Source organism: Sarcophilus harrisii, chromosome 2 (genome assembly GCF_902635505.1).
Source record: "Sarcophilus harrisii chromosome 2, mSarHar1.11, whole genome shotgun sequence".
Classification (NCBI taxonomy): domain Eukaryota; kingdom Metazoa; phylum Chordata; class Mammalia; order Dasyuromorphia; family Dasyuridae; genus Sarcophilus; species Sarcophilus harrisii.
Window position 1 is genome coordinate 488,661,367 of NC_045427.1, and position 144,179 is coordinate 488,805,545.

At 38.9% G+C, this 144,179-nt stretch overlaps 4 protein-coding genes, 1 long non-coding RNA gene and 2 other non-coding genes across 14 annotated transcripts; 5 read left to right on the plus strand and 2 right to left on the minus strand.

Moving 5' to 3' along the window:
* The first annotated feature begins 9,269 nt into the window (after nt 1-9,269).
* Nucleotides 9,270-20,992, plus strand: PPP1R26 (protein phosphatase 1 regulatory subunit 26). The gene is made up of 2 exons (XM_031954929.1): nt 9,270-9,601; nt 14,665-20,992. The coding sequence occupies exon 2, from the start codon at nt 14,731-14,733 to the stop codon at nt 18,523-18,525; it is 3,795 nt and encodes a 1,264-aa protein (XP_031810789.1). The 5' UTR covers nt 9,270-9,601; nt 14,665-14,730; the 3' UTR covers nt 18,526-20,992.
* A 5,717-nt stretch (nt 20,993-26,709) lies between these two features.
* On the minus strand, nt 26,710-29,591 carry C2H9orf116 (chromosome 2 C9orf116 homolog). The gene is made up of 3 exons (XM_003757462.3): nt 29,339-29,591; nt 28,382-28,460; nt 26,710-27,074 (listed from the first exon to the last, which is right to left on the minus strand). Exons 1-3 carry the CDS (start codon nt 29,482-29,484, stop codon nt 26,886-26,888), a joined length of 414 nt encoding a protein of 137 aa, XP_003757510.1. The 5' UTR covers nt 29,485-29,591; the 3' UTR covers nt 26,710-26,885.
* Nucleotides 29,592-37,106: 7,515 nt separating this feature from the next.
* MRPS2 (mitochondrial ribosomal protein S2) lies at nt 37,107-41,569 on the plus strand. The gene is made up of 4 exons (XM_012553996.2): nt 37,107-37,211; nt 37,661-37,786; nt 39,610-39,739; nt 40,877-41,569. The coding sequence occupies exons 1-4, from the start codon at nt 37,172-37,174 to the stop codon at nt 41,469-41,471; spliced, it is 891 nt and encodes a 296-aa protein (XP_012409450.1). The 5' UTR covers nt 37,107-37,171; the 3' UTR covers nt 41,472-41,569.
* Nucleotides 41,570-50,669: 9,100 nt separating this feature from the next.
* Nucleotides 50,670-56,966, plus strand: LOC100923038. Of its 4 annotated transcripts, none has more exons than XR_001121442.3 (6): nt 50,670-50,742; nt 51,837-51,889; nt 52,692-52,785; nt 53,850-53,939; nt 55,582-55,663; nt 56,719-56,966. It is a non-coding gene; the product is annotated as an uncharacterized LOC100923038 (long non-coding RNA). The 4 variants fall into 4 exon arrangements; XR_147323.3 differs by having other exon boundaries at nt 51,840-51,889; XR_004232333.1 differs by lacking the exon at nt 50,670-50,742 and adding an exon at nt 50,763-51,003.
* LOC111718558 lies at nt 52,471-52,603 on the plus strand. Its single transcript, XR_002769084.1, has one exon. It is a non-coding gene; the product is annotated as a small nucleolar RNA SNORA17 (small nucleolar RNA).
* LOC111718563 lies at nt 52,963-53,116 on the plus strand. The gene has a single exon (XR_002769089.1). It is a non-coding gene; the product is annotated as a small nucleolar RNA SNORA43 (small nucleolar RNA).
* A 5,950-nt stretch (nt 56,967-62,916) lies between the features above and the next one.
* On the minus strand, nt 62,917-106,582 carry DIPK1B (divergent protein kinase domain 1B). 5 transcript variants are annotated; one of them, XM_012554011.2, is made up of 5 exons: nt 106,556-106,582; nt 95,884-96,018; nt 69,168-69,275; nt 67,673-67,849; nt 62,917-64,625 (listed from the first exon to the last, which is right to left on the minus strand). In XM_012554011.2, the coding sequence occupies exons 1-5, from the start codon at nt 106,565-106,567 to the stop codon at nt 63,813-63,815; spliced, it is 1,245 nt and encodes a 414-aa protein (XP_012409465.1). In that variant the 5' UTR covers nt 106,568-106,582; the 3' UTR covers nt 62,917-63,812. The 5 variants fall into 5 exon arrangements, with proteins under 5 accessions (XP_012409465.1, XP_023350107.1, XP_031810791.1 ...); XM_023494339.2 differs by lacking the exon at nt 106,556-106,582 and adding an exon at nt 105,632-105,703; XM_031954931.1 differs by lacking the exon at nt 106,556-106,582 and adding an exon at nt 104,529-105,185.
* Nucleotides 106,583-144,179: the final 37,597 nt, after the last annotated feature.

Genomic DNA, 144,179 nt, shown 5'->3' on the forward strand with positions numbered 1-144,179 from the left:
TTTTCCAAATTCTTCAAATGTTCTTCATCTTTACTTATATGTTCACTCTAATTCTAATTGATGCCCCCCCCCCCACCGGCTATGTCATTTTTTTTTCTTTTTATTGGTAGGATTTTTCTCCCTATCAGTGAAATACTAAATTTTAACAATAACATGTTTAAGGAAATAAAATCTTGAGTTTTTTCCCAAGTTGTATTCTTTCTATTTGTACATTATTGATTGTTTTCTATAATTCTAGAACATGTTCTGAAATGATTCTTTGGAAGACAGCTCTCAGATTCACTGAAAAACACCTTAGAACTAGAGAAGACCATCTAGTCCAATACCTAAAACAATGCAATCCTTCTTGTCTGTGTTGTCTGTATGTTTTCCAATTCTTTCCAAACCTGAGTTATTTTCTAAGTTTGTCTTCCCCCTTTGTCTATTTTGTCTGAGATTTTGGTTTCTACTGTACTAAATCTATTGTTAGCTGTACCTATTGATTTTGTCTGCTTTACTGTTACAGTCTTGATATTAGTCTTTTTTTTCCCCCATTACATTGTCCTTTAGTATCTTTTTACATTTTTGCTTTACTTTCACTGTGGTTTTTTTTAAATGTCAATACACTCTTTTATTTGTTTTTGTAATTTCCTTAACAGCACTGATTTCTTGTTTAACATTTTTAAAATGTATCAATTATTCATTGGAAGATATGTCTCAGGATAGATTACATTGTCTCTTTCTCATCTGTATTGTTTCTGGTACTTAACTTTCAATTGCACCATATATTTCTTTAAAAAAAATATGCATGTTGTAATATACTAGTCTTTAATTACATTATCCTGTGAAGAAAATGTGAGATATCAGTCTTTAATGCCTGTAGAACATTTTTGTGTTTTAACATATCCCACTTTAATGGAACTTACCTTTCTCTCTCTTATTTTCTACAGTTTCTGCTATGAACTTAAAAAAATTGTAATTATCAATATTTTTCTATTATCTTAAAACTATTTCATAATAAAGTATTTAAAATGCAAAAAAAAAGTATTCATGTTTTTTGTGTGGCTCTTTTTTGTGGTAGATTTCTATTATCTTATTGGGGTTTTATTCTCTTTGATATTTCTATTATTCTCTTTTGAGGAGTATGTGAAGAGTCTCATTCTCTTAGAAACTTTTCTCTATCATCTAATTGGAAAGTCCCTTTTTAGATCATTTGAATTTAACAAGGAAAAAATCCACAACTTTTTATTTACTTTATTTAAAGGTCTATTAACCCCTGCTCTTCCCCTCTCCACAGACCCCACCCCCACCCAGATTCCCAGTTTTCTTGATGCCCTTTCTTTTCTTATAAAAAATCTGACATTTGAATCAAATCATTGACACAGTGACATAGATAATAATTATAATTTAATTTGTTGTGATATTTGCATTTTAATAGTAAAGCAAAGCTTAAAGTAAAAGAATAAATCTTTATAGGTAGAATTTCAGGTGTGGGACTTGATGGAGATATTTTTTAGGTGAAATTCTTATTAAACTCTTTAAATCATATGTGATAGGGATAGGAAGTAAAACCAGTCCTGGAGACAAGTCTTTTAGCATTCTCCTTTCCCAACTCTCTGTAGTTGGGTTATATATTATCTGTCTCCCAGTGTTGTTGGTTCCAACTACCATTGTCCTTTCTCATTATAATATAGGATCATAGATTTAGATTTGGAAAGGACCTTAGAAGTCAAATGATCAAATACCTCATTTTATAGATGAGAAAAGTGAGGCTGGGTGATTTGTTCATTGTCACATCAGTCTTAAATATACTACTCAAGATTCCAGTTCAGGGCCTCTAACTCTAAATTCAACATTGCCCTTTAGGCTAAAGGACTTGAACTAAATACCAACAACCTGGAATCAGGAGAATGGCAGTAATCAAATGGCAATTTGGTCAAAGATAGGACATTCTATAATATCTTCTACAAGGAATGTGTCTTTCACTCCAAAATAGATTCATGAAATTCAAGAGCAAGTAACTAAAAAGTTATGACTTCCAGTAGTTAAAAATTTTAAATCTTATATACTTTAGAAATTTCTAGTGTTTCCTAATATATTTAAATTATGTTCTAACATTTCAATGAATCTCTGATCTCATCTATTTGAATATTCCTGATAATGATACTAATGGTAGGCCATTTATTCCTACTTAATCAGTGAAATTCTTCTCCATATTTTCCTATAAAGTAGACACAGAGAGTCTTCCCAACATATTAGGAGTCTTCCTTATACCCTCTCAAGATGTCAAGAATGCCAATAGAATATGTAACAACTCATTTTTACCATGTTTTACTGTAAGTTCTTTTTGGGAAAGACCTGATTGTATAACCAATTATAGTTAAAATTCTCTTCTTTTTTTGGCGCTTTTCTTCCTCTCTTAAAAGAGTCAAATGTTTCTCTTTTGTTTCATGAGCTGCCAGTCGATGAAGTCATTATTAAATGGCAAGCTTACTGATACTAAGCTTCTCCATGGTTTTCTAGGCTGTTATTCAGAGAGCCTCTGTGGTCTGTTGCTAGAACCATATTCAAAGTTTTTCTGAAATGATAGAAATTTCAATCAAAAAGCATTTATTAGGAATCTACTGTGTGACACACTATGCCAAATAGTAGGAATACAAATACAAAAAGTCTCCACCCTCAAGGTGCTGAGAAGGAAGTGTATCTTTCTCATATTCTTTTGACATCTCCAGTATACCAGTGGATTATGCTGCTATTCATTTTTACCATAATTACCAGTATGCTACTAAAGACTACAGAAATATAATACATATTATTAAGAAGCAGAGACAGAGAGGAGAGCTTTGGTCCAACAGTCACAGTACTATTTCCATGGAATACAAATACCCCATGGGAAGATTGATCATACCTGTTCACATTAGCTCTGTAACTATAATCCTATTTATTGAGAAATTATACTTGCCCAGGAGTATGACATTAGTACACCTCTCTTGTATATGGCTATTCCAAAGGGATCAGAGATTACTTGTGCCTCAGCCTATGATGAAGCAAGCATGTGTCATCCATCTCTCTAAAGAATAACCCTCTATGGGCAGTTAGGTAATATAGTGGATAGAGCACCAGCCCTGAAGTCAGGAGGACCTGAGTTCAAATGTGACCTCAGACACTTAATATTTCCTGGCTGTGTGACCCTGGGCAAGTCACTTAATCCCAATTGCCTCACCAAAAAAAAAAAAAAATTACCCTCTAAAGGAATAAAAGCTCCCCTCAAATCCCTATCTGAGCCAACATTAATCCATTCCAGACAAGGATTCCTATCTGAATCAATATTATTCATGCCAGACAAGGATTTAGTAACTTCTAGATTATCTTTATTTATGATAGCACATGCATAACAATGTGGAGGTTGATACCCAGTGAGAAAGTAAAAAAACATAAATGAGTATATACCATTTGGAGTCAGAATTTTGTTTCTTCCTCCTCTGATTGAGCAAGCATAGGGTGGGGCTGTTTGAAAACGTCTTAACATCCTCCTGTTACTTCCCACCAGAATCTCAGAGCAAAGAGGCAGAATAAATCATCTAGAAATCAGAAGAGGTTCAACCCTGCTAGTGTACATTTTCCCATACAGCTGAAGATAAACAATTTAATTCTTCTCTTCCACTTTCCCTGTCCCAGGCTCTTCCAAAGTCAAATTCAAAGAGATTAATTCTAAGAGTGTGCTTGAGTCCTTAGAAAGCCTCCATTATGATCAAAACACCCAGGTTCAAATCCCAATTCTGCCATTTAATGTCTGGTTCTCCTCAATGAAGAGGGTTGGATTTGGTGACCAAAGATCTTTTCCAGCTTTGAATTATTTTATCCTATGAATAGAAATATTCATCACTGTTGCTCATGGCAATTTTTCTTGATACATTTTGCCAGCAGGGGGGAGTAGAGTAACAATAATTGTGAAGACTCAGAGCTCCTATTTGAAACAATGGCTTATCCATCAAGAGTAAATTGAATAATGGAGTAATACAATAATAATAATATAATTACATATATACATAAATGCCTATAACTAGAATTTTCAAAGACAACATACTGTTATATGTTATCTCATTTGAACTTCATGAAAACTTCAATTTTTAAAAAAAGAATTATAACTTTTATCCAATTTTATACATGAGGAATCAAGGCAAATATCACTTAACAGCTAATAAATGTCAGAGGCAACATTTAACTTGGGTCTCTATTGACTTCCAGTTATGTGCTCTTACCACTACATTACAATCAGAAATGAAGATAATATAGAGCAAACAGAACTTTGCCCTAGGGCACCAACATCCCAAGGGTGGGGACCTACTTCTTCTCTGTGGCGGTTAGCATTCCCACCTTATTTCCAGGTCCTCTGCTAGCCCAAGTAGGTGGAACTACCATTGTGCTACCACACCCAGAGTTCCATCACCATGGTACTCTTCTAAGGTCCCACCTTTCCTCTCATCCTATACTGGGGCAAGAGTCAGACCAGTTCCTCTCCTGGCACCATTGTTGGTATGATCATATCTCCTACTCTACTACCAACTTTACCTTTATCCAAGGCTAAAAAATTCTTAGGTGTGACTGAGTACACAGGCTCCCTTTCCAAAAATGAAAAAAAAATAGTCTATTACCTCAAGGAGATTGCAATCTAATGGAAATTTTAAAAGTATAGTCTTCATAAACACATCATTTTCTTTGTATCAAAATTATTTGAAGATATCCCTGCTCTGTACATGTTGAATCCCACAATAGAATGTAAACGCCTTGAGGACAAAAATGTTTCTATCTTTTTTATCCCTAGTACCTTATGCAAATTGCCTTGAATATAGGAGGCCCTCTACACATATTTATTGAGTTAAATTGGATTCGCTCCCTGTTTTATTTGGGATAACATGCAAACTTCTCAGCCTAGCTTTCAACAATAAAAATCTGACTGTTCAACTTTGCTTTACATTGCCTCCCATCACGAATTCTTCATTCTTCCCAAATTGGGCTACCACCTATTTCTCAAACTCAATATTCCATGTCCTTCCTTTGTGCCTTCATATTAACTGATCTCCACATCTGGAACTCAGGAAAATTTTGTTAACTATTCATACAAGTATTTTACAATGTGGATACCTTGGAAGACTGATCAGAACAAGCATAATTTGGAGATCAATCCTATGGCAGATCAACTCAGAGTTTTGTTGCTGAGATCTCTGGACTTGAACAGCTGCCTGATTTGACCAGAAAGGTACTAACAGCTAACTAGCCTCTCCTAAGGTCAGTCATTAAGGTTTCACCAAGATTCTGCTAGGGACTACCTACCATTTCAAGTCCTTTTCAAAGAAGATATTGAACTAAGAATATAAAACTAGAAGCAATGCATAGGAATTGCAGAGAAATAGATTTAAGTTAGAATGTCACAGAAATTTTCCTTAGAATGAGAGTTGTCCAAAAATGGCATACCCTGCTTTAGGAGGAGGCTTCCAAGCAAAAGCTGAATGACCACTTGTTGGGGATTCTTGATTACATGGAAGTTCAGAAATAATGGCCTCTGAACCATTCCCCAATTGATAAATGATTAAAAAATATGAAATATACCCAAAGGACTATAAAATCATGCATATCCTTTGACAGAACAATACCACTACTAAACATAAATCCCCACAAAGTTTTTTTTAAAGGAAAAAGACCTATATGTACAAAAATACTTATATCAGCTCTTTTCTAAGCCAAAATTTGAAAATTGAGGAGGTGCCCATCAATTAGGGAATAGATGAATAAACTGTGGCATGTGATTATGGTAAAATGTTATTATTCTTTGGGAAATGATGAGCAGGATGCTCTCAGAAAAACCTGGAAAGTCCACCATGAACTCAAGCAAGATGAAATGTATAAATATATAAAATAATGTCAAGTTGTAGGATGATCAGCTATGAATGACTTTGCTATTCTCAGCAATACAACTGATCCATGACTTCAAAATAAAAAGAAGAAAAAGAAGAAGAAACAGAAGAAGAGGAAGAAGGAAGAGGAGAAGAAACAGTAGAAGAACAACAGAAGAAACAAAGAAACAAAGGCCTTTCAAGTAACTTCCATAAAGATTATGCAGGAAAGTCGTTCTATCCACACATGATTACAAATAGCCCACAACACTAAAGAAGGTCAAGGTAAGTGCAACATTCTCCAATTCCCTAGTTTAGAATAACTGAAGGAACAATGAAGGGGACTGATCCAGATTCCCTTGATTGTCTTCCTTAATCTTTCCAGGTGACCAATTTCCTATGGATGTTTTTGAGTTCAGCACTGTTTCTGTGGATGCTATGGCTAATTCTCTCCAACCAGTGCTCTCAAATTCAACAAATGTATTAAATAGCTACTATGTACAGTTCATGTGATCTATTGGTATTTGTTATTTTTCCTTTGTTTGGGAACAGGACCAATGACATCATAATGTTATGGTGTGAGTGATATCTTGACTTGCTCATGAACTGGATTCAAGTGAGGTAGAGTTTAGCAAAATCATCACCCTCATTCTCTCTTCCAGAATCACTAAAGGCTAGTGGCAAAACAAAAATTAAAATGATTGGCAATGACCTGGAAAGCACTAGATGACCTTGGCATCTTTGATGTCTGTCCAGACTCTAAGTGCTCTACAGTGACTGCTTCCACCACCTTCATAGTCTTTGGAATAAACTGTTTTCATCTACCTATTCTGCTGGAGGAAATCTTCATATGCTTGGAATAGATATTCCCATAACTCATCCACACATTTAAAAACTGTTAGCTAATCTCAACCTAGTTTAGCCCATCTACTGAGATAGTTCTACGGAGCAGGCTACAACTTCTTGGAGCTACAGGTGAGAGTTGGGTGATGGTGGACATCAACGTTGGATGAGCAGCTCAGTAATCTTTCACACCAGAAGTGTCCTCCTCTCTGAATACCCCACATCTCCTCCCCTTCATTGGTCTTTAGATGTCAAAAGAGATCCAAGGTCTATCCAGCATAACGGGTAAATCACTTTATCAAATTTATTGAAGGATACACACAAAACTTGCACTGGAAAGGCAAGCACAGATGGATTGCTGGAGAGATTATGCACACTGATGACTTCACACATACATTGCTGTATACTGAGTTCATAAGATTCTATTAGACATCAAAAGAAAGAGCTTTGGTGCTTCAGTTCAATTAGATACCTCACATCTGTGAGATATCTATAATGTACAAGACTCTGTGCAGCACATTGAGAATAAAAAGATACATATGATATAGTCCCTACTTACACCTTAAGGGGATAAGAACACACAATGGGAGACAGTGGCAACATGAAAAGAACACTAATTGAAGTCAGAGCATCTGGATTGGTTACCTATTTCCTCTGTGACTTAACCTCTCTGGATTTATTTTTCTTATCAATAAAGTAAGGGACCTCTAAGATCTCTCCCAATTCCTAATGTATGATTCTGTGAACCATAAGAAAAGTGACTTGCTCAGATCACACAAGTAATAAGTAAAACCATTTCCATGCCAAAGCACGCTACCATTTTCCTTCCTCATTTCTATTCTGAAATCCATAGTTTCCTTCAAGATTCAACTCAAGCCATTTCCAATGATCTTGTGATGAAGAGAGCCATCTACACCCAGAGAGAGGACTGTGAGAACTGAGTGTGGAACACAACATAGTATTTTCACTCTTTTTGTTGTTGTTTGCTTGTATTTTGTTTTCTTTCTCATTTTTTCCTTTTTGATCTAATTTTTCTTGTGCAGCAAGATAACTACATAATATGTATACATGTATTGAATTTAACATGTATTTTAACATGTTTAACATTAAAAAAAGATTCCACTCAAGCATCACCTGCTGCCTCAAGCCTTTCCTGGTTTCCTTTGTTGGTCTTATTCCTTTGACCTTCTAGGCCATCACAGGATGAAGGGGATCCCATGAAAGGAGAGGATTCACTTGGATCTGAGTCCTAGACAGGTAGATCGAGTTCCTTTCTGGAACTTAAGAAGATCCAGAATTTCAACCTGCAATACCCCTGAGGCAGTACGAAAAAGTTCAAATCAAGAAGGAAAATCTGGGAGACCAGGGTGGGTCAAGGTCAGTGCTTTGTTACAAGACCAAAATCCAGGACCAGGACTTTACTGGAGGGCATGCATGCCCTCCCCTTGATGCCAAGCTACTAGGGCAGTTTCCAGAGGTTCTGACCACTGCAGATGTTTCCCTGGCCTCCCTAAAAAGGGAGTAATAGAGACTAGCAATGGAGCCCCGCGGAGCAGAGGGAGGTGAGAAATAGTTGGGAGGACTGGAAACAATCCATTAATTTCTTGCAAGTTTCACCGTTTTTTGAGGTCAGGTTTGCAGAATAGAGGCTGGACAGGCGCACTACACACACTCCCCCGCCCCAGTCACCCCAACCTCCAGCTGGCCCTAGCGCCCGGCTCCCGCATCTCCGGACGCATTCACATCCCGAAAGCTACATCGCCGCCCCTTCTCCTTCGCAAGCAACAAACTGGTGCTCCCCCCGCCCTCACCAGCGCATGCACGGATGGCATCTTTCCTGTCCTGCGCCCACGCCGGCGACTGAGCACACCAACCCATCCAACCCTCGGAAACACGGTAGGGTATAGAGGAACTAATAGTCTGAGCTCAGGAAGGGAGAGGAGGGGAGAGGAAAGTGGAGCCACGAAGTAAGCGAGCTCCGGGTCTTGTGAGAGAGGGAGGGAGCATTTAGAGCAGCACCAAAAGCCATAGCGTTGTATGCCAGGAAGCCTGGTTGCAAATATACCTAGTAGAAAAAATGTAAAAAACAAACAAAAAACCCCACCTCCAAACCACAGCGCGTGCACAAAGGATCTATTGGCAGCATATAGCGCGCACCCTAGCCTCGAAAGGAAGCCCGTTGCGCGTGCACAAGCCTCGATGTACACAGGGCGTGCACCACTCTGGATGGAAGGAGCGCTGCGGGGGACAGGGGGAGGCGGTCAGGGAGGTGTGGAGAAACGGGGAAAGGGAACGTAGGATACCTGGACCCTGAATTATAAACTCATAAAATGTCAGGACTGGGAGAACCCTTAGGTCATCGTCATTCCTGGACCAGGAGACTGGTTTCCACCAATTCCCTGTCCTCTAGCTGCTGCTAGAGCCTAAGTCCAGCTGAGTCGGGTGCAGGGGGCCGGGCCCTTCTTGCTTAACTCCTTCAGCGCGCGCCCGGATGGAACCGGGACCGGCGGGGCGGTGGGAGGGGTAGAGCGCGAGGAAGGGGCGCGCGCGCGCGCGGGGAGGTGGCTTGGGGTTCGGCCGGGGTGGGAGACTTTGGGAGGGGAGCACTCTGGCCCCGTGGCCCTCCCGCCTCCTCCCCCGAGGAAGGGGTGGGGGCTTCGGGGGCTGACCGGACCGCCCGCGGTGGCGGCAGAGGCTGCGGTAACGGCAGCGACTGGCGGAGGGAGAGGAGGCGGCGCCCTGCGCCCTCCCGAGCGAGCCACGGCTCAGCTGGGAGGCCAAACGGGCGGAGCCGCGGCCCTGGAGGCCCCGGGCCCCTGGAGGCTTAGTCCCTTGGGCCGGCTCCGCGCTGCCTCACACCCCGGCGGGACCGGGCCTCGGCTAAGGTGAGCCTCAGGCAACGCGTCAGGGACCGGGTAGACACCGGGGGATGGAGGTCAGAAAGTGGGCCCAGAAGCCGGCGTCCATCGCGGCCTGGGAAGGTAGCAGGGCCGGGCCTGCCAAAGGATGTGCTGTCCTCCCGTTCCAGGGTATGGAGAGAGGGCCTTTCTCCTGGGAAAAGTCCAGTTATTCCTAGCAGGCGGGAGTCTTGGGGAAGCTGTTTTGCCCCTTGGAGAGGTCTCCCAGAGGTGGAAGGGAAGGAACCTAATCCGTTTGAAAGCTGGGCTCTTGCCCCTGGTTGAGGGGATGAGAAGTCAGGGGCTAATTTCTGGGGCAACAGTTCTTATTGTCCCTCTGTAGGGATTAACCAAAGAGAATGTGGAGGTGAAAGGAGTGTAATTTTCGGAATCTAAAGGGGGGGGGGGGGGAGAGAGGGAGGGAGAACGTATAGAATCTCTCTACTCCTTAGTTTCTTTCTCTGTAAAAAGTCTTAGATATCCCAGGCTTTGGAGAATTAAAAGCCACTCAAAGTGTAATTATCTGTTTGCACACTTTCTGTGAACAGAGTAAATTCTCAAAAGTGGCATTTATGTTTCATTGGGGCCATTGCTAGAGTTGGAAGAATAATTGCATTTGACCAATGTTGAACACCATATCTTTGCATATAGTAGGTCCCTGGTGAACGCCTGACAAAGATCAAGAATCAAGAAAATCCCGCCCCCCAATCTAGATTTGAAGTTCAAGGAATCCAAAATAGAGAAATATCCTGCTCCTTTGTGATCCTATCTAACTACAACAGTTACTGTAACTCTTACTACAGCTGTTAGGAATAAGAAAACTTGTGATGTTGTTAATAGTGTTAGGATTACCCGTTCATAAATACACAGTACACACCTCACTCGTACAGCATTCACAACCTTTCTAACTGCAAGGAGAAAGGATCTCTCTGACTTGCCATGGTCCTGAATTAGAAAGGAGATTCTTAAAATAATACTAACACTTCCACTTGTCTTTTGATACTAGTTCAAAATTTCATTTTTTAAGATAGGAAAAAAAACCCAAAATTAATAAAGTGCAGAACTAGACCAGGGCCCCTTTAGTGAGGTGTAAAGTCTAATGCCTCTCTAAGGACAAAGTCAGGTTCAGCAATTCAATAAATGTTTATTAAAGCAATGCTTATTATGTACAAAACATTGTACTAGGTTTTAGATTGATAGTAACCCTTGATAAAAATTGATTTTTAAAAACGCGATAAAAATTTAAAGCATTTTTTCATCTTTGTTTTTTCCTTTCTAAATTTTGTTGTTACTCCCTTAATCCATGATTTTTTTTTTTTGTATTATTCTTACCTCTTGGGCAGAAATGAGATTCAGGTGCTTTAATTCCCCCCCCCCCCACACACACACACACATACACACTTTTTAAAGAATTTCTTTGTTTAAGCCTGTATTTTGCTTTTAAATGCAGGTGTGCAATATTCACAATGACAGCACTCTGCTCCCAATTCAGTTGCATTCACAGTGGGTACTACATTTTGGCAAAGTCCACTTTTAGTTTTGCCTCAAAAAAACCTCATGAATTCCCAGTACAATTTTGAAGAATGATTCATCTAACATTTAAGGTCTGTTTAAACTACAGTTGACAATATCAAAACAGTAAAATGTTGCCAAGAGAAATGTGTTTGGAGATTTCATCTTAGATGTTTTGGGTTGTCATTTTTTAAGCTGATTCTTGAACTAGATTGTTAAACAGTTTAGAAAACTCATATGTGTAATCCAAACATTTAAAAATACATTTCAAACCTACATTGATTTCTTTATCAGAATAGCGATGGCACAGTTTACATAAGTAGAAATCAGTGGCCATATAGAACTCATATTTTTTTCCTCTCCCTTTTAAAAATTTTTCTTTTTTATTACAGACTTGAAAAACAACAAACAAGAACCTTTCCATCCACACAGGGAAACAGAGGTGTCATTTGAAACCACAAACCTCTGTTATATACAGAAGCTTATATCTTTCCCCCCCAAAAAATGTATCTCCTTATATCAATTTTTATTAAAAGATTAATATAACTGTGAGCAAAGATATTTTATTCCAGTATATATTCTTTTTTAAAAATTTTAATTTACAGTTCCAAATTCTGTCCTCACCTCCTCCTGTCTCTTTCCCACTGATTGAGAAGGCAAAAAAGAAGATATTCATTATACATATGAAGTCATGCAAAACACAATTCCTCAAAATAAAATTAAAGAAAACTTGCTTAAATCTGTACTCAGTTCTAAAATTCTTTCTCTAGAGGAGAGTCTTTTGGAATTGTCATAAATCATTGCACTGCTCAGAGAAGCTAAATTTTTCACAGTTGATAAACATTTCAATATTGCTGTTACTGTGTACAATGTATAGTTCTGTTCTCTTCACTGTGCAATCGGTTCATATGAGTCTTCCCAGATTTTTCTAAAACCATCTCCTTTTTCACTTCTTACAATACAATAGTATTCATCACAATCATATAATCCAATTTATTCAGCCATTTTCCAATTGATGAGCATCTTCTCAGTTTTCAATTCTTCTGTTAAAAAGAGTTACTATAAACATATTTGTAAATATGAATCCCTTTCTTTTTCTGTGATCTGTTTGAGATACTGACCAAGTAACTATTGTTGGGTCAAAGAATATGCACTTTTAGAGCCCTTTGGATATAATTGCAAATTGTTTTCTGTAAGGTTAGACCAGTTCAATGTGTGTTCTTACAAAATTTTCATTTTTGAATCATCTTCATCAAGCATGTTTCTTCCTACCAAATTTCAGTGACCAATTTATTTTTGTTTTTATCATTAACTAAATTTTTTATTACTATGGTTCTAAAACTTTAATATTCTAAACTACAATAACTCATCCAGTGCTTACAGTTTATAGACTCTTTTCAGGATTCCAATTAGGACCATAGTTTCTTTTAGTGAAAGGGGAAGAAAAAAGGTAAAATTTCAGTCAAATCATATAATCTTAGATCTAGAGCTCAAGAACTATTTGAGAACCTTGTGATGTAGTGGGTAGAGGAACAACCTTGGAGCTCATGACATAGACTAGCTATATATAGGCTTTAGAAAAATCACTTCTCAGTATCTTCATACAACTTTCATACTTTACATTACAGAGGGTTTCCATAGTAAGCATTCCCTCCCCTCTCTAAAGAAATAAAATCACAAATTTAGATCCAGAAATGTTTTACTTAAAAATAAAATATTAAACTCTTATTTAATGTTCTCTTTTCACCCTATAATAAAGTTCACAAAGACATTTTCTTTGTTCTTATATCAGAGGAAAGATAGATTTTTGTGATCTGTTTGTTACAGGAGAGGTAGCCAGTAGGGGAATTGTATTACAGGTTGTTAAACTCTGGTGATTTCTGTGTCATTTTAGCATACAACCATTTTATGTTCTCTAATTTGAGGGAAAATATAATGCTGAACAGGTGCAGCTGTGATAAATTCTTAAAGATAATGGTAAGAAGTTAAAGGGACATGTAGATAAAAACAATTAAGAATCAGGTGTGAGACATTTTAAAAATTAAATCAACTTTTCAGTGTCATAGAATTCACTCCTGAGGAGAGCCTCTTCAAGTAATTGCATTTAAATTATGACATTACGGTTTCACACTTGGAATACAAATCATTTCATTTGTTTCATAATTTTCTTTTTGCAGCTGCTAATTATTCATAGGATGATAGAATTATAGCTTTAGAAATGGAACGAACTTTAGAGGTCACCTAGTTTAATCCCTTCAATTTACAGAGAAGATCCTCACTCAGAAAGGTTAAATAACTTAACAAAAACCATATAGGGTAGTAAGGAGTAGGATTTGAATCCAGATCCTCCAACTGAACTCACTGCTCCAGAAATGTTTTTGGTTTTGTTTTTTAAGAACATATTGCTCCTTTTTATGACTTTCTAGTCATTGTTTATCTGTGGATGTTTGATATTTCAGTTCCTCTTTGGAAAGAGTCTATGAGGTAGACTTGTAAATACCAGATCACTAGCTTAAATACAAGCTTAAAAGGAAATATGGCATTTTAATGGAGAAAATTTTAACCTAAATTTTCAAAAACTTAGTAATAGTTGCAAGCTATTTTGCTTTCTATTCCAACTCAGTTTCCCCATTCATTTTGTGGATCACAGTGTTACATCGTTCCCATTGGAGGTGGCAGCATGACTTATTAAGGGAACATTTCCTGACAGAAGAGTCAGGCACCTAGTCCCTATCACTAACTTATTCTTCCCTCTCTAGGACTTTATTTCTTCATTCCACAATGAAAGAACAAATTAGCTGAATTCTAATGTTCTTTTTCAATTCTCATATTTTATGATTCTAACCCTCGTCACAATGTAAAATGTCCATTTTCTCTAGTAAGATTATCAAATTATCCCACATCTGTATAAACTATAACAGCACCTTGCCACATATACATATATTACCCCAGTGATTGAAGAAATAAATGTATTAACATGATTTCATACATTTAATTTTTATATGAACTATGCTATTTTTGTAAAATAATCTGATACTTCTAGATTCCATAGGCTTGCTAAATAGAATGATCTTTTAAACCTCTTTTATATTATAACTACTTTTAACTAAAATAAATACAAATTGAATCAATGGAAGGTTTTTCCAACTTGTTAAGATTACATCAAGAGCCCAGAACCTGAGTTGTAACAAAATAGCTATTTCGTTTGATATTTTACAATATTCCATGCTACCACAGGATTAAAAGTTGTATGACTTTCTCCTGGGTTGAATTGGTGACATTAAATTTGATATATTAAATATGACAACAGGAGATAATGATAGTATTAGGCAAATATTAGTTTAAATATTTCTGGGTTTTTTCTTGAAGTACTTTGAGGGAATTATTTATAAGATAATTACAATGTACTTCTAGGAAATTTTGATATTCATGGCAAAATTGAAATATCATGAGCTATTACCAGTTCTGTTGTGCTGTTTGTTAACTCATAGATTTCTTGTATTTAGAATATAAATATCCCTTTCTTTGTTTCTTCCCAGGATGTGAAACGGATATAAATATTTTTAAAAATTGTCCCTTTGCACACTCCATCACTGTCTGCTAGAATGTTTCTAATGAATGCCCCTCCTGTGATTGCTCTACAGTCAAAATGGGAGTCATTTGGACAGTCAGGGAGTTTTAGATTTCCTGTGTGTTTCTCAGAGTCTGAAGAGGATATTGCTAGAGCATCTGTAAGTGCAAAAGTTCAAATGATCATAAACAACCTGCAAAGTGAAGAAGCTTCCTTGGGCATGAACAATGAGTACATTATGCAGAAAAATCAAAGGGGAGGTAAATACAAAGGAGCCAGAATTGCAGCTGCTAATACGATTGTGCTTAAAAAGCACTCTACATATGCCAAAAGTGAATTGTCTACTGAATTTGACCACATGGAAGATGACTCCTCTGATTTTGGACCTCTTGTATTGGAATCAGATAGTGATGATTCTGTGGACCGGGAGATAGAGCAAGCAATACAGGAATATCTAAAGGAAAAAAGCAACACTATTCAGTCATTACCCAGCAGCAGTGCAACTTGTTTTGGTACAACAAATGGGAATAACAAAATCAAACAAGATCTTCCTCAGAATAATGTGACTACTCACCTACCTCCAGTAAAATTTAAATCTGATGTGGTTTCAGAAGCTATCATTTGTAATCCCAAGGGAAGCCATGATAAAGCGAGAGCTAGTTCTCCTCTTAGTGTAAGTAGTGATGACTCTTTTGAGCAAAGTATACAAGCTGAAATAGAACAGTTCCTAAGTGAGAAGAAGCAACAAGAAATTCATAAGTATGGTATCTCTTTAGATAAAAGAACAGAGCAAAAAGAAGTCTTGGTGAAAGCAGTCCCTAAATCCAATAAAGAATCCATTGTCAAATCAAATCGCCAAGATTTAAAGCAAGGATGTAAGGAACTAATCTTCAAACAGTATCCAGAATTAGGGAAGACTAATGTACAGCCCAAGTGCTTCAAGTCAAAAATCAGAACAGAATCTGAAAACTTTGGTAATATAAGACTGGCACCTCCTAAACTAGCAGGTGTGTGCCATCCTTTAGAAACAGCACAAAATAAAGGTGTAGAAAAAAAGCATTCCTGGGCAAATAGAAGGGAACAAAGAATCAAAAGTGCAGCTCTTGTATATGAGATATCTGATTCAAGTAGTGATGATGGTATTGAAGAAGCCATTCAGATGTATCAATTGGAGAAAACAAGAAAGGAAGCCAGTTCTACAATGGATAGTAACCTATTGCAAAAAACACAGCCCAGAGATAACAAAGTATCAGACTTTGCCACAAGTATTGCAGTTGGTCCTTCAAAAAGTGCCTTGCTTGAAAGCCACAAAAAAACGTTGAATAGCAAGAAGAAACAGACTGCTACAAAGGCTACAGAACTGAGTGATAGTAGCTGTGACTCCAACAAACTCTTTAAACCACTGAAAGAAACCAAAGTTTCTACACCTCCCATGAATACAATTGCCAAATGTGAGTTTACAGTACAACCCTCATTCCAGGCTGAAACATCTGCTGAATTAATGTGTGCAGAAGCTATACTTGACATTTATAAAACAATCATGCCTTCCCATGTGGAAAGCAATGACAGATCACTTTCTACAAACCCTCTCTTCTCTTCCCAAAATGTGCCTTCCCACCCTGACAGTGATAGCAGCTTGGTAGACAGTGATGATAGCATTGAACAAGAAATCAGAACCTTTTTGGCTCTGAAGGCACAATCAGAACATTTACTGGCCAAACCTGAAAATCTTTCCAAGTCTGTACAGGGACCACTATTGCCTGAACATAGTAATCAGGGCAGTAGCCCCAAAGTCCCTCTTTCTAAGACATTGAAGTTATCACTGTGTTGCAAAAGGAAACTTAAAGGGGAAAGGAAAGTGGTGAAACAACTAACACCGAAGAAAACTAAAGGGTTAGAAAGAGAATGTCCCCGGGAGACTGAATATGGTCAGGCGAAAATTCATATGTTACAAGAAGAAAAAGATTTGAGTAGTCAAGATAAAATCTGTAAATCTGAAAGCAGAAAGGATGAGGTGACTTGTCAGATCCTTTCTTCCAATTTAGTTGGGCTTATTGATGAACGCATTGCCTTAGACCTGAGAAATAGTTTATCACAAGCCCATGGTAAAGTAGCACAGGAGAGGAATGTGGAACAAGAGAGGCCTGGGTCTGGTGATAAAAGTAGTTCTTTGGACAGTGATGAAGACCTTGATACTGCTATTAAGGACCTATTAAGATCAAAGCGTAAATTAAAGAAAAGATGCAGGGACCCCAAACCTCACTGTAAAAAAAAGGTTAAGCTTAGTAGCACAGGAACTCAATTTTTAGATAAATTTAATAAGCTCCAAAAACACTGGAAAGATAAGAGTCCTCATTTACTGAAAAGTTGTCTCCCGGGATCTAAAAGAGACAATAGGGAAAACACAGTAAAGAAGCCTTTGAACAGTTGTAACAACAGAACAGAAAGAGGGAAACAGGGGAAAAAGCATGAAAGTCTGCAACTGGCATTTCAATTGGAGAAAAAAATTTTCTCAAAACCTATTTTAGTTTCCAGTGATATAGAAATCAATGAAAATCGGAACTCTGCGATCAGTACAATCTCACTCTCTGATGACAGTAGTTCAGTGGATAGTGATGATAGCATTGAACAAGAAATTAGAAAGTTTTTGGCAGAAAAAGCCAAATACTCTATGAGCAGTTCAGAAATTCAGGAGGGTAGTGTAACAGCACCTCTTCCGATAGAGGGTGTTTCTAAACCTGCGGTTGTTAGTGGAAAAGAGAAGCATCAGTCTGTGGGGCATCAACCTGGCTTATCCAGCCAAAGTCAGAAGAATAAGATAGTTTCTCAGAAAGCTGAGGACCTAAAAATCTCTGATAAAACTGTAGTACAAAGTGCAATAAATATTTTAAATGATGGTAGGAAAATTACATCCTGTCCTGGGAATATCTACCTCCATTCTACTTTGGCTGTGAAAACAAAACATGAGACAGTGACACCTAAAAATTGTGGCAGTTTATCTATAAAGGAAGCATCAATAGATAAGAAAGCTGTTTGTATCAAAGACCAAAGTCAAAAAAGTCTCGAACCTACGGACACAGAAAATGTTGTCAGTAGGTTGCAGAACTACTGTATTACTGATATTACCACTCAAGAAAAAAGTAACTCTTTTCAGGGAAAATGTTGCTGCAGAAGCATGTATGATCAAAAATTGGTACCTGAAAGTGAGAGAAATTTGCTTTTAAATAGCAAACGGTATCCTCTGCAGAATGATTTTGTCCATGAAGGAGTGTTCCAGAATATTTGTGTGCTTAATCCAGAAAGCAGAGAAACAGTACAGAAAGGGAATCATAGGAAGGAAAGAGAAAAAAGATTAAAGGATCAAACAAAGAGTTCTACAAATTGTACAATAGATCATCAGCAAAGTTTGCATCTGGCTGGATTTCATTCTTTGATTCCAACTGGAGTATTTAATTTTGGTAAAAGTACATCTAGCAAACAAACAAGTCTTTTAAGTTCAAACCAGGCAGTCCCTCTACAGGTGCCTCTCTTCACCTCATTTAAAGAGAACAAATTGAGCAAAGATTCAGGAATATTTGGAAGCTCATACTTACTTTTGAAAAAGGAAGGATCTAACTGGCAAAATAGAAAGACACAGGCAGAATTAAACATACATGAAGTAAAGAAATTCAGTTCAGAAGGAAAAATACTAGATTTAAAAAATAGAAGGATTATTGATAAAGGTGCCCGAGATCAGAAAGTATTAGAGAATGATTCCAGTGAATTTAATGCCACCTCCATAGAGGAAAGCAGAAGTTCAGTGGCAAAGGAAAAGATCTTAGATCTGTAAGTACATTTTCCCCTAGCTGTCATAAGTCTTTGTATAAAATAATTGAGTATAGATAGGGAACTAGAACTGCTAAATAGAGCTCAACAATTATTTAGAGAGCTTGGTCTTTAGAGGGAAAGCAGTTGTCTGGAGTTGCTAATACACATACACTTGTACATATGTATACTAATGTGAAACAAATGTTTCTATTAACCGCTGTGTCCTAAGTAAATATAAATTTATAGCATTTTATAAATTATTTAAAATGCGGTAATGAAATATTTTTTTTTAAATCCAGTAGCTAATTTTCTAGAATATGTGTAACTACAATATTCTGTGGGAATATATGGGATGGGAAAATATCCATGTGGAATTAGTAATTGTGAGGGACTGAAATACAATAAGCAAACCTAGGCTTCTCCAATAATTACTAACACTGCCAGCTTTAAATATATGTAGCATTTGACTTATTATTGATGAAAATTTTTAACTATCAAACTATGGAGACCTAAAAAAGTCATTACTCTTTAAATAACAAATTCTTTTGATGGTTCAAGTAAAAAGTATCATGTCAGTAAAACTTCTTATGGAACATTTTTCTATCCAGAGTGAAACAGACTTTGGGGACATAACTTCTTAAATATAAATCCTATTAGTCGCAATAAACTCTTAAGCATATTTTATGATATCTCTTTCACAAACTCAAAAAAAAGTTCTCTAAAACTAAGTTTTAGAGCATGTGGTGATTTCTATATTGATGTTAGGGGACTTCCTCACTTATCCCTTATAGGATTTCCCTTTAATGATGAAATCATAGGTTATAAAGGGGGAGAGGGAGAGAATTTTTGAACAGTAAATGTTTCTAAGCACAAGTATAGTTGAACTGTTTGAGCTCTCCACTTTTAAGCTGAGAAATCCCAAATAAAATTATTTCAGTGGCAGTATTATATATCTACCGTACAATTCATATTTCTAAAGTATGCCTGGTTAAAGTGATCTGAAGTTTTCTACTATATAATCTAGTTCCATAACAAGACAATTATAAAATCTAAATTACCTACTTTTTGTATTGGAGCTACATTTTTAATTTTTTAATAATGGTTGTAAAATATGAAAGTTATGTATGTATTTTAAATTTCATCCCCTTTTCTTGATATGTGCAATAAAATAAGCACTGTTTATAGTTGCTTTAGGAAAATCAATCACCAAACATTTATTGAGCACCAGCAGTGTGCAAAATGCAATATTAGATATCGTGGAGGGATTAATAAGAAGTAGAAACTCAGCTCTTATCTTTAAATAAACTTAAATCTAGTTGGATATAGAAAACCTAAAACACTTGAAACACATATAACATATTTTGAATAATTTCCTGGGGCATTAGAAGCTACTATCAAATGTTGTTCATGCCCCAAGTCAATCATATGTGTGTGTATCTACATACACACGTAGGCTATCTGTATATATTGTCTTGAGATACATGTTATACATCCATTTAGCAATCATTTAATAAGCACCTTCAATTTGTAAAGCACTGTGCTAGGTGCTGAGAGACACAGAGATAACTAAGGCAAAATCTTTGCCCTCATGGAACTTGCAACCAGATATGTAAGTATGTCTTCCTTATATTAGAAATTTATTTTCAAATCATAATTCAGTTGTCATAGCAATTGCCTTTCAAAGATCATTATATACTGACTCAACTATTTAATGAGGACAATGGGCTTCCATAATAAAAGGAATGGAGTCAGATTTCTTTGTTTCATCGTGTATTCTGATGGGCTGGTGTTCTTTGGATGGATTATAGACTGTTAAAATGAGATAGAATGGTATTAGTCATATGGTATTATAGTGAAAGACATAGCAACTTTTCTACTTCCATTGTGGACTTAGAGCTAGAGGGCATCAACATGTTAGGACGTTTAAATTATGGGCATTTATTCATTCACCAAACTTGTACTGGTCAATACTAGATTTTTATCTGACCAGAATTTTACAGAAAATTTTTTCATTTTTAAAAATCTTTTTACCTAACTTAGCTATGGTGTGCCTAGAACAGTGTTTTGTCCTAAGTTTAGAATTGGAGTTAGTTGATATTTTAAAATTCAAATGATTTTTTCTGTATGTTATTTTTCCACATTTAAGCAGTAATTCATATTAATACCTGAATATGGAACAAGGTACCATTTGTGTTGAATGTGTCCTTTTTGGGAAATTTTGGTAAAACAATTTTAGGACTGAAATTTCTATCTGATGCTCCAATTGGTGTCTGTGTGTTTATATCTTTTTTTTGGTAGGATGTTGGTTCACTTAAGTGCTTCCAAGTAAAATACAAACCCATGTAACCTGTGCTTTAAATGTCATTTCATTTTTAAAGAGCACTTTTTAAATTAAAGGTAAAAATCAACTTGTTTTGTACATAAGAAATGGTATAAATTCATAAGTTTTAAAAACTAATAAACTGAGGACTGTTCATGAACTATGAAAACCAGCTTTTTATGTCTTTGTTATCTCAGAAAATAATTTTTTAAGTTTTACTTTAAAAGCCTGTCCACTTCACAATAAAAATCCTAGTTAAGGTATGACATAAGAATAGGAATCTTTCTACTTAGGATCTTACTTACTTGACCAATCTCAAAGGAAACAGAATAAAAAAATAATGCTTGAGTATTATTTAGTATCTCTCAACATTAAAATTTTAAGAGAAAACAAAAACTCTCTTAGTACAGTGAATGAAGAAACAAAATAAAACCTATTTCCTGTCTTATATTAACCTCTTTAATTCTGCACACTTCTTCAACCAGAATTTTTAAAAATTTATTCATGTACAATACCATATTGGACATAATGAAGAATACAAAATATTCTTCTCTCCCCCCCACCCAGGAATTTGTCTTGTAAAATATAATTTATAGTAACTAATAACTAAATGTTTTAAAATGTCAAAACTAACTCATCACATCCTTAATCATACCTAAGAAAAGCAAATTGTAAAGGGAATATGATACTCTCTGTAGCATCAAACTGGCCTGTTTCCCATGCTCCATATATTACATTCCATCTAGTTCCTTGCCTTTTCAGAGACATTGTCTTTATGGTTATCCTGAATATACTTAAACATGTATTTGTTATTTTCCCCCATTAGAATGTAAACACTTTGAAAGGAGTGAGTTTTCTTTGTATTTATATCTGCAGACTTCTAGCACATTACCTGACATATACTAGATACTTTTTAAATGTTTGATTTGATAGGCATTTAATCTTTTTCAAAACTGAATTGAATCTTTAAAATAAGGGACCTGAACTAGATGATCTCCAAGTTACTTTCTTGTTCTATGTCTTGTTCTTTGATATAAATCAATGTAGTAACAAAGATCCAACCACTATTATATAAGATCTTAGTGGTAAGAAAATTAATTAGGTAAAGATTTGGAGTTGAGGAGGGGACCAAAGGAGATTAATGAGAAATAAGAGGTGAAACTTTAGTCAGGTCTTGAAGAAAATGTAAAGTTTGGTTGGGTAAAGAGTTCAACAAATTTATTGAACATCTTGTTTTGGGGGGAATGCAATAAGAAGCATCCTATGCTCAGAAGTTCACCTAATAAATTTTTTAAGTCGTTAGGATAACACATGAGTTGGGTATAGTAAGAGTCATAAAATATATAATATTCTTGGTGTTAAGTAGAGATCACGTAGGGTATTGAGAGGATCTAAGAATAATGGAGGAGGTAGCACTTAAGCTCTTGAACAGAATAGATCTTCAGATAGTGAATTTTAGATGGAATGAACAAAGATAGGAAGATGTAGTGTTCAGCAAATAGTTTAATAATAGACTGTATGCTGTAGAGGAGATAATATTGAGAAAATATGGTGGGACCATTATCTTTCCCACAAGGTAGCCCTCAATGAAATTACTTCTACCTACAATGTTGGAATGATTTTTTTTGTATCATTGGGGCTTTTGCCTACTCAAGTTTCCACCTCATTTTCTTTCTAATTTTGATTATCTCTGGTGGAAAAAGTTAATTTGATAAATTCTTACATTTGACAAATTTGTGATCTATTATTTGGTTAACAACTTAGGGCATCTAGGTGGTAATGAGTAAGAGTGCTAGATCCAAAGTCAAGACAGCCATAATTAAAATCCTGCTTCAGATTTTCCCTAGCAGTGTGACCCAAGACAAGTCATTCCTTAACCTCAACCTCCGTTTTCTCATCCATAAAATGGAAATAGCACCTATCCCCAAGGATTGTAAAGTTCAAATGAGTTAACATATAATAATTATACTAATAAAAGCTAGCATCTATATAGTGTTAACCATGTGCTTATGCCAGGTACTTTGCTAAGTACTTTTTATGAATCAACTTACTTGGTCTTCACAACAATCTTATGAAGCAAGTGCTATTAGTATCCTCATTTTATTTTTTTATTGGGGCTTTTTATTTTCAAAACATCTGCAAGGGTCAACACTGACCCTTGAAAAATCTTGTGTTCCAATTTCCCCCTTCCTTTCCCCCACCCTTACCCCTAGGTGGCAATATATGTTAAACATGGTAAAAATATATGTAATATCCTCATTTTATAGTTGAGGAAATTGAAGCAGACAGATAAAGATCATACAACTAGTGTCTGAGGTTGGATTTTAATTCAGGTCTTGTTGATCCTTATCCTAGAATTTTATCCATTGTACCTGCCTAAAGTTTTGTAAACCTTAGAGCAATATATGACTATCATCAACATCATTAAGCACTACTGGAATGATTGTATTGAACTGTATACCAAACAGAAGACTTCCCCTCCTCCTATCCTTAATCATAGCATTTTGTCAGATATTAAAGTTTAAGGATATAACTTTAAACAGAATCTCTGTTTTTAGAAAAGAAAGTACCAAGATCTTCCCTGTCCCACAAGTTACCTCATGTAACTAATGTTTACTGTTTCTTGTACATATGAAGAGCTAGCAAAATATTTACCTTATACTTATCAGTGACTGGTATTTTCTTTTATGTTTTGAAGCTCCTCTCATTCCACTTTTTTTGATTCTGGGTTGACAGTAGAGTCTTATGTCATATTGTACAGAGCTGCTATGCAAGAAGTTTAATCTCTAGCCACTCAGTAGAAAGTTTGATAGATTTACTTCACCAAATGAAGCTCTTTGAAGCCCATCATTAGAAAAACCATGCAGGAAGTCATAGAGTCAAGTTTGGTTTTGGTTGGTTGGTTTGTTTTTTAATCTCCATGTCTTCAAAATAGTTATGGTTAGTTATACTGCCAGGGCTATGACATTTTTATTGATTACTGCTCATACTTTTATGCTACCTCTTTTAATGTAGATTCTCTTTGAGATTAGAAAAGGAAAAAATAATTGTTCTATATGGAATGCTTGTCTGATAATGTGTGCTGGGCCAACCTACAATCAAGCATTCCTCTCCAGCAGGTTTTTCTTTACTATTTTGAAGGAAAAGTGTTCAGTCACTTTCAATCCTGTTCAACTCTTCATGATCCCATTTAGAATTTTCTTTGCAGATAACTGGAGTGGTTTGTCGTTTCCTTTTCCAGCTCACTTGACAGATGAGGAAATGAGGCATACAGGGTTAAGTGACTTGTCCATCACACACCTAGTGATCTGAGACCAGATTTGAACTCAGTAAGACTTGTTTTTCCTGACTCCAGGTCTGGTGCTCTATCCACTATACCACCAGCTGCCCATTTAGAGAGAATGGTATTCCAGTAATCATAGGATCTAGTGCCACCTATATTGTTGGAATGTATTATTAGGACAGAAAATCTTGTTCTATGCCTATTGAAAAGTCACTGTGCTAAATATTGGAGGACCCAAGAAATATAAGACAGTTCCTGACCTCCAGTTTATAGACTAGTACTAATGAGAAACAAGTACACAAATACTACATAAAGTAGAATGTGGTAAGTTAGACTCTATCTTTGTAGAAAGGAGCATAAAGTGGAATTGCTTGGAAAAAAACTAATGTTCAGGACACAGAATGTTTTTGTTACAATATATCTATTTTTCTGACAACTACATTCTTTTTTCTTTAGAAATCATGACTACAAAGTGACCAGAGTATTTCTTCCTTCGTTATTTTAAGTACACCCAGTTAAGATAAACATTTACTTCTTGGCACTAAAAGATATGCTTAATGAAGATATTTTAAGAAAATAACATTCTCAAAACATTAATTAAAACAATTAAAAATAATTAACAATTAAGTCTATGGAAATTTTGGTATAGCAAATTTATTGCTATACATTGGTAAATTTCTTTGTATTGCCCTTTTAGAATCATTTAGCATTACTGTCATATACATTTTATCAGATAAATAAAATCTCTATAACAGGAAAACAAAAATGTGTGGTCTTATGAGGTTTTGTGTGTTTTTTTCTATAACTTTTCGAGACTATTGCATTTATGACAAATGCAAGCATTATTAAGTTATAAAGAATCTAGGATAACTTAACATTAACTCATTAATGGATTCCATTAACCAGAAATAGAACATTATCACTAGTATGCTTGAGGTCATTAGATAATTTTAATATGACCAATTATGACATATATTATTCTATGAAAGCAACCAGAAATATGAACAGTTGGATTTCAATGTTTTGATTAGGAATAAAAATTGAGCTATTGTTTAAAAAAAAAAATTCAAATCAGGTCTACATAATATAACAAGGTTTACTTCCAGAAAGAAATGGAGATTTTACATGAATTACTTAGATAACTCCCAATTTTTATTAATTTTTGCTTTTATTTAAAAGACTGCTTCAACACTGTGCCTCAACATGGTGCAACAGAATAGTTACTTAATCAGTTTACATTATTGATTTCATTTTTTTAAGGTGATAACATTTCCCAGAACGAATGTTACTGTTTGGATTTTTAATGTTAAGGAAACTTTTTGGAAACTTTGACAATAACTTAACTTTTTATATTTGGTCTTTATCATTTCAAAAGAGACTAAAAGTAGAAGTGTTGAAATTTTATTTGATAATACAAATAGATTTTTTTAATAATTTGTTTGATGCTTGGTGTTTAAACTGTTTTTCCAATAAAAAAAATTGTACATATTTTATATTGTAACACATATGTGTGTATGGCAGATATGTCTGTTTATGCACATATATAATCTGATTTCAGATTCTGTTTTTATGTGTTATCTATTTGAATTGATTGTGATTATATGACCCACACTCATAGTTTTTGTTGACTCTAAACCTTATAGAAATTTAAACAGTTTCTATATCATATTAGCCTTTTTAAAGTTTCCAAAAATCTATTTTTCCATGTATTAATAAAAGATTAGCAAAAAGTAAACAGCCACAGTGTTTGAATTCTTCTCATTTTTTCAGTGAGAAGAAGACTTTTGAAGGAAATCCTTTAAACAACATATCCATAATAATAAAATATAATGGAAAATATTTATCACAGGCCATTAACAGAAAGTATTAATCAAGGATTTCTTTTGAGAAATTTTAACTGTTTCATTTGCCTGTTACTTAAGAATATAAAACAAGATTTAAAAATAATATCAATTTTCTTCCATTCCCCATTCCCTACCCTAACACTTCCACCCCTTATAATTATCCTCTGAATTGGAGAGACAATGACCACAATAACATCACCTTGGCAAATGAAACTTGCCTCCATGCTGTATCCATGGTGTTTTTTTGTACTTTAAGGATCTGTTATTTCATCATCTTTAGGTATTCAGATTGTAGTCCCTCCGCAATTTGGCAATTCTGAAAGACCATTTACTATAACAGAAAAGTCCATTCCCTGGCAGTTAACCTGATGATAAGCCTTTCCAAACCTGGCTGGCTGGTCTTCCAATAAGACACAGACTTTTTAGCTTAGTGAATCTTAGCAGAGGCTTTCACCATGCCAGCACTTGAGTAGAATGTGAGTGGTAGGAATCATCCAAAATCCTTCCATTATGTTTTATCTTCAGTGGCATTTCCATATGGGCATGAAAATGTTTCCAGGTAACACTATAGAGAATTTATTTTATATCCATTTATCAATTAAATAACCAAGCACTGTGAAAAACCTGGACCTTGATCATCCATTTCAGCCAATTCATAGAATTCAGTGTATTTCTATCTTTATCTTAGTTGAAATGTTTAATAAAAGATTAATTTTTTTACACCTAAAACAAGAATGAACTTAAAACAAGAGATCATGGTGCTTTGTACATTTTACTGCCTCAGAAATATGCAGAAGTTTTTAGGAAAGTTCAGTATAGCCATACTTTAAAAAAAAAAAAAAAACAAATTATTTTAACAGGAACTAATTACACTGATTATTCAGAATACAGCAATCTAGAAACAGGATTACCATTGAGAGAGGGGGAGGTGCTCATTAATCACAGATTGATGGTTTATTAACATTGTAACTGGGATGGAAGTTCAATCGATCATAATACGTGATGAAATTATCAGGACCTGTCACAATGCTCTTGTCAGTGTAGACATTGAAACCATTGTTTCTATACATTCCACATTTTTCATAATGTTTAGAAAAGGTATGTGATTTAGTATGAAAACTTTTCTGAAATTAAAAAAAAAGAAAGAAAACTTTAGTTAGTTTATTTATAATACTTTGCAAAGCATTTCTTTCAGCATCCCCAAGCATATAGTATATACATATATATAGTATATAATACTGACAAGTATTACAGATAAGGATACTAGACTATTGAAAAGTTAAATAACTCCTTTCATCATTTAAAAGTTACCCAAAGTCACATAGCTAGTAAGTGGCCAAGCCAGGATTAGAAGCCAATTTTTCTGGCTCCATATGGTGTACTTTTGGCTCTATGAAACTCTCTCAATAGCTGTATTGCTAATCACTGCAATACTGCTATAGATGCTATCAATGGTAAAATATTTTCAGAAATAAAATTAGTTTTAAATCTTCATGATATAATTCTATGTAATTTAAGGTTGTTTAGGCCTACTAGGTGGCATGGTGGATAGTGTGCCAGGAAAATCATCTTCCTGAGCTCAAAACTAGCCTCAGACACTAGTACTGGTTTGTGATCCTTGGTAAATCATTTAACACTATGTGCCTCAGTTTCCTCATCTGTCAAAGAGCTGGAGAAGGACATCACAAACCATTCCTCCAACTTTGCTAGGAAACCCCAAACAGGGTCATGAAAAGTCAGATATACCTGGAAAATGACCAATTATTTACTAGACCTAGTAAACTAAGTGACACAGACTTCTGGTCAGATGTTTTCCCCAGATAATATATTCAATAGACTGTATTTAAGAACAATTGTACCCATTACTGAGGAAAATGCAAAGTTTACTTAAGTAACATAGCATCTCCCCTCACAATAAATCCTCAAAGAGGACTTATTAAGTGTCTACTATGTGCCAGAGACTGTGCTACAAAGAGGGGAAAAAAACGTATAATGGTTCCCTTTTTCAAGAAGCTCACACTCTAATGAAAGAAATAACATGTAAATAAGTACATACAAGATAAATACAGAGTGGATGGAAGATTGTTTCAGAAAGAAAAGTACAAGTGGGAGGAGGGGAAGAGGCGGAGGGAGAATCAGTAAAACTTCTAGTAGAAGGTGACATTTAAGCCGGATTTTGAGGGAACCCAAAATACGAAGGAGAGTCAACCATTCCAAATATGGGAGGAAACTAATTGAATAGCACTAAAAGGAAGGATGGAATGTAACAATTCTGTGCCTTTACCCACTATACTACTCTTTTCAGGTTGCCACTTTTGGTTTCCCACCTCCATCTTCTCTCCCCCTCTCCCAATTTGTCTCTCTTTAAGCCAGTAAGTAAATTTTTCAGTCTCTTCTTCCATTGAAATCTTGTGTCTTATTTCATACTTACAGGCATTTCATGTACAGTAGGTGCTCTGCTACCATATGTTTGGTTAGATGTCCTGTATACTGGATGAGTTTCCTTAATCCTGTTAAACACATACACACACACATACACACACACATATTTTACTATGAATTCTATTATTTTATCTAGTCATATTCCAGATCACTTTAGTGACAATTTTTTTTTTTTTTTTTTTTTTTTTTTTTTTTGTCTAGACTAACACTAGGAGAATCTAGAGGAATCCTTTCTAGAAAAGGGGAGGGTATGTAAGGGATAGGGAAGTTGAAAACTATTGTGCAGTATTGACTTCCCAGAAGAAAGTAAAAAGAGGCAGCTGGAAGGGACTGTTATTTTCTCCCTGTCTCTGGTTATGCCCAATTTGGTTTCTGATGGCCCTTGCCCACCCACACCTACCCCACCTCCAACTGCCTAAACAAAACAGATGGCAGAGTCCCTCTTATTTCCCCTTAGGTCAGCCCTCCCTCTAAATCCCTTAAATTTATAGAGATTAGCTCAAGTATGTAAGTATTGCATGTAAAATGCAATGTGTTCTGAGAGGACTCTGAAAACACTCACTCCATAGATATCTTACCTTGAAGAGGCAGAATTCTGGATTAGTGGGTCAGAACCCACGGTTACAGCTTCTAGACAGACTTCCAGGTTGATCTACTGGAGCCCCTTCAACTTTAGTCTTTTCAGGGGCTACTTCAAGGAGAGGAACCTATATAATGTGACTTAAATGCAGCCACTATGGAAACAGGTTGAGGCCCCTAACAATTTATTGCCCTAATTTAATTGATCAGGTTATTTTTGTGTCTTTTAATTATGTAGCCTAGGCATGTTAGGTGAGAAGTCTAGACGTTTTGCTTTTGAAGACCTCATTGCTAGTTCCTCTTCTGTAAAACCCTCCCTGCCTCCCATTTCTTTACCATATTATCCTTGTAAGGTTCCCTTTCTTACCTGTAGCCCCGAAACCACCCAGGGTTATTGAACCTGGCCGGCAAATTTTGGCTCACTCGGTAATAATCACTGGTTTTCTCCAAATAACCTTCTTCTGCCTTTTGTTCATTATGTCCAGAAGATTGTTGAGGGGCTTCCTGGGGCATTTCCCCTCCCTAGTAACAGAGAAACAATTTGGGAGGAAACACAAGAAAGAGAAGAGGCAAACTTAAACTGAGTTTTTCAGGGCAGCAAACATTCTGTTGCTAAGCAACCTAGAACTTGACTCGAAAGTAGCTTGTTCTTAAAGGTACAATACAATTCCATGCCATTTTCAGAACTCTGTTTATGTAACAGAATTCAATTTTATTTTAGATTGACAAGCCATGTTCTTTAATATGGTGTAATAATAAACTTTTTTGTTCCTTGGAGAAAATGCATATGGAATATCAAATAAACATTTATGGAATCAAGGAACTATAAGTCCATTTAAAAATTAATATTGCTCATTCAGTATTAAAACTATGATTCTGTGAGTCCAAATAAGTAAGTATAAATAAAATGTCACTGGTTTATTCCATTGGAATAAAGCTGCTCTAATGGGAGTTATCTGTGGTAAATATATATATAAATTAAATACACTAATCTGTACATGATGCAAAAGCAGTCTTAATAAGGGTGGGTTTAAAACTCATTGACAAATCTAAAAGTATGTACAGAAGTTTGTGCTTTTTACCATGAATAAATGAAAATTAAACAATTTGAGCCTCTGCTGAAGTGAATTTTATATTTAAAAATTAGCCAATTATCAGCTTTCTATATAAGATCAATAGTAGTCTAGCTTTTTAAGTGTCAATATGAAAGAATTTAGGAAACTTTTGGTCTCTGACAAAGGCCTCTAAAACTGCTCATCACCTAAAAGAAAAAATACTGCCTTACCCCTAAAAAAAGAGGATAATTTAAAGATACTTTTTAGAATCACTATATATACACAATGGTGTCTTTTATTCATGGTGAAAAGTGAAAATTTTCACTGGGAGAATTAATTAGCCAAGTTTTTGCCTTCTTGTGATAGTACACCTTTTACTTTGCCTTGCAAAAATATTTGACCTTATGTTAAAAGAATAGTTGTAAAATAAATCTGTATAGACTTACTTGTTGATTATAGCTTCCTTTTCAGCATTCAGAAAGGAAGGAGAAAAGCAAATGTAATTCTTCAATGACTAATACAGTTTTACTCTAAATCATAGATCATTCCTGTTAATCACTATTTGTTAATCCTGTTTAAAATGTAGTAAATTTCAAAGATCTCTTGCTTGCCGTCTGATTTAAGATAAATTAGCTGCTGCATGGCTCTGGAGTAACAAAATTTTGTTGTCTGTTTATTTACATTTATGAACCTCTACAGGTTGAGAAAGATTGGGAGAGGTTAAAAATGGGTGGTCTTTCTTACTATAAGTGAGAAACTATTCCTACCCTAAAGCTATATAGATCAACTATTTAAATGAGATGACTAACTTAATGTATCTTAAATTTTTGAATGTTTTATATAAAAGAAGACACCTATAACACAATGAACTGGGTCTCAGACATGTCTACCAAGGTGGGTACTATTTTTATGCTGATGTATTTTCACACTTAATAAAGATATTTATGGTGAAGAAGAAGAAAAAAAAAGAAATCCAATAACAATGTAAATGCCAGGTCACCAAAATCACTAGCTTTACATGACTATTTCACTATCATCACCATTTTAGCACCTGTGGCACTCTCTTCTCACACACAGTGTCCCCAGAATAGCTACCCCAAGTTCAATGTGCTCTCCATGTTTACATCCACAAAAATAATAATAGATCACAATTCTCATGTCTTTTTTTCCTCTAATCTGCTAAAGGACACAGTTAAAAAGAAAGTAATTTCATGAAATAGAATTATGGGGGAAAAAAAGATTTTATTTTCCCTATAAATATAGATGGTCACTCTTCCTGAAAACAAAAAGTACACCATTAGTGGGGGAAAGAATGAACATGTATAAGCATAAAGCATCAGAGACCTGCACAGAGAAATATATGTAGATTTGCAGCCTTAATTCATATATCCCAAGTTGGTACAGAAGAATCCATTCATGGGACAAGGTATGTCTGCTCAGCCTGGCTCCATCATGCCAAAATAATTTCTTCTGGGCCTACAGGCTACATCCCTCCTCTGGCATTGCTGGGCTTCTCTCTTGTTTGGTGTCCCTCTAGAGCTCATGTTTCTCCTTTTCTGGTACATATGGCATTTCTGCTTTTTGGTCTTCATTCTGCTGAAGCAGGGAGTCTATTTTGTGTATCATCAAGTCTTTTGATGGCCTGATAAAACATGAGTACTTATCCCTCCTCAGGATATTTGCCAACATTCATAATTGAAAAAAACCCCACTACATTTCAGTTAGAGATTAATGAAAATAAATATGTATTTTAAGTATCCCAAGTTTATAGACCCTCTATAGATTTTTTAAATCTATGAGTTCATGGACCCCAAAGTTAAAAACTTGTGTAGGTATAGTGTCTAGAACCTTCCATTCCTTCCCCCAGAGTTTGCTTTGTGGTGACAGTTATCATAAGGGGTTAATAAAATCCAGGCAGAGTGCCCCCTGGGCCAGAGTTCAAAGCATTCTGTTAGAGATAACCCAACAGGGTTAGCCTCTCTTACAGATCCCTCAGATTCTCTTTGGCTTAACTGCAAATAAATTTAAACCAGGACAGAAGGTAACCTAAGATAAGGTCTGTATTATCTACCCCTCTAGCCCACATTCTAGTTTTTGTCATGCATATCTGTACTTTGGCACAAAAAAACCTGTCTCTCTACACTGCTTCTATTATTATTGTGTTTGTATGTGTTTTACAAGTCACTATATAGTGAAATGGCTGGTACATTATCTCATTAAAACTAAGGTGCAAAAAATAAAACTAAGTGTTACTAATGAACCCATTTATGCTAGTCACCTGCGAGAAAATGAATATCTAAGGCCCCTTCCAACTCTGAGTTTTCATAATTCTTTGATTCCAAACCCAGGTATCTAAAGCTCACTTTTAAAGACCCTGCTCAATCTTTTAAGATCCAGCTCAATCTTATGCTTCCTGAGCGATCTTCAGCTTTTGACAATGTCACTCAGCCTCTCCTCCTGGAGACTCTCTCCTCTCCCAGTGATACTGCTTTCTCCCTTTTCTCCTCCTACCTGTCTGACCGTTCCTTCTCAATTTCCTTTTCTGATCCTTCATCCAGATTATGCTCACTTAGCTGTGGGTATCCTCCATGATTCTAACCTAAAACAATTTCTCTTTTCCTTCTATCCTCTATAATCTCATCATCTCCCATAGGTTCAACTATCTTCTTTATTCTAATGATTACTTTCCTAGCTCTCTATACTTAGCCCTAATTTTGCCAGGTCCACATTACCAACTGTCTCTTTGAAGCCTCAAATTGGATTGCATCTTAAACTAAACATCTCCAAATTGGGATTCATTATGTTGTTGCTGTTCAGCCATTTTCGGTGTTCACTTTTTCTTGGCAAAGATTATGGAGCAATTTATCATATCCTTCTCCAGTTCCTTTGGCAAATGAGGCAAACTGAGACAAAAAGGGTTAAGTGTCTTGCCTAATGTCACACAACTGTCTGAGATCAGATTTGAATTTTTAAGCACACACCACAAAAAGTTTTTATTACAATCTGTATCAACAAATGCAAAAGAACTCATTTTAATTTAAATGTTGTATTTCGAAGTATTTAAAGGCAATAATAAATCCACAAATGTAAAATGAATGCACCTTTAAAACAAAACTAAAAAAAAAGAAAAGATTTCAATGACAAACATTAAACACTAAATAATCTTGCTTATCTATTGTCATATTTTATTAAGTATATAAGAGAATGAAATGCGATGAAAAAGTAGATGAGTCTTTTTTTTTTTTTTTTTTTTTTTTTTTTTTACTTCAGTCCCAGAATCTGTGCCTGGAGTGCACTCCTTGCTGCTCCAATCCCCCACCAAATCCTACCCTCATCCCAGCTTCCCTGTTACTGTTCAAGACAACATCATCCTTCAAGTCGTCTAGGCTTATAAGCTAGATAATATTAGACATCTTAAACTCAACCTATCCAGAATTGAACTCATTCTCTTTCTCCCTAAACCCTCCCCTCTCTAATTTCCCTATTACTGTCAAGGATAACCAGGCTTGCAATCTAGGTGTCATCCTCAACTTGTCACTATCTCTCACCCTACACATTCAATGTATTGCCAAGGCCAGTCAATTTTATCTTTACAGCATCTTTCCTATTTAGTTTCTTCCCTTCTCTGAAGCTGCCACTATCCTTATACAGGTTCTTTGCACTTCAGAGATAGACAATTGGTTGGTCTTCCTGTCACAAGTCTCTCTACTCCTCCATTCTCTATTTAGCAAATCTCCATTTGTGCAAACAAATCTTCCTAAAGTGCTGAGAGCTGATAATATCTCCCCTTTCCTTACACACACACACACACACACACACACACACACACACACTCACTCAATAAATGCCAGGGAGTACCTTTCACTTCTATAATCTAAATAAATTATTTTATTTGGCATTTAAGGTTCTTTACAACCTGTACTCTTAACACCATCCCTGTCATTTTATACTTACTCCCCCCAGCATCTACTCTACAATATAATGACACTGGACTTCATATACACTATGATCCAAATACCATGATCTTCTTGCTATTCCTCATATAGAATACTCTGTTTCAATGCCATGCATTTGCATGTCTGATACATAGTAAGAGCATATAAATTGCTCTTTGCCCATTCCTGTCCATATATGTCCCTCCACTCTATGTCTTTTCATAGGTCTCAGTTATTAATATTTTAACAAAGTTATCATCTGGTTCATATTCTTTAGTTGTTTAATGGGCTAATTTTGTATTCCCTAACCATATCATTATATATACCTGAGGATAGAAACTTTGATTTAGACATCCTTCGATGTTTCTCAAATCACCCACATAGTATCTAGAAAGGTAAAAGGATTGTTAATTAATCAACCAATGAACACTTATTAAGAAACTTTTATATACTAGGAATTAGAGATATAAAGGAAACGTTATATTTTGTCTAAAGAAACAACATGATATCAAACTGTGCATACCCTTTAATCCAGCAGTGTTCCCACTGGGATTATATCCTAGAGAGATCTTAAAGGAGGGAAAGGGACCCATATGTGCAAAAATGTTCATGGCAGCCCTTTTTATAGGGGCAAGGAACTAGAAAGTGAGTGGATGCCCATCAATTGAAGAGCTGAATAAGTTATAGTATATGAATGTTATGGAATATTATTGTTCTATAAGAAAAAATAAGCAAAATAATTTCAGAAAGGCCTGGAGAAACTTACATGAACTGATAAGTGAAATGAGCAGAACCAGTGTATCTGCTCATTTCCCTATACATCGTATACTCATCCCTATACATCTTATACAATTTGTATACGGCAACAACAAGATTATACAATGATCAATTCTGATGTACAAGACTCTTCTCAACAGAGATGATTCAGATCAGTTCCAATGATCTTGTGATCAAAAGAGCCATCTACACCCAGAGAGAGGATTGTGGGAACTGAGTGTAGTTCACACCATAGTATTCTCACTCTTTTTGTTGTTTGCTTGCATTTTATTTTCTTCATTTTCTTTTGTGGTTTGATTTGATTTTTCTTGTATAGCAGGATAATTATATAAATATGATTGCATATATTGGATTTAACATATATCCCTACCATGCTTAACATATATTGGACTACTTGTCATCTAGAGGAAGAGGATGGGAGAAGGGGGGTAGGGGGGACTGGAACACAAGGTTTTGCAAGGACTAAGGTTTTAGAATTATCTATGGATATGTTTTGAAAAAATAAAAACCTTTAAGAAAAAAAAGAAACAACATGAACTCATAAAGGCAAATACAAAATATCTAATAACTATAAGGTAACATGGGAATGGGGGAGATTATCAGAAAAGGTTTCATGTAACAAATGTGGCACTTGAGCCAAGCTTTCAAAGAATAAATAACTTAGCCCAACCCTTTCTTTATGTTGATGATTGTACAGAGACTTTTATATATAGAGTATTGACATTATTGTATTAAATTTAATATAAACTTTTTTTTAAAAGCTGTTCATCAAAATTGATTTTTATATACAATCTTCATTTTCTGTCCTGTGCAGTTGTCCATGCTTGTTAATACAAGTCAAGTTCATATTAAAAATAACAATTATTAAAATTGTTTTTAAGTATTGCCTTCTGAATTAGCAAGAAATAGAATAATTTGCAAAAATGGTTTGCCTCTTCATTCTAGTCCATCTTTCAGCTGACAAAGTGACCTTCCTAAAGCACAGGCCTAGCCATGTTACCAGTGCTCACAAGGCGGCCTCTTCTTCACCCTACTCAATAAATTCCAATGGCTCCTTATTACCTCCAAAATCAAATACAAAATCCTTTGGTTTTTAAAGGCCTTCTTAATGGGGTGTTTTTCTATCTTTCCAGTCTCACACTTCATTATCTTCCCCATACTCTGTGATGCTATCTTCCTGGCTGTTTGTCCCACAAGACATTCTTAGCTCTCTACTCCCGACTTTCTCACTGGCTGAAATGCATTGCCTCCTGACTTCCCTAGCATCCTTCACATCTCAGGTGAAATCCCAACTTCTGCAAGAAGCCTTTGGCACAGTGCCTGGCACTGTAGGAACTTATGGTTCCTCCCTATCAGTTCCCTTCAGTGCCTTCCCTTTAAGGTTATCTTCTTGTATATACCTTGTTTGTACTTAGTGGTTTGCTTATTTTGTCTCTGATTAGAATGTGAAGTCCTTGAGTCCAGGGTCTTGTTTTTACCTTTTTCTTTTTTTTGGTATCCCTAGTACTTAGACGACAAGGCTGGCACACAGTGCTTAATAAAGGCCCATTAACGGCAGTGTGACTCTTGGATGAACTTAACATGAGCCTCTTCAGGTCACTGTAGGACTTTTATTTAAATTTTTAATAAAGGGAGAAAGGAGCTGCTGACACGCTGTAATCAGCCAGTACCATTTATTTAAGAAGGAGTGGATGATAAGAAGCATCCCTAACCCCTAGCCTCTCAGCCTGTGGCTCTTCTTCTCTTTGGTTCTCCAGGTAAGACCGATACCTGCTGACAGCGTCTCCCCTCTGGATGTAAGCAGGTGGCTGACAGAAGTGAGAATGGGGTTTCAGTCCTTCTGCCGTCGGTTCGTACGGTCAATCAATCAATCTTTAGTAAGAGCATTTTGTGCAAAGAAGGCAGCAGGGAGGGCGGTGGAGTGGGAGGAGGAACGGAAAAGAGGGGAGCTGAAGAGGAAGGGAGGAAGGGACACGAGGGAAAGGAAAAGAGGCGAGTGAGAAAGGGGAAGGGAGGGAGGGAGGGAGTGAAATCCCAAATCCCTGCTCTCAAAGAGAGAAAAGTTTATTTTCCTCAGGGTTGAGGTGGAAGATGAGTGGCTGGGGGATGGGCACTGATTTTACAGCAAGGTGTTAAGCAAAAGGTTTTAATTTTCATATCACATATAAATGTATGTTGTATATAATTACATTGTCCCACAATCTGTAACATTGTATCACATAATGTTGCGTTATATGTTATGTGTGAGTTACATTACTCTATATAAAGTTATGCGTGAAGATGCAGGGACACTCCCCCCCTGGCGCGGGAGCCTGTGCCGGTTCCGCTTGGGCGACAGATGGCGCTGTCGGGAACGCAGACGAGGGCAGGGCCCTCTCTTCCGGCGCGCTAACGCGAGCTCTTCCTCCAGGGGACGCCGGGCTGGCCCGCAACATGGCTCTGGCGCAGGCCCCGCTGCCGCTACTCCGGGCGGGTGAGCGAGCGAGCGAGCGAGCGTTCGGAGCGGCGTGTCTCGTTCGGCGCTGCCCCGGCCGCGCTCCCCCTCCCCTCCCGCGCTGTGCGCCGGCCCGGCGGAGCGGGGGAGAAGTGGGGGGAGGGGAGCGGAGCGCCGGGGAAGGAGCCGGAGAGGAGGAGGGGAGGGCAGGGGGGAGAGGAAAGCAGTGAATGGGGGGGAAGGAGAAAGGGAGGCGGTGGGAAAGGCATGCGGAGAAGGGGGGAGTGGAGGACGCCGACGTAGTCCCCGAGCCGGGAGTCCTGGAGGAGCTTCTGGCTGGTTTGTGTGGCTGTGCTTCAGCGTGGCCGGCTTTGCGGTTCTGTGTGTCTTGTTCTATGTATGTGAAAAGCGTCCTGACAAGGGCTCCGTTTCTGGCCCTGTCCGGGACCCGTAAAGCCTCTAAGACTGCTCCTCCGCCCCTTCCCCAGGCACCGCGTCCAGGCTCCCCCGGTGGGAGCTCCTTGGCAAGGCCTCCCCGTGGGCTTCGCAGTCCGGCCTTCGGATGTACGGTGCCCTTCCTGCTGCCGGGACTGTCCAGCAAGGGGACGACAGGGGTAATGTTCCATTTACCGGGGAAACGGGGGGTTCCTTACAGAGGACGGCGCGGTGGCCCTACCATTACTGCGCGAATGCCCCGGGACTAAGGACTTCCTCCTCCTGCACAATGAGGGTCTCCGTTCTGTTACCTAAGTGCCTCATCTCGGGCTTCCGTCTCGGACCCATCCTCATCATTTCCAGCTCTCCAGAGCCATTCTGTACTTCTAGTGGAGTGATTTAATCTTCATGCCAGCGGGCACGTTCTAGCACCGACACAGTGCCTGGATGTCACAGCGATGCAACTTAGGCCCGAAGTCGGGAAGAGATGAGTTCAAATCTGGCCCCAGACTAGTTGTATGACCCTGAACAAATTGATTAGTCTCTGCCTGCCTGTTTCCTCATGTGCAAATACAAAAACGGGGTTTTTGTAAAGCCCAAATGATACGATATTTGTTAATCATTAGCATAGTGCCAGGCCCCAAAAGAAACAGTATATGAATGCTTTTATCCTTTTCCTTTTATGGATGAGGAAATTGAAGCCCAGAATCATACCCATAATATACAGAGCTCAAACTTGAATCCTCTGGCTCTAGTTTTCTTCCCATTTATATCACATATACTTTTTTTTTTTTTTTTTTTAACATTTTAAAAGAGCATTTATTTTAGAATCATAAAAGCTGGATGCAAGCTTGATACAATACTCTGTCATTTTCCTTACTTCCCTGTTCAAGAAGCTCCTATGGCTCCCTATTGCACCTAGAATAAAACAAGAATTTACTTTGTATTTAAAACTACTTCAAAATAAGGCCCCAACTGTTTTTCTAGACTGATTTCACCTTATTCTCCTTTATAAGGTTTATTTGCAGCCAAAGTGACCTCCTGTTCCCTTATGTTTTTTTTTTTCAGGGTTTTCCATGGATATTTTTACTTAACTTTGAGTTTCATGTTGCTCTTATACAAACTCAATGTGATAATCCTTAGCATTCTTAATTACCTAGCATTCATTTTTTTAAATAACTTTTTATTGACAGAGCCCATGCCAGTGTAATTTTTTTTACAACATTATCCCTTGCACTCACTTCTGTTCCGATTTTTCCCTCCCCCCCTCCCCTAAATGGCAAGCAGTCCTATATATGTTGATTATGTCCTAGTATATCCTAGATACGATATATGTGTGCAGAACCAAATAGTTTTCTTGTTGCACAGGGAGAATTGGATTCAGAAGGTAAAAATAACCCGGGACCACATATACTTCTAAATTACCTAAAGTTGCACAGCTAGGAAGTAGCAAGGCCAGATTTTTGAATGCAGGTTTTCTGCATAACCCTTTTCACTATGCCATCATAAAAGTTAAAAGAGATCATGTAGTCCTCTCTCATTTTGCTGATAAGGAAATTGAATCTCAGAAAGGGGAAGGGGTCTCATTTGTGATAAGATTCCAAATCCAACCCTTAGTTTTCCTGAAATAAGTTCTTCACATATGTTTTTTAGGTTCATTGAGGTATTTGGGGGGCGTTGGGGAGAATCCTCTTTTAGAAAACCTGGCATCCTAGGAATTAGAACTGGAAAATGCTTCAGAAATCCTCTAGTCCGGCTCCCATAGTTATAGATGAGGAGTCTGAGACTCGGGGAAATCAGACCAAAGTCACTCAGGCAGTCTGTTTTAGAGGTAAGATACAAACACAGGGCTTCCAATGAAGCCCCAAAATCAAATCTCTACCATAGCGTCTTCCCCAAGTATGGTTCTGCCAGGTCCATTTTCAAAATAGATGTTATTATAATAAGCAAATTTATTTTTATAGTGTTTTAAAGTTCACCAGTTTGTTTTTCCTTCCTCTAGAGCTTCATGACAAGATTTTGACTGAACCCCTCAAACATGCTGATTTCTTTAATATAAAGGAACTGTTTTCCCTCAAAACTCTTTTTGATGCCAGAGTACATTTAGGACATAAAAGAGGTTGTCGTCACAGGTATGCTCAACCTTCTTTGCTGTATGTTTCCAGTAGAAGAGAGTTCTAGCAAATGTCTGTAAGTGGGATTTCAAGAAGTACTTTAGAGCTTCAGATCTAATCATGATTAGAAAATAGTAATTTTCTAAGTTTTTCAAGATTAATTCAGTAGATGTTTTATTAAGGATGCTTTCTATTATGGATATCTTTGTTTGCTTGATGATACAGTATATAAAGTGCTGGGCCTGGAATCAGGAAGACCCCAGTTCAAATCTAGCCTCAGACACTAATAATTCTATGATCTGGACAAGTCATTTGACTTTTGTTTGCCTCTGTTTTCTCATATATAAAATGGTAATAATAGTAGCACCTGTCTCCCAGAGTTGTTATGAGGATCAAATGAGGTAATGATTATCAAGTGGTTAGCACAGTAACTAGCACTTAGTAAATACTTTATAAATATTAGCTGTTGTTATTTTATTCCCATGTCTCATTTTCCCAATTGTCTTCCACTATAAGCTTCTAAAAGTCAAGCATTGTTGCTTTTATTTCTACATTTGTCAGATGGCTTGTATTGTCTGGAAATTGACTCCTTTTCCCTGGCCTGACCCCTGTGAAAGGAAAGGGGTAGGGGAAGTAAATAGGGTAGATTCTAGCCCTCATAATCCCCAATGATAAGAGAAGAACTGTTTTTGATCTCTCCAGGGAATTGTGTTGGCATATAGCTTCTTATCCACCTTGAGATGCAGTCTTATTTTTTTATTTTGTAAAACTGTTGAATGTATCCCTAGCTGCTGTGGAAATCATAAAGGATTTTGTGTGGAGCCATATACTAGAGAGCAAAACTAGCTCCATTCTCAGAAAGTCTAGCTCTCCAACAGACTTGGCCAGAGGCTGAGGTCCACATGTCCCTGTTTCTAAGCACTCACATCTCATATTTAATGTCCTTCAGTAAACTGCCTGGAAACTGATAAAAATGCATTTTAAAAGTAGGAGGGGGGGAGGAGGGGGAACTGAGGCAAACAGCCAGTAAGTATGTGAGGTCAGATTTGAACTTGGGTCTTCCTTATTCCAAACCCAGAACTCATAAGTATTAATTGCTGCTGGTGATTGAGTTGACACTATATACTTTGTGTTCAAATGGCATGCCCTTTGCAGGTTTATGGAACCATACATCTTTGGGACCCGCCTAGAGCAGGATATCATTGACTTGGACCAAACGGTCAAGCATCTCCAACTGGCTCTGAATTTTACTGCCCACATGGCCTATCGGAAAGGAATTATTTTATTTGTGAGCAGGAATCGGCAGTTCACCCACCTGATAGAAAAAATGGCTCTGAACTGTGAAGAGTATGCCCACACCAGATATTTTAAAGGCGGTTTGTTGACCAATGCCCCTGTCCAATTTGGCCCTTCAGTCCGTCTTCCTGATCTGATGGTCTTCTTCCATACCCTGAACAATGTCTTTGAGCCACATGTGGCTGTGAGGGATGCTGCCAAGATGAACATCCCTACTGTGGGCATTGTGGACACAAACTGCAACCCATGCCTCATTTCATACCCCATCCCTGGAAATGATGATTCCCCTGACTCCATCAAGCTCTTCTGCCACCTCTTTGAAACAACCATCAAACGGGCTAAGGCAAAGAGGAAACAAATGGAATTCCTGTATAGCCAGCAAAGCAAACAGATGGCTCACAAGACAGAAGACACATACCAGCAGCCCCCAAGCCCTGCTCACTTAGAAACATAGACTGTGATGGACTAAAAAACCTGAGTTTTGTAAAATATCACTTGACTTGTACCAAAATAAAAACTAGACCTAAAACCTCTTAGTTCTTCAAATCAAAATTCTCTCCTATCCTTGTATAGTTGGAGCTCGTGGAGGGGGGTGGAGGGTGGGGGAAGAGGCAAGGAGGAAGGAAAATCTTTTTACTATCTAGTAATAGTCTTATTTTATCCTTAGATGCCAATTTTATACTTGTCATATTTTCACACTCATTATCCTACTTGATCTTCCTAATAGTCCTTTTAGTTAGCTTGAAAAAGTGATATTAACTTTATTTTACATAGAAGGAGACGAGTCCAGATGAAAGAATGATTTTGGTTCAAAGTCAGATAATAGATGGTTAACGATAGCCAGAATTTGAACCCAGATTTCCAATTCTTTATCTAGTATCCTTTGCACTATAATGACACTGTCTTATAGTTATGTTGGATCTACTGTTGAGAAAATAAGATGCTTAAGTTATGACAAAGGAAGAGAATAAGTGAATAAATCCAACCAGGTGGAAGAGGGGAAAGAATATTTAAACATGTGCTTTGAGGACCTCGATAATATACATTAGTATTCTATGTGAGAAAATCAAGGAATCAGAAGGGAGAAGCCTAGTTGGAATGTATTTGCATGGAAATCAATATAGCAAGAATAGAGTAATTTTTATCATCAGAGTTATCTGCCTGTGGAAACAGATAAGTTTGGGTAACATCACAAGGCTGGCAGAGACATCTGGAAAAGGACTTGAGCCTTCTATCAAAAGCAAAGCAGTTAATGGCTTTATTTGCCTTAATGATATCACACTTCAAAAGATGGAGGAGCCAAAAAAGGGAAATTTTATACTGAATTTTGTTCTAATAAGGATATTAAAATGATGGGAATTCTGAAAGGAAATAACCACTCCCTGCTAGAGTTTGTGACAGGAGGAGGGATATAGACATATGTGCCCTAAATTTTTGGGAAAACAGATTTCGAAGGGTTTGAAGAAAGAAATGTAAGATCCTACTGGATCAAATTTCTTAGGAAAAGTCAACCCTAAGCAGGTAGGTGACATTCAAAAATTCAGAAGGCAAAAGGAAACAATTACAATGAGGTAGGGAAATGGGAATTACCTAAAAAGGCCATGGATGCACAGAGACTTGAACAGCTAACTTAGATTTAAAAAGAAAGATGATTAAAGCAGTGGCAGATACAATGAACATAAGCATGGCATGGTCCTGTAAAAAAATGTGGAAATCTGAACTACCGGACTAAGAATTAATGGAAAAACCAGAAATCAAGTTTATTTTGACATACCATATATTAGAATATGATCAAAAATATGTCTTGATTGTCATAATTGCTTTTAAAATAAAAAAAAGATACTTTTGTATAGATCAGATATACCTTTCACAGCCTGACTAGAATTCTTAAACAAATTATAGTGATCACAAAAGATAAAATAGACTTTTCTACCAAAATTGGTGGTCAGGTAGATTGGGAAAAAATCTTTATATCAAATATTTCTGATATCCAATTCATAGGAAATTAATACAAATATATATCAAAAATCCAATCAAAAGATATGAGCAAAGAATTTGAAAATAATAGCAATCACATGAAGAAGTGCTATAAATCACTAAGAGAAATGTAAAATAAAAGTTCTGAGAATTCATCTCAAAACTAGCAAATTGGCAAAGACAAAAGATGGGAATGGTTCAAGTTAGTAGAATTGTACAAAGTCAGGCATGCTTCCACACTGCTGGTGAAACTGCAAATGGGTCTGACCATTTTGAAAATAGTTTAGAATTACACTTAGAAAGTGACCAAAATGAATGTGTCCTTTGTCCAAAAGTTACTCCCATCAGGCATAAACTATACTTCCAGGTCAGTGATAGATTTTTATATCGATATTTATAATGGTATTTGTAGTGGCAAAGAAATGGAAATGATGTGATGTTCTTATTGACTAGGGAACAATAAATCATAGTACATTAATATAATGGAATATTATCATTGCACCATAAACAACAGATAGCATGAATGCAGAAAAGAATAGGAAGAAAAACATGTAAAGTGGAAGAAAAATATGACAACAATGTAAATGAAAAGAATAAAATATCTCAAACAGTATTATAGAAACATGATGGCAAATCTTTTTTTTTTTAATTATTTATTTGCAAAGCATATGCATGTGTAATTTTTCCAACATCGATCCTTGCAAAACTTTTTGTTCCAAATTTTCCCCTCTTTCCCTCTATTCCCTCCCCTAGCTGGCAGGTAGTCCTGTTAAATATGTTGAAATTAAATCCAATATATGTGTACATATTTATACAGTTATCTCGCTGCACAAGAAAAATCAGATCAAGAAGGAAGAAAAAGAAAAACTGAGAAAGAAAACAAAATGCAAGCAAATAACAACAGAGAGTGAGAATGCTAAGTTGTGGTCTATATTGTTCCCACAGTTCTCTCTCTGGGTGTAGATGGCTCTCTTCATCATTGAACAAGTGGAACTGGTTTGAATACAATGGCAAATCTTGATCCCCAAAAGAGAAAAGATAGGAGAATACTTACTTTGCAGAGGTGGAAGACTAGAGTGTGAAGTACGGCATGTAATGTTGGAATTAGTGGTTGTATTTATCACTTTTGCTGAATTTTTTTTCTAACTTTTTATTCTTATTGTGATAGCTCTGGGAGAAGAGAGGATGAATATATTAGGATATGAAGGTAGTATAAAAATATAAATACATTAAAATTTATTTAAAGTGTCATAAATGCTAATGCTCAGAATGAGTTGAAGCTGGTAAAGAAAGCTGAGGACAACAAAACGGTGGATGGGGTTGTTTTGTTTTAACCATATTAATATTAAAGGAAGAGGAGAAACATAAAAAGGATTTGGCCTATGCTTGGGAGGAATGGGACGATAATAATTGGAACTGGAGAAAAGGCAGAGCTGCCCAATTCCTATTTATTTCTATTTTTTCTGCCAATGAGAATGACTACTGGAAATGAAAGAACAAATATGGCAAACAAAAAGTTGGTACATAAGATAATTAAAGAGATAGTAAGCATGTGGACAGCTAGGTGACCTGGTGGATGGAGTGCTGGATCTGAAGTCAGGAAGACCATCTTCCTAAGTTTCTTCTTCTGTAAAATAAACTGGAGAAGGAAATGGCAAACCACTCTAGTAGTCAAACACAACTGAACAAGAATAGATCTCTTTATCTTTGTTGAATTCAAGTCATCTGACCCAAATGAACTACCTCCTTAGTTACTGAAACAAATGGAAGATACCATTACTAAACAACTGTTAGTAATATTTGAAAAATGGTGGGAAATGGAAGAGATCCTACAAAACTGAAGGACAAATGTTTTGATTTTCTTTTTAAAAGACAAAAGCATTGGTAAGCACCTGTTATGTCCCATGCACTTTGTTCATTACTGGGAAAAGGCTCCCAAAACTCTCTGTTCTCAAGTAGCTCACAGCCTAATGGGGAAAACAATAGGTTTGTACAAACAAGATATAAATAGGATAAATTGAAAATAATCTTAGAGGGCATACATCAGCATTAAGGGTGATCAAGAAGAAAGCATAATGTAAACTGTAGGCCAATGACCTTGACTTTGATTTGAGAAAATTCTAGAATGGATTATTAAATCATTTTTAGTGATCCTCTTGAAAGGAAAGCTGTGATTTCAAAGAGCTCCACACAGCTTCATCACAAACACACTATGCTAAGGGAGGCAGTGGGGGGAAGGAAGGGATAAACAAAAGTTGGAACACAGAGTTTTGCAAGGGTGAAAGTTGAAAATTGTGCATGTTTGGGGGAAAAAAAACAAAACATGTCAGAACAACTTTGTTTCCCTTTTTTGACAAGGTTATTAAACTGATAGATGAGGGGAATGCTATAGAGATATAGCTAATATAGACTTTAGCAAAACTTTTAATAAAATATCTTCTGCCAATCTTGTGGGGAATATGAAGAGATAGATACACTTCCTTTCAGGTGTATTCAAAACTGGTTGACTGATCAAACTCAGAATAATCAATCATTGGTGACATGGTAGGGGGGCTACAATGGAGTGCCCTCAAAGATTTGTGCAGGGCCTTGAGATGTTTAATACTTCTTTTCATTGACTTGAATAAGTGCATAGATAATATGTTTATCAAATGTGCAATTGATACAAGTTTAAGATAATAAGAGAATTTGAGATACAATCACTAGCTGTGTGATCTTGGACAAGTCACTTAATCCTGTTTGTCTCAGTTTTTCATTTGTCAAATGAGCTAGAGAAGGAAATGGCAAACTATTCCAGTATCTGCCAAAACCTTCTATAGGATCACGAACAGCTGAATGTGACTGAGATGACCTAACAAAAACGAAACATCTAATTCCAAATCCAATACTTAGTCCATAATGCAATGGGTGATGTACCAATATCCATGAGAGATTAGTGCTAGCTAGATTTGTAAATATGAGCATCATCTAAGTAGAGATAATAATTGATGTTACTGATGAAAGTGAAGGAAAATAAAACTCCAGGACCTTGATCCTGCTAAGTCCTTGACTACAGGAAGTAGCACTGTTGAGGTTCAAAAGAAACCCCAAAAGGTAGAGTGGTAGACCAGTGCTGAGTAGCGTCTCAAAAGAATTTGCAGGCTTGAACCCATCTCCAAGCCAAGGGGCAAAGTTTATTATAATTATAATGCAATTTGAAGCAGGCTAAGTTCCAAAAGAATTTAGCAAAGCACCAGGATCAAGAAGATAAAATTGTAGGAAAAAGTTAGAGACCAGGAGCGTCATCAGCCCTATCAAGAGAAAGCCTGAATTTTACGGGTGGAAGTATATATCTGGGAAAAAGCTAGAAGAACAACCTTTGGTAGGATTCTTATAGCTCAATTTCCTGGGTTTCTCACTATGAGAAACATATGAGGTCAAATTGTTACTGTATGATTGATTGTCGACTTTTATCTGAAGTCATACTAAGGTTGCTTTTTCCTGCCATAATTGTGCCCTTGCTTTACCTCTTCAGCAAATTTCTATAATCAGAACAAGTAATCAGCAGAAGAGATGAGCGCAATGCAAGTATGTAAGATCTTTCTCTTTTTAATCTAAAAATGTGTAGTTATTATATCTTTATTAATTAAGTAAATGAGTATCTGATCTAGTCATCTGTCTGTTACAAGATATATCAATGTGGTTTGGAGAACTTTAAGTACTTAAGTATAATTGGAGTAAAGTCAACTTTTTACCCATATTTCCATGCCAATTAGCTTTTCATTCTCTCCATTCAAAGTCTTAAGCCCTTTAAACATTTTGGCACATTTACCTTTGGCCACCTGAGCATCCCTTTACTATTTATAATGGTACCATCCCTACTTCCCCTTATCGTTAGATTTTTTTTTTTCTCTAGGCACCAGCTGATTCACTTTCAAATGATGGATAGCATTGGCCTGAGACTTAGCATCCATTGGATGTTGCATAGAACAGCTGCCTTCAAGTCCCATCAAGTGGCATATATAAGACAGGAACAATTCTGTAATGGGCTTGAAACTTTTGAGTCGATGCACTGAGATCAGGACAGCCGAGCACTTAAAACTAACTACCGATTGGACAATACTCTATGGGCATATGCTTGGAAAATGGCCCTTCCCACTATCCTGTGCTGGCTCAATGATTGGTGTATACAGAGAATTGTAGGCGAGACTAGGGGGTGGAGTAAGACTAGCCAGAGTCACTTTGGTGGTAGATGAAGAGAAGGAAGGTTGCAGAGATTCTGCTTCCATCCAATTCAATCCTACCTCTAAAGACCAAGAATAAAGACTAAGGATTTTTGCTTATCCTGACTCTGCCTGATTCTAAGGTATCCAGGGTGCTAACATGGTCATCACACAACTCTATGCCCAATTTCAGCAGAGTTTCAGAATAAACTGTCCTACACACCAAAAGATATGGGGTTCTATTTGTTTGAGGGAATAAAATACAAGGGTGGAGAAAAAGAACCCCAGATCCTAGATCAGAACAGGTACCAGATAGCAAGGAGTGGCAACTATCCCAAGGAAAAACCTGAATTTTAGTGTCTAAACTATCTCTAGACAAGCAAGGATTATCTCTTCAAGAAAACCTTTTGTTCCTAAGTAGACCTTTTGTTCCCCATTGAAAACTCAAATAGACAAAACTAGCATAATCCCACCTTTCTGATTGGATAATCAGAAAGCCAAGTTATGATGTCAATCAATCCTCTCCCCCCCCCCCCCCCCATTATATTTCCCCTTTAAAAGGCTAACCCCTTTGGGGGGTTAGTCTGTGCAAAGCAACAAGTCCAATTAATTGTACAGTCTTAATTACTTTTTAGGGTTAGTCAGTGATCCCCCACTAAAACTCCTTTAGGAATACACCCTCCCTTATCTGTTGAGGGTTCATTGGGAACTTGTAGACACCTTTATGGCATTTTCCTCTTTAATAGTGTCTTTTCTCTTCATCCTCCACACTCCCAGGTTAATTATGAGTTCTGCTAGGAAACTTAGCCTTCATTGTTAAAACTCCTTTTCTTTCCCCAAATCCCCGTACAGTTTTAGCCTGCTGTTAGCAGCATAATAAAATCTTTGCCTCTTGATTTGGAGATGGTCTAAGTCTTTATAATATTTTGAGATACCTCATGACATCAGCCTTTAACCCCAAAATACTTTTGGGGCCCAACACCTTCTCTCCCCAATATTTGTGGTGAAACTCCATCAATTTGGTATGGGAAGGGTCTGGCTGCACTCCCAAATTTCATCATTACTGAATGCTGAAAAAGAAGAAAAAGTCCAGGACCAAACCTGGGAAGATATCCGTGAGTTAGTGGTTGTAACAGGGTAAAAAAGCAAAGGAGACTGAGCAGTCAGACAAGTTTGAGAAGAACCCAAATCCAGCAAAGTCAGAAAAACCCAAAGAGAAGAGAGTAGGCAGAAAGACAGAATGATTGTTTTATTTGGCAACAAAAAGATCATTGGTAACTTTGAAGAGAGCAGTTTTAACTGAGAGATGAGAGTGGAAGCCAAATTGCAAGGGATAAAGAAAAGATCGTGGGATCTGGGGAGGGGTTTTGTTTTGTGGTTTTTTAAGGATGGGAGATGGAGTAGCATCTATTTAAAACCATCAGCAAGGATCATAGGTAATGGGGAGTTTAGCAAAGTTGCAGGATACAAAATAAATCCACATAAATCTTTAGCTTTTTCATACATTGCCAACAAAATCCAACAGCAAGAAATTTAAAGGCAAATTTCATTTAAAATAACTAACGATAATATAAAATATTTGGAATTCTAATGGGAAAAATATCAAGTGCTTATGGATAGGCTGAACTAATATAATAAAAATGACAGTACTACGTAAATTAATCTACTTATTCAATACATACCAATCAAACTCCCAAGAAATTATTTTACAGATCTAGAAAAAATAACAAAATTCATCTGGAAGAGCAAAAGGTCAAGAATTTCAAGGGAATTAATGAAAAAATGCAAATGAAGGTGGCTTAACTGTGGCAGATCTAAAACTATATTACAAAGTAGCAGTCATCAAAACCATTTGGTACTGGCTAAGAAATAAAGTAGTCCATCAGTGGAATAGGTTAAGTTCACAGGACAAAAAAAGTCAAGGACTATAGTAATCTAGTGTTTGACAAACCCAAAAACCTCAGCTTTTTGGGATAAAAATTCAATATTTGACTATAACTGCTAGGAAAATTGGAAATTAGTATGGCAGAAACTAGACACTGACCAATACCTAACACTCTTTACCAAGATAAGGTTGAAATGGGTTCACGATTTAGACATAAAGAGTGATATTATAAACAGATTAGAAAAATAAAATATAGTTTATTCCTCAGATCTGTGAAGAAAGAATGAATTTGTGGGCAAAGAAGAACTGGAAATCATTATTGAACAAAAAATAGATAATTTTGACTATATTGTTTTTGTACAAACAAAACTAATGCAGATAAAATAAAATAAAAAATGAGAGAGAGAAATGATCAGTAGGATGATTTCAGAGCCCTGGAGAGACTTACATGAATTGATGGCTAAGTGGAATGAGCCCATGGAGGATTTGAAGATTTGATTTTTCTCGTGCAGCAAGATAATTGTATAAATATGTGTGCATCTATTGGACTTGACTTATTTTTACCATGTTTAACATATATTGGATTACTTGCTATCTAGGAGAGAGGGTGAAGAGAAGGGGTTAGAAAATGGAACACAGGGATTACAAGGGTTATTGTTGAAAAATTATTCATGCTAGCTTTTGAAAATTAAAAAGCTTTAATAAAAAAAAAAGATCGGAGACGGGCTGATTTTTAGGCTGTAAGAAACTAACTAGTGGAAAAGAAATATTAATATTAGAAACCTGTTCTTTAGAAAAATTAGTAGCAACACAGTATTTAGAAGTAGAGGAAATCTTAAGAACCAACAGGTTCTTACCTTAAAATTAGTGGGAAAGTTTTTAAGGGAGTAAAAAAAAGGTTGTCCCCGAACTCAGCTGGAGAAAAAATTACATTTCTATTTTGCTAACCTTTAACTGAAATTTATCTTCTATTATTTAAAAAAAAAATACTGAGAAGAGCTAAAAAAAAAAACAAAAAGCAAAAAACCTGTGGATACTGTATTACTACAAAAAGTTAAGAACCTCCGATCTCGTCCAATCCCTGCATTTCAGAAATGCTGAGGCTGAGGGCAGATTACTTGCCCGAGGTCACACAAGCGGTCAGATTCTCAGCGGAATCGGAGCCGAAATCTCGGCTGCTCCGTAAAGCGCAGCTGGAGGCTGCAAAAGCCCGTTAACTGCGGGCTGATTTCTCCAGCTCGCCATTCATTAAGAACCCTGGGTAACCCTAAGCGTCCATCACTGGTTTGCTTCTCTAAAGCCCGGGCCCTGATTGGTCCCCAAGGCCAGCGCGCTCACTGACGCATGTCTGCTAGAGCCTCCTTCAGAGAAAGGCAAGGAGGAACCTGAGGGGCGGATCCCTTGTTTCTCGAGCCTTTAGTCTCGGCGGGATCCGGGGGGGACTACGGAGAGAGCGCGCAGTTCCGGCTGCGCAGGCGCTCCGGAGGAACAGGGCGGCGAGGGGCGGAGCCGCAGAGACCAGAACGCTTCCATCCCGAAGGAAATGCGCATGCGTTTCCTGCCGTGTCCCACGCAGGCCGCCGTAGAGACTATAAAAGGCAGCGTCGGGGGAGCTCATGCTCTCTTTGAACGACAGAACCCTCTCCGTTATGCAGCTGTCGGTAAGCTCAACGGGCCCTGTCATCTTATCTTTAAAAGCAGCCTTGGTGCCCCAAGTCTCGGACCAAACGTAATCTTCGAGTGGTTTTCTTAAATTTCTCCTGATGGATAATAACGGGCAATACCGCCATCTCTTGGAAGTGCTTCTCCTAGCCGGCGGCTTCCGCCACGTGTTGGGCCTCCGGAGTGCGCCGAAGTCTGGCCGCGGAGGGGGAGGGGCAGCGGCATTTCAACCTTAATGATAGAAAGTATGAAAAGCGGAAGTAAGTGTATCCCCTCCGCTTTTATTCCGTAGCTGGCCAGGAATACTCGGGATTAGGATTTCTTGGCTTTGAAATGTACGAGTCTGCTTTTACAATGTTCTGGAAACTTTATCCTTTTTTTTTTCTTCAATTTTTATTTTTTTTTAATAACTTTTTGACAGACTTCTCCTTGATAACGCTGCGGATTTGTGCTATTTGAGAATATTTCTAGAAAGCGTTACAAGACAAACTCGGAGCCTAAAGAACTCCCACGGTTGAACAAATCTTGTAACGCTTCTATTTCCTTTTAAACATTGCTCTATTTCCGCCCTCCTGCTCTAGTTACTTAAAGCTTTATTTTATTTGCTGGCCACGCTTGACACATTGAAGGAATTGTGGTTTTAGTTTGAAAGTGCTAATTTTTCATCTAGCTCTAGATGGCAGCAACTTGTTTACGGTAACAATTGAATACTGTATTTTGCTTTTTCTCTCGTTCCCATACTCATGTGGGTAGGGACATTTAAGTAACAAATAAAAAATCTTGCTCAACAAAAGGAGAACCCTAGTCACAATTATTTATATAATAACCAAATTTCATGATGAAATTGAAGTTTTCCTTTACAAAAGCTCCGAGTTAAGTATGGACATCTTTAACTTGATCGCTTGTAGGGGAGGAGTTTGACCTGGTCAAATCTATGGGGCAAATCAGTTTTTTGTAGTGAGTGGAAAAGGGGTTGCAACTAGGGAAGCAGCAGACGGTGGCAGCCCCATTCCAAGCTGGGTCCCACAAGGTCTATTGGTAACAGTAGTGAGACTGACTGAAGGATTTTCTTGATTTTCCTCCTTTTCTCTAGCAGAATGGAAAAGCCATGGATCCAGGGAATGTTCCCTCAGGGAAGTGAAGCAAGTAAGTTCAGGAATTCTATAAACCATCTGTCATTAATAGGTTTCAAAAATTTCATGTCTGGAGACTAATGATTTAGACTCTTGTGACACAATATTTGATATTTTATTCATTAGGTCAACATTGGGGTTTATAACAGTAAATCAGATGGGTTAATCTGCGTTAGCCCCTATGTACTTGGTGTTCCTTAGAGGGGTTCCCTTAGCCTTGATCAAGAAATAGTAATTTGATTTGATATCTCAAGTATTTTGTTTTTAAAACTAAACTGAAATTTCAAGTATGCTTTTACCTGCTTCAGACAACAAAAAAATTCACGTTGATGGAGACCAGATTAGAATGTTGTGCTTACAAATTGGTGCTGAGATTCATTATAATTTTTTGATTCTATTAATCACTAGGAAAGAATATACAACTTATTTGCAGTGAGTAAACCCTCATAAGACTCAAGGGTTCAAAATTTTTACCTCAGAATTTGCTCCTTTTTGTAACTAGGCCTACATTCCATTTAAGATATATCTGTGTTTAGGACAGTTGTCAAAATTGTGTTTATAAAGAGAAAATTCCTGGTTTAGTGAGAACCATAAATTGCCCCTAGAGGCGTTACAATTGAGGCTGTTGTGCCTCATTTGTGTCATTAGGTGGCAAAGAGAAAGAGACTATGTCTACGCTCGGTGTTCTGATCCAGTGAGCACTCAGAATGATTAATAGCCTGACATTTAATCGATAGTTTGCCTTTTCTTATATTTTGTTGGGTTTTGGTTGACAACTTGAACTCTCATGAAACTTGGCTTTTCAACTCTTTCAGGTTGTCATTGTAATAGAATAGTAATAAACTGTTTTCAAGGCTTTTTTGGCAAGAGGAGATGAAACAGGCCAGACTGAGCAGGTGGGCCTAAATGGTGAGTGGAAATGCATGAGGATTCCAAAGATTGTGTTATAAGTCAATTTATGTTATCTTAGAATTCAAAGAAGTGTACATAAACTAGAGCAATGCTATTGTATTTGATATCACTATTGAAAAAATACTGAAGTCGAATTTCCAAATAACAAATCTTGTTTTATTAATAATGAATAATGCTGCCTTAAACCTATTACCAATACAGATACAGCTGCTGCTGCTGCAGTGCTGGGCTGTACCTGTGTCTTTAGGTAGCAAAGAGGAAGTGGCTTTTTCTACGCTCAGTGTTCAGAAATCTGTGAGCACTAAGAATGGTTGATTGCCTAACATGTTTCTGAATTTCCCAGTTATAGTTGTGTTTTTATAGATATATATATATGTGTATAGATCCTCGATCATGTGGACTTTGGGTATATTACAAGGGGAGGGGAAAACATCTAATCAATCTGTTGAATGAGGTATTAATTTTTCATTAGTAAGCAAATCGGCATGTTGGAAATATGGTTCACTTAATAGTGCTACTTAAAAAGTGGTCTATCCTGAAGTATTATTAAATAAGTACCTGCTGTGTGAGGCACTGGTTAAATGCTCCCTATCCTCATATTCTTCAGTACTCATTTAAATTATTTGGGCGTTGACTGTTTTATACTAATGTTTAAATTTTGTTTCTTCGCTCCCCGGTAGACTAACTCAACAGCTTGAAATATAGGAAGAGAGAACTCAAAAGTCATTGAGATTACTGTCAGACCTTCTGAGTAGAGATGTGGGTTGTCAAATAATAAAGTATCTTGACAACAAGGAGGGCTGTCAAGTGCTTATTTTATTGATTTGATGAGGGTTGTCCTGTAATATAACTACAGAAAGTTTGGCTGTGGACCAAAACGTTTCTTCAGAGTTGTAGTTATCATGATGCAAAAGGTTTTACATGCTTGAACTAATTTAAGCTTTGACTTTCCAAACAAGTCTACAGGAACTTTGAAAAATATATTTTGTCTTTTCCTTTTGTGAGATGTATGTGATTAATGTGCATATCTGGCTCTTTTTTTTTTTTTTTTGACAATGAAGAAATGAGGCCCATATGACCTTTGTTTAGGTTGGATTCCTTCCTGTTTGTCCACCATCTACCAAATCCATGTTTAATGGCCTCAGTTATGGGTGAGTGCAACATGAAGGCCAAGTATTTGGATTGTATATTGGGATGTTTAATGACAGTAGAGAACTATTGTCTTTTATTTAATTTCATTATAATTAGATTTCCATAAGCAGGGTGACTCTTAGGATAAAGATGATTCTGGTTATCTGAATTTTCCCGGCTTTTCATAATCCCCCCCAAAAAAAAATTGTCTAAAAGGCAGCTTAAGAATGCAAGTCTTTCATCTTTGATCTTTCTGGCCTGAATAGCTTGTTTTAACCCAAAAACCTAAACCACCGGAGTGATGAACTGAACTTTGCTTCTCAGATTTTAAATCAGTTATAAGGCTTTTGTTATCAAACAAAGTTTCAAGAAGCTAGTAAAGAGCATTAGATCTAATCTGCTCATTTAGGGTGATTCCCAGAACTTGGAACTTGAATAAGCTGAGAACAAAGTAAACTGAAATAATTTAGAAGTTTTAAGTCATTCAAACACCTACTCCATGTCTCAGTCTTACTTTAGCTTCTGCATCTGAGCTTTTTGTTTGGGGGAAGGGTAGTTAAGCTGGAGAATATCATAATTCTGGGATGTTTAATTTTAAGTTTAATATCTTTAAATTATACTCCCAACTTTTGAAATATCCTATAATTGGTGAGGGATACCTCAGGTGTGCAGTAATCAAAGGAGGCTTCTGTTATTTTGTTGAGTGACAGGAAATTGTGACCAGAGACATCATTAGCCAAGTAGATAGGTGGCCCTTTGGCTGGGGAAAAGGCATTTAATTGGCCAGAGCAATTACCTAATACTAACTTCCTAAGAGAACACTAATAAAATTGTAGTTCTTGCTCAGAAGCCAACACAGTAACATTAGGGGTTGAGAGGAGGGTTTTATGGCCTTATCCAGATACTTATATATAATCAAGATATGTCTTTGAATACTAATTTGCAAGGCCCCAGGTATGGCATTTTCATTCAGTGGTTTTTGTTGAGGCAATTGGGGTTAAGTGACTTGGCCAGGGTCACACAGCTAGGACTTCTGGGGCTGATGCTCTATCTACTGCGCCACCTAGCTGCCCCTTCATTTAGTCTTAAATAGTTCTGTGACATAGATAAGAGGAATTACCCTATTTTAGTTAAGATTCCTCTATTTTTACCATGTTTAACATATATTGGATTACTTGTTATCTAGGGGAGGGGATGGAGGGGACAAATTGGAAGCATTAATACAAAGAAGATTTTCCCCCTTAATTTTACACTGTAGTTTTTCTTTTTTCCTTAACTCATTTAATAAAAAGGTACCTGACAGCTTTCATAAAGAATTCACAAAGTAGTTATTACTGCATAATTGATTTTTTTGTTATGATTAGAATATCTCCTGATGTGATTTGTACATATACAAACATTTCTAAGAATGACATTCAATAAAATGGGAGTCTTTAGGTACTTGTCCAAGCATTTTCTCACCTTCACCTAAATTCAGTTCCCTAGAAATTCTATGAGCCATAGTAAGAATTTTCAGTCCCTTAAATTCCCAATTTTAAACTATCAACAAGCAAACATTCAAATAAGGGTCAAAATAAAACTAAATTTGACTTTGTGGTTTTAGTTTGTCTTCACTATAATAAAATAATAACCCAAGTATCTTATCTCTCTTTGCTCGTTTAGGCTATTAAATTCCAGACTTGAGGTTATCGAGGAGTGTAGAAACTTGGAACTGGAACAATCTGTACCACTGAGTAACTCAAAGGTGAGCCTTAATTCCCAGTCATTGGGCTTGTTCTGTGCAAGTCAGGTGGGTAAATGAGTCAGCAATATCCCAGAAATCCAGTGAAGAGAATAGTGTGTCCAGGACAAATAGAAAAGGAGTGACCTAAATGATGTAGTCTTTGAGTCTCCCATGTCAAGAAATGACAAGTCTGGATAGTCATCAAATTGCCTTGTAGATTCAGATAGTAGCCTATACCATAACATAACTTGTGATGATGGGCTCCTGTATACTTTTTATCCTTCCAGGAGAATCGAGTATTTGGGTGTATTGCAGTTATCCTGCAGAATTCTTTGTGCATGCTCACTTAATTTTTGGTTAGATTAATAGATTGTTTTTATACACCGAAGTCATTTACAAGATAATATTCAATCATTCTGACTTACCCACTTTTTGAGAAAAGGACTGTAAGTTTGACAATAAAGGAGAAAAAAGGTGTTTGCTTATTCGTAGAAACAAGTAAGAATAGGATATTTACTGCAAGACTGTGATTTGTCCAAAATACATGAATGTTGCTTGATTTGCTGTACATTAGCCACACCTCAATTAGAACAACTAGAATGGTATTTTGTAGGAATGAGTTAAAACTTTCAAAGGAGGCCTCTATGGCTGGCTCATGACCTTAGTGTGAAGGCCAAAGAATTTCATAAGCGAGTGCTTTTTATTACATGGCTTGCATACTTTAAAACTTTACCATGGCATCAGGAAGGTCAGGTGAACAGAAAATATGTGGCCTTGAACAAAAAAGTATTGTAGGGTTGAGATTTTTTTTTAACTGATTTTTAGACATTTAGTTGCTAAACAGGCTCTTGTTGGCAAAATTATCCCTTCAGGTGTGAATTGTGCTACTTTTTAAAGCAAAATGCAGATTGACTGCTTAAGTGCTTCAGGATCACATAAGATAATAGGAAAAATTTTTTAATTAATTTTTTTTTTTTAGGAAAATCTTTTTAAAGGGCAGCACTACCTATTTATAAGACAGTGCAATTTCTGGATGAACAAACTTTTATGACTTTATTATGATTTTGTTCTTGCAGTGAACGAACCTTTTTAGAAGGATGGGCCTATGAGAAATGTGAAAAGACTGGAAGAGAAAGAATCCAGACCACAAGCACTGATTTCCCAGTAAATTTTGAAATGTCAAAAGCATGTTTTCTTCTACAACTTGATTTCCTTTTTCAAATTTAAAATGTCTATAACAAAGCCCCTACTGATTGGAGGTGCTGATCACCCATTTTGGCCCTCCTTTCTGTTGGAGGGCCTAATAAACTTCTTTCTAAAACAACTGTTTTAAGTTCATTCTCAGATGAAAGATGAAATCGTGGTGTTCTTCCTATCCCATCCCTAGCAAAATTGATCTTATGTGACCACCTACTCTACTGTCCTGGGAAATAGCAATTTTCAGAAATCTGAGGTGAGCCAGATGAATTCATTGAAATAACCAACCTGATCTTTAAAACAAACACCTGGCACAGTGGCTAGGATGGGGGTATTCATAAGGAGTTGTTGGAAAGACTTCTTGAGTGCAAATACTAGTTGTGTCGCCCGTTTGCTTCACCTTCATCTGTACTTGAGAGCTAAAGAAGTAAGGGGCGAGATCAACATGACTGAAACAAGTGCCAAATTCTATCATTGGGAATTGATCTCTGTGACCTGGGACAGGTTAAGTCGGCACCCCAAAGAATTCCTAGTCACCTGAGAGGCCCAGGCTGTTAATTGAAGCTCTTTTTAGGTCTTTTCCTGGCTTCAGAAGTATTACAGAACATGATTCTGAAGGAATTGGAACAAAAATAAACTGAAGGTGAGCCTGAGCCCCTAAAATCTATGAGCCTGTTTCATGTAATACTGCAAGTTGCATCTTATATTAAGTTATGGGTAAAAAATGCTATAACTGCAGAAGACAAAACTTTGAAGGAAGAAGCAGATGGATAACAATCTTAAGAGGTATTAACCCCAAATTAAGAAAAGGGTCCCTTTTACAAAGCTTTACCATTCCAGTCATCCAGATTACAGGGAAACACATGTGAAAGCTAGTGCTATTAGGTCTATTGTGCATAACTTGATTAATGGGGGGCCAACTTGTTCTGTACCCTATTCATCTTTATGTGGAAAAAAAATGGTATGTCCATTGATCTATTACAACACAAGATCTCGGGGTTTTTCATTTGTGTTAGTGGACATCCTAAATCCAGCATTCCCAAATTTTCATTCCTCTGCCCCTTGTAAAAGGAGTTGCTGGATTTTGTCTTATTTGGTCTTCAGGGAAAACAATAGGCTGTTTGAGGAGACCCCATCAGTAATGACTACCTGTGCACTTTGCACAAACAATATCCTTTAACTTCTCACATAAGGGTTACATTTTGCAATACCTTTGTCCTATCAGACCCCAGAGAAACTAGTATCACTTGGTTCAAGATCCCAGATTAATTACCTTATGGTCCTTGTATCCCTTGTGCCCAATTCCTTGTCAGTTCTGTCTCCAGTTGTTTCCTAATTCTCAATTATTGATTTGTCTTTTGCCCTCCCATCTATCCAGATAGCCAGTTTTTGCATGGCTTTACCTTCAAAGGGATATTGCACACCTGGCCCTGTCTCCCTCAGAATTTCAGACTCCATACCATCTTTTCTATCCAGTCAGTATGAGGTCTACAATTCCACCACTCTCCCCATAAGTCTTCTGTCCTGTCCTCATGACCGGCATCTAGTGCTTTTGATTTTCTTTGGAAAATCTAGGGTGTCTTTAGAAGCTCCTGGTGGCTCTTTTCCCTTGATTCATTCCCTAAGTGTGACCATTGGTGCCTCCAGGTCCTGAATCTTGCTCATTTACAGCAGCCCCAGACCAAGAAAGGCCTTGTGAAAGTGCCTGGTACTGCTGCCTGTGGATCCCAGAAAAATCCACCATTGTGCAGCCATCTTTTTATCTGCCATATACCCATCTTGATTAAACCAGTGGACTTGGGCATTCAAAATGTGGAATGTTGCCTACAAGATTCCCTGAAGATCACTGATAAATTATGAAGGCGGTCAGCCAGACTTTAAATCTTGTTAGTACAGCAGAAAAGATACCATTTTTAATGTTGATGCTAGAATTCTGTTACAAGTGGGATCTTGAAAAGCTGGAGGAAATTGTGGCCTCTGGAAATGTTTTCAGAAAAGGAATTTGAAGGTTTGGGATCCAGAGGCCTTGGCACAGTGCTGTGAAATTCTGAAAAAATTCTCAATCTCCAGTTGATAAACCTAAGGAAATAGACCAGTGGGCTGAAGGTGACATTGAGGATACTGTCAAAATTTCATATCCCAAAGATAGATGAGGATTACTTTTAACATTTTACATGCATTGACCTACCTGCCATCTGGGGGAGGGAGTGGGAAGAAGGGAAAAATTGAAACAAAAGGTTTTGCAATTATCAATGCTGAAAAATTACCTATGCATATATCTTGTAAATAAAAGGCTATAATAATTTCAAAATATATATATTATAAGGACAGTGGGTGGATGCTGTTACTGCTTTTGATGCAGTTCTTGTAAGTTTGTAGACAGGCCAATCCTGTTACATTTCCCAGGAGCTCACGCAGTTGCATGTCCTGTGGAGAGCCAGCTGCTAGCAAAATCCAGTATTCTATTTATGCAAAGGATAGATAATAAGGATTTATCTTAAACAACAGCTCCCAAGCTGTCTTGTGATCAGGAGTTTACCCTTAATCTACATCTTTTCACTTGCAAAAGTGATTAGTATGCAAGTGTCTGAGTCATAAAATAACTGGTATTAGGTTTTGTGATCTGAGTATACTATCCATGTTGCTATATAATGTCATGAGAAAACCAACTATAGAGAGAATTTATGCATATCCCTATCCTAACTGTTCTGCTAGGAATGTGCCTCTCCTGTAGATCATCCTATTCTTCTGATACTTTGAATATAAGTAGCCAATTAGGATATTTGGTATGTATGATAAGCAGAATTTTTGACTGACCAACATTCAACATAATGGATAGCTAATGAGTTTTTATGCTTTAGTTATGTTGAAATTCACAAGAAGTAATTTGAAGCATTTAAATTTTGTCGTACTTTGAAGCTTTTACATTTTGTTTTAAGAAAAAACTGGATAAAAATATTGCATTAAAAATTAGCATTGAAAACCTTGGAGGTGATTTTTAAAAAATAATTGTGATGAAGGTATTTTAGGTTTGTGTGTGTGTGTGTGTGTTTTTAATGAAAGAAATGTGTTTAATATTCAAGGAAGAAACATTTATATTTTAATGTTGACAAAACTAGAGTATAAATTTGTCCTTTGCATCTTGCTTTGAATTTTCTTTATAATCTGAGTCAGTACCAAAAAAAAAAAACAGCTTGCTCTGTGGGGTGGGGGTAATCTTCACACCTCTCCCACTATTGTAACTGTGTCTTTTACTGGGAAAGAAGTTAAGTACTACTTATTAAGTGAAAATGATAAATAAATTTCCAACATTTGAGCTTAGTTCATGAAAATCCTGTCCTTGAAGGAATATTAGAAGAATAAGAAAAGTTTTGACACCATGTTTATGTATGCATAATTTAGTATTCTTGGGTCTTTTTAATTTTGCTTAATTTTACATTAGTAGTTAAAAGTACAAAAAAAATTCTCTAAAGATGTTTTCTCAGGTCAGAGAAAGATGAATATGGCTCACATGTAGATTGCAAGTTATCAAAGGAGATTGTTGTTCAGTTCCAGTCTCCATCCAAGGTCCTGTAAGGTCTCCTGGCAAAAATATTGCAGTGATTTGCCTTTTCTTTCTCCAGTTCATTTTACAGTTGAGGAGGCTGATGCATACAAGGTAAATGATCTGTCTAGGGTCACACATCCAGTGTCTGAAGTTAAATTTGCAGTCAGGCTTTCCTGACTCCGGGCCCAGCATTTTCTACTGCGCCATCTAGCTGCCCTCAAAGGAAATAAATTAGATCAACTAAGAGTGGGACCCTGCAGGGCCCAAAATGTAGAAGCTGCTTAAAGGTTGTGACTAGAATGAATATTTTTCAGATTTTTACAGATGAGGAAACCCAGTGCCCAGTGAAATTAAGTGTCTCATTTCAGGTTACACACAGTAAACAGAAGAGCTGAGTTTTGAACTCCAGTCTTTGGAGCTCAGGCAACCAAGTGGAACAGGAATAAAGCACCAAGCTCAGAATCAGGAAGACCCACTTTCATGGATTCAAATGCAGTCTCAGACACCCAGCTGAATGACCCTTTGCAAATACCTCATTCTGTTCACTCTATGGAGTCTTTGCCAAGAAAACCTCAGGACTCTGCAACTTTGGCCTCCCTACGTTCAGTAAGTTCTGTATCAAGTCCAGTGAGTTTGGGTTTTCTTTTTTGTCATTTCTTGTTTGTTAATCTCGTATACAAGTTTTCCTTAGACAAATAACATGATTCTTTGTCAGTACCTTGGTGATTACATTATATAATTATATATTATAAAACATACATACATATAAAATTATATAGCCTAGACTGACAGTCTAGAAAAAGAGTACCTAGAAACTAGTGCTTTCTAGACTAATAGTGATCATCATTATTTATCTAGACTGACAATCCAGAAGAGTGCCATCTAAACTATCTAAAAAATAGTGCTTTCTAGATTGACAAGAAAAGTGTCTAGAAAAAGAATGCTGTCTGGACTGTCTAGCAAAGAGTGTTTTCAAGACTGAAAGTCCAAAAAAGTGTCTGGAAAAGAGTGCTTTCTGGACTGCCAGTTTAGAAAAACATCTGGAAGAAAGTGTGGGAAAGAGTACTTTCTAGTCTGTCTAGAAAAGAGTCTGGGAAAGAATGTTTTCTAGACTAGTCTAGAAAGAAGCATGTCTATATTATGTATCATCCAAGATTTTATTATAGCAGTCATGGTGAGAGGAATAATGAGATTATAATAACTGTCTCAGTCCTGCTTTTTCAATTCAATCTAATATTTCCCAGGGCAATCTTCTGCAGATCCCATTCCAGCCTCAAGTCCTTACTTTGAGCACACAGGGGCTTTATTAGAAAGCACTAAGCCCATGAAACACCACCCATCTGCAGCCCTCAGAGCACGGCTCTTGCTCTTCCTAGCTCAAGTTGCGTCTGTTACCGGTCTCTCTCCAAATTGAGCTGGTTCTAATTCCTGCTCCAAGGATTTAAGATGAAAGTTCTCATTAATACAAACTCCATAAACAATGCCGAAGAGATTTAATAATGGTTTTAGCAGAATTTAGAAAATGAAAGTTCACCCTTTGAATAGCTCATAACTTAGATTTTTTTTTTAACTTTAATCATCTGACTTTACCTTAGAGTGCATTTAAAGACCTTTCCGTGGTGTGTTCTGGCCTCTTTGCAATAGGCTGTTTAAGTAGGAGTGTAGCCAGTTTAGTCCCTCAGCCTGGGGAAACAATCATTTTGAATGTTAATGATAACTTGGAGGCTCCACAGAAGGGGAAAGTTTGGGGAGGGAAAGGAAGGAAAGGTGGCTTTAATAAAGCAAAGGAGAAAGAAATGAGGGGGAAGAAAATTGGCTCAAATATACTGTTGCTTTGCATTTAACTCTGGTGCTAGATTGTTGAGCAAGGAATGGTGCGATGAGTATGAGACCATCAATCTCCCTAAAAGTCATTGCAGTTCAGATGAATAGACATAATTTTAAAACCAAGACTCAATTTTTACAATAATATCTTGGGTAACACAAAAAAGACTTGCTTATTAATCTTCCCAGCTAATGGGAGAACATTTCTATTCTGACCATCAAGTAAACTCCTATCCATTTAATAAACTTTCTCACCCCTTAGGAATATCCCCTCCTTTGGAGGATACACGAGACTACTTGGACATCAGTTGTATCACAAGCCCCAATTTTAGTGGTGGCTTAAATTACCCCACAAAGAGACTTAAAAGATTTGCCCAACTTCAGTTTGTTAGAGAAACATGGAAGGTACCTAGTCAACCCTTCCTAAAAACTGGGCAGTTGAGTCAGGAAAGGGGAAGAAATCTATCCAATTAAGAGAAAGTGTTTGTCAACAATAGGGTACTGAGATAGAATGGGGGTTACAACTTAACCCTCTAACCCACAAGAGTCCCCCGAATAACCCAGAACAAAGAAGATTAGGTGGAAAGGAATGCCATTATGACATGTCAACAACCTGTGGATAAGAGAATTTACAGTGATTAAAAGAACACATCTTCCCAATAAATCCTCAAGGAGCAATTATTGCAAACAAGAGTGGCAGCTCAGATAGACCAGTGGCAGTCACATAAAAGCTATTTATTTACATCAGTATTCAACAAAAAAATTTTTTTGTAAAAACAGCATTATGATTCCCTCGGTCTGTACTAATACAGATCCTTCCTTAATGAGGAAAGAGTGCACAGTTGATTTCTACTTGCTACACAGCCTTTTAGCTATGGTTGCCAAGTTCTCACATTATTGACCTGGGTGTCTGAAGGGTTTAGGACAATAGTCTTGTAAGGATTGCAGGTACATTTTTCCATGGATAAAAAGGTTTTTTAGCTTATGGGAACTTCCTATTGGTGGAGAGCTCTTTCTAGTGAAGGAGAGGAGGGGAAAGCAGACAGGTAAATAATGAATTCTTGTAGAGGTGGGGCCAGGAAAGGGACCTAATTGTTTTTGTTGTATGGTTTGTGTTTTTTAAAAAAAAATCTAGCTTCTGGAGCTGGAGAAGAAAGCTGACTCCAGCAAGTGACATGTTTTGTATTCAGTACCGGAAAGGAGAAGATGGGATGGTACTAAGTCCATGTATCCCATCCATCCCTTTGGGGGGTTTTTAGATCCTCAACTCCTGTTTAATTTCAAATTATGTCTGGGGAATTTGGACGAGTTTCATTGCCACAACTGTGGAAATGTCAACAGGACAAAAGAGAAGGGAAGAATTCAGTTCTCTCCTCACCATGGATAACCAAAACCTTTCCTCATAGAAAGCAGCTGTGGTGTAGATAGATTAGAGAAAGCACTTATTCTACTTGTGACATAGAATTGGTTGTAGCCAGAGCTGTTACCATGGCCTCTCCCTCGGGATGTGAAAATGTTTGTCCTACAGAACCCTTTGTTGTAATGAGATTCCCCCCAAAGGATAGCAGAGGTGGGCTGTGGCTGGGACAAGCCTTGGTCCCTTTAGGAATATTTGGTATTGGATATCTTTTTCCAGAGCAAGGTCTTGAGGTTACTGAGCACTAGGGAGTGGTGTACCTCCATCTGGCTGGCCAGGCCGCTCAGAGTCATGCAGATTTGGAGCTCTTTCTGGAGCTCCTCCTGGAGGTCTGCCGGGGTGCCGGACAGCAGGTAGTCCTTCAGCAGCCCACACACCTTAGCTAGGTTGGGCTGGATCAGCTCACTCTTACACTGCTTCATGAGCCTGTCGCAGGGGGCCGTGCAGTCCTGGCCATAGGTGCAGTCGGCATTCTGCTCACAGTGGCGGCCTTTGAGGAAAGCCCGGACCGCGGCCTCCGGGGCCACCTTGCCCAGGTCAGCCATCTTAAAGTCAAACTTGGCGTTGTAGCCCACGTTGGCAGAGCTGGTCTCGCAGATGTAGAAGACCCCGTAGGTGCCGTGAAAGACCTCCTCCACAAACTCCAGGAGGCCGATGGCGATCTTGGCCCTGCGCGGCCAGGCTGGTGCGAACCACTGCTGGATGAGCCTGTGGAGCGCGGAGGGCAGCAGCGGCCTCAGAAAGGGGGGGACTTCAGTGCCGTACAGGGAGCTATGGGGGATCTTCTCTGTGAGGTACAGGTCCCCACAGTGCCCCAGCAGCTTGGACGTGTGCTCCTTCTCATGCAGCGAGAGCATGAGGAGAAACTCATTGAGCTGCAGCAGCGCCCAGATGGACTTGGCTTCCGCAAGAGACACTTTCCCATCCTGGTTGACGTCCGCCATGGTGATGATCTGGCTAACCAGGCCAGCGAGAGAAGGCTGATCTCCAAGGTTACCCTGCCAGATGGAACAAAGACACCATATTATTTCTAGTGCAGGTAAAGCTGGGACAAGAGCCAAGAAAACTGGCAATCAAGCAGGGTGGCCTCTGCCTGGCCCTTTGTGACTTGGTCCCACCCAACCTGTCAGCCAATAAACAAGATTCCCCACGTGCTTACTGCTAGCAACACTGTGCTTTATTTTTTTACACTAAAGTTTTTTATTTTCAAAATATGGACATGGATAATCTTTCACCACTGACCCTTACAAACTCTTGTGTTCCAATTTTTCCCCCTCTTCTCCCCACCCTCCCCTAGATGGTAAGTATTCTATATGTTCAATCCAATATATGCATACATATTTATACAATTCTCTTGCTGCACAAGAAAAATCAAATCAAATCAAATCAAAAAGGGAAAAAATGAGAAAGAAAATAAAATGCAAGCAACAACAAAAAGAGTGAAAATGCTCCGTTGTGATCCACACTCAGTTCCCACAGTCCTCTCTCTGGGTATAGAAGGTTCTCTTTATCACAAGATCATTAGAACTGGCCTCAATCATCTCATTGTTGAGAAGAGCCACATAAATCAGAACTGATCATTGCAATACTGTGCTTCTACTGTCCTTAGTACTATGGGAGATACAGAAATTAAAAGAATGGATTCTTTCCTCATGGACTTCATTGTCCAGCAGGGGAGAAAGGATCAAAAAATCATGAAAAAATGGATAACATTATACCAAACTGAGTCTAGATAATTGTGTTGTAGTCTTGCCCTCCTAATAACTTAATGAATGATTTTTGGATAAGGCACTCCCTCCTTTCTTAGCCTTTATTTCTTCATTTGCAAAATGAAGGTGCTGTACCAGATGATCTTCTTTTAAGAACATGATTTTAATTTCAACACTCATTTGTTTTAAATTTTGAATTCCCAATTTCCTCCAGTCCCTCCTTCACCCTTTGAGAAGCAAACAATATGCTGTCAAATTAGACATGTGAAATCATGCAAAACATTTCCATATTAACCATGTTGCAAAAAAGCAAGAAAAATAAAAATAATTTTAAAAATTATTCTTCAATTTGCTCTCAGTTCATCAGTTCTCTCTTTGGAGTCAGATAACATTTTTCATTATAAGTCTTTCAAGATTGTCTTGGGTCACCTACTCATCAGAGTAGCCGAATCTTTTACAGTTAATCATTATACTAGACAATATTAAAGCTCTCTTCTGTTTTTAGCATTCATAAAATGTTCTCTCTACCACACCAGAGAATTTTTTCCTTAAGATCTAAAAAGTGTCCATAGAATGGATTGCATTTAGAAATCCAAGCTATAAATAATTATATTTTTAAGTGATCCAAATTTCTAATAATTAGAGAAATACAAATATAAGTCTGAGGTTCTAGCTCACACCCATGACAGATGATGAAGGGCCAATAGGCACATAAATGCACTATTGGTGGAGTCTGGAAGGTAATGTAGAATTGTGCCCCTAAAGTCACAAAATTGTGTATACCCTTTGACCAGTTACCATCACTACAAGGCCTACATCCTAAGAAATGATCAAAAAGAGAGCAAAAGGCCCCATATGTACAAATATATTTATAGCATCTCTTTGAACTAAAGAAAATTGGGTACTGTCCATTAACTAGGTAATGATTATATAAATTATCATCTATGAAATTCTGTTGTTCACAAGAAATGATGAAAGAAGCAGTTTCAGAGAAACCTGGAAAGACAAACTGATGCAAAGTGAGATTAGAACTGAGAGAACAATTTATACGATAACAACAACACTAAAGACAAACATTTTGAAAGCCTTAAATACTCCGATCAATGCAATAACCAACCATGATTCCAGGGGACCCAAGAAGGATGAATGCTATTGACCTCAGAGAAGTAATGGACTCAAAATGTGGAAGAGACATGGGGGTTTTTGACATGGTTAATATGGAAATTTTTAAAAATAAGCTTATTTATTGCAAAAGTTTTTCCTTTCTTCTTTTTTCCCCTCCCTCCTTCCTTCCCTCCTTTTCTTTCTTCTACTCATTCCTCCCTTTCTTCCTTTTCATTTCCTTTCTTCCTCCCTCCCTTCCTGTCTCCTTCCTCCTTCCATTCCTACCTCCCTCTTTTTCCAATAGGGGAAAAAAGATGAGCAAAACAGAAAATAAATACTTGTGCTTCTCATGGAAGGCAGGTAAGACTCAAAAAATGTTTGTGCACATTTTAGTAAGAGTTAAAGTGGCAGAGAATCCTGAACTACCCCTCAAGATCCACCTGGCTTTTAGTTCCAAATGTGATACTAACTCACTATATAACCTTAAATGACTCATATTCCTATTTGGACTTCCATTTCCTCATCTATAAAATGAAAAGTTTGAATCAGGTGACTTCTGAAGTGCTTTCTAGCTATAACAATTTATAAATCTGTCTCTCTAGAAACCACCCAATCAATGCTGGAGAGACCAGATGGACCTTTTTGCCTCTGATGCTCAACTTTATGTAAGTTCTGCTGGCTTTGCACCTAATCAGTATTGCCTAAGTATGTGCTGGGAGATTGATTCATTTATTCATTTAAAAACCAAAGACTCAGGCAATAGAATAACTGGCTATGTCAGCTATTAAGGTCAAGGATGGATACAATAGGGAGAACAGACCAATCTAGTCAGAGAGGGAAAAAAATCAAGGACAGCAGAGGTTACAGGTAGATGCCATTCTTAGAGCTTGCCCCAACCATACTGGCTCTGCCCAGGGTCTTTAGAGAGCCCAAGAACATCTTTTTTGATTTGTCCTGAGGCACAGAGCCCCAAACCCAAGTGCTCAAGCTTTAAAAGAAAAACAAAAACATAATTGTGGAAATTTATAGAAGAATTACACATATTTAACATATATTGGATCACTTGCTGTCCAGGGCAAGGGTGGGGAGAAGGGAAGGAAAAACTTTGGAACACAAGGTTTTGCAAGGATGAATGCTGAAAATTATCCATGCATATGTTTTGAAAATAAAAAGCTTTAATAAGAAAAAAGAAAAGAAAAAGATACATCTTCTGCTGCAACAAACCAACTAACTTTGAGAAAATTCAGAAGCATTTCCCTGAACTCATCCATTGATGTGCCTCTTGTTGGCTTATCAAACAGAACCAGCTCTCTTCGGGGGGCTGTGTCAGGATTGTTCTCAGCCTTCAAGGACTCTGTGATACCACATTTGATGATCACCGCTTTCCCCTTCCAAACTCCACTGTATACCTGGCATAAAAATAAAAGAGTTGAGGAATTATCCAAGTAGAAAAGTTTTCTTCTTTCACATCCACCACAGTAGGTTTTGAGAAAAACTGCCCTCACATGATTGGATGTATTCCTACTAACTTCCAGCCCTGGATAGCTGGGGCTGGGAGGAACACAGATTCTCCTGAGTTTTATTCCCTCTGTGTAGTGTCCAGACTAGCTTTCTGGAGGATCTCTGGATGGGTCTTGGTCTTAGGTGGAAAAGTGATGAAGGCAAGAGAACGACCACAAGACTGGTCAAGGATGGAGTCTGGAGTCTGCGTCTGATCGAGCTCGAGCTCATATACACTCTCTCCTCTCCAGTCCTCTCAGCCCTCAAATACCTCAGTATGATTATATGACTACAGCATACTGAGCATGTGCCAATTGTAGAACCATTACATCACCACATCACACTATACGTGTACTAGAGAACCATTACCTCAGCAATCACACTGAATAAACACCCTGCTATAAGTATCCTTGCTTCAAGTAGAACACAGGTGGTCACACCCTCCCTGACTTCTCAAGAAATGGTTTTGAAATGGAAAAGAGAAATGGGGAGCCAAACCAGATATTGTCAGCGGGTTTCCTCTGGGCTAAAGGGTCTTATACCTTACCCAGAGTTCCCCTACTGTCTGCAGCCTTTGCACCTCTGAATGGTCAGGGAGGATAGGGGAACTATGTAGATTTTGACCCTTTTAGTTCCCCAAAACCTCCTTCCACAGGTTTCCTTTCCCCTGTTAGCATCTAGTAAGGAGAATAAAAAACAGCAGGAAGCAATTCTCAGTACAAAATACAGGTTCCCAACCCCACAGGGACCAGACCTGGGCAGGTTTCTCATTTGTGAAACAGCAGCCTGGGACTCCTTGGGTATCAATATGAAGAGGCTCCTGACATAATCCCGGACAGTGTGATGGGGTCTTAGAGTTCCTTCCAGCAGGGCAAATGGGTCCCCAAATAGGACCCCACTATTGGGTCAGTGACAAAGACAAACTGTGAGGTTCTCTGTGCTAAGAGCGAATATCCCAGCAGCCAAAGCTAGGGATGCGTTTATGGCCAAGGGCAGGCCGCTCGTCCTCGTCTGAGTTTGGGGCTTAGTCTGTTTGATTGAGAATACAAACATATGGAGAGGGGATCAATGACCCTCAAACCTTATTCCTATTAACTTTAGTCAAAGCTCTGACACAGTGTCCCTCACACCCCCTTCCAGGGGGGAATCTGGTAGTCGCAGCGATTGAGCCTTGGGCCCCACCTCGTCCCTGTGGGGAAAGCCTTTGGCTGGGCCCTTGTGCCTTACCTGCTTAGTGGGAGATGGGGACAGGCACTGCTGGAACACCAAGGTGTGCTTGTCGCACAGGTCGGAGCAGGCAGAACCCGAGATGATCCCCTTCTTGTACTGATCGCACTGGGAGAAGAGAAGGGGTTTAGGGCAGCACGAAGGGGGGGCCCGTCTGGATTACAGCCATGGCCAGTGGGAGGGCAAGCTCCCACCCCAAACTAGATCCAAACTAGATCAATGCACCCTCTCCTTTTTCACCTCTGAAGCTTTGAACCTTCCATTTCCCTGTCTGAAACACCCTTCCCCAGCCCCTGTGATTTTTCAAAAGCTAGCAGTCTCTTAAGAGCCAGATCAAGTCTCATTTCTTCCAAATATCTTCTTTCAACCAACAAATATCTATTGAGCACCCACTACTGTAGCAGGCCCTGGGAATAAAAAGACAGAGGTATAGTAACAACCCCTGCTCCAGGAAGCATTTATTCTGTTGGGAGAGAAAATATGGACATATATTTAAAAAGATCAAAAGGTGAAGAACATTAAGCAACTGAGGAGAAGCCAGGAAAGGATTCAGATACATGGTAACACTTAGATCTTAGTAAGCATACACTTATTTTTTAAGGGAATTTTTTCTTTTTGATGAGGCAGTTGGGGTTAAGACTTGTCCAGGGTCACACAGCTAGGAAGTGTTAAGTGTCTGAGGCTAGATTTGAACTTGGGTCCTCCTGACTCTAGGACCAGTGCTCTAACCACTGCACCATCTAGCTGCCCTAAACATACATTTATTAAGTATTTATATGTGCCAGAGATGTACTAAGTGCTGGGAATACAAAGAAAAACCTTCACAATCTCCGTCCTCATGGAGCATACATTCTAATGGGGGGAGACAGCATGTAAATAAATAGATATATTCCAGATAGATACCAGGTAGATACAATACACATAAAGAGAAGAACTACAAAGTAATCCAAAAGGGGTGACATTAGCACCTGTGGGGAACTTAGAAGAACCTCCTGCAAGAAGTGGGTTTTTACTATGGCCAAAGGGCTATCAAAGTGGGCACACCCTTTGACCCAGCAGTGTTACTACTGGGCTTATATCCCAAAGAGATACTAAAGAAGGGAAAGGGACCTGTATGTGCACGAATGTTTGTGGCAGCCCTTTTCATAGTGGCCAGAAACTGGAAACTGATGCCCATCAATTGGAGAATGGCTGAATAAATTGCAGTATATGAATGTTATGGAATATTATTGTTTGGTAAGAAATGACCAGTAATTTTCAGAGAGGCTTAGAGAGACTTACATAAACTGATGTTAAGTGAAATGAGCAGAACCAGATCATTGTACACTTCAACAACAATGAGGATGTATTCTGATGGACTGGGTCTTTTCAAGAGCAACATGTTTCAGGCCTATTCCAATGGTCTTGTAATGGAGAGAGCCATCTGTACCCAGAGAGAGGGCTATGGGGACTGAATATGGATCACAACATAGCATTTTCACTCTTTTTGTTGCTGTTTGCTTGCATTTTATTTTCTTTCTCATTTTTTCCCCTTTTGATCTGATTTTTCTTGTACAGCATGATAACTGTATAAATATGTATGCATATATTGAATTTAACATATATTTTTACCATGTTTATTTGCCTTCTGGGGGAGGATATGGGGGAAGGGGAGAGAAATTGGAACACAAGGTTTTGCAAGGATCAATGTTAAAAAAATTGTCCATGCATGTTTTGAAAATAAAAAGCTTTAATAAATATATAAAAGCAAAAAAAAATGGGCAAAAAAAAAAAGAAAGAAATGGGCTTTTGGTTCAGTGTTTAAAGAAGGCAAGTAAACCAAAAGTTAGAAGTGAGGGGGCAAAGCGTTATGGAAATAGTATGGAGATGAGAGGTGGAGCGTTCCACTCAAAAATGCCAGGATAACTAGATTGTGGAATTGTAGTAGGAGGTGAGATTTTAGAAAATTGGAAAGGGAGGGAGCAAAAGGCTGGATTATGAGGAGCCTTAAATGCCAAACAGAAAAGTCTAATTCTGATTCTAGAGGTAAGAGAACATCACTGGAGGTCACTGAACAAGATAGGGAATGGGACATGATCAGACTTACTTGTTAGGAAAATCACTTTTCTACAACAGAGTAATGGATTTGGAATAAGGAAAGACTTGTAGCCAAGAAACCAATTAAAAGGTTAATAGTAGGTGCTACACAATGCTAGCTATCATCCTCATTTATATTTGTTGATTTATTTACTATTATTATTTACCATGAGGAACGTGCATGTGAGTCCAATCTTCCTGGTCACAAGTTGAGTCATTCTTTGTCTCCTCAACAAAACTTTGTGAAGAATAAGCCTTCTGATCAACAGATTGGTTAACAGGATAAAATTTTGGAGTGGGCAAGACAAAGATGACTAAGAAAGGAGTGGTAAGAGGAAGAGAGGAGGTATGGAGAGTTAATAAGGTCAAAAGAGAAAGCAGTTGCAAAAAGAAACAGCATTGAAGGCAGAGGTCCCTGGGCTGACACTCCAGATCCTGAATCCCACTGCTCCAGTTCTCTAGGAGGGTTCACGTCAGGCCCTTGGTTCAAAACAAGTAAGATATTCTTGGTGCAACTACACCACTGGCTCTGTATATGACAGCAGGCAAGGACTGCACTGCACGCTTTTTGTTCCTCTGTTTTCCCATCTCTACAGTAGACACAGTTTGCTTAATTAAGCACTCAGGGAGCTGAGTTAAAATGATTTTTGAGGCATCATGAGAGTGTTTATATGGAATTACTTGTTGGCCAAGAATGCCAGAGAATAATTTTCAGGTTCTCCAACAGGCAGATACATTGTTCAATAGTTTTCATCAGAAGTAATTCTTTAGTTATAAATACTTAATTATAAGTACAGTGGATAAAATTTCATCATGTCTAAATTGTTTTGGGTAAAATAAACCATGAGGCCCTGAAATTGTCATTCTTGCTTAAGAGCCTATCAAAGGGGAGGAAAGTGGCTAAAATTGTTATCATTGTTGGACACCCTTCCTTCTTGAAGAGGACCAATGACATCAGAAGGTTAATGTCTTGACTTACAAGTGAATGGGATTTAAGTGAGGCAGGACTATGCAAAATCATCAGCCCCACTTACTCCTCCAGAGAAATCTGGAATTGAATAAAAAGACATGGATCAGAACTGGGTATGGTCCCCAATGTCATGGGACACCTTGACCTTGTTAAGCTAAGGTTTTTTCTAGGTCTCATTTTGTCTGAGACAATCTGGGGAAAACCTTGGTTGAGTCCTTTTAATTTGGTGGATAATACTGTGTGATTCTGATTAATGTAGAAGTATTTAAGGAGGTTCTGTTATTACCTTTTAGTGGCTACACTGATATTGGATATTAATTATGCAAGAGGTAGCCACTTTATTCCAAATCCTATAATATAATAACAATGTTATAGGGAAAACCTTGGGGAATCAAAACTTCATCATTCTTTTCTATAACCTGTTGGGGGCGCCTGGTGGCTGGATGTCTCCAACACATCTTGAAGTAGAGGAACCACAAGTATCTCATCCCAAAGAAAATTAATTCTTTTTCCTCCAAAATCCTCTTCTGAATTTCCCTATAACTGGTATCATCATCTTCCCATTTACTCAAAGCAACTTCAAGATTATCTACAATTTCCTGTCACTCAATCCACATATCCAATCTGTTCCCAAATCTTGCTGTTTTTACCTTCACAGCATCACTTACATATGTCCCTTTTTCTCTATTTATATAAATTCAAGCCTAGTTTGAGCCCATATCACCTTTTATCTGGGCTATCACAACAGTCTCAATTTTCTCCCTATTCCAATTCATCCTTTACTCAGCTACCAAAGTGATTTTTTTTTTTTTTAAGAGAGATTGGCCATGTCACCCTTTCTGTTCAGTGAACTTCCATGGCTCCCTATTACCTCCAGGATAAAATCTAAACTCCCTTGTTTGGCCTTTAAAGCTCTTCCTACTTTCCAGTCTTCTTACAGATTTACTCCCTCTCATTCTCTGTGGTCCCAGTGACATTGTTCCTCTTGTAATTCCCCATCTCCATACCTTTGCACAAGCTGTCTCCCATGCCTGGAATGCCCTCCCTCCTCACTTCTGCCTTTTTCTTCCTTCAAGTCTCAGCTCAATCATTTAGCAGGGGTCCTTAAACTTTTTAAATAGGGGTCCAGTTCACTGTCCCTCAGATTGTTGGAGGGCCGGACTATAGTAAAAACAAAAACTTTGTTTTGTGGGCCTTTAAATAAAGAAACTTCATAGCCCTGGGTGAGGGGGATCAATGTCCTCAGCTGCTGCATCTGGCCCGCGGGCCGTAGTTTGAGGACCCCCGATTTAGAGGATGACTAACCAGTTGTAATATATTATTATGATGGAATACAACTATGTATAAGAAATAATGAACTGGATGATTTTAGAAAAACACGGGGAGACTTGCATGAAATAATGAAAAATGAGATGAACAGAACCAAGAAAATGTTGTACATAGTAATAGCAATATTGTTGGAAGAATACGTGAACAGCAAGTTATTCTGAGTTATAAATATTTAAATCAATTACTAACCTTTAAAGGAAGATGTTCTCCAGAGAAACAAGTGATAAATAGAAGTATGTATAGTATAGTCTTCACATATATTTATAAATCTGTGTTACTGGCTGACTTCTCTAGTGCAGAGGTGGGAAGGGATGGAGAAAAACAGTTTGGAACTTAAAATGTAACTAAAAATAATAAATTTAAACTTAAAAAAGAGTCTATAGTTCACCTGCAAGAGGCTTTCCTGGTCTCCCAAATATGAATTCCTCCCTTTTCAATCATTTTCCATGTGTTCTGTGTGCATATATAAATATACATATGTATATGCAGGTGTATCAAATGTACCTAGCAACTGATATGTTGTCTCCTTCATTGGAATGCACTTCCTTGTGAGAAGGGACCTCGCTTTTGTTCTTTCTCTCTATCATCACCAGTGCTTGGCTGGCACGGTGCCTAGAATTAAAGAAGTGCTTAATAAATTCTTGGTGACTGACACAAGTGACCCTAATATCTCTGCAGGCCGCATTGCACTAGCCAAGTCCCTCCCATCTCCATTCACATTCATCATGTCCAGACTTCCTCTGCTGACACTGCAGACGCCCCCAGCTGAGGCATCAAGTCCCTGCCCTTTCTCCCATCCTGCTTCAAGCCTCCTCGAGCGACAAAGGCAGCGCTGACTGTCTCAGCCCTCCTGAAAGCTGCACATCCCAGGCTCGCCATTACCACAAACAGCAGAGATCTAACAGCAAGATAAATAAATTAGTCCCAGCAGGGACGTGGTCAATACTTAGTTATCACCGGTTTCTATTTGACAGATGGAGCCGGGGCCCTTAATTAAAATGTGGCTGCAAAGAGTTTGTGCTAATGAGCCCATTACCTGGTAGGGTTAGAGGGAGACACAGCTAAAGGCCCCACGGCCTTGTCGGAGGAGAAGGGGTAAAGATTGGGAAGAGGAGGGGGGGGGGGGGAGGAAGGATAGGATTTCCAGGTGCAGGATCGCTTTAGAAATAGGATAAGCAGAGAAAGGATGAACAAGCCGGCAACAATAGTAAGCCCATATTAGGTTCTCTATTTTCCAGGAAAGCTTTCCTTCCCATTCCAGTCCACAGTGATCTCTCTCTTCCCGGGCTCCTAGAGCCGTGTTCTCTCTCTCCTGTCTGTCTTTCTCTCTTTCTCTCTCTGTCTCTCTTTCTCTCTCTCTCTGTCTCTCTCTGTTTCTCTGTCTCTATCTCTGTCTCTCTGTCTCTGTCTCTCTCTTTCTCTGTCTGTCTCTGTCTCTCTCTCTCTGTCTCTCTGTCTCTGTCTCTTTGTCTGTGTGTGTGTGTGTGTGTGTGTGTGTGTGTGTATATATATATATAAAGAATGTATTAATTATTAGACACCACTGACTGGAATGTGTCCCTTGGGCCTGTACAGTTGCACTAACTCATATGTGAGACTACCTCTATTCACTATCTCATGGATGACCTCAACTGGCAGCCAAACCCAAGCCCATGCAAGCAAAGTCCAGCTGCCTTCTATGGAGTCACACATATAAGGACCAGAGCTTTTGGATTCTCCTTTTTCCTTCTATTATGGTGCCAATCCACACTCTCCTCCATCAAGAGTTTTAATTGAACCCCAAGAGATGCATGGCCATAAGGGGAGAAAGATGCTTTGCTTTTAGAGGACACCAGCTGAGAGTTTCCATGGGACAGTTGAGTACTGGACTGAAAGTACTGAATCCCAAACTTTGCCACTAACTCACTGTGTGAACTGGGTTAAGTCTTTGGGTTCAGTGTGTGTGACCATCTAGGAAAGGAGGAGATAAGACCAGTCAATCCCTAACGTTTTCTCCTTGCATCTATGAGAATCTATGCAAGTGGTGTGTAACTTTGTTCTGCTAAATAATGCTGATTCCAAGTATTTTATCCAAGTATTTAATTTGGGATGTTGGGGCAAGGAAAAGTCTTAGAATATGGTCCTTAATCTCAGGTTCATTAACATAATTTTTATTTTTAAATTATAGAATGAAATAAGTATTTCTATAATTAAAGTACAATAAAAAAGATGATTATAACTGAAACTGCAAATCTACTATGTTCAACATGCTATTCCTTTCAAATATACAATAAAATTATCATGTAAATTTCCTTTTTTTCTTCCCTTTTCCACTTGTCCTACAGATGCCTTCCATAAAGGCACAAATATGTGTATAAGCATATATATATATGTATATAAAAAAAATTCTATATATACATATTTTCTATCCTATACATCTATTTACCAGTTCTTTCTCATGCGGATAACATATTCACTTATTTTAAAATATATTTTTACATATTAATCAATATACTTTATTTTTATATTATAATTTTCTTTGTAATAGCATGCCTTTTATGAATTTAATAACATTTTTCTGAGAAGGGGTCCATAAACTTCATTAGACTCCCCAATTGTTCCATGACACACAAAAATTAAGAATCCTATGCAGGGTAATTAATAACTATGGAATACCTCAGTATTTGGACACAGGCCCAAGAGAAGGGGATAAGCACCTTAGGCTTAGAGTTATGAAGATAGAGAAAAAAATCAGAAATGCAGGTAAAAGATTTCCAGATATTTTCTCTTTCTCTCTTCCAGTGGCAAGTTTCTTTTAGGTCAACAAGCTACTCTTCCTTCAGGGCATGAAGTCCATTTGTTGGTCATTCAGACCATTATTTGATTTTTTTCACCATTTCAATACTAACAGCCTCAGCTACATACATTTTGATTGCAGGTAGAAAAAAGGCAAACTGGAGAAGGGCATAAAGAAAAGGGGAAAACATTGATGTTCACAGTTACACTGCCCTGTCTCTTGGCCCCCTGACTCCTGTGTGCCAGCAGTTCCTCCCCACCCCCCAAGGCCAATGTTGGGGCTGATTCTGGGAAGCTCTCTAGCAGACAGTCCCCAGGCTTTCCTCTCCAGGCAGACTCTGGCTCCCGAGCTAGTGAGTGGTCCAAAACTCCTACAGAGCCTGAGCACTGCAGGGGGGAGGATGGAGATTTCTCTGAAAGGCAACCATTTGAACTTCATGGGGAGTCAGTGGGAAGGTGAGAAGCATATCCCAAAGGGACACAGGAAAGAGAACAGCTCCTTGCTGCCAGGGAGCCCGACTCTCCCTGTAACCCCCAGGCACACACAAGGCCCTTTGTCCCTCTCCCCAGAGTGTCTGCCGTGCCTTCTGTGCAGTCAGGGGGCCCACAATGCTCAGTGTGTCTGGCTGGGGTTGTGGAGAAACTGAGAAAGAAACCAGATGTCCCCAGGGGAGGTGGGTATGGGGGAGAGTGGGGAGGGCAAACTGAGGGAGCTGTTAGAAGAAGCTGCGAACTGATGGACAGAGGGGCCGCAGCTCTCTAGGTCCATAATGGAGCGTGCTCCTCACCTCCCGCCAGAGAGGCGAAGGCCTCGGGGACAAAAAAAGAAGCACATTTTTGGACAAGACTCTTATATACATTCACTTCGATGGACCATGCTTCTTTATTACAAGAGCTTTCCCTGCCTCCTTTCTCTAATTTATTAATTGAGGAGAAGCTAATGTTAAAAAAAAAAAAAGAAAGAAAAAGAAAAGAAAAAAAGGAAAGAAAGAGAGAGCCATTAAAACATTTTCTAATGCATAAGAAGGCATAGAGGAATAGAACAATTTAAAAAAGAATATGTATCATTTATTATATGCTTTTTAAAATACCAAGTAGTATGAAATGGGTTTCCCAACAGAATCTACCTTTTAACAACTTTTAACAACTAAGACATTTGGAGTATTTTAGATATTCAAATCATCTACAAGGGACCTATGAAGGAAGATGTTATCCACAGCCAAAGAAAGAACTGATAAGAAGAAGTATGTATAATATGGTATTATAAGTACACACACACATTGTGTCTAATGATAACCTTCCCTATAGTGAGGTGAAAAGGGAGAGAAAAAGTGCATAGCAAAGAACAACTGAAAACTTAAAAGAAAGCATAGAAAAGCAGGGTAGCTTTGAAAATAATGTGTAATATTTATTACATTTTTTAAATAAGTAGTGTGAAATGGAAATCCATGCTTTTAAACTGAATCCTTTTTTTATATCGTACCGTGTACATGCTAATGTACTATCTTTTTTTGTCTTTTTGTATTTAAGTTCGAAATGAATAAAAAAATTTTTCAAAAGAATGTAATTTTGTGATCTACTGTGTATGAAAAGGCTCTTTTTTGGGTGTTTAAGTTCAGAATTTGAAACAATAAAAAGAATTTGCTGCGGAATAAGGAAGAAATGATAATTCCCAAATTTAGTTAGGAACTGGGAAAGGTCAAGTAATCAACAAATATTCCTTGAGGTCAATTGTGCACCAGGGAAGAAGGTCTTCCTTACTCTGAGCAAAGGAAAGGAAATATTCATCAAGCCTGGAAATAATAATAGACTGAGAAGGGGTGAGGAAAGAAGGGTAAGAGGAGAAAGAGAAGACAGTCAAAGGTAACTAGGGCAGAGCTTGACCAGGAAGGTTGGAGTTCTTGGTTCCCAGGCAAGGACTGGGACCTGTTGGATGAAATGTCTCCTGTTACTAAGAGCAGAATGGGGCTCTTCTGTCTCAAGTCTGATATCTAGCCTTTCTTCCTGCACGGGCTTTAAATGAGAGACCTGGACTTTTTTGGTACTAGGGAGAGTTCTACTAGGGAAATCATTGGAAAATTAAAGTACCAATACAACATTTATAAAGGGGAAAGAAAGACATGGAAAAAGGGGGCAAGAGCCTTTGTGTAGAAGACCCAGACCTGAATGTGCCAATCCATGGGGATAGGTACCATACCCCAAAGGGAAACTACCAAGAGACTTTATTGTCAAGATACTCTGGCCAATGAGTGGGAAACAAGCACCCTGGACTGAGAAAACAAAACAAAATAAAACCAGGAAAGAGGAATTAGCTTTTTATTAAGTACCTTACCCTTCCTTTTTTTTTTTTTTTTTTTAAGAAAAAAGAAATCCTAATTCTCCCTGATTTTTTCTTTCTTATTTTTTTATTATTTTTATTTTTATTTTTTGATTTCTTTCTTTCTTAAAAGAAAAAAGTTTCCATAGAGCAAATATTCATAGAGCACTTTAAAGTCTGCTAAGTGTTTTACAAAAATAGTCAAATATTATCCTTAAAACAACATTGAGAGGCAGGTGCTATTATTATCATTTTAGAGATGAGGAAACTGAGGCAGAGGTCACATGTCTTCCAGGGTCAAATAGCTAATAAGATCTGAGACTGAATTTGAACTTGGGTCTGTCTGAGACCAAATGAAGCATTCTATTCAATGAGCCACATTTAATTAGCAAATCAAATTTTGCAGAATATAGTTTTGTGTTTCTAAATTAACAATTACTTTAGATTATGGCTTCTTAATCTGATAGACTGAGTCCATGGATAGATTTCTTTTTTTTGAAATTATTTTGAAATGTATGAATTTTCATTATTTTAAAAAGGAAAAAATTATATCTGCATTTCAATACAATTGGTTTCCTTTATAATCCCATTTTATTTTATCCATTGAAAATTATATTTTAAAAACATTATTCTGAGAAGAGGTAAAAGCCAAAGGGAGCCAGGACATGCAAAAAGCTAACACCTACAATCCTTAAGGGACATTTCAAAAATGCCATTTTTTCACTATTCCCCTAATTTTCAACTTTTTTCTTTTAAAAACCTTTCTCTTCTCCTCTTCCTCCCTTCCCCACTTTGGCTTCAAAACTCCCAGTAATTAGGCATCTTTCAGTGAGTTTTGAAAGGCAGTGTGTCTGACAATGGAGTTTAGAAAGGAGACCTACTTTCAGGTCTGTGCCTCTGGCACAAAGTGTAGCCAGAAGCAAGTCATGCTCCAACAATTCTTTGAAACAGTAAATAGCAGATGAATTTGGCACTGCATCAGTCTAATAATAAAAGAACTGACATTTATATAGCGCTTTACAAATATTACTTCATTTGATCCTCACAACAACCCTGGGAGGGAGGCACTATTTTTATGTCCATTTTGTAAATGAGGAAAGGGAGGCAGACAGCATTTAAATAATTTGCCCAGGGTCACACAGTTAGTGTCTGAAACTGGATTTGAACTCAGGTGCTTCTGACTCCAGGTCCAGGCCCAGTGTTCTATCTACTGATTTGCCAATGAAATCACAAAATCTGGACCTTTACAGACACACACTGCAGATCTGTAGTTCTGAGTCCTGGTCTGATGTTCTATTAAAGCAATAATTGGGGAAGTAATTTTTTTTGTCTTTGAAACCTTGAAATCATCTGCTCCAGTCCTTTGCAGGGATCTGTTTGTTCACCTAATTATTCTCTAGTCTTCTCCAGTGTCCAAGGTTGGAGACTCAATAACCTTCCTTGGTTTTCTAGTCATCCCAGTGTTTTCTGGTGCGGTGGTCCATTGTTCTTTGCATCCCACTCACTCTTGTTCCCACTTGCAGATGGCTTCTTCCTTTTCAGCCTTCCACAAATCATGGAGAAAACCCGCATCCTCTTCATAAACCTCCCCTCCCCCCGCCTCTGAATCTGCACAATCTCTTTTCTGGAGCCAAAGGAAACAGCTGGTGCTCCCTTTCCACTCCGAGTCACAGAAACAAGGGTGATATAAATCCTATGCAAGTCACAAGCGGCTGGCCTTCACTTGCAAGGGGAGGATGGATGTCCAGTCCTTAAATGTGTCAGCACCAGCTCCTGCTCCTTAAGGAGACACAACTTCACTGGGGTTCCAGTCTCTCCTCTCCGATCCATTTGCCCTCGTATAAGTCCAGCAGCATGAGTTCCTTTGTCCATTCTCTTCCCACCTTCTACCCTCCCAATCTAGGGAAGCTGACATTTGTGGGATTTTTAGGTTTCAGCATGGAAAAGTCTCCCCAATCCTGAATGATCCACAATGATACAATAGAAGAGACAGCTGCATTCAGTTCCTGACTCTGACACATACTTGCTATCTCACAATGAGCAGGTCACTTGACTTCTCTGAACTCGATTTTTTTTTGTTCTTTAAAAATAAAAATGATAATATTTATACCGCCTACTTTTTAACCTTAAAGTACTAAAAAATTATAAGCTATATGTAATCACTGATATATATCCTGCTCTTTTAAGTCAAAGAGCCACGCACTGTGTTAAGCACTGGCATTGCCTCCCTAAAAGGGCAGAAAACAAAGCAGAACAGAACCTCCTCGAGGAGCTCACAGGCAAACCAACAATCAGAACAAATGAGATATGCACATATAATCTCAGAAGGAAGGACCAGGAAGGGCTTCATATAAGGCAGCTGGCAGGTGCAGTGGATAGAGGCTGGACCTGGATTCAAGAATACCCGAATTCCAATTTGATTTCAGACACGTTAGCTATGTGACCCTGGGAAATCATTTATCCCTTTTTTTTTGACCTTAGTTTTCTCATCTGTAAGATGGGGATAATAGCACCTGCCTCACAGGGTTGTTTTGCAGACCAGATGAGATAATAATTGTAAAGCACTTAGCATGTGCCTGCTATATAGTAATTACTGTATAAATGTTAGCTATTATTGTTGTTGTTTTTATTTATTATTGTTGTTATTATTATGAAGTGAAACATTAGTTGAGACTTGAAGAAAGCCAGGAATTGGAGATGAAGAGGAAGAAAGTTCTAGGTATGGGGACAGCCAATAGGAATGCCCGAAAGGGTTGGAACGTTTGAAGTGAGGAGCAAAAAAGAAGGTCATCATCGCTGGATCACAGACTTTGTGGAAGGGGGTGAAGCACAAGAAGACTGGAAAGGGAAGTTCAGTTTTGGACATGTTGAGTTGAAGTCATTCAGGAGAGAGCCAATTGGAGAGGTCTAATAGCCCATTGGTGATGTGAAATTGGAAATTGGGAGAGAGGTTAGCAAGCACGGGACAAACAGATCTGAAAATCATAAGCCTGAAGATAATAATGGAATCTATGGGAGCTGATGTCATGAAGTAAAATAGTATAGAGGGAGAAGAAGAGGACCCAGGATAGATCCCTGGGAGACAGCCACAGTTACCAGGAATGACCTGGATGAAGATCCAGCAAAGGGGACTGAGAAGGAGAGGAGGGAGAACAAAGAGAGATTCCCTAATACCTTGTCCTACTGAGCCAGAGCCTACTTCCATAAGCTTTCACATCTCTCCCTTTTTCTTTATTCATATACTAACACCGCAGTTCAGGCCCTCTTTGACTGTGACCTGCCCACAGGCTTCCAGTTGGTCTCCCTCTTTCCAGTTTCTCCCTTCTCCAATCCATCACTACACAGCTGCCAAACTGAAATGTCTAAAACATAGGTCTGACTGTGTCCTTCCCCAGTCAAGAAGCTTTCTATTGCCTATAGGATAAAATGAAAACTTCTCTGCTTGACATTTTAAATCCTTTATAATCTTATTCCAACTTGTCTTTCCAGACTTCATTTCACATTATCCCCTTCTTAAACTCTATGGACCAACCAAAATGACCCACTTGCTGGAGCCTCTGGGGCCACATGCCATCTTCTGTCTCCTTGCCTTTGTACAAGCTGTCTCCATCCTGATGCTTTCTCAGCTCACTTCTGCTGCTTCGCAATATTTGTATAGAGCTTCAGGGTTTGTAAAGGGCTGATTTTATCCTCCCACAAACTTGTGAGGTACTACTGTTATCATCCCACTTGTACAGGTGACAAAACCGAGTCTGAGAAAAGTCAAGTTGAAGAAGTATAATATAAATGAAGTGCCACAATATAGGGTGGGAGAATGGTTCAAGATGTGAAAAACTCATGAGACATTTATCACAGCCACAAAAGGATGCCATTTATTGCATGAAACAGCTTACAAGCTAAATCAAATGTGATTAAACAAGGCAACATGATCAAGTAACATGCTTCTGAGTATTGTGGACTTTCAAAGTCAGAGGGAAGAGAGGGAAGGAAGCAAGGGCAGGATCTCCACTAGGAAAGAACCGGGGAGGAGCTGGGGAGGAGCCTAGTGAAGAACAAAGCTGATATGGCTGTGACCAGGTACTAGTCCGTCTTAAAATATGTTTATTAAGACAGCCTCTGGAGTTGGTCTATCTCTGAGTGACAATGGAAACAGGATAGATTAGTTATTAAAGTTCCTGTTTCACATCAAAGTGACCGGGCCAAAATTATACAGCTAGTAAGGATCTGAGACTGGGTTTGAACTCAAGTCCTTCCTGATTTGAAGTCCAATACCCTATCCACTGATGCTATGGGAAGATAGGACCATTAACGCAGTTTGCTGATAAAGCACTAACTTGGACTGCCATTTTGGAAAACAATATAAAATGACATTAGAAAAGTTATAAACTATTCATATGCCCTTTGACCCAGGAATCTCACTACTTGAAATCTACTGCAATATCTATAACAGAATGAAAGGGCTTATGTATACAAAAATATTCATAACACTCATTGTGATAGCAAACAATTAGAAACAAAGTGATTGTCTATCAGTTAAAGGGTGGCTACATAAATTGTGTTATGTGAATATAATGGAATATTATTGTATTATAAGAAATGAAAATATGTGTTCAGAAAAATATGGGAACTCCTTTATTGACTTATGGAGAGCAAAGAAACAGAAATAGGAGAACAATCTGCATAACTACAATGCTGTTTGTCCTTTGTTCTCAAAGATGACCATGACATCAGGGAGGGGATGCCATGGCATGCAAGTGAATTGGATTTGAGGGAGGAAAAGCTGGCCAAGGTCACCTGCCTCACCTTCTCCTCCAGAGCCATCTGGGTCCAGTAGCAAGAGACAGATCCAAATGACTGGACATGGCTCTGGATGCAGTGGGAGACCTTGCCCTTTTTCAGGTCTTTATTAGATCTTAGTTTGACTGAGGCAATGGCCTATTCAGTCATTAGCTAAGTAAGAAAGAAGTAAGACAAAGAATGGTCTTTTTTACTTACCCCTCCCCAAAAGGGAGGGAAGAATCAATCTGGGAGGGGGAGATTTTGTGGGTTTTTGGCCAAAACAGCAACAATTTTTATTTACATTCACTCCAAAGCAATCTGGGCCAAAACAAAGACCAAGGGGGCTTGACCTGGAACCTTTTGTTGGCCAAACAATGAGAGCCACTAAAATTATGTGAATGAAAACTACACCATAGCTGACCCTATATTCAAGGCAACGTCCAATACTGGTTCCAGAGCAAGGATGATCAAACAATTCCCTCTTCTCAGCAAGGGGGAGGATTATGGGTGCTGAGTGTCATATGATCCCTGTATAAAATGGTTTGCTTCAACCAAGGTATCAACAAAATAAAACTTGGGGTTTGGGATCTCATCTCTAAAGATCTTCGAGTTTCAAACCCTGTGGCAACATAACTGCTTATGATAAAAAGGAAAATTAGACAAAATAAACAGTAAGCAACCAATAGCTGCAAGCCCAAGAGTTCTAGGATTGACAAAGGCAGCACTTCCAGCTGCTGATACAGCTACAAATATGGTGCTGATCCTCTTGGCAGAATCTTTAAACATTAAGTTATAAAGCTGACTTGTCCTCTCATTAGGAAGGGCAGAGGGGTACAGGAAAGGGTTGCTATTCAAAGCAAAAGTTCCAAACTGTAAGAGTAACTTTTGCTAGTATAATTATTCATCAGTCCTCCCATATGCTTAATTATCTAATATTATCGAATGAAATAAAGGTCTCAACTTTACCCTGGAATCCTGATATCTAGTCCAATCTCCCTGGAGATAGAAAAGAGTTAAAATAAAGAATACTAGATCACTCCTCATAATGAAAACTTTGACAGCTGAAAGGCTCAAGACCAGACAGAAGAATCAAGTCATTTTTCTCTTGTTTTATTTCTGCATTTGGACAACACAGAGGCAATATATAAGTCACACACAAACCAGAAATAGCAATAAGACATGCCTCTCACTCATTAAGGCAGCAATAGTCAGTATGGAGCATTTAATTTCACAAACCAGGGGAAAGGGCCACCGCCTACAAACACACACACACACACAGATACACCCCTCCCTCAATTTTTACCTATTAGTACTTTACCTTAGCTAGAACCAAGAAAACTAATAAGAATATCCAGAACATTCATTAGGGTATGCATCTAAGAATTTTTTTTAAAAGAAAATAATTGTTTTCTCAATCAAAATTTATCAAACTAAAAAAACCAAATAACTAAACTTTATTTTTTTCTAAATTAATAAGTTAATTTAGCTTAAAATTTTCAAACAAAAGGGCATTTCTCCCTTTTCTAACATTATGGTGTCTAGATATGATAAATACACTTTATATGTCTGCTTGTGACAAAATTGCAAGTCTCTAGTAAATTCATTTATCTTATCTTGATGCTCCACAGAAAGTATTTTTCTTTATCAATCTCACTACTGGACTTAGTTTTAAATATTTGATAAATTTCCCCAAAACAGTACTATTTCAAGTAAGATACATATATAACTATATTCTTGTGGGGAGGAAAACTTTATAGATTAACCTAATCCCCCTCAATTAGAGAAAAGAAAGTCTGTTTGGAAAAGTCTTAAAAGGAAACTTGTACAAAGGAGCAAAATTTCAATTCATATCTAAAAATAATTAGCTTAAAAATTTTTTATGCTTATAGCTACAGATGCTTTAACAATGAGAAAGAAAGCTAAGTGATGAAATACATGGGACCCCTCAAGGTCCAAATTCAACAAAATGCTTTATATTTCTTATTAGTAAAGACTGTGAAAATCCTTATAAATGATGGTGCTTCTAATTTTCTGGCATATGGTATGATATCCTTGAAACTAACCTCTTTGAGCCTATCCTTATACCTGCTGTGGCATAAGGATATATAAGGTTATATTTTAACCTGTTTTTTAGTTTGTTTTTTAAGCACCATCAGCCTTAAGTCAAACTTAATCAGATCCTTTTTCTTAAGTGATCACAGAATAGCAAACTCAGAATTAAAATTGGCAAGTGTCACAGAAAAAAAGACAAGATGAGAAGTCAAAAATCAAGCAATGTTCTCACTGCCCTTGGATAATTTAGGTCTAAAGTCATTCAAGTTGGCGCAACCATCCAGATGTGGCACAAATACAAAACCATTCTCTGAATAGACTTTTTCTTCTCCAGAATAAATCCAGAGCATCAGAAAAAGAAACCATATAAGCCTAGTTCCTCTTAGGATCTCAATTCAGATGCCATCTGCTTCAAGAGACCTTTATCAATTTTCCCAATTTTTAATATCCTCCTACCTCACCCAAATTACTTTGCATTTGTCTATTTATGAACACGCACTCTCCCCAGTAGAATGCAAGCTTCTTAAGATCATGGATTATTTTGTTTCTCCCTGTTAGCATTGTACCCAACACCGTTCCCAAGAACAGGTGCTCAATAATTGCTTGTTGAATGGAGTTTCAATTTGCAAAAGTTACCAGTATACAAGAACTTTTTCAATGACTTTAGGCATTTTCTTCTGGAAGCTTGCTATCCACCTAGGTAGTGCTGAACCAAGGAGAAATCAATCTTTCTTCTTTTTCCTTCCAAAAACATAAGGTCAAGAGCTGGGCAGCCCCGATATAAACAAAGCTGAGCTGGTAGAAAGACCAAGAGCCTATTTTCATAAGGTTTTGGCCCCATTAGCTGGCCATTCACTTAGTAGGATAAAAATGATCTTGTCGGAAGGCGTGTGGGATTCCTACAATAGATTATCTTTCCCCAAGCTAGGCAAGCTCAGAAGAGTAATAAAGAACATTAGGGTGCTCAGATGCTAGCTACAAAAGCCTGCTCACTACAGCATGATCCTGGTGAGAATAAGGGCAGAGGCTCTATTCTCACATAGGCTGATGAACTCAGGCGATTTCCTGGCCTGTCCCAGGAGTGCGAAGTCCAGTTCACAAAAGCGTGCCATCTGTCCCTGCAGCAGATGGCTAAAGCGGGCAGGGTGGCTGGAACCATAACTCAGAAGTCTGCTGATCAAACATAATCAGGCACATTTCTGGATGCTGTTAGATAACTCTCAATTAGGACTTTCCCTTTGAAGCAGATGACATCGAGCAGTATTCAGAAAGAGATACGAGCCCTGTCCCCCTCCCCTAATTAACACACAAGAAAACTCCATCTCTTGGGAAGGAACACAAAGTCTGACATAACTCTCCAAGACCATAAGGAACTAAAAAGTTATCAGGCTATATCCCTGGAGGTTGTTTCCACATTGATGATTGCCTCTATTAGTGAAATCACAGATCCACATGATCTTGAACATGGTTCAACATTACCTCGCTTAGTTTTGCTAAAAATTTTTTCTCATATGAGATAGCTTTTGGGAAGGGGGAAGAAGGAAACCATGGGAAATGTGGATGATAGAAAAATAAATTACATTTTAAAATATTCATAAAAATGACATACTGAAATAATTTACCATTAAAAATACTTATACAATCTTCCTTCCCCCCAAATCCCCAATGAATTATAAATTAGAAAAACTCAGTTTTAGTTGCAGTTCCACCACTAACAAGTCAGTGGTCTGGGCTTGTTTTCTCATCAGTAAATAAATAGTTGAAAGTTCCACCACTAACAAGTCAGTGGCCTGGGCTTGTTTTCTCATCAGTAAATAAATAGTTGAACTATGATCAAATAGGAGGGAGTAGTAGAGGTGGAAGAAGAATTTCTCCTCTAAGATCTCTGTGATCTGGTGACACTGGCCTCCTGCTGTTTCTCAAACAAGACACTTTCTTTCTGGGTTCTCTCTGAAATGTTCTCCCTTCTCATCTCTGCCTCTTGGCTTCCCTGGTTTTCTTCAAGCCCTAGGTAAAATCCCATCCTCAATAAGAAGATCCCCTTTAATGTGATACCTCCCTTCTATTGATTATCTCCAATTTATCATATAGGGATCATTGAGAGTCCTATCATATTCTATATGACATGACACAATTATATCAAATGTAACTCAACTATCCCCATCCTAATTGCTGCGAGAGATAGAAGAGAAACAAAAATACAAACTGTTAAGCATATGATATTATATCCTCTATTGAAATATGTAGCATGCAATTGTTTGGTATTTGGCTCCCCCATCATATAATAAGCTCCTTGAGAGGACACAGAGGAGGAAATCTATACTCACATTCATAATTGGTATGAATCAGTATCATAGATAGAAGGGAATTTAGAAATCAACTAGTCCAACCCTCTATTTTACAACTAAGGAAACTGAGGTCCAGAAAGGTTAGGTGACATTGGGCAGATTTGCCCAAGATTGCAAAAGAAATAAATAGCAGAATCAAGATTCAAATTCATCATTCTTTACAAAGGTGACTATATTCAATAGTAGTAACAATAATAGCTAACATACTTTATAAATATTATCCCATTATTTGATTTCAATATTATTTAGATGAAAAAATATGGAAATAATCCCAAGGAACATTCTACTCTGCTGTCACTCTATTCTCTCTTTTCCAAGCTAGACACAAAGGAAGAAACACTTAAAAAAAAAATTTTTTTTTTGCTTTTTTTTTTGGAAGAAACTCTCAATAGTAATTAAATCAAGACATAGAAAACAATTAGCAGCCCCTTCCCCAAGCTCAGAATGATATGACACAGCTATCTGGCTGCTCCTTCAATGGGGATCAGCTGGCAACGGAAAGCCCATTGATCTTTGCCTTCCCCTATGTCCAGCTGCACCCCTCCCCCTTCCTTCTCTCCTTTTCCCCTCCCCAATCTTCCTCCTTTGCCTGTGCTTGGCTCTTGAAGACATGAAAGAGAAGGCTAAGTTGCGATGGGGGAAGGAGAAAAACCAACCACTGCTTCTTCTCTCTTCTCCCATTGGGTGAGTCGTTAATTGTTCAAAGCATGAGTTAGGTGAATTCCTGAATGGATATAAGCAGTTGCTATGACAGTATGTTTCCTGGACTGAAATATGCTGTTCTAAGCCCAAGAACTTAAGGAAAGAGGAAGGGATGAATAAGTCAGGAGAGAGAGCCAAGCCTTGAGCTGCTCTGACAAAGAAGGGAACTGAGGAACTGGAGCTCAGCTTCAGGGCTCAAGGGCCAGAAGCCAAGTAGGCCTGAGTCCTAAGAATCAGCCCCTCCAGCTCTCAAGGAAAGTAGATTTTTGCTAAATTAAATAATCTAGAAGCAGGCAGGTTTCGACCTTCACTCATTGTAGGAATCCCCCGAAGACAATCTTTCAATAGTTCCTAATAGCAACTGCCAACATTTTATCCTTTTTACCCTTAAACACACACAAAGTTACATGAAAAACTTGGTGTGACATCAGTCTCGTACATTCTTCCACTGCCTATCACTTCCACTTAGTAAAACCTGGCCCCAGGCAGGGGCAGGAGAGGGCGCTTGTCCAAGCGCCCCTTCCCAGCTACGCCGGCCCCTCGGGGTCATGGAGCAGTTTGGTCACTCTGTGTGGGTGCATGTTACTGTCCTCCATTCTCCAGGACTACGACAGGCCCATGACGTCATGACAGGAAGGCTACGTCACGACAGGCCGGCAAGTTGTGATTCAGGGAGGGCCTGTGCAAGGTCTCCTGCCTTTATTCTCCCATCTTCATCTATGGCAAGCTACAGACCAGGATGACTGGAAATGGCCCAGGCCCCGGCCGGGGCCATCATTGCAAAGAAGGCCCTGAAGGCCCGGAACGGCGAGCCCGGAGGGACCCACAGACCTTGGAGCTAGAACTCCATCAATGAAAGCTCCGGTGCGGCGAACTGCTGACTGGCCAAATGACACTTGGGCAAAGGGAAACCAAGCTGGCTCCATGTTTCCCTCCAGGGCCATGAATTCCCTCTGTGTTTATGGAAACCGTGATTCATAATGCCGTTTTCTGGCATTGATACGGAGCATGCAGGAAACCTTCCCTTCAGAGGCTTCATCTATGCCAGTCAGCATGTGGCCAGTAGCTCTCTGGCCAGGAATTTAAAAAGCGTGTGCTTAACCTTGAGCTGTCAGGGAAGGGGTTCCTCTTACCTTGGGAGACATCACCGGCAGGGCACAGGAAAGGGGCTCTCTCCTCAGGGTCCCAGAGCAAACAGCCTCAGGCGGCAACTTTTATACAGTGTTTTTTGCTTCCCTTTTAGACCGAAGCTCCTTGAGAGTAGAGACCCACTTGGCTTCTGTCTTTGGTTGTCCACTTTTTAGCACAGTATCTGACACATCCTTGGTACTCATTAAGTGTTTGCAGATTGACAGTGGCCGGAAGATGGTCAACCAGATTTCTTCCCCTGCGGATGGGCAGTTCTCTTTGTGTTCAGCGGCATAGAATATGTGCGTGTACATGTATATGCATGTGTGTGTGTAACATTTTAATCCAGCAAGGCCACCTGGCCCTTCTAAAGATTCCCAGGACCAGACTTAGTCCAAACTGTAACGAATCCCAGTGCCCAAAGGGCTCCTGCTCTCCCCGGGTCACAACTCTACTCTCTCTCCTCTGTGCGCTTAGCTGTCCCATATTAAAACATAGACATCAACATTTAAAAAAAGTTAATGGATCCCAAGTTAAGAACCCCTACCCTACGAGCTTGCTGAGTGAATTATGCTCATGGGATTTATTCATTTTGGAAAGTTTTAGCCTTCCCTAGTTAATCAACTTTAGTGGCTTCCTATCGAGTCAAGGATTCTGCTTAGCTTTTAATGCTTTCACACATGACCCTAACTTATCATTCCAACTTCAATGGACGCTACTCTCGGTTTCACATCTTTTAATCTAGCTCAACTGACTTTCCCTCTGTTTCTCACCATACACTGTCCCCTCTCCGTAACTGGATGCGCACATTCCCTCCTCACCTCTGCCTCAAAGACCCTCTTCTCTTAATCCCCTTAGACATAGCTCAAGCACCGTCTTCTGCATGAAGCCTTTTCTGATCCCCTCAACTGCTGGCATTCTCCCTCAAATCATCTTGTATTTAATGACTTTGTTTTTCTATAAATTAACTATATTCTGCAAATGTTATATATGTATTGATATCTCCTCTATTAGGAAAATGGTTTATTATAAGAAGGGATTGCTTTTCCTCTTTTCTCTCCTTCATTTCTTCCTTCCTCCCTTTTTCCCTTCCTTTCTTCCTCTCTCCTTTCCTCCCTCCCTTCTTTCCTCCTTCCTTCTGTCTTTTTTTTTTTTTTTTTTTGGTATTTGTAGCTTCTACACCTGGCAGTATAGTTTGCTGTGGCTCTCCCTGGCACAAACAAAACTATGCAAATGTTAATGATCATCATCATCATCATTAAAATAGACCAAGAGAGATTAGATCAGGAGAGGGATAGATAGAGCAGGGTCAGGGCCAAGCTGGTAGTCATGCTAAAGGCATACTGACCCAAGCCTATTATATATGCTGAATAAAGCAGAGGCAGATACAGGTCTGATGGCAGGAGAAAAGCCTGGGCAGGGAGGGCAGAGGTGAGAAGGATGTGGAGGGTATGACATCCTCCTCTACCCCCAGGGGCCTTTACTCTTTTTCCAGGGCACTGGGTTTCCCAGCAAGTAACCAGAAATGTTTTAGACCCTAGCTGCAGAATCTGGCTAGTTGGCTGCTCTCAAGTCAACAAGCATCTTATTAAGCACTTTTATGTGACAGGCACTGTGGTAAGCCCTGGGGATACAGAGAAAGTAAAAAACAATTTCTGTCCTCAAGAAGCTCATAATCTAATAGCAGAAAACAACATGTAAACATTAATATACAAACAAGAATATACTGAAGATAGTCCCAGAAATAAGTCACCGGCATTAAGGAGGATAAAAAAAGGCTTCTGGCAGACAATAGGATTTTAGCTGAGACTTGAAGAAAGCAAAGGAAGCCAGAGCAGAGATAAGGAGAGAGGGAATTCTAGACATGAGGAGCAGCTAGTGAAAATGCTTCATTGGGAGACAGTGTTAGCGAGGAGACCAAAGTCACTGAATCACAGAATACATGGGGGGGGGGGAAGAGGGGGAATAAAGTATAAAACAGAAATAATAAAAGTCCACATTCATAGAGCTTTTTAAAAAATACTATTTTTATCTTATCCTCTCTACAGGTGATGTGCTACTATCATCCCCATTTTACAGTTGAGAAAACTGAGACAAACCATTTTACATTTGAGAAAATTGAGACAAATAGGAGCTTAAGTAATTTACTTGGGGTCACACAGCTAGTAAGTATCTGAAACTGGTTTTGAACCCAGGTTTTCCTGACTGGATTGACAATATACTAGTAAGACAAGAAATCTGTCCTACTAGACCTAAAGCAGAGTAATTAAGAATATTTAGTCCCATCATCATGACCATTCACTCACTTTCCATAGCCTGTTTTGTACCCTGCCCTGTAAGAGCAGAGGAGCCCATAGGGGTTCTGTAGAAGATGTGGAAGACCAAGATTAGCATTCCTGGAGAACATACATTCTGGGAGTCAGTTGGGAGAAGTCTGTCTGGGGCAAGCATCTGCCAAGAGCATCATGATGCTTCGGATTCTGTTGCCAGCTATGGGGATGTACTGCACAGATAGTAACCATAATTTGATTTTCTAGAAAATGCTTCAAAGCAAAGCATTTTTTTCTCTACACTTCGGAGAAGGAAGCCAAGATTCAGAGAGGTTAAATTACTTTCCTATGATCACAAAGCTAGAAAATGTTCGTCATTCTATGCTGCCTCTCTAAATCATTTATATCTCATCAACTGGTACTCCTTATGGTCACTGGCATGCATTTGCAAGATTTCTGACCAAAATTAGGATTCAGCCCATGGCTGGGAGCAGAACAAAATTCTGATTTTACAAACTTAAGCATATATAAGTATAATCAATTTTATAAGTAGATTATCTAAGAACTATGATGGTATGGCAACAAGATACTAGTGTTATTCACTAAACTAACTGGGCAGTAATTCACTGGTAGCTATTTCTAAATTTGAAGGGAACCAAAGCAATTATTAGCACTAATTAAACCACCCAACAAGCCTTTATTAGGGGTTTCCTATGTGTCAGACACTATATTAGGTAATGGAGATACAAAGAAAAAGCCAAGAAGGTCTCCCTTCAAAGAGTTTATGTTCTAAGAAGGAAATAACATACATATAAATAGGTACACACAAGGTTCAGGGCAGGAAGTAACTTTAGGGGAGAAGGCTCTAGCAGTTGAGGGATAGGCAGGAAGTGGTAATTGAGTTGGGTCTAAAAAGAAGAAGCCAGGGATTAGCATTTAGTAATAAATAAATCTGTTTCTTAGCTTCCCTGGCTTTCTTCAAGTCCCTACTAAAAATCTCAGCTTCTAAAAAAAGTCTTTCCCAATCCCTCTTAATTCTAGTGCCTTAACTCGGCTGATTATTTCCTATTTATCTTGTATGTAGCTTATTTGTAGCCAGTTGTTAATATATTGACTCCTATATTATTGTAAGCTCCTTGAAGGCAGGGACTCATTTTCTTTTCTTTTTTTTTTTTTTTTGTTTGTTTGTTTGTTTGTTTTTGGTATCTTCAGCACCAAGCAAAATGCCTGATACACAGGAGTCACTTAATAAAATTTTTATTGACTGACAAATTAATGGAAAAAAGCTTCACTTTTATTTTCTTTCTCTTTCCCCTTAATCAACCCCTCTTTATATTAAATGGCTTATCTGCTTGCCCAGCTGAGACAGCCAGATGACAGACTCTGACATTTTCTCAGATCTCCCTCCCTCCTCTTTCCCTGTTTCCTTCCTCCCTCCTTCTCCGCCCTCCCCTCTTCTGGTGTCCCTGATCTAACTGTGGATCTCAGAAGATTGCAGCCAAGTAACGGTGAGATCCACGGGACTCCTGTGGCCAAACCCCCAGATTCTCGGAGGGCTTTCGGGCCTTCCTAGGAGAAGTTATATTTTGGTATTTTGACACCTGCTCAGCCTTCCCACACACACCTGCCGTGCCCCATGCCCCACCACCCCTGGCACCCTCAGTAGCTTTTCCCAGCAGAGAATGTCCCCCACAGAGATTTCTACTGTGTTTATGGTTGTGTTGGAGAAGCAGAAATCGCTCAGCTCGTGCCCCACCATCACATCACTGCCCAGGCTTCTCTATGCAACTGTGCCACGTGAAATCCCTGATTTCCCACTAATTACAGCAATGGGGTGAATGCTAAGTAGGTTTGTCCTTAGCAGGTAGGAAGTCTGCAGTGCCGAGAGAGGGGGATGGGAAGAGCTGGTTAGCATCTGGGTTGGAAGATTTTTTGTAAGTGTTCCCTGTAATTATGTCTATTAATAAACACCAAGAAAACTTGCAGTAAGCATGTGCCTCAGCCTAGCGCTGCTCCGTGGGCCCCTGCGGGACCCACTGACACCAGATGACCTGTTCCAGCCCCGCGCCCACCCCTTCACTGCCCTTGCCCCAGAATTGCCATTTAAGTCTCTTAACAGCACAAAATTTCCACCCCACCTTTACTCCCTCACTTTTCCAAGGTGGTCACTTGTCCAAGTCTGGACAAGACTCGAGGGAGATTCTGTCTGTTAGCTAGAACTCTGTTGGGCCAGGGCAATGGCAAACAGTGCTGAAGTTTCTCCTCTTCCTTGTGTTGGTGGCAGGGGCTCTGGAAGGTGATGTGAGACTGAGCTCCATTAATTAGGTAGTGGGAGTTAGTTTTATCAAGAGCCTGGAGCTCGGGGAGCCTTCTTTATGCTACAATTTCCATTCACACATAGCAAGAAGCAGCTAACTAGGAAGAAGAAAGGCAGGATGAAAAGCTTCAATTTCAGGACACAGACATGAGATGAGAAGAGGCTAAGGGCACTGGCGCTTCACAGCCAAGGTGAACAGAATCCCTGACTATTCAGCCTCAGAGGACCCCCAGAAGTCTTTGAGACGAAGCAGGTACATCCTGACAAATGCATCTTCTCTGATTCCAAAAGTCCCACCCCACCCCCGTCTCCCCCATAGACAAAAAAGACCAGCCTAGGGTGAATTGTGCCCCAGAGGTTTCAGCAGGATGCCTTCCTAAATGAATGTTATGGATTGCTGTGGGAAGCAGATTTTTATTTGAATTTAATTAGTAACTGTATCCTTTTTAATCTTATCACAAGTAAAATTGTTTTTATTGTATTTTATGGTCCACAATTGCCTTATTACTTTCTAATAACAAACCTGAATCACCAGATTGGCTAGAGGGGGGCCTGATCCTAGGCACTGAGAATGGTTATTTAATCTCTCAATGCCCGGGCAACTCACCAAAAGGATCAAAGATAGACAAGCTGCTGCTCTACTTTAGTAAAGAAAGTTGCCTCCCTGGAATTTCCTTAACCCAAGAAGTCATAGGTCTGGGAAAAACAAACAAACCTTCGCTATTCTGCAGCCCACATCTTTAATCCTGTCTACAAGGACATCATGTAATAATTAAATTCCATGGTTAAGATTCAAGAAATAGTCCGCCTATATCATGATCCATTCTGGGTCAATCTGTGCTGCTTTTTAATGATCACTGCCTCCCTTTCAAATGTTCAGAACTATTCTTTTAGCAATATCTGCTAGAATTTTTATCAGGAATTAAAGGCCTAGAAGTTGAAGAATCTCTACATGACTCTGTCTCTATGTGCCTCTGTCTCTCTCCTCTCCTCCCAACCCCATTCCCTGCTTCGGTCCTGCCCTCCACACCTCTACACCTTCCCTGGGCAGTCCCAAGAGCAACTGTTCCTTCCTGTCCATCTCTCCCCCTTCATGCTATTCCCTCAGTGGCTTCCCCCGTCCAGAAGGATGAGGTGCTTCCACTGACTGAGGACTTGAAAAGTCACTCTCTCAGAATGTTAGAGTCGGAGGTAGCCCCTTAGTTCAATTTTCTCAGTTCAGGTGAGGGAATCAGTACCTAGAAATCAATTTAACTTCTCATATGTGAAAGATCACAAAGATGACAAAATCGCAATAACCCTCCACAGTGTTTTTGTCCCAAGCTATCATAGTCAGAGATTATCCACCCAAGAAGGGCAGCTGCCTACAGACAGATGAAATGACATTTAGATCACAAATGAAATATGTCCAATATTTTAATTTGTACTATTCTCTGGAGAGAACTTCATCCTCTTTTTCCTCGTCCTCTCTCTCTGTGTCTGTGTGTGTCTGTCTGTCTGTCTTTTTTATCTCTTTCTTTCTCTCTGTCTCTGTGTCTCTCTCTGACTCTGTCTGTTTCTTTCTCTCTCTCTCTCATACACACACACACACACACACACACACACACATCAAACTTAGGAGAAATGCAAAGGTTGGGGGAAAGCAGCACTTACAATGATCATTTGACAGACATGTCCTCGGCAGAGTTCTGAGTATGAAGAATAATGCATGTATACCACCCAGCTGCCTACAAAGATGCCCAGCCATGCCAGGAAGAGGTATTTCACCTTGATTCCAGGTAGACGATTCTGTAAAAAGAAAATAAATGATATTTTAATAGATAAAACTACAGTCAATTCTTTATTATATAGTTATGGATTTTTTAATGTAGTTTTTAAGGTATGTTTTTACATTATGTAGAAACAGGACCAAGTTCCTCTCCCCCACAAACTTCCTTAATTTCTATTCCTGCTCATCAGGAAAATATCTGTAATGTACTAGACTTTTCCTATTAGAGACATTTTTGGTTGAGGAGAGAGGAAAACTGCCTTGGTCCTGATGGAAATGAAAAAGAAGGACCTTTAGGATTAGCTTATCATCTGGAATCAGCTTCAGGTCCTTCCTGCTGCAGTAAGTAGGGCCAAGTGAGCTTCCCAGCAGTCTTTTCTCTGTGTAAAGGTAGTGGATATCCACTTACTAGACTCCCTCCTCCCATCCCAATACACGAGGCCTGAGGGAATTATATCATGACCCAACTGGAAGTTAATTCCAGTCTCCCAGTGTAAATCACTTCATGTCACTGTGGGTCAGCCTTATTCCAGAAACCGTGTCCTAGACTGATGACTGCCCAAGGGGGAATCTAATTACACAGAAAGCTTGTCAAAAAGAAAAGCCTCAGACTTTCTTGGACTGAAAGATTTCAAAGTTCCAAGAAAAACCACCTCTGTTCCCCCAGCAGCATCTGGCCAAAGTATCATGTTCTGATGACGCCTGAGACCTGGGCTTCCCTTCTGAGGCCCAGGGAACATCAGCTCCTTGACCTACCACTGGGCCTACCTGATCTCCTGATAAACACAGTGTGGCTTCCCTGCCAGCTCCAGGACTTATCTCTAAATCCTAAGTGTGCCTAAATGACCAGAGCAGATGGAGGAAATAAAGCAAGATGATGTCACCCGAACCACGACTGCAAGGCCCCCCCCAAATCACATTTTGGGGAAGGTAGAATGACAATGCCCAACATGGGAGGTCTGAAATGGGCTCCTGGTCTCACTTCCCCTCCCTGAACCCTGCAGTCAAGACAATTTCCTCTCTCTCTCTAGCACTGGCCAAAAGCAGAATAAAATAGTTGGGGAGAAAGTGATGAAAGATCCGACTTCAAAAAAAAAAAAAAAAAGAAAGATCCGACTTCAAGTTCTTTGTGACCTTGAACAAGTCCCATGACCTGTCTGTCTGGTGGGAAAGTTGGAGCACTGCCTTCTCCTCCCCTCCTTTTTGGGGTGTTGAGTCCTCCCTGTCAGAGGTGGAAATTCAGCATCTGTGGGAATGGGGGATACTGGGGAAACAGGATGGGTGTGACAGGAGTTTTGAGGGAAAGGTGCGAGGTAAATCCCTAACTGTATTATTTTCAGTTTCAGTTAGTGGTCAAACGTACCCAAGCCCTCAGCAAAGATGTGTGTAGATAGCCGAGGCGTGAGTGCATCCAACAGGCAACAGCAAAATGGCCTGTGCTGAGCAGCCTTGTTTCAAGATTATCAGAAAGCCACTAGAACTCAATGCCCAGTGCTCATCATTGTCCACCATCCCACCACCTCCACAAACACCAATTCCTATTTCCCCATTATTCTGTTCTCTCTAAAAACAGGAAAGCAAGAAATACAGAGGCCAAAGGGTTTAGTGATACCCCCTTTTTTGTGAGTTGCAATCCAGCTTCCAACTGGCTAAAAATAAGGAGCTAATGGGGTGTAGCAGGAAACCAAGTGCCCACAGTTGCTTTTCTTTTCTTTCTTTCCTTTTTTTTTTTTTGTTTGGCAAGGCAATTGGGGTAAAGTGACTTGCCCGGGGTCACGCAGCTAGTAAGTGTCTGAAGTCTAGCTGCCCCAGTTTCATAGTCTCTAAGAACCTTGAGTGTTGCTTATATTTATGCTTTCTATCCATTGGCATGCTAGCAAATCATTAACTGGATCTGGCCATCTACACCCAGGGAAAGGACTGTGGGAACTGAGTGTGGGGCACAACATAGCATTCTTACTCTTTCTGTTGTTGTTTGCTTGCATTTTTGTTTTCCTTTTTTTATTTTTTTTTTTAGATCCGATTTTTCTTTTGCAGCAAGATAATTGTATGGATATGTATACATATATTGGATTTAACATATATTTTAACATGTATTGGAATCCCTGCCATCTAGGAGAGGGGGTGGGGGGAAGGAGGGGAAAATTTGGAATAGAAGGTTTTGCAAGGGTCAATGTTGAAAAATTATCCATGCATATGTTTTGTAAATAAAAAGCTGTTTTAAAAAACTGGCTCTGGGAGAGGAGAGGATTGTACACCTGACACACTTTTAACTTTAACTATCTCTTTCTTAAACCTAAGCAATCAACAAACCAATAAATCAAGCCCTAATTTGTTGTACTTGTCTATTTCCACAGTGTAAAGGTTTGCCCTGAAAATGTAATAATCAGCTTTCAAAAGCCTCTTCAAGCTGCCTCAGTGCATTGTGGCTGCTTCTGTCCTTTCTTTCTAAGGAAGGGATGGGATTTTCTGTCAAGGATCAAGGCCCTTGAAGGTCTTTATGACCAAAGCAGAACTAGAGATCATTACTGATCACAAAATAGAAAATTTCGATTATACCAAACTGAAAAGTTTTGTACAAACAAAACTAATGCAGACAAGATTAGAAGGGAAGCAATAAACTGGGAAAATATTTTTACAGTCAAAGGTTCTGATAAAGGCCTCATTTCCAAAATATATAGAGAATTAACTCTAATTTATAAAAAATCAAGCCATTCTCCAATTGAAAAATGGTCAAAGGATATGAACAGACAATTCTCAGATGAAGAAATTGAAACTATTTCTAGTCATATGAAAAGATGCTCCAAGTCATTATTAATCAGAGAAATGCAAATTAAGACAACTCTAAGATACCACTACACACCTGTCAGATTGGCTAAGATGACAGGAAAGAATAATGATGATTGTTGGAGGGGATGTGGGAAAACTGGGACATTGATTCATTGTTGGTGGAGTTGTGAACGAATCCAACCATTTTGGAGAGTAGTTTGGATCTATGCTCAAAGGGTTATCAAACTGTGCATACCCTTTGATCCAGCAGTGTTACTACTGGGATTATATCCCAAAGAGATTATAAAGAAGGGAAGGGGACCTGTATGTGCACGAATGTTTGTGGCAGCCCTTTTTGTAGTGGCTAGAAACTGGAAACTGAATGGATGTCCATCAGTTGGAGAATGGCTGAATAAATTGTGGTATATGAAAATTATGGAATATTACTGTTCTGTAAGAAATGACCAACAGGATGATTTCAGAAAGGCCTGGAGAGACTTACACGAACTGATGCTGAGTGAAATGAGCAGGACCAGGAGATCATTATATACTTCTACAACAATACTAGATGATGACCAGTTCTGATGGATCAGGCCATCCTCAGCAAGCAGATCAACCAAATCATTTCTAATGGAGCAGTAATGAACTGAACTAGCTATATCCAGAAAAAGAACTCTGGGAGATGACTAAAAACCATTACATTGAATTCCCAATCCCTATAGTTATGCACACCTGCATTTTTGATTTCCTTCACAAGCTAATTGTGCAATAATTCAGAGTCTGATTCTTTTTGTACAGCAAAATAATGTTTTGGTCATGTATACTTACTGTGTATCTAAGTTATATTTTAATATATTTTAACATCTACTGGTCATCCTGACATTTGAGGGAGGGGGTGGGGGGGTAAGAGGTGAAAAATTGGAACAAGAGGTTTGGCAATTGTTGATGCTGTGAAGTTACCTATGTATATATCCTGTAAATAAGGGGCTATTAAATGAAAAAAAATTTAAAAAAAAAAAAAAAAAAAAAAGGATCAAGGCCCTTTGACTAAAAGAGAAGACAGAAATGTAAGCAAAAGTTTCCCCCAAGTATATATTTCCTCTTTGAGTAGCTTCCTACAGAGGAACATACACATTTTATTCAGTATGAATCTTAGCACAGCTATTTACATGTTGTCTGCCCCATTAGAATATAAACTCTTAGAAAATAGATCCTGTTTTTACCTTTATTTGCATCTTCAGTACTTAGCAAAGCTCCTAGCAGATAAGAGGTACTTAGTAAATGCTCAGTGACTTGATTTTTCTCAAATTCTCTGACATTTTAGATGAAAGGAGGAAAGAGTCCTTGACTGGGATGAGAAGCCCTGGCTCTACCACTATCCTCCCATAGGATCTCAAAGAAATCATTTTTAATCCTTTGATCCTCAGTTTCCCTTATTATAAAATCAAGAGGTTGGATTCAATTGATTCTATCACTCATAGTTGGTTAGTGACCCTTTGAACAAAATTCTCTGCCCATGAAATCAAATGAATCTTGGTAAATATCTGGAGGAAAGGGTTCCTTTGATTTCTGCTGTTTTCAGCGGCTCTTCCTAATATCAGAATCCAGGAGAAAAGGGCCACTATTCAAGTTGCATCTTGACAAACTGACTAATATCCTGGGTTAAAGAGAACCTGCATCTTTTTAGATAAACACAATGGGAAGGAGGTGATGGAGATCAAAACACCCAAGCTTTTAGGAGAATAAGACAATTCTCATCTTTATGCTCCATTCTCTTTAAAACCAGCCCAGTATTATGCATTCACAGACACTAAGAGAATGCCTACTAAACAAATGAAGGAAAATCAGGAGGCTTAAGGAAACTGACCCAGGAGAGAGCAGCTGAGCTATTTTCCCCATGGTTATTGTGAACAATGCCAGAAAAGAACATGATATGAGGCAAGGAATGGGAAGGGGTGGCTAATGATCCAAAGGAGTGAAAAGCTAACCATTTTATTAGAAAGCAGGCTTTCTTCCAAGGAAAGAGGCAAGAACTCCAGTCCTGCTGAGATTCAACACTAGGGCCAGGAAGAAAACCCATGCCGGGTCAGACTCATATAGATGAGATCTGCACCCCTCCTTTGGGGTGGGCCCCCGGAGAAGCCCTGGAATTCAGGCCCCAGTAGTGGGCAGAGCCCCAAAGGAAACAGGGAGCATTTAGCATGCATGGCTTGTAGCTTCTTCAAAGGCTCATCTGGGTATTTCGGAGCGTTCCTCCTGGTACTTCTGGCCTCTGTTGTGGAGTGACTTAGCACTAGGTGAGTGTTCAGTTTGCAGTCGCCATAAAGGAGCATTTGTAACTGAGAAAAGGGTTGGGGGTGGGGGAGTGAGGCTGTTTTCTCCTACCACCAAACTGCATTTCCTGGCAGCTGGTCTTCTCTATCTCTTGCCACAGCCCTACTCCACCTGTCATACAGGCCTGTCTGTCTTCTCAGTTCTGAAATGCTAAGGCAGGACTCAGCATGGGAAGGGATAAGGGGGTGGGGGCTGCCCAGTCTGATGCTCGTGTATTTTCCTTATCTGCTTGTTTTTCCTGGTGGACAAGTAGCTCTTGCTGACTTTCTTGTATCCCCAAGGCCTCTTCCTGACAGTTTGCCCTCAGTCTTTCCTTATGGAGGCAAAGACTGAGTTAATTAGGCTTAGCTTAGGATAATAATTGCCTGCCAGGCCTTTCCTCCTCCCCCAGCCCTACTATCACTAAGAGGATGCAAGCCTGGGAACATCCTCCCTTTGCCTCACATAGGAGGCCCAGGAAGCCAGTGTCCAAAGTGGCAGAAAATTACAAGATTTTTAACTCTTTCAAGGTCCTTATTTGAGCGCTAGCCTGAGATGATGCAGGTTCATATCCAGTACATACAGTGTCCCAGGTACCTACTGGGTCCTCAGAAAAAAGCCAAAAGAATTCTGCTCTTCCTACAGCCTTGAGGTGGAAATACCAAAAGAAAATAAAGCCCATCGACCCTCCCGCCAAGAGAGCTCCTCTCCAAACCATTCAGGCCTCACAATTGGCAATTCAGAGGCTGACAGGAATGAAAGGATTTAGAAACGGGCAATTGAAATTGCCGACTCTGGGGCCAAGAGGCTGCCAGCCTTCCCGTCGCCCTAAGTAAGTGTGCCGGTGCTTACTCAGGCCTGACCAGGCCTTTGAACGCCCATCAGCATCAGTGCCTCCTTCACCCTCTGTGACCTATCTGAGGTTCATCCGCTCTTGAAACCTGGAGCTGGGTTTTGGCTGCTGTGCTAAGTGTGTGAGAAGTGTTCCTGTATTTTAACCCTTTTCCTTGTTATTCCCTTCCAGGTGCTCTTCAGGCCAGCAACTCTAATAGTCTGCTGTTGTTCTTTGCACATCCTGGCTCATCTCTCCACTCAAGGCCTTTACATTCATCATCCAGGCTCTGGCCTGGCTCTCTATTCTCACATTCAATTCTTAGAAGTCCTGGCTTTTTTCAAAACTAATCTCACCCTCTGGGTCCTCCCAGCTGCCTCCCCCCTAAAGTGACCTTCCACAGGCTCTGTATGTACCTTGTGCTGTTGCTGTTTAGTTATCTGAATTGTCTTTGACTTTTTGTAACCCCATCTGGGGTTTTCTGGGCAAAAATACCAGAACAGTCTGTCGTTTCTTTCTCCAGCTCATCTTACAGATGAGGAAACTGAGGCAAACAGGGTGAAGTGACTTGCCAGGTCACACAGCCATTAAGTAACCGAGGCCAAATTTTGATTTCAGGCTGGGTGTTCTATAAAGTTCTATAAAGAACTGGGTCTATAAAGAAAGTTCTATAAAGAAGACAAGTTGCCTTCTCCATTAGAATATGAGTTCCTTGAGAACAGGGGCTGTTTTTTCTACTTTTTCTTCATCTCCCCAGAGCTCCACATAGTGACTGACATATAGTGGGTACTTAATAAATGCTTGTTGACTTATGAACCCAGCATAGATGTACACATATCATGTTTTCAATAGAAAATCTTCAAAGATATAGACCTACAGGAGAGGGATTCATTTTGCACATGACCAATATGAAATCTTGTGCTCATTTGTATATTTGTTACAAATCTTTGATTTTCTTCTTTTCTTTCAATTAAGGGATGCTTAAGAGAGACAGGGAAGTTATAGATAGGATCCCATCCTCCAAGAAAAAGCAGGAAAAAACAGAAGGAAAGCCAGAAAGAATCACTAACAAAGCAGAATAGCTTTGGAAGTTGTATGTTGAATTAATTATATACTTAAAAGAAAGGCAAGGTCTAAATAATGGAGATTCATAGTTCTAGGTATAAGTCCTTCCTTCTACTTCTATACTACAGTGTATATGGGAATGCACATTTTATTTCATGTTAGCTGTTTAGAATAAAATAAATATAAACATTTTTTTTAAACCTTCAGCTAGTATATGAGGGTCTTCAGTACAAAAGAGGGCCCCTGGATCCCACTATGCCTTTGCCCTCTAACAGGAAAAGCAGAGGGAATGTGTATGCCGGGAAGCCTTGCCCATTATTGGTCAGAATCATTCCAGCACTGGGTCCTTACTTCCCCCCATGGTCTTGCTCTTAAAGGGTTAAGAACTTCAGCCAGTCAGAAAACCAGATTGATTTTTTTTCTTTTAAAAACAACAATACGTTACTTATTGATTTTTAATATTCTTTTTTGAAAAATGAATTCCAAATTGTCCCTTCAACCCTTCCCCCATCTATTGAGAAGGGAAGCAATAGCATACATGTGAAATGGTTCAAAATGTATTAAATTGATCTTTATCATTGCAGCTGACCTCTAGCCCATCTCCCTCCCTTCATTCTGCCTAGTTGGGCTGATTTCTGGCTATTTCGTTACCACAGGGATGCAAAGAATAAACAATGGGAAAGCCTTAGCCCTTTTTCTGTGGGAAAGCACTAAGTATCAGAGGATGTTTGTCCTGTCTCCTTGTGTATTCTGCCTATTTAAAGCACAGGTCCCTGCCACACACAAGTCTCTCTTTTTTGTCAAACTTAGGATAAGTGGAAGACACCTCCTCGATTTCTGTGCTGTATTTTTTCAAATCATTCCCTTCCCCCTCTTCCTTGCCAAGCACCGCAGACTTGACCTGTCTTTACAAACAAAGGTGCCCAGATGAGAGCCTCTGTCCTTGGCCGGAGGAAAGGAAGAGTTAACGCCCGCGGGGGTGCACTGCACTTCCCCGTGCTAAGAACCCGTGCTCTGCCTGGAGGTAACACGCCGGTCCCTCCCCGAAAACGAGCGGGAGGCGGGGGAGAGTGGGGGCGAGGAGCTCCCCTGGCAAACGCGGGGCCCCGGGCTGCCCGGCAGCAGCCGTGCCCTCTCCTCATTGCCCTCTCCTCAGCCCGGGGAGGCACGGGCCTGGCGGGGCGGCCCTCCCGCGCCGGGCCGGAGGCATCTCCCCCAGCTCGGGGGCTGCAGACGCCCGCTCCTAGGAGCGCCGGGAGGACGGCGCGCCCCCGGCCCGAGGCGGGACCCTTTAACGGGCGCGCTGCGCCGGCTCGGGCGGCGGGGCAGCTCCGGGGAGGAAGCAGGAGCACTAGCATACCCTACGGTCGATGGCTGACTTTCCTTCTGCACCGCACACACGCCATCGAACGGCCCCAAGAAATAAAAGGGACGTAGCCCCGCGGACGCCCCTTTCTAGCGGCGGCGACCCCTCCCCTCACGCCCGGACCCGCGCCCCCGACCCCCCCCCCAAACTTCTGGCCCCCGCGCGCCGGTCCCGCCCGGCCTTACCTGCAAGCCCTTGGTCAGCGGGCAGAAGAGGACCAGGTGTACCAGACGCCGCAGCCTCCTCATGCTGGCAGGGCCGCGGGGGCAGGCAGGCGGCGGGAGGGCACGGAGCCTCGGGAGGGCACGGAGCCTCGGGAGGGCACGGAGCCTCGGGAGGGCACGGAGCCTCGGGAGGGCACGGAGCCTCGGGGGCTGGCCCGGCCGCTCCGCGCGGCCCGCGCACGTCGCCCGCCTCCTCCGGCCGGGCTGCTGTGTCCCCGGGACCCTCCCGCTCGGGGGAGCCCCCGCTAGGGCGGCTCAACGCCGGCTGCGGCGGACAGCCCCGAGTCTCCGGCGCCCCCGCCCGCTCGCCATCCGGGCCGCCGGCCGGGGCCGCCGCGGGCGCAGAGCACGAGCCGGCCGCTGCCCCGCAGCCCGCGCGGCGTCGCGGTCACCGGCGGCCCCCTCCCCGCCTCCGCCTCCGGGGCCGCGAGAAGCGGGGAGGCTGGAGCAGCGCTGAGGCGGCCGCCGCGGCTGCCGGGGAGGGAGGGATGCTCCGACTCCCCGGAGCTGCCCCGCCGCCCGAGCCGGCGCAGCGCGCCCGTTAAAGGGGAGGGCGCTTGGCAGCCGGAACTTTTTGACTGCCGATCGAAAGGGGAGAGCGAGGATGCGACGAGGGGAGCTGTCTGAGGGAGGGGGCGGGGCGGGGCGGGGCGGGTGCCGGCCCGCCCGCGGCTAAGCCGGGCCGCGCCCTCCCTGGGTGCCGAGGCTGCGGAGGCCCCTCCCCCGTGCCCACAAGTTTTGGGTTTCTGGCCCACCTCACGAAAGACCAACAGCCCCGACCTTCCCACCGGACCCTCCCGACGTGTCCCAGGCGCGCGGGGTGAGCCGCGGCCTCCCGACGCCGGCCCGGGGGCCCGCCCTTCCCCCCATCCCACCTAGGGGCCTTTCCCCCGCCATCTCCCGCCGCCGCTGCCCAGCGAGAGGACCCCGAACGGGACCATAACGCCACTGATACTGGCAGCACAGGAGAGAGATGGAGGGCCGGAGTCCCCGGGCTGGCACCCCAAGAGCTTTGCGGACCCGTGTGTCCCGGCCCTGAGAAGGAAGAACAGATAATGCTTCACCCTGTACAGGCCTTTCTCTTTGCGAAGCTTCCTCTGGGGGCCCATCAGCTCATTCATCTTCACTGCAGTCCCCAGAGTTAGATAACGGGGGCATCATTAGCCCCATTTTGCAGATAGAAAAAGGAAAGACCCCAAAAGCTTAACTAGCCTGCTCCTTTACTTAGCAGGAGAGCAGGGCAGAGTCTGAGAGCTTCGCGCCCTATCATATGGTTTTTGCTCCGATAAAGGACTCGGTGAGAATGCAGGGGAATCCCAGAGGCAAATTAACAGTTTAGGGGCCAAGAGGAGGGGACCAAAAAAACTTCTCTGGAAAACCCCATTCTGCTCCTCTCTTGGGGCCTTCCTAAAGATGAGCGGGTTTTTTCTAACTCAGTAATTGACCAAGCAGGCTGCCCAGCGATGGCAAACCACTCCACTATTTTTGCCAAGAAAACCCTTAAACGGAGTCATGAGGAGTCAGGCAGGACTAACTAAGCCACCACACAATTACCCGCACATTCTGGTCCTTCCTTCTTGCCTTGTTCACATCTTAAGGGGTATGACTCTGTCCCTGGGCTAACCGGTAAAAGAGAGGCTGCTTCAGAGGCCACAGATTGGTTCCTGTCTCACTCCTGCTCCCTTCCCTGACCCTGCCATCCTCAGGGACCTTCAGTTTCGCTGCCTTTCCAGAGGGTATCTCAATCTCTTCCTGGTGCGACTGACAATCCAACAAGGGCTGGTATCCTCTCGAGGCTGGAATCCCATGCATGATACTGCTGGAGCTTGCTCCAACCTTGTCCGTCTCTTTGGATTTAGCTTGTCTCCAAGAGAGAGAGTGGTATTCTTAACTCATGATTATTAGTTATAGATGACATCCTCTCCCGACTCCCTTTGCCCAATTAAAAAAATCAAATGGTTAGAAACATCTTAAAAATATACACATACCCCGCAGTCCATATTTACTGAGGGTTGGAGGGTGAGAGATGTTGAAAGGATGAAAAGGAGAGCTGGGAAGGTAGAGGTAGTGGATAAAAGTTCAAATAAAGAGGTGTTGCTTCCAGTCTTTGGGAAATCCCCTTTAACAAGGAAGTTCCAAAGCTTCTCTTTTGCTTTTAAAAGATTTCTTATAGATATCTGCTCTGATTAATTTCAACTATCTAGTTTTCCCAAGAGTAAGACCCCGTCTCATTGTAATGAGATGCTGCAAAGTCTTTACATTAAGATTTCTATTTGGTTCTAGAGCAGTTTTTAATTTTTTAAATTATTTTTTAAAAGCTTTTTATTTTCAAAACATCAGCTTTTGATTTCTTAGATCAAGGAGAGGTTCATGGAAATTCTGAGGTGAAGCATGAAGTATTTGCTTTCTACATCCAGTCACACCTCTATATAATTTATTTATTTCTCTGCTGACAACAACTTGATTTAGTGAAGATGATACCACAAAGCTGGAGTACGTGATAGGTCCCTTCCAGGTGTAGAGCCAGTGGACTGGCCCGATGTACACACCAGTGTCTGTAACATGAAAAAGACTGATGATATTTTTCCATTCTCCATGGAAAGGATATACATAGTATTCCCTAGTATGTTATGGGAGGTGGCTGGTACGCTTAATAAATGCTTATTGATTTACTGAATGACAAAGCTTTGCTACTTAAGGCATTAAGGTAGTTCAGTGGATAGAATGCTGACCTAGAGCAGAGACTCATCTTTCTGTGTTTAAATCTGGTCTCAGACCAGATTTTACTAGTTTTATGATTCTGGACAAGTCAACCTTATTTGTCTCATTTTCTTCATCTGTAAAACGAGCTGGAAAAAGAAATAGCAAACCACTCCACACATACATGCAAAATCCCAGATAGGGTCATGAAGAATAGAACATGACTGAACAATAGATCTGCTTCTTACCTGCTTATGTGGTCCTAGGCCAATTATTTAAGCTCTCTAAGGTTTGATTTTCTCTTTTGTAGAAGTAAAGGGGGAAGGAAGAAATAAATGATCATTAAGGCCTCTTCCAGCTCTGAATCCTATGGCCGTTGTGAAAACATTTAAAACTTCCTTTTTAATTTCTTTAGAAATGTTAAAGAATATTTTCCTCTAAAGCCTTTTCCATTCTTAGAAAGGTGATTGATAGATCCAAGATAGAAAAAGGCTTTTCTTTATTAAAAGTATTAAGACTATTAAGAATAATACTCAAATTTAATTCTTTGGTGTTCACCTGAAAGCTTCCCTCCCCATCTGAAGTGATTAGTGCTAGAACCTATCCTTCTCTTTGGAGAAAGAATAGGAGAAAAAAAATTAATAGAATAGGAAAGAAGGTCCCTTTGTTTAACTTCAGGAATGTGTTGCTGTTGTTCAGTTTCAATTTTGTCCAGCTCTTTGTGACCTCTGGAGTTTTCCTGGCAAAGATATTGGAATGGTTTGCCATTTCCTTCTCTAGCTCATCTGACATATGGGGAAACTGGAGCAAACAAGGTGAAGTAATTTGCCCACTGTCATATAACTACCCATCTGAGGCCAGATTAAACTCAGAAAAGTGAATCTTCCTGACTCCATGCCTGGCACTCTCTATACTGTATCACTGGCTACAGCAGGAATGTAGGGGAGTAGGATTACTCAATCCTGGAATGTTAACCCAGACTGTATTTTTAAATATCTGACCCTTATTTAAGATTCTGATTATTACCTGAAATCTCTTGGAGCAGAGAGTCATATAAGTAGTATGGAAGGACAATACAAGTTTGGGCATTTCTTTTTCCAAACTAAAAATGGCTTGGATATAAATTCTAATGGAATTAAATTGTTCCTGACAGATTTGAATCTAAATCACAGAGTACATTATTCATATTTTTTTTCTTTGACACCATCAATGGTAAACTACTGATGTGGAGCACTTAGGTAGAGACTGACAGATTATTTTTCCAATCAGGACACTGACAAGAAAGAAAAAGCAGGATCTGAAAGGGTTTCTGGGCTTTCTGATGGTGGTAATATGTTTTCTTACTCTTTCTAGGGGCCTTCTGTTTGGTTCAGGAAGTTGCTTATCTTGATCCTGGGTTCCTGGTTTAGTGGCAATGCCCAATGAGTTAGTTGGCTGTACTGTGCAGATCAAACTGATAAGTTTCCCTCAAGTCCAGAGCCAAAACTTTTAAAGTTCATGAGATGTGAAGCCCTTTGTCTTTTTTCCCAGCTGAAATAACCCAACAATTTAATTGGTAGAAATGGTGAGAAAATATGGGGAGGGCACAGGGAAGATAAGCAATTTTTCTGTGGGAAGTGCCAAAGGTTTCTGTTATTTGAATACTTGTCCTCCCCACCTCAGCCTCACCCTTCGCCCTTATATCAAAAGGTTTTTGAGAGTAGGGTTTGCATTCTGTCTCCCCATTGCCTTTCTCTCTAATAGGGGCTTGCTAATCATTAAATTGAATTCTAAAGACTACATTTTTTTCCCTTTTGTGATGGGAATTGAATTAGTCTCAAGTTAAATGTGATTTAAAACTAAAAACTAACCAAAATTTTCATTCCCCTTTTTTCTCTACTTCACTTCTAGACTTTACCTTCTTTCTCCAAAGACAATCTTCCTTCAGCTGTCTGCTCTCTGGTTTGCTACATAGGAGGAGGGAGAAAAAGAAGGAGGGAGGAAAAGGGGGTCAGGTCAGCAAGGCAAGACACTCATTCTGTAACTAAGCAATGTTATTGAAAACCCGTGAATTGCTAAGATCATTATTTTCACACCTCTGAGTTCTTGCTGGCTGGAGACCCTTCGGCACCACAGTATATGTTGCCTGGCTGCATTTGGCTTGTAATTAGCAAGGGGGATACCCCTCCCTGACTAGCCTGAAGCAAAAGATCTTTTAATATGCCAGGGGTGGGCCTATCTCACCAATAGCTGAGAGAAGCTGAGAAGACCCTAAAATTTTTTCTGCAGTATTTCTAATGAACTCGTGCTTCCCAGAGAGAGGAGTCCAGCCATACATTTGCATAGCTAACCCTGGACTTATGCTTCTCCTCTGTGGAGCTCAAGCCTCTTTGCATTTAGTTCATTTTAGTTGTGAACTCTAAGTGGGGATGGTAGTATGGTTCCATTTTCAGTTGGGGCCAGTAAGGTAGAGTGACTTCTTCCAGAAGACGAAAAATCTCAAGTTTCTCTTCCTTCTACATTGCATTGGAACCTAGAACAGGAATTGGACTTTTGATTTCATTTTTATAAGTATATATACACACACACATATACATATTCCTTAGAGAGGTAATGCTTTCTATCAATGCAGGTTGATGCATCTCTGCAACTTTTACTCTGGGCCTAGTTGCCTAGAATATTTATAGGTTAAATGATTTGCTTTCACAACCAACATTTGTCAAAGACAGAATTTAAATCCTGGTTTTCCTGACTTAGAAACTGGTTCGCTGTCCCCTAAAACAACACTGTTTCTCTATCAAATAGTTCTCTGACCTTTTGTTCTCAGTCTTTGGTTTGTGATAGGAACTCTCACATGATTCACTCCCCAGATAAATCCCACAGCATGATTACTGAGACAATAACCATTAGACAAGCTGGACCATTGGTTGTTCCAGAGCAGCAGAGATTATGAAAGGTGACAACAAGCAGAAGGCAGTCAGAAGGCATCTCTGCCTCCAGGATCTGATGTGCTGCAGACTACCATGAGGGGAGTCAGAGACTGCTGGACCCAGGGTTTAAGAATCTAATTAGGAGGAGCAGACCTCCTCCAGAAGCAAAAAGCCAAGTAATTAAGTGATTAGTCTTGAATGCTAAAATGTCTAACGAACAGTTATCACTGAAAGATTAATTAATCCAATAACAAGTGCTATAAAAATTTGGCAACTACAATTAGGGCCACACATCTGGAAGACACCTCCCTGGAAAACTGGCCCTTTTCCTAAGCTGCTTTGGTATTCATATTCCAGGTTTCCCTTTGGGTTGCTTACTTTCTGGGTAGTCTTTTTTGCTCTATCTTTTCATACTACTTTTTTCCCCTTTCCTTTCCTTTATTTTCCTTTCCTTTCTTTTCCTTCTTTCCTTTTCTTTTGATTCTTCTCTCTTCTCCTCTCTTCTCCCTCCCCCTTTCTCCCTCCCCTTTCCTTCTTCCTCCCTCCCTCCCTCTCCCTCTGTCCCTCTGTCTCTGCCCCCCCCCTTTTCTCCTCTCTCTCTCTCTCTCTCTCTCTCTCTCTCTCTCTCTCTCTCTCTCTTTTTCACAGAGGTGGAAGAGATCTTCTGGCTATCCTCTGAGCAGAATACCCTTCTTTTTTCCTCACCATACTATCAATCTCTTTTCACAATAACACTAAAGCTAACGTTTCTAGGAGGTCTTCTTCTATCTTTCTTTCCTAACAATTTATAATAGTAACCAATGGCAGCAGTTGATGAGTCCATCTTAAAGATCAGACCAGACAGAAAGACAAAAACTCCTGAAATTTAATCCAATGAGAATGTATTAGATGAGCAAGGAAGGTCCTGTGCCTATTTGACTAGGACATAAAAGGAAAAACAATCCCTGTTTTCAGGGAGTTTATATTCCATTGGAATCGGTCCAATACTGTGAAACCAAGTCCATTCAGTCTTCTGGATGTTTTCTATGGTCCTCCCTTCCTTCTTCTGAAGTATTCCAGTGAAGGAAGAAGCTGTATTTTCCTAGCACTACGATAATGATCAGCCTAGTTAGTGAGTGAGTCAGTAAGCATTTAAGCACTTACTAAGTTAAAGGCACTGTGATAAACTCTAGGATACAAAGCAAAGTAAAAGACATTCCATGCTCTCAAAGAGCTCACAATCTAGCTGGGGAGACCACAAGCAAATAAACTTGGACAAACAAGTAAAATACAGAATAAGCAGGAAATAATTCTCATAGGGAAGGGACTTAGAATTAAAAAACATTAGGAAAGGCTTTCTGTAGAAGATGGGATCTTAGTTGTCACTTGAAGGAAACCAGGGAAGTCAGGAGATGAGGAAGGATAGCCAGAGAAAATGCTCTGATCCTAGAGATGGAGTGTCAGGTTCATAGAACCTGTTCATAGAACAGGTAGAAGGCCATTGTCATTGGATCAGAGTAGATGATAAGGGAACAAGGTACAAGAAAACTGGAAAGAGAAGGGAGAGCAGGGACTAGATTATGTATTTGATTCTTGAAGTGGCAAGGAGCCATTGGAGTTTTGGTTTGGTTTGGGGTTTTTTGTATTAGAGGAGTGTCATGGTTGCACCTGAGCTTTAAAAAAAATCATTGCCAGTTGAATGGAAGATGAATTGGAGTGGGGAGAGATTCGAAGCAGGCAGACCCATCAGCAAGCTATTGCAATAATTCAAGTGCAAGGTAATAATGGCTACCCCAGGGTGGTGACAGTATTGGAAGAGAGAATAGGGCATATTTAAGAAACATTGTAAAGATAAAATCAATGGATATTAACAATAAATTGTATATGGGTATTAGACAGTGATGCTTTAAAAAGATATTAGACTATGAGACTGCCTCTATAGTAATAGGGAAGGTAGGAGTGGGGGATGGAGGATTTAGAGACAAAGACAATAAGGTCAGTCTGGGACATTTTAAGTTTAAGATATCTAAAAGGCCTCTGGAAATATAAGACTGAAGCAGAGAGATTGGAGTAGGATAGGTACTTTGGAGAATCATCAACATGGAGACGATCATTAAATCCATGGGAGCTAATGAGATTACAAAGTTCAGCAATATACAGGGAGAAGAGAAGAGGACCCTATGAGACATCTAGGGCCAGAGGGCATGACCTAGCTGGGAATCCAGCTAGGGAGACCAAGAAGCAATGGTTTGATAGGAGGGGAACAAGGAGAAAATTATATCCAAAAAAATTTAGAGAGGAGAGAGTGTGAATAAATGACCAACAGTGTCAAAAGCTGAAGAGGTAAAGAAGTATGAGGACTGAGAAAAGGCCATTGGATTTGGCATTAAGAGATCCTTAGTAATTTTGGAGAGAACAGTTTCAGTGGAATGATGAGGTTGAAAACTAGATTGTAAGGAATTAAGAAGTGAATTGAAAAAGAGAAAATAGAAATATTTACTTAGATAAGCCTTTTCAAGGAGTTTAACCAAGAAAGGCAGAGGAGATAGAAGAAGATAATTAGCAAAGATGAATGAATCAAGGATTTTTTGGGAATGGAGGAGATATGATTATGTTGGTAGATAGTAGACAAGAAGAGTTTGAAATTAAATGACCAGGGTGGGAATGACAGAGGGGCCAATATGTTGGAGGAGACCAGATGGAATGAGATCATTTGTGAAGGCAGCATTGGAAAAAAGGAAGGCCATGTTTTTGTGTGAGACAGAGGTGAAGAAGGAGAGAGTAACAGAATGCATCTGAGTGATACAGAGCTCTAAGAAGGAACTCATAGTGAATGACCTCAACACTTTCTGTAAAATGTGAGGCAAGGTTCTCAGCTGAGGATGGAGGGAAAGGAGCCAGGGAAGATTTAAGAAAGAGTTAAAAAGGTTTGGAAGAGCCACTGTAGATGGGACATGGAGATTAAAGAGGGAAATAATGAGTTGATAAGAGAAGTACAAGTCCTGAAGTACAACCTAAGGAATAGGTTATGGGAAATAAATAGGTTAAGGAACTGAGTGATTAGGGTTTGAGGAAGAGTCAGTATAAATATTGAAGTAGTCTAGCATGAGGGAAAGAGAAAAATTATCAGTCAGGTACTGACCTCATTGAGGAAAGAAAGGGAGCGATCCAAGGTGTCTAAAGACACTAGCTACCAAGATTTTGATTGGGTGCTTAATATAATTTGCATGAACCTCAAAGGAGGAGATATTATTGAGTGATAGAGGTTGGGGAAGAACCGGGAAGTGGCAATGGGGAGCAAGGAGAATTCCCTGCCCAACCAATGCCCAAGGAGAATGAGAGAAGATACAGCTCAAAGTGGAAAGAGTGGATGTGTCATCCAAGAGGGGCCAACTTCCATTGTTTGCGAGAATATGAAAGGAAGGAGGGAGGAAAAGTAGGACAGAGGGACAGACATTCCATAGAGCATAGTGGAAGGAGTATGCTTGATTGGGACTTTGAATTGGAAGGGTTGAGGGAAGTAGGAAAAAAAATTGGGGTGATAGGGGATGGGGAATGGGGTGGATGGTGATTTATTGGTGGGTAGGATCAGATACAAGAATTTTCATTATCATGTAGAGAGCACCATTATTCTTCCCAAAGAAGCCTGGAGATCAGTCAAGAAATAAGTACATCATGACATAGAAATCACAGGATCAGATTTCAATACTCTTCTCTCTGAAGGCTGAAGATTAGGTAGGAGACAATGTAGCAGCAGATAGTTACCCAACCTGCAAAACAGGAGATGGAAATTCTAGGCCCTCACTATTTTACTCTTCCTCTTTCCTCAAGGGCCAGGTGCAGCAGGATTTGGAAGGTCTGAGTACAAAGGGAAGGTTGCTCCTTTTTTCATTGGAGGCTTTCTGTCTCAAAGCTTGCCAATACTTAATCTCAACTAAAACAATAACCCTCAGCCCTTCATGAGATAGCTCATGGTAGAAGTTCCTGCTTGGAAACCAGAAAGAACAGCCGAATTTCCCCTGATTTCAGGGTAGTCGATCTTCAGGCCCTCGGGCTACAGCTGTACTTAACCATTATGGCTAAAAAAAAAAAAAGTACAAAGCCTTGAAGTTCAATTCCATTGAACTGACAGAGAAGTGAGGGTCTATGGCATTGTACCAAGTTGGGGAGGCTGCAAAAGAAGAAATCGATTGCTGCTTGCCCTCAGGACCTAATTGAGGGTACACAGAACTAACAGAATACAGTCATGAATAATGAAATGCCCAAATGACTATTAAAGATTCTAAGGCCTCTAAGACTACTTTAAATAGGATTTAAGGGTTTCCAAGTGCCTTATGAATATCATGCCATTTGATCCATCACAACAACTAAGTGAAGTAGTGAGATTAATTATCTCAAATTTACAAATGAGGAAACATAGACCGAGAGAATAAGTAAAGTACTTGGGGTCCCAGCGCTAGGAAGCATGACAGAATTTGAACTCAGATCTCCCTGGATCCAGCACTACCTGAGGAATGAGGGAAAACACAAAGAAAGAATAAAGAAGGAAGGGAGAGAGGGAGGAAACATTTATTAAATGCCTTTTATGTGGCAGTCACTTTACAAATTTGATCATCACAATAACGCTGGGCCATAGATGCTGTTATTACCTTCATTTTACTATTGAGGAAATTGAGGTAAATATAAGTAAAGCGACTTGCCCTCATAGCTAGTAATTGTCTGAGGCTGGTTTTCAACTCATGCTTTCCTCACATCAGGCTCTGCCATCCATTTACTGATTCATATTGTAAAATATAGTGGCTGCATAAGACACTCTCCAAGGTACCTTGCAGCTCAAAATTTGGGATCCCATACTAGGAAAAACCCTACTGCCTTCACTCCTACTCATTTCCCTTCTCTATTCTTACAGCTCCTACCCTAATTTTAACTTACACACTTTAGAACAGTCAGTTGTAATAAGGTTCAGTCTCTCTGCTCCCTTCCTATCCTTGCGAGATTCCCCCAGGGATTCAATTATCTATAATGTCACTCCTATAATAGGATAGCTTCACTAGTTCTCTGGTGGCTACTGCTATTGACATGATAGAGCACTAGGCTTGGAGGCCAGAAGAATTGAGTTGAAATCCAGCTTTATGTGACCCTGGGCAAGTCACTGAACCCTGATTGCCTCCATTTCCTCGATTATAAAATGAAGATAATATTATAGCACCTACCTCCCAGATTTGTTTGTGAGACTCAAATGATAAAATAATTATAGGCTGATTTCTAGTTATATGAAAAAATGCAAATAAAGACAACTTTGAGGTACCATTTCACACTTCTTGGACTGACTAAAATGACAGGAAAAGATAATGATAAATGTTGGAGGGGATGTGGGAAAACTGGGACATTGTTGCATTGTTGGTGGAACTGTGAACAGATCCAACCATTCTGGAGAGCAATTTGGAATTGTACCCAATAGACTATCAAACTGTGCATACCCTTTGATTTAGCAGTGTCTCTACTGGGCCTATATCCGAAAGAGATCATAAAAAAAGGGAAAAGAACCTGATGAGATTAGTGGCAGTCAGAGAATTGTTAAAATCCCCTTTCAGTTGGCTCAGGTTCTTCATGAAAGAATTCATGAAACCCAAATTATTAACTGGCAAAAATGGAAGTTTATTGTTGGACAGGAAGCCAGATTTGCTAAGAGACTGACTTCTTTAGTGGCACAGTCCTATTAGGGAAATGGAGGCTGGCACTGAGAAGAGAAAGCCTTCTCAGTGGGCAAGCTTCTCTGGACCTTCTGCAAAGAAATGAGTAAAATGAAACCTGTTATATGGATAGCTCTTGGTGGCGGCTGGGACAGCCTGAGCTGATCAGAACAGGATTTCTCAACTGAATGAGAATTTAGAATTTCCTGAATAAGGATGTGACTTTTCAAAAAAATCAGTGGGAGTTGATTTGCCCTGAATAGTGTTACTTCTCTCATCCTGGGGGGATGGGCCCTCTCTCTAGACTCCTTGGAGCTTGGGAGATCCTGATCTCTGAGATCAGAAATGGAACACAATTTCAGAGTGATAATTTTAAAGGGAACACAGTTTCATTCTCCCTTCAAACCCACATGTGCAAAAAATGTTTGTGGCATCCCTTTTTGTAGTGGCAAAGAACTGAAAACTGAGTCGCTGCCCATCAGCTGGAGAATGGCTGAATAAATTATGGTCTATGAATGTTATGAAATATTATTTTTCCATAAGAAACAATCAGCAGAATGACTTCAGAAAGGCCTGGAAAGACTTACATGAAATGAAGTTAAGTGAAATAGTAGAACCAAGAGAACATTGTACACAGCAATAACAAGATTGTGTGATGATCAATTCTGATGGACTTGGCTCTTTTCAAGAGACAGGTGATTCAGGCCAGTTCCAATGATCTTGTGATGAATAGACCCATCTGCACCCAGAGAGAGGGATATGGGGACTAAGTGTGGATTACAACATAGTATTTTCACCTTTTTTGTTTTTGTTGTTTGTTTGCATTTTGTTTTCTTTCTCATTTTCCCACCTTTTGATCTAATTTTTCTTATGCAGCATAATAAATGTGGAAATATGTTTAAAAGAATTGCACATATTTAACCTGTATTGGATAATTTGCTGTCTAGAAGAGGGGGAATGTGAAGGGAGGAAGAAGAATTTGGAACACAAGATTTTGCAAGGATGAATGTTGAAAAATATCTTTGCATATATTTTGAAAAATAAAAAAGCTATTTTTAAAAGGAAAAATAATAAAAGCTCTTTGCATTTCAAATAATAATAATAATTGTAGGCTGACCAGTTAATCAATTTCCAAAATCAATTACTCAAAACAAAAAGTTCAATCTTTTCCAGTATCTAAGATAGGTGAACTATAATTACGCCATTTCTACTTTAAGCCCATTGAGAAGCAAGGCACTTTCTTTTTTAGACCAATGGGTAGTCGCTTGATACCCTTTTGAAAGAGACTAAACTTTAGCAAATGTTTGCGTGGGTTAGGAAAAGAAAAGGTGTAAGTAGCAAAAAGATTTCTGCCAAGATGTTCTGGGGTGAGGGCTGAAGACAGGTGCAGAGAACCTGAAACCAGAGACAAATATGATTTCTGTTGACTCACACTCTTCTGAATGCGTTCATTACCTGAGACAAGCTCATTTTCTCTAACTCTTTCAGTCAGCACAGTGTGCTGAGTGGACATGATGAACCCAGCTCTCTCCCCTGCGCACTCACTCTGAGTACAACCTTGAGCACATTTAATCTCTCACCACCTCAGTTTCTTTATCTGCTTAGCTTCAGCTTGGGTGGAAAAGGGGATTGCACTTAATCATTCAAATTCCTTCCAGCTCTGGCTCTTAGGATTTTACATCATCTAATCTTTGCTTTTGTTTCCTATTTTCAAAGCAAAAAGATAATTAACTCTTTCAGGGCTAGTAGGTATATCTATATATACATGGAAGTAAATATCTTTCTTTCCTTTAAAAAATTGATATCTTTTGTTTTTATAACATGTTAATTTCCAAATATATCCCTTCTCTGCCTCTCTTGTAATGAAAAAAAAGAAGAAAAAATTGGTTCATCAAAAGCACACAAATGGAATGACCCTTACAATCTATGGAGTAATTCATATCCATAGTGAATTTCCAAAGAGAGGGAGATGCATTTTCTCAATTGCAGTGGTGAGGGGCAACCTTGATCATCATAATCACACAATATTCATTGTTTTCCTCCTTTCAAGTAGTCAGTCAACAAACAATTACTAAGAACTCACTAGGCGTCAAGCAGGGGCAGTTAGATGGTACAGTTGAGAAAATGCTGGGTCTGGAGTCAAAAGATTTCTCTTCTTGAGTTAAAATCTGGCTTCAGATACTTCCTAGCTGAGTGATCTCAGGCAAATCACTTAACTGTTTGCCTCAGCTTCCTCTTCTGTCAAATGAGCTGGAGCCTCAGTATCTTTCCCAAGAAAATCCCAAATGAGGTCATGAAGAATCATGAAAAACAACTGAACAGCAACTGAATAAGTACAAAAATGGGTCAAGCACTCTGCTGAGTGCTAAGGATAAAGAAAAATAATAAAAATAAAAGGCAAAAGCATGATCCCTGACCTTATGGAGGTCACATTCTAATGGGGAATAGAACATGTAAAAATCTATGTACAGTGTGAATGGGAGGCAATCTGCAGGTGGATGAGATATAAGGTGCAATTTGATCTGAGTTCTGAAGAAAGATAGCTAGGGAAGTTAGGGGCAGAGATAAGGAAGGAGAGCATTCTAGGAATGGGGTATTTGGCTCCTCAACCACTTGCTACACATACCTGATGATTGGGATTACATAACTACTGAAAAGAAAAGATTGATACCTATTTTAAAGCAGACTGCTCAGCTTCCTAGGGTTCTGATTTGGGTTTTTTTTTTTTTTGACAACTTTTCAAACCCATTTAGAGTATACAATCAATCAGAAGCATTCTGTGGCAATTTAGTATAGATTTTTAAAAAAAAAAACCACACTTTAGCCACTCTGATCAGTACAATGAACAAAGATAATTCCAAGAACTCATGAGAAACACCTTGCATCTCCTGAGAGAGAGCAATCCATCAACTCTGGGTACAAACTGAAGTATAATTTTTTTTTACCTTTTTTTCTTGATTTTTTTGAGATATACCTAATGTGGAAATAAATTTTGCTTGATTTTACATATATAATTGATATATTATTTGCCTTTTAAATTTTTTATTTGCTTTTTTAATTAATGGAAGAGGAGCTACAGGAAAGAAAAGGAAACAATTTGAAATCCCAAAATATCTTTTAAAAGAATGTTAAAATTAATGAATTTTTTTAAGTTATAACACTTTAAGAAAAAATAAAACTTGCAACGTGTTTTACCAAAAAAGAAAATAAAGAAAGAAAAGAACAAAGGAAAAAAAGGAAGTAAGAAGGAAAGAAAGGGAGGAATGGAGGGGAAAAGAGAAGCAAAAAAGGGGAAGGAGGGAGGGAGGGAGGAAGAGAGGAAAGAAGGAAGGTAGCAAGGAAGGAAGGAAGGAAGCAAGGAAAGAAGGGAAGGAGGGAAGCAAGGGAAGAAGGAAGAAGGAAGGAAGGAAGGAAGGAAAGAATCAAAGAAAGAAGGAAGGAAGGAAAAATACCTTTCACATAAGAAAGATGACTAGAGAAAGGAAGAAATCAGACAAGGGAAGGTATAAGATTTCTGGCAAATATTTGTCATGAATCTGGCAGTATTTGTTATGAGATGAAAAAAAGAATCCTGCTCAAGAGTGGAAAGGAATAGATGAATAAAAATTTTCATAATTATTAAGGAAGTCTAATCTAAGACAGCAGGGTTGAGGTAACTATTTTCACAAAGCTACAGGTATGATTTATCCAAGGACAACAAATATTTGTTTTTACAACAGTGGATGAATTCATTAGCTTTAGTGTGTCCTTACTAGTTTATTTTATTTTATTTCTCCTTCAAGAGACAGCCAGAGATAAGACAAGAATTATATCCTGCAAGGAACAGCAAAAAAAGCCAGTATCATTAAACTGGCAAATATATAAAGAGGACAACAGGAAAGGCAGGATAGAACAGATTATAAAGGGCTTTAAAAGTCAAACAGAGCATTTTATATTTGATCCTAGAAGTAAGAGGGAGCCATTAGAGTTTATTGAGTAAGAGAATGATATGGTCAGAACTGTGATTTAAAAAGATTACCTTGGCAGCTGAGTAGAGTTGAGAAAAACCATTAGGCTATTGCAGTAAGTAAGGAAGTCTGCCCTAGAGTGCTAGTTATTTGGGTAGAGTGAATCAGTCTTATGTGGGAGATATTATAAAAATGAGATGACAAGACTTGGCAACGAATTGGATAAGTGAAATAAGTACAAGAAGAGATTTAAGGATGCTGCCAAATTTGAGCACTCAGACTGGAAGGATAGCAGTGCCCTCCAAGTACGAAATAAGTTGAGAAGAGAGGAGGGTCTGGGGTATAATGTGTTCTTTTTTTGACATATTGAATTTTATTTGCTCAGAGAATATACAGCTTGATATGGAATTCAAATGACAGAAATATGAGGCTGGAGATCAGGAGAGAGGTTAGGAATATATAAATAGATCTAAGAATCATCAATAAAGGCCTGATAGTTGAATCCATGGACGTGATATGATCATCAAGTAAAATAATGTTAGAGATAAGAAGACCTCAAACAGATCTTTGAAGGTCATCTTTTAGTATGCCCTAGATGAAGATCCAGCCAAAAAGAAAGAGGAATGGCCAAACAGGAGGAAGAGTACAAGGAGAAAGTGTCATCAAAAACTCAGAGATTCAGGAGGAAAGGCTGATTTGAAGTATCAAAGACTGCTGTTGTTTGTCCTTCATTCCGTGATATCAAGGTGAAGCCATGACCAGCAACTGAACTGAATCTGAGTGAGTGAGAATTGTACAAGGTCACCTACCTCACTGTCCCCTCCAGAGCCCTCTGGGTCCAGTGGCCAGATATGGATCAGGGTGCCTGGAGATGGCTCCAGATGCAGTGGGAGCCCCTGGTATTTTTTAAACTAAGGTTTTTAAAGGAATCAGTCTGATTGAGGCAAGTGTCCATTTGGTGATTAAGGCTAGGTAAGGAAGAAATGAGGCAAAGAATAACTGCTGGGAAATCAAGGATGAAGATTGAAAAGAAGCCATCTGATTTGGCAGTTAAGAGATCAGTAACTTCAAAGTGAGCAGTTTCATTAAAAGATGAGGTTGGTCTGAGATACCACTTACCCACCTCTCAGATTGACTAAGATAACAGGAAAAGAAAATGACAGATGCTAGAGGGGATGTGGGAAAACTGGGACACTGATACATTGTTGGTGGAATTGTGAATACATCCAGCCATTCTGGAGAGTAATTTGGAACTATGCCCAAAAAGTTATCAAACTGTGCATACCCCTTTGATCCAGTAGAAACAGTGGGCTTATACCCCAAAGAGATACTAAAGAAGGGAAAGGGACCCGTATGTGCAAAAATGTTTGTGGCAGCCCTGTTTGTAGTGGCCAGAAACTGGAAACTGAGTAAATGCCCATTAGTTAGAGAATGGCTGAATAAATTGTGATATATGCATGTTATGGAATATTATTGTTCTGTAAGAAATGACCAACAGGAGGATTTCAGAAAAGCCTGGAGAGACTTACATGAACTGATGCTGAGTGAAATGAGCAGGACCAGGAGATCATTATATACTTCAATAACAATACTATATGATGATCAATTCTGATGGACCTGGCCATCTTCAGCAATGAGATGAACCAAATCAGTTCCAATAGAGCAGTAATGAAGAGAGCCATCTACACCCAGGGAGAGAACTATGGGAAATGAGTGTGGACCACAACCTAGCATCTTCACTCTTTCTGTTGTTTGCTTGCGTTTTTGTTTTCCTTCTCAGTTTTTTTTTCTTTTTAGATCCAATTTTTCTTATGCAGCAAGATAACTGTATGGATATATATACATATATTCGATTTAACATACATTTTAACATATATTGGACTACCTGCCACCTAGGGAAAGCAGTGGGGGGAAGGAGGGGAAAATTTGGAACAGAAGGTTTTTCAAGGGTCAATGTTAAAAAAAATTACCCATGCATATGTTTTGTAAATAAAAAGCTATAATAAAAAAAATTAAATTAAAGAAAAAAAGAAATGACCAGCATTTCAGAAAGGCCTGGAGAGACTTATATGAACTGATGCTGAGTGAAATGAGCAGGACCAGGAGATCATTATATACTTCAACAATAATACTATATGAGGATCAATTCTGATGGACATGGCCCTTTTCGGCAATGAGATAAGCCAAATCAGTTCCAATAGAGCAGTAATGAACTGAACCAGCTACACCCAGCGAAAGAACTCTGGGAGATGACTATGAACCACTACATAGAATTCCCAATCCCTCTATTTTTGTCCTGCTGCATTTTTTATTTTCTTCACAGGTTAATTGTACACTATTTCAAAGTCTGATTCCTTTTGTACAGCAAAATAACTGTATTAACGGGTATACATATATTGTATTTGTTATGCTTTAACATGTTTAACATGTATTGGTCAACCTGCCATCTGGGGGAGGGGGTCGAGGGAAGGAAGGGAAAAATTGGAACAAAGGGTTTTGCAATTGTCAGTGCTGACAAATTACCCATGCATATAACTTGTAAATAAAAAGCTATAATAATAATAATAAAAGAAAGGGCTGGAGAGACTTACATGAACTGATGCTAAGTGAAATGAGCAGAACCATGAGATCATTATACATGGCAACAAGAAGATTATATAATGATCAATTCTGATGGACGTGGCTCTTTTTAACAGAGAGGTAATTCAGGCCACTTCGAATAGATGTGATGAAGAGAGCCATCTGCACCCAGAAAGAAGACTAAGTGTGGATTACAACATAGTATTTTCATTTTTTTGTTATTGTTTGCTTGTATTTTTTTTCTTTCTCATTTTTTTCCTTTTTGATTTGATTTTTCTTGTGCAGCATGATAAATGTGAAAATATATTTAGAAGAATTGCACATGTTTAACCTATATTAAATTGCTTGCTGTCTAAGTGAGGATAGAGGTGGTGAAAGAGGGAGAAAAATTTGGAAAGCAAAGTTTTGCAGGGGTGAATGTTGAAAATTATCTTTGCATGTATTTTGAAAATAAAAAGCTTTAAAAATTAATTTTTTTTAAAAAAAGATGAGGTTGGAAGTCAGATTACAGAGACTTAGAAGGAAGTGAGAGGAAAAGAAAGTGGGGCATCTGATATATAGACTTTTTTTTAAAAAAAGGAGTTTAGGGAAGAGGAAGAGAGATATAAGATGATAGCTAGTAAAGATGGCTTGATCAAGTGAGGGTTTTTAAGCATGAAGGAGACACAAACATATTTGTAGGCAGTAGGAAAGCTATTAGTAGTTGAGACTGTAGCAACCAGTAGGAGAGACTGAAGAGTGGAAAAGCAAGGATAGTAGAGGGAGCAATGTACTAAAGAAGACAGGATGGGATCAAGGATATATGTGGAGGGGTTTGTCTTGGCAAGGAGAAAGACCACATTTCATACAAGAGAGTGATGAAGGCAGAAATAGGTGAAGACAGCTGAGTGATTTGAGATGAGCAGCAAGAGAGAAGAGGGAAGTCTTAATGAATGGCCTTCATTTTTTTCAATGAAGTATGAGATAGGTTCTCAGATGAGATTGAAGAGGGAACAAGGAGCTATAGGAGGGTAAGGAGAGTTGAAAAGGTTTGGAACTTATATTGGGTAAGGGAGATAGTCAATTGATTGGGGCAAAAAAGGATTGCTTGGGTGTACTGAGAGCCAAGTTGAGATTATGTAACACTAATTTGAATTTTCGCTATCTTTCCTTCTTAAAGATGCCCTCTACAAAAGTCCTCCTCTAAAATCTCACTGTGGCATAACAATGACTCCTGGATTCTTTTCTAAAATTTATTTTATTTTTAATTTATGGAATAAAACAAGCAATTCCATAACATGAAATAGCAAATCTATTTTTGCACAACTTGCTATTCCTTTCAAATATATAACAAAATTAGCATGTAAATTTTTTTTTCCTCTTCTTTTCCTTTCCCCCCTAGAGATGGCTACCATTAGAGACAAAAAGGTATACAGATATATAGATATGTGTATATGTTTGTATATATTTACATATGCATGTACATATAAAATTTATTCTATATGTATATCTATTTATCAGTTCTTTCTCTGAATACAGCTAGAAAAAGAACTGGATTCAGATAACCTCTTTCTTCAGATATTCTTTATAGTTGATTAGGTTAATAGTCAATATAGTCAATAATAGTCAAAATAACTTATTCATTCAATGTGGTTCTTTAAACAATATTACTGTCACTGCTTGATTCTATTCATTTCACTCTTCACTATTTTATGCAAGTCTTTCCATGAGTCCTAGGATTCTTGAAGGTTATGCCAACGGAAAATAAGTTCTACTGGAGTCCATGAAGCTAGTAGAGCCCTAGTAATGGGTTGTCTACCAGACACTTGGGTTTAAGGGGCTTATCATAAAGCCAGCCACAGGGTGAGAAGTATTTCATCCTGAAAGACTCTTGAAGTCCAAATACTAAGTCAAATAGGGTAACCATATATGCCAGAAGAGAAAGTACATAAGACAACTTCAAAGCTGTCCCCAGACTGGCCAAATGAGTTGTCCAAGGTCACTGTCCAAGTAGATTCCATAGCATGGTTTGGTCCTTCTTCAGTTATCATCATCAGCAAGCTCTTCATGCCTGACTTCAATTCTACTTGTCAGAAGTCCCTATATGACCAAGGTCAAGACACTTCTCACTGAACCTCAGTTTCCTGGTTTGCAAAATAGGAAATTGAATTAAGTGATCTTTAAGGACACTTTCAGCTCCAAATACTAGGATCCCATGAATGACCCCTCATCCGTAGAGATGATGGGGAAAACTGGTTCAGTTCCATTTCTCTATAATACTCATGAATGAGGGGATCATGAAGTGGTAAGAAGCAGTGTGATGAACTACCTACCCAAAACTCACTAAATAGATCTTGAAAATGCATCAGATGAAATCTTGATGGAGAAATCCAGAAAAATCACAGCGAGTCATTTGTCCAGCTAAGCTTGACAGAGAAAGGAAGGCAGGGAAGTCTGTAGACTTAGGTTGGGAGCTTGGTGCTTATGGAGCAAGTGGAGCCTGCACCAATGTAAAAGAAGGTCTCAGACCTTGTACAAGGCAGTACCAGACTCACACTGAGCACTGAGGGAGACACGTGACAGCTGTTGCACAGATCACAGAGCAGACTGAGAAGGGCACCTGTACACCTGAGAAGGTGGCATTTCAGGGGAAGAAGACCCTGAATAGTGTAACAAAGAAGGGAAGGAATTCAGAAGTAGGAGCAGCAACAGCACCAAGGATGTAGCTCAGACTTCAGGTGAGAGCGGGGATCATTTCTTGCATCTAAGCCATCCTGCCAAGGAATAAGCAGGACAAGAATTGAAAACCAAAGGGGAACCTTCAGTCAAGTTACTCATTAAGCTTTCTAGCTGGTTGTGAGGGGCAGAATCTAACAGCAGTCTACTGTTGCTCAAACTCAAACCCAGGTGAAAACTTGAAGAGGAGGGGATGTGGGGAAACTGAGACATTAATGCATTGAATGTGGAGTTGCAAACTGATTCAAGCGTTCTGGAAAGCAATTTGGAACTAGATTCAACAGGATATACTTTGACCCATCAATATCACTACTAAATCTGTATCCCCAAGAGACAAAAAACAAAATGAAAAAGGACCAATACATACACAAATATTTGCAACCGCTCTTTTAGTGGTAGCAAAGAAATGGAAATTGAGGGAATACCCATCAGTTATTAACCACCCAATCAGTGGTTACGATGAAATACTATTGTGCTATAAGAAATGATGTTCAGGATGCTCACAGGAAAACACTGGAAAGACTTAGAAGAATTGATGCAAAGTGAAGTGAGCAAAACAATAGAACATTGGACACAGGTAACATTGTACAATGATCAACTGTGAATGACTTGGCTATTCTCAGCAACACAATAATCCAAAACAATCCCAAAAGATTCATGATAAAACGGGCTATTTGTCTCCAAAAAAAGATAAAGTTTGCATATCAAAGCATATTTTTTAAAAACTTTCTTATTTTTTCTTGTGTTTTGGGTGGGGAATGGAAGAGTGGCTGTTTTCTTTCACAAAATGACTGATATGAAAATAGGACATATATTCCCAAACCTTTCTTCCAAAAGTGCTGCAAAGCATTCAACCTCAAGTCTAGCATCAGGAAGTAGGCTAGAAGAGTGAGCAAACAAAAAAGAAGAGAATGACTCTAAAACATCTCTAAGCAAAACTTCAGAGAAAAATACAATTGGAGTACAAACTTAATTCAAATTCCTGGAAGAAATGAGGCAAGAGTTTATAAAAAGAGTTTTAAAATATTTTTATAAATTGAATGAGTGCACTTGAAGGAAAAAAAAAATGAGAGCTATGAAAGAAATAATTGGAAATGGAATTAACAGCTTGGCACAAGAGGTACAAAACTTTGCCCAAGCAACAAACTCATTGAAAATCAGAATATATCAAATAGAATCCAAAGACTCTATGTAGCAACAAGAAAGATTAAAACAAAGTCAAAAGACTGGAAAAGAAAAAAAAATCTAAAGTATCTCCTAGCAAAAATGACTGAACTGGGAAAGAGATAAAGTAGAAAAAATTAAGAATTATTGGCCTCTTTGAAAGTCATGACCTCAAAAACAGCCTATTTCAAGAAATTAAAAAAAAAAACTACTCAGAGCTCTTAGAATGAGAAGACAAGATAGAAAGAGAAAAAATCTATTAGTTATTCCCTGAAACATCCAAATGAAAACTCCTACTAATTTCATAACCAAATCCAGAATTATAAGGTCAAAGAAAAAGTCGTTAAGCAGCCAGAAAGAAAGAATTCAAATCCTAAAGAGCCACAGTTGAAATCACACATAATTTTGTAGCTATAAAGGAGAGGAGTATTTGAAGTACAATATACCAGAAGGCAAATAATGGGTTACGCAAAGAATTATTTACTTGGCAAAATTGAATATAATGCACAGGATTAAAAAAATGATCTTTTTGAAATCTTTAATGAAATAAAGGACTTCCAAGTATTTTTGATGAAAAGATCATAGCTGTGTAGAAACTATGAAATTCAAATAAAAGAATAAAGAGAAATATAAAAAGATAAACATGAATAAACACTGATTCATTGCCCAAGGCCACAATAGGGCCCCAGTCAAATTAATGTGATTAACTACAATACAGAATAAATAATATTAATTTATGGTTTTATAAGTCATTATGGGGCATTTAGGGATCCTTTGCTCCTGTTTGAGTTTGACTGTATTGTTGATGATTTTGGAAGAAGAGTTTCTAAGAAATTGAGGGTTGTTGTTGCTCTCTCCCTCTAACTGACTTCCAGAAAGCGACTTTCCCAATTCTAAGAAAAGGTGAAATTGAGCTGAGAATGTCCTTCCCAGCAAGCATGAAATGCAAAGAAAAAAAGCAATAGATGATGGGGAGAAGAGTGAGGAGAAAATGAAGGAAGGAAGGAAGGAAGGAGGGGAGGAAAGGGAAGGGAAGGAAGGGAGGGAGGAAGGGAGGGAAAGAAAGAGGAAGGGAGGGAGGGAAAGAAAGAGGGAGAGAGGGAGAGAAGGAAGGAGGAAGAAAAGAGGGAAGGGAATAAAAAGAATAAAAGGAGAAAAGAAGGAAAAGGAGGAAGGGAAGGAAGGACAGAGAAGAAAGAAGGAAGGATGGGAAGGGAGAGATGAGGGGAAGGAGGGAGGAAAGAAGGAAGAAAGGAAGGAAGGGAGAGAGGGCAGGAGGGAAGGAGAGAGGAAGAGAAGAAGGAAGGAAGGGAGAGTAGAAGAGAAGCAAGAAAGGAAGGAAGGAAAGAAAGAAAGAAGGAAGGGAGGGAAAGAGAGAAGAAGAAAAGAGGGAGGGAAGGAAGGACAGAGAGAAGAAAGAAGGAAGGATGGGAAAGGAGAGAGAAAGGGAGGGAGGAAAGGAAGGTGGGAGAGAGGAAGGAAGGATTTATTAAGTGCTTATTATGTGTAAAAAAAATATTATTTATTTATTATGATAGGTCCTGGAGAAACAAATAGAAAAGAAAGTCTCAAGGAGGTCACATTCTAACGAGGAAGACATTTATGGAAGTTTTCAGGGAAAGATGTTATGGCCACATGGTATTTAAGGTGCAATGACAAAGCAGAGAGTCACACCTCTTTTTAAATGTTATTTCCATTAATAAAATGATACCAGAATCTGATGTAGAATGATTTTACAGAACCAAAGGACTTGGGTGTAAGAACATTGTTTTCTGGGTCTCCAGTAGCTGTAGCTGTAACATCGGCAGGAGCTTCTGCTAGTTTGCATCTCCCTAGGGATTGTTTTTCAGGATGATGACTGCAGCCAGTGGGCTGGAAGTATTGCTATTCCCAAGGCTCTTAGGCTCATGGTCTGAGCAGTCAAAATGCTGTCAGTGGTGTTTGCCTGGTACATGCTGCTTCCTGCCTCTCTCAGGAGCAAGACTAAGCTGGTTTGACCACCCTGAGTATGGCAATTGTTTGCAATTGTTGGGGACACTTGGCCCCTTCTTCTCAGGTGTTGCTTCTGTAGATAATGGCTGTGAGGGCCAGACTGGAAGCAAACCAGAGGTCTCAGAAGAAGGAAGAAAAAAAGAAGGGAATAAAAAGAAATGAGAGAAGGAAAAGAGGGAGGGGGGAAGAAAAGAAGAAAGGAAGAAAGAAGGAAAGAAGAAGGGAAGCCAGCATTTGGATATTCTGCAAGAAAAAAAAATTAGATTACATAAAGGTCAACAGAAATATTTCTGATCTCTTCTTGGTGATGGGACTAGGAAGTCCCTTGACTTCTACCTTAGCTTCTTTCCTTAGCTTTACTCAAATGGAGACTTGAAGTCAAGCAACCCCCTAGGAGATGACTTTGGGGCAGATAGGTGGATAGTGGATAGAGTGCTAGGACCTAGAATCAGGCATCCCAAATTCAAATCTGGCCTTAGTCACTTATTAGCTATGTGACCCTGGGCAAGTTACTAAATTCTGTTTGCTTCAGTTTTCTCATCTGTAACGTGAGTTATAGAGAAAAATAGCAAACCACTCCAGTATCTTTGACAAGAAGACTACAAATGATGTCACAAAGAATTGAACTCAACAACAATATCTCCAGATTTAAGAACTTGTAGCAATTTCTCCTTAATCCTTACCCTGGTCACCACTGCAACACAGGCAACATAGCTCAAAGCTTGCGGACAGCTTTGCTGCTGCACTTTGAATCCATTTTTTTCTCCTTCAGAGTATCCTCAGATGCCATCATAGGCTGGAAGAATTTTTTGCTCTCAGTACAGAGGGCTTTGCCATGTGGAAAGGCTACTGGGCTCCAGGTCAACTACTATTTCTTCAATGCCAAATTCAGTTGGCTTTCACAAATATTTACTAAGCACTATTGTGCAGTAGATAATCAAATGGAAAAAGGGAAAATTGGGAATCAGGCAGCAGGGTTAGATTTGGAGTCCTAGAAAAATAGACCTAAAGCTAGAAGGGACCTCAGAGGCCATCTGAAGGGACCTTCATCCGTCTTACTTTACAGATGGGAAAACTGAGTCTCCACTAGGTGTAGTGGCTTGCTGAAGGCCACATAGGTCTAAGGAAGGTCAGCAGCAGGTTTTCTATTTTCAGAAATAACCACAGGGAGTCACGGAATCATTGCTCTAGAGCAGGAGTGGGGTCCCTTGGTCTGATCCTGCCAAGGCAACTGCAGACAACAGCCTCCCATTGCTTGGGTTTTTAAAGTTGATAATTTTGTGTAGCCCAAAAATGATATTATAAATATCCAAATAGCCCTTGGCAGAAAAAAGATTCCCTACCTGTAATCCAGAATATAACAGATTTAAGAGATCCTCTAATCCAAACTCCTCATTGTTACAAACGAGAGACAAGTGATTTGTCCAAGATCACAACAACGGTAAGTGACAGGAGGTAAGATTCAAACCCAAGTTTTCTGACTCCAGACCCAGATATAGGTTTGAATCCTGCCTTTCATAGGTACTACTTGTATGTCTTGACTGACTCAGATTGAATGTAACTAGCAGTCATTTCTACTTTGACCAGAAACCTTGAGGAACTTTCCCTCCCAGATTTATTTATTTAGATTTTTTTTTTTTACTAAGTGAAAGAGGAGTTTCTTTGCCTCAGTTGCTACTTAGCCTTAATCACTGAATGGGTGCAGCCTCAGTCAAACTGAGACCTATTGAAGACCTTAGCTCAAAAAGGCCAACGTTTCCATTGCATCCAGGACATTTTTCAGTCATCCTGATCTATATCTGGCCACTACATCACTAGATCACTGGATGGTAACCTTGCACCAACCTCCCTTGCCAATTCATTTGCATATCATGGCATCACCTCCCTGATCTCATGATCCTCTTCAAAAATAGGACAAACAATAACAATGACCTTGGGCAAATCCACTTACCCCTTCCATGCATTGAGTGTTCTTATCTATAAAAGAAAGATAATAAAAAATGCTTGAATGACTCAGATCTCTGGGTACTTGGGAGGCAAATGCTTTGTCAGCCTCAAATTGCTATTAAATAGTGAGTTATTAATAAGTAAGTTATTAGACAAGACATAATCCTCTCCATCATAGAAATTAGAGTATAAGAGGGATAGATAGACCTAAAGATGAATAGCTTGAAAAGATTTAGGGGATACAATATCAGTCTTCACTTTGGTACAGTGGAAGAAATCTGAATTTATAGGTAGAGCTCTAATCTTAATTTTGCTCCCTAATACCTGTGACTTTCGGTATTTTATTTAAATTTATTCTGGACTTCATTCTTCTCACCTATATTTATAGTGATTACTCTGGCTTTGAAAGCTTTGTGTTACATTGGTGCTCCCTCCAATAGCTGTAGGTATCCTCAAGGGGGTTGGAGGTGATAGCTAATCTCTGCTATTGATTCAAGACCCCCTGATTATGTCCTCAATTTAGGGGTCCCCGGTTGTGGAGCCAGATAGCATAGTAGGTATAGAATGCTGGACCCAGAATCAGGAAGTTTAAATTCAAATCTAGCCTCAGACATTTATTAACTGTGTGATCCTGGGAAAGTTACATGTTCGCCTCAGTTTCCTCAACTGTAAAATGTGCTGGAGAAGGTAATAGCAAGCCATTCCAGTATTATTACCAAGAAATCCCCAAATGGGGTCACAAAGAGTTGGACACAACTGAACAACAATGAAACTTGGGGCAACTTAAGTGATACAGTGGACAGAATGCCAGACCTAGAGTCAGACTCCTCTTCCTGAGTTCAAATCTGATCATAAAGACTTCCTAGCTATGTGACCCTATGCAAGTCACTTAACCTTGTTTGCCTCAATTTCCTCCTCTGTAAAATGAGCTGAAGAAGGAAATGGCAAATCATTCCAATATCTTTGCAAAGAAAACCCCAGAAAGACTAGGGAATGACTGAATAATTACTGGGAAACACCCTGATAATTTTTAAGCATTTAACAATCAGTTTAGCTTTACAATGGAATGTTTACTTCAAGGGCAGAGCTAGAAGAAACATATATTCCTTCCCATACCCCAAACACCTGTATTGGGGGGGGGGGATATTTCCTTTTGTATCACCTGAGTCCTCTTTGCCTCCAAGATCTGCTGAGCCACCTAGCTGCGCAATTTGTTTCCTAACAGGTTCAAAAGGTCTGGGAAGGCTTTGTAGATGGGTAAAATGAGGATCGGATTTTAAAGTACAGGTAGTATAAAGATTAAAATTGTCCCACCTACAAGAGAGACTGAGGCACAAGTCTGAGCCAATGGCACTTTATTGAAGAGTCCGTGGTCCTCTCTAATGAAGTGAACCTCAGATCTTCCTCACAATTTGAGATGCAAGTCCCTCTAGGGCCCTATTTTTATAGGGCTAGATGTCCAGTCATTCTGAACAGCTATACCAAATATAAAATAATTCTCTTCAATAAGCAATATGTCAGCAGGGTCACCAGTTGGGTGAAGCAAGGAATATCTCCACAGATGGACAGGCTTCTCTTTAATTTGAGCAGGAAGAAATGGTACCAGCTATTACAGTCAGGGACCTAAGTGGTCATAAGATGATCATCTGCTCCTCTTGGACAAGGGATTGGAGGTACAAAAATATTTGGGGTGACTTTCCATGTAGTTGTCACCTCTGCCGAGCTGGGATTGGTTATCATTACAAAACAAAACAAGAGTGGAGGGCCTGTATCTAACTTCAATAGCTAAGCAAGTGAGTTTAGAATCTGCAGCTCTGGGACCTTATATGCAGAACTTTGATATGATTCTATCAGATTGATTAATATTGATTAGAAAAAAGTAGGGGTCTAAAATGAATTATTCTTCTCATAAAAATCATGAATTCAGAAGATTTCAATATGTAACTTCTGAAACGTGAAGAAAGGTGATAGACCAGAGATATAGAATGAGACATGGTCAAGGTGCTGATTTTTTTCTCCCTTAACTATATTTTGTTACAAGATCAAGCTCTAAGAGGGTCAGAAAGAAGCTAGTGGAAAGTGACAGTGATTTTTTTTTTTAAGAATATAAAAAATTTCCCCAAAGAGATACTAAAGAAGGCAAAGGACCTGTATGTGCCAAAATGTTTGTGGCAGCCCTCTTTGCAGTGGCCAGAAACTGGAAAATGAATGGATGCCCATCAATTGGAGAATGGCTGAATAAATTGTGGTATATGAATGTTATGGAATATTATTGTTCTGTAAGAAACGACCAGCAGGATGAATACAGAGAAGCTTGGAGAGACTTACATGAACTGATGCTGAGTGAAATGAGCAGAACCAGGAGATCATTATATACCTCAACAACAATACTATATGAGGATGTATTATGATGGAAGTGGATTTCTTTGACAAAGAGAAGATCTAACTCAGTTTCAATTGATCAGTGATGGACAGAAGCAGCTACACCCAAAGAAAGAACACTAGGAAATGAATGTAAACTGCTTGCATTTTTGTTCTTCTTCCCGGGTTATTTATACCTTCTGAATCCAATTCTCCCTGAGCAACAAGAGAACTGTTCGGTTCTGCACACATATATTTTATCTAAGATCTACTGTAACCTATTTAACATGTATAGGACTGCTTGCCATCTGGGGGAAGGGGTGAAGGGAGGGAGGGGAAAAATCGGAACAAAAGTGAGTGCAAGGGATAATGTTGTAAAAAATTACCCAGGCATGGGTTCTGTCAATAAAAAGGTATTAAAAATAAATAAATAAATAATGCTGGAGGAGGCAATGATAAAAAAAAAAAGAATATAAATTTTTTTTTTTAAGTAAAATGATACACAGGTAGGAATTCAGCAAGCACAAAAGGGATATATGCAAAGTCTTGATATCATCTCCATCAGCCTCCTCTCTCCTTTGGTGTGAGGGATGAAGGATAGGATATCAAATTCCTCCCAAAGTCTTCCTTTCTAAGAAAGAGAAAGGGGGCTCAATTCATTGGATTTTGCTTTTGCTGCTCTACCTTGTTTCAAGTTTATGGAACAAGATGCCCTTGCCTAGGAACACCATTCCTTTCCTATTTCCTTTTGTATACTGTCCCTTCCATTAGACTGTGAACTCCCTGAGGGCAAGAACTATCTTTCTTTTTATTAATCAAATCCTCAGAATTCAGCACAGTGCCTAGCACATATAGTGGCTACTTAATAAATGCTTATTAGATTAAATGTTTACCAGAAAGAGAGGAGTTTGAGGGAGAATTGAACATACAGTGGTGTCTTGGAGGGCAGAGAATAACCAGCTGCTAACCCATCATAATTTGGTGAACTCCAAATAACTAATTTGACAACTTAAAAAATTTTGTTTATATCACATCCACTGTTAGATTGTGAGTTCTGTGAGATTAGAGACCCATCTTATTGAAACTTTTCCAGGTGCTGGACCCTTAGAAGACACTTTCCTAGAAAATACTTGATAGTTTTTGATGTAATTTGACAGTGTCTTAAGCAACATGTGAATTAACTAGAGTATTTAGGTTTATACTGTGTCTATATTATCAACAGGACCTTCTCAACCAGGGTCTTCCTAAATGGCAGCTTTCAAGATCTAAAAGCAGTTTATTCATAGAGCCCTCTCCATTTATTTCATTACTTTTCAACTAATTGCCCCCTCAATATTAATGCATTTTATTTCTTTGTAGGCATTTAGACAATGATATCTGGTTAATCATTCTTAAATTTGTATCCTCGAGACATTTTCACCTCCTCTTTTCCCCTATTATGGTCTGTTAAAATGATCACTTGTGGTTAGGGGGAAATGATATTTAAAAAAAATCACACATACACAGTTTGCTTCAGTGGGCCTTTATTAGACTCTCCCTGAGGGAGAGAGGAAAGGAAATGAGCATTATTAAGTCTTCACAATGTACCTGGCACTGTGCTAAGCACTTTGTAGATGTTATCTCATTTGATAATGAGATTTCCAGAAATACCTATTCTGTTTGTTTTGGTTTTCTTGATTTTTTTTTCTATTTTAGCATATATTACAATCCACTGAGGGAAAAGTAGAAGCCAGAGCAAGGATGTGGAGATGTTTGAAAAAGTTGGCTGCGACTGAAGCCATCTGCCTTGCAGTTTTCATAGGGATTTTTAGGGGGCTTCATGAGTTACCTCCCTTGGAAGGAGCCAGTGTTGGAACAAATGGAGCTGCAGAGGGCTCCCTACTTGGACATAAGACTTCTTCAGTCAAAACTCCCCATTGAGTAATTATTTTGCCAGATACTGGCCTGGACATGTGTGACATTACCTACTCTTTCTCTAGTCATGTTCAATGATGTAGTACCAACCAGTGGCAATTCTAGTGGTACAGATATCAAGTGGTCAGACACAGATTATTTTTGGAAAAGAGTGGGTTTTGTTTTTGTTTTTTTGCTTTACGTTTCTTAGATATCAATCTTCTTGAGATGAACATTCAGTAGAAAGAGCAGGAAACATGGAGTCGTATTCCTGGAAAGGATATATTATTCTTTGGCTCTACTCACTATCACATTAGAACATGTGACCTCCCTTTCTATTTCCAGAAGATACATTCATCCTACTTTCTTATGACCCAACTCATTGAACCAAAGTAACCCTTCCTAGACATCATTTTCCTATGAATGTCATCTCTCCCTGTTCAAATGTAAATTTTTCTTCCTTTTTTTAAAAAGCTTTTTATATTCAAAACATATGCACAGATAATTTTTCAACATTGACTTTTGCAAAAACTTGTTTTAGATTTTTCCCTTCTTCCCCCCACCCCCTTCCCTAGATAGCAAGTAATCCAATAGATGTTATACATGTTAAAATATATGTTAAATCCAATATGTATAAACATATTTATACAATTCTCTTATTGCACAAGAAAAATCATATCAAAAAGGAAAGAAAATGATTAAGAAAACAAAATGCAAGCAAACAACAAAAAGAGTGAAAATGCTATGTTGTAATCCATTTTCAGTTCCCACAGTTCTCTCTCTGGATACAGATGGCTCTCTTTATCACAAGATCATTGGAAGTGGCTTGAATCATCTCATTGTTAGAAAGAGCCACATCCATCACAATTGACCATTGCATATTCTTGCTGTTGCTGTACATAGTGTTCCCCTGGTTCTGCTCATTTCTCTTAGTATCAGTTCATGTAAGTCTCTCCAGGCCTTTCTGAAATCATCCTCCTAATTGTTTCTTATAGAATAATAATATTCCATAACATTGTAAACTTTTCAAGAGAATGGGCTGTCTCAGCTCTTGTATTTATAGCCTCCGCACTTAGCACACAGCTTGATACATGATCAGTCTTTAAATGCTTGTTCTTTCTTTTATTAAATACTCCAAATAGTCTTGTTCTTCAAGACTGATTGTCTATAGGGCCATCTGAGAAATCCTTAGTTCTCTATGTATTGTGGAAGCCTTAAAAAAACAAGCTTTAAGACTAAAACTAGAAAGATTCCATTAGAAATGAGTTTTTAATTAATTTTCAGCAAGAATTTTTAAAACCTTTAAAACAGGGAAAGATGTAGCTCCTTCCTAGAGTGATTGTCAATCATCAGTTATTTGAGGTTCTTGATGGAATCATGCTGTAGGTAGAACAACAGAACATAAGGGAAACTGGGATTTTCCTCTTTGAGGAGTTTTAAGAAGGAAAAATTAAGAGGGAAAAGACAATGTAATGATTTGAATTTCGTTTTAAAATCCCTTCCAGAGATTTTTTTGTGTAAATGACCTTTTCTACTTGCTGTAGAACACTAAAGACTTTGACATTGTGCCACTGGGACATCACTCATCATTTTTAGATGATTAATTATTGACCCCAGGAGTAGCTTCATGCCAGTTTAGCAGTCCCAGGAACCTATCCTGGCATAATGAATAAGCATAAGCCCAAAGCTTACATATTAGGTTTCAAAATTCCTGGAATTATTCCTTCTAACTTCTCTTTCCCTCAGCACTCCTTTTAATTACTGTAAAGACCACTGTATTTTTAAGTTTGTTAAAACAACAACAACTAACTCTCAGTCCATTCAACACCAATTTCTTCCAATGACTAGTTATGAATGATGGCTATTTTCCCCTTCTCTGGAATTTTTCCCTTTATCTCTGCTCTCCTTCCTTGTGCCTTTTTCAAGAAAGATAAAAGTCTCTTCCCCAGGATTCAATTTAATCCAAGAAACATTTATTAAGTGTCCACTATGTATAATGCACATAGTCTTAAGTGCTAATGACAAGATTAAAAACCACAGTCCCTGGCTTAAGAAGCTAGCATTTCATTAAATGTTAATGCAATATGCACATAAATAAAAATAAAATGTATACATAATATATGTCTTATATTTAGGGGATGAGGAGAGTACTAAGTACTAAGAGGACTAAGAACTGGAAAGAGCATGAATAGGAGGTAGAACCTGAAATGACCCTTGAACAGATCCAGGCCCTTAGGGACATGGAGATGAGACAAGAAAACATTTGAAGTATGGAAGAGAACAGTGTGTGCAAAGTATTACAGTGTTAGTGATGAAATATTTTATTTCAGAAATGGTAAATATTCCAATTTGACTGGAACATATAGTTCTCCTGGTGGATTAATATGAAATCAATCTAGAAAAGTAGATTGACAGCTAATTGTGAAAGATTTTCAGTATCAGCAGAGGAGTTATATTTTCACCTACAAAGTTGGAAATCACTGAAGTTTTTTGAGTAGAAAAGAGACATGGTCAAACCTATGTGTTTAGTGTGTGTGTGTGTGTGTGTGTGTGTGTGTGTTCATTATCTGTGTGGAGCCTAGTTTCAAGAAAGAGAAAACTGAAAATAAGAAAAGAAGTTAAAAATTGTCCAGACAAGAGCTAATGAAGGCCTACACTAAGGTAGTTGTAGTATGAGTAGAGAAAAGATGAATTGGAGAAATGATGTATACATAGAACTTACAAAATTTGACAGCTAATGACATCTCTTAAGTGAGCAGTGGGTAGAATCAAAAAATGGTGGTTCCCATCATCCCATCTCCTCACCCGGATCTTTGGCCTACACACTCCCAGACAATATTAGTATAATACTTTAATCTAAACATAAAATCTTGCCCAAAACAAATTTGTCTTAGATTGAAATTCTTTTTGTTTTGTTATTCATCTTTCGTTTTCAAAGAACACCAGCAAAATCACAGGCTGATATCTTGTCTCCCTTGAGTTTTCTTCAATCCTCCTTTCAAAACAATTAGAGAGATGAAATGGATGAACTTTGATCACACAAACAAGATTTTCTAAAAGAGGACTTTATCTCCTTCTTGGAATATCATCCAATACTTTATCTTCTTAAAGTGGTGGTTCAATGAATAGAGCGTCAGATGTGAAGTCAGGAAGACTGTTACTGGCTGTGTGACCCTGAGCAAGTCACTTAGTCCTATTTATCTCAGTTTCCTCATCTGTAAAATCAGTTAGCAAACCACTCCAGTATCTTTGCCAGAAAAATCCCAAATGGAAGAGATTGGAATTCTTTTTACTATTCTTATCAAACACTTAACTAGTTTCCAAAAATTCTGTTAAACCCAAGATCTCTTCCCTGAAGTGATTAGGATAATGATCAGACTTAGAAAAAGAAAATACTTTTGGTTAATCAGTTCTTTGATCAGAAGCAAAGGTAAATCCTTGGAGGGAGCAGTTGAAGAATTGAATGCTTCAAGCTAAATGATTCTCTAGGGTATGTCTATGTTTGAAGTTACTATTGTCCTGAGACTATTATTAAATTCTAAACATTTGATTAATCTTAACTATGGAATTTTATCCACTTGTTGAAAATGTTATAAATTCCAATTGTTAGTAAAACTTTCAAAGGCATTCATGAGGGAAACTGTCTCTTTTTGGGCTTCTAAGCAGAAATGCTTAGATTATAATAATGTATGTGTCAAGCTCATGCCTAAAATGTAGAGTACAGAATTTTCTTCCACAAACATGATTCCGAAGTTGTAAATCTTGGTACCTAAAAGAATGATAGTGTACTCCAGAGAAACAGGAAAATTAGGTAAATGTATGGATTTGAGGGGAAAGATGAAATGAGTTCTGTATGTCTATGAGACATACAGGGGAAGATGTTCAATAGGCAGTTGAAATAATGAAAGATCATAGAGGTCAAACAATTATAAATGATAGGAAGAGATGGCACTATTTCTGGGTATGACTGAGGTAGAATGAAGGAAAATTCACAACAAAACAACAATATAAAACATTTAGCAATTAAAAAACAATTGATAACCTCAGAAAGTGTCATTTCATTTGAGTGGTAGGGTTTAAAACTATAATGCAAGGGTAAGTTAAGAAGTCAGTAGAAGTCAGAGGTAGTGAGTGAGGGTAGATTTTTTTGAGTATCTACATAAGGCAAGAGAAAAATAGGATAAAAACTTAATGACTTGGCAAGGTCAAGTGAAAGTTATTTAAAACTGGGGAAAATCTGCCCATGTTTAGAAAGGACCCAACTGATAAAGAGCTATTGATGTTTAGAGATTGATTAAAGGATAAATTTCTAGAGCTGAGTGGGATACAATTGAGAACACAAATGGAGAACACCTTAGCACAGAAAAGACCCTGCCTTCTTCTTTAGAGACCAAGCAATTGAGAAAATAGGGATAATGATGAGCAGAAGTAAGCTGTGGAATTGAGGTAATCAGGAATCCTATAGCAGATGTTTCTATTTTCTCAGTAAAGTCTGAGAAGGTAAAGGATGGTGTGGATGGCTTACAAAGAGAAGAAAAAAATTGAAATAGGCTGTGAGAAGTGCAATGGAAAATCAATCAGTCAAAAAAAAAAAAAGAAAGAAAGAAAATCAATCAGCCAAAGAAGTGCACATGACAGTTGAGAATCCAATTGAGATTAGATAACAAATTTATATTTGAGTCTTTCAACATGGATTTCAGAAACATGGGAATTTCAAAAGGCACAAGCAGCAAATGGAACAAAGGGACAAAGGATTCAAATGTAGAAGAGAGTGTCAAGTTGAACTTGTTAAATATAGAATCAAGATTACAAAGGAAAGAAAAGGAGACTAGATCAGGAGTGATGGATTAGGGAAGCAAGAAGCAAGAATGCAGTTACTATAAGTCACAGTAAAGATGAGGAATAGATTTAGGAGAAAGTAAGTTAAAGGGACAAACAGAAGAATAAAAATTTATGGCATGGAGAGGAATTCCAAAATTCAAGATCATAGAGGTCAAACAATTAGTAATGATGGGGAGAGATGGGGAGATGGCTCTACTTCTGGGTATGACTGAGGTAGAATGAAGATATAGATCATGGGAATTTAACAGGCTGATGAATGGGAAGCCAGGTATTTAGAGGAACATCATCATGTATAAAAAATTAAAACTAGCATTTATATAGTACCTTAAAGTTTGCAAAGAATTTAACAAACTATTACCTCATTTTATCCTCATGAGAACCCTGGGAAGTAGGTACTGTTATTATCCCTGTCTTACAAATGAGGAAACTGAGGAACAGAGAGAGATTAGGTCACTAGTCACTAGTAACTAACTAGTAACTAGAAAGTGTCTGAAGCAAAATTTAAACTCAGGGGGCTTCCTGACTCTAGGTTCAAGGCCTATCAGTGAATGGAATGGAAAGGAAGACTGGGAGCTAAATGCAAAACTCTTTGAGAAAAGAGTGAGACTGGCTTGGGAGGAAGTAGATAACAAAGACTAAGTAGATGAATGGAATGAGCCTCAAAACCAGAAAGTTTACTGTGTGCTTGGTTACATCACAGTGGGAGTATCTGGAAGAGGCAATGCAGAGCAAAACATCACAAATCTTTTCCCTTCTTTCTCCCAATCAGTCCAAAAATTGATCCTCCCTTAACCCAGTGTATATATAGGGCTATCACCCTCTTTACTTATGCAACTTATGGCATGTGAAAATTTGCCCTTTACCCACATCTCCATATCCAAAAGACTGGACTGACTGCCACCTCCCCACCCCCTCAGTTAGTATAACATGTAGTCAAAGCTTGAGTGTTAGCCCATAAGAAAATGTGTTGAGATGCAGTGGACAGAGCACCAGCCCTGAGGAGGACACGAGTTAAAATCTGGCCTCAGACACTTAACACTTGCTGGCTGTGTGACCCTGGGCAAGTCACTTAACCCCAATTGACTCAGGGGGGAAAAAAGATGTGTTGAGTAAATAAAACTACAAGTCAACAGTATATTCAACACTTATCACATACAGTCATTCGCTGTAGTGCTTATAACTTTCAAATATTAAATGTAAGCAGTGTAGAAATCTCACTCCCAACCTCCCTCCAGCACAGACACACATTTGACTGACCGAAGCCATTTAGGCAGACCTAATGGGAAGACCCAGTGTCACTGGGATGCCTGCCCCCACTGTCTTACCTCCCCACTGTTCCTGGACGGCCGCCCCGCTGCTCAAACCACTTGGATGATACAGAAATCACCAATACTATTCCTTCCAGTAACCGAAGACATGACCAGACGTTATCACTTCTCCAACATTGCCTCCTAAGACTCTTCAGACCTCACTTACCATTTATTTGCCTGCCCTAGGCTTTCCAGACCCTAGGCATGTCATCTGACCTACTAATACAACCTAAGGATCTTGGATCCTGCTGTCTGCCCCAAGGGAGCGGTCTTAGTATTTCCTTGTCATTTGCCCGGTAGAAGACATTTCTTTTATTTATTATCTATATCAATTAGAGTAAGAGCTCCTTATGAACAGAGACTATGTTCATTTTTCTTTTTGTATCCCCAGCTCTAACCATAGTATTTAACACAAGTAAGGAAATAAATATTTCTCTCTTTTCCTCTCCAAATATCAGACTTTTCATTGTATTGTTTGTTTTTGCTTATCTTTTTCCCCCTGCAGAGCTTTCTGAGAGGAGAGGAATATGTTGGGAAATGCAGGTGGTATAAAAACAAAAAGGATTTAAAAAATTTTTTAAAAAGGAGTTGGACTAAATGAACACTAAGCTTCCGTCCAGTGCTAGATCTGTGATCAAATGACTAACCAGTTGTACTCATAAGGATATTCTACCAAGGCAAGATAATTGTTTCTATGAATGGGTAAATGGCAATGTTTGAAAAGACCACATTGCCAGATCTCTAGAATAAATAGAAAAAAAACTCAAATGAATAATCCTGGGACATCCATTCAGCGTGGGATCACTGACCTGTGAGATGTCATTCCTTGAATTCCGGCCAATCTAAAGATGAGTCCCTTTCTGGAGAAAGGCACACTGGAGTCTAGTCTAGTTCTGCACTAGAGAAGTGAGAAAAGACATCATCCGCTTGACTGTGAGGGCATCCCCTTTGCAATGTAGCATGAATGGTTTCCTTCCACATTCCTCATGATCAAGATGGTCAACATGGACTGGGAGTCTATTTTTATTTATCATATACCAGCAATTTCTCTAGGGCAGCAAGGTGGTGCAGTGGATAGGGTATTGGACTTGGAGTCAGGAAGACTTTGTGAGTTCAAATGTGACCTCAGACCTTTACTCACTATCCAACCCTCTTTGCCTCAGTTTCCCCACCTGTAAAATGAACTGGAGAAGGAAATGGAAAACCACTCTAATATCGTTGCTAAGAAAACCTCAAGTAAAGTCATGAAGAGTCAGATATGACTGGAAAATGACTGAACACACACAGTTTCCCTACATAACACAGATAGATGGGAAACTTGTTTTACTGGGAGTCTGTCTATAATATATCTTTTTGCTTTAAGAGTTTGAAAGAGAGTCTGTTCATGACTTTTGATAACAGAAACCTAAATAAGGCCTATTAAACTGAGACAGGCAGTAAGCACAAATGGACAAAGAAATGCTTTTTACTCTGTCTTATGAGCACAGACATTTGAAAAGGCCATAGAAATTATTACTGTTCTTAGGATGATATAATCAGGTAAAGCTTTCTTCTTTACAGTCTCACACTTTCAGTAATGTGAACTGATATAAACATTTCTGAGTGAGAGGATTTTAAGTAAATCCCACGTTAGGTTTTTGTGAGAAAGTTGAATGTTCCTTAGTTTCATTTTATTACTATTATTGTTTTTACAATAAACTTTCCTTAAGCATAAATTGTGTGAAGAAACAGTTTAGAATAGTGATAGCTGTTCTCAGAATCAGGAAGACTCTGAATTCTGGTTCTCCCACTAATACTACATATACCAGGCAGCTCTTTGAGATTGCAATTATATTAATAAATACCAGTGAAATACAAGTCATTTAAAAATAGATATATAATATTATGTGCAAAGCATCTTCTAGATTGTGGGGCAACCCTATATGTCATTGCCCTTAGGGAGGTTAGGATCTGAATAAACCTTATGTTGAAGTCAAAAAAGAAGGCTCTATTGCTTCATCTCTTGGGAACCCTTCTGATGTGATGCTAAGAAAAGATAATGAAGGTCAAAAGAAATCTGGGATCTAGTCCTGTCTTTGTCACCTGTGAACTCGGGCAAATTCCTTTCTGTCGTAATTCAGTCATCTATCACATGAAGAGGCTGTAGTGAATGCTTTCTATGATCCTCTTTGTTCTTGACAGTCTAAGATTCCATGTCTTCTCAGATTATGGTGCCTTACTGTATTCGTGGGAAGGAAATAGGGGGCTCTGACTCTAGGACTCCTTACTATGAGGATGCCTCAGGCTTACCTAGGTTCTGATTGGTCCTACATTTAAAATATCCATTTATCTCTAAAACATTAGCTCATCTGTGTGCAAATAGATGTTGGATCCTCCTCCTCTGACTTTAACACTTACCTAAAGTTCCATTGGGCAGGTAGCTGGTGCAGTACATAGAGTGAGTTCAAATTTAAATTCAGATATTTACTAGTTGTGTGACTCTGGGCAAGTCACTTAACCCTGTTTACCTCAGTTTCCTCACCTGTAAAATGAGCTGGAGTAGGAAACAGATCACTCTTTGCCAAGAAAACCCTGAATGGGTTTTTAGATTTATATTACCCTTTTACAAAGAGTCAGAACTGAAATGAATGAACAACAAAGAATTTCATTATAAGAAACAACTTCTGTCTCCTTGAGGGAACATTTCTCAATGGTTGTGAGCCCAGAACCAAACTATCTTCTCTTATAACTGTAAATGTTTTAGGATTATCATAATCCTTGGAAACTGAGCAATAACTTGCTCAGAAGATCTTGGCAACATTTCCCTAACTGGAGCACAGCTAAATTCTCTTTTTAGGCCTTTTGAAGGCAAGGTGATTAGGATATTGGCTATAGCTTTCTTTTTTTCCAAAAATGGCATAGAATACTTATCGGTAAACTGGACAACCTCCTTTAAATGGGAAATGAGTAATCTTCTTCCGTCTATCTTTAACTCTCCACCCTTCATCATCATCATTAATAACCCTATTTGTCGGGTCATTGGCCTGGTGGGATTCTTCCACACAAGTAACTTTGAAGAAATTGTGCCTTGTGTGGCCAGAGAACCCTAATGCATGAACTCTTAACTTTGTCTTTATGTGCCATTAACCCCTTTGGCAGCCTAGTGAAGCCCATGGAATCCTTCTCAGAGTTATGTTTTTAAATGCATAAAATAAAATATGTAGGATTATAAAGGAAAACAATTATATTAAAATTAGTTTTCAAGCTATTTTTTAAAAATTAATTTACAAATTAACCACATTTTTATATAATAATAACAAAAATCAAAAAAGCAATCATAGATGGAATGCCATTTTACTATAGGAAATGATGATCAGGATGCTCTCAGAAAAACCTGGAGAGACTTACATGCACTGATCCAAAATGAAATGATCAGAATACAGAGAACATTATACACTATAACAGCAATACTGTATGATGATCAATTATGAATGACTGTCATTCTCAGCAATACAATGGTCCAAGACAATTCAGAAGCACTTATGATAAAAAATTCTAACCCTCTCTCCAGAGAAAGAACTGAAGGAGTCTGAATGCAGAT

Bases quoted from the DNA above. Each gene is read 5' to 3' on its own strand.
- PPP1R26 (XM_031954929.1), top strand. From the start codon at position 14,731: ATGTTTCTAATGAATGCCCCTCCTGTGATTGCTCTACAGTCAAAATGG.
- C2H9orf116 (XM_003757462.3), bottom strand. From the start codon at position 29,484: ATGCCCCAGGAAGCCCCTCAACAATCTTCTGGACATAATGAACAAAAG. The intron at 28,461-29,338 runs GTAAGAAAGGGA...TGTGTTTAACAG, and splicing joins GGGTGGTTTCGGGGCTACAG to GATTAAGGAAACTCATCCAG. The intron at 27,075-28,381 runs GTAAGTATGAAA...TTTTAATTTCAG, and splicing joins CTACTGTACATGAAATGCCT to AAAAGTTTTCATACTAAATC.
- MRPS2 (XM_012553996.2), top strand. From the start codon at position 37,172: ATGGCTCTGGCGCAGGCCCCGCTGCCGCTACTCCGGGCGG. The intron at 37,212-37,660 runs GTGAGCGAGCGA...CCCCTTCCCCAG, and splicing joins GCTGCCGCTACTCCGGGCGG to GCACCGCGTCCAGGCTCCCC. The intron at 37,787-39,609 runs GTAATGTTCCAT...TCCTTCCTCTAG, and splicing joins CCAGCAAGGGGACGACAGGG to AGCTTCATGACAAGATTTTG.
- DIPK1B (XM_031954931.1), bottom strand. From the start codon at position 104,591: ATGAGGAGGCTGCGGCGTCTGGTACACCTGGTCCTCTTCTGCCCGCTG. The intron at 69,276-95,883 runs GTAAGTGCTGCT...CTCTTCTCCCAG, and splicing joins ATGTCTGTCAAATGATCATT to TGCGATCAGTACAAGAAGGG. The intron at 67,850-69,167 runs GTAAGGCACAAG...TTTTTATGCCAG, and splicing joins CCCCATCTCCCACTAAGCAG to GTATACAGTGGAGTTTGGAA.